Source organism: Lithobates pipiens, unplaced genomic scaffold (genome assembly GCF_037356315.1).
Source record: "Lithobates pipiens isolate NorthernLeopardFrog02 unplaced genomic scaffold, aLitPip1_a1.2 Scaffold_18, whole genome shotgun sequence".
Classification (NCBI taxonomy): Eukaryota; Metazoa; Chordata; class Amphibia; order Anura; family Ranidae; genus Lithobates; species Lithobates pipiens.
Window position 1 is genome coordinate 577792517 of NW_027507758.1, and position 144179 is coordinate 577936695.

At 43.2% G+C, this 144179-nt stretch overlaps 1 protein-coding gene across 2 annotated transcripts; it reads left to right on the forward strand.

Annotated features, from left to right (window-relative positions):
- Positions 1-17131: 17131 nt before the first annotated feature.
- Positions 17132-107538, forward strand: LOC143989079 (uromodulin-like). 2 transcript variants are annotated; one of them, XM_077489092.1, is made up of 16 exons: positions 17132-17392; positions 23449-23505; positions 32504-32656; positions 38758-38996; positions 50408-50530; positions 52753-52930; positions 55243-55380; positions 57171-57185; positions 60007-60798; positions 60888-60992; positions 68616-68824; positions 74325-74482; positions 80296-80541; positions 88232-88394; positions 94886-94976; positions 107400-107537. In XM_077489092.1, exons 1-16 carry the CDS (start codon positions 17326-17328, stop codon positions 107489-107491), a joined length of 2826 nt encoding a protein of 941 aa, XP_077345218.1. In that variant the 5' UTR covers positions 17132-17325; the 3' UTR covers positions 107492-107537. The 2 variants fall into 2 exon arrangements, with proteins under 2 accessions (XP_077345218.1, XP_077345219.1); XM_077489093.1 differs by lacking the exon at positions 23449-23505 and having other exon boundaries at positions 107400-107538.
- Positions 107539-144179: the final 36641 nt, after the last annotated feature.

A 144179-nucleotide genomic window follows, 5' to 3' on the forward strand; every position in this document is an offset into this window, starting at 1 on the left:
AGACAGGGAATCCTTGGTGGCGACAAATACTGTTAATAATTTGTCACCACCAATCCCTCCAGTCAAGGTAGGTGATACTCTATCAGTGTCACAGAAACAGGAGGCTCAGGAATTTTTACAGAAAAACAAAAACAAGTTCTCTGACCTCCCAGGGCGTACACACCTCATCCATCATCACATTGAAACTGAGCCTAGAAGCAGAGTAAACCTTAAGCCCTATAGGATACCCGAGGCACGTAGGGAAGCCGTATCTGCCGAGGTAAAACGTATGCTTGCTCTGGGGGTAATTGAGGTGTCACAGAGTGAATGGTCCAGCCCAATTGTGCTAATCCCAAAGCCCAATGGAACTTGGAGGTTCTGTAACGATTTCAGAAAGTTGAATGAGATCTCCAAGTTCGATGCGTATCCTATGCCCAGGGTAGATGAGTTGATTGAGAAGTTGGGTAACGCCAGGTACATAACCACCCTCGATCTCACAAAGGGCTACTGGCAGATTCCACTTTCTGGTGAGGCTAAAGAGAAAACTGCATTCTCCACCCCTGATGGGCTATTCCAGTATGTAGTGATGCCATTCGGGTTACATGGAGCGCCTGCAACTTTCCAGAGGTTGATGGACTTGATTCTGCGACCACATCGTGATTACTCAGCTGCCTACCTCGATGATGTGGTCATTTTTAGCCCTGATTGGGAAAGTCACCTCTGTAAGGTACAGGCCGTGTTGGATGCCATAAGTGATGCGGGGTTGACCATAAATGCCGAGAAGTGTGCTCTAGCCCTAGAAGAGGCCAAATATCTAGGCTACATTATTGGGAGAGGGTTGATTAAGCCACAGCTAAATAAAATTGAGGCAATACAGAATTGGCCTAGACCCCTGACAAAGAAACAGGTTAGAGCTTTCCTGGGTATTACGGGGTATTACCGTAGATTTGTGCCGAACTTTGCCTCAGTTGCTGCTCCACTAACTGACTTGACAAAGGGCGGAAAGACAGCAATGGTCACGTGGACCCCAGAGGCCGAGAAGGCTTTCCAAAGCCTTAAGTCTGCCTTGTGCCAACCACCTGTCTTAGTTACCCCCGATTTCAGGCGAGAATTTCTGGTCCAGACAGATGCCTCTAACACAGGCTTAGGTGCAGTACTCTCACAAGTAGTGAATGGTGAGGAGCATCCAGTGACGTACTTGAGTAGAAAACTAACCCCGGCCGAGAAAAATTATGCCATTGTGGAGCGAGAATGTTTGGCAGTGAAGTGGGCCCTAGAATCGTTAAAGTATTACTTGCTAGGCAGGAAATTCAAGTTGGTGACAGACCATGCCCCCCTAACATGGATGAAGTTAAACAAGGAGAGAAATGCAAGAGTGACTAGATGGTTTCTCTCCCTACAAAACTTTAATTTCACTGTGGAACACAGGCCAGGGAAATTACAGGCAAATGCTGACGCATTGTCAAGGGTAAGTTGTCTGTGGGGACAAAAGGCTCAGCCCTCCGGTCTGAAAAAGAGGGGGGGGATATGTAGACATGTCACTGGAGAAGTGATCGAGGGGGTGTACATCTCACCTAGGTTGCTACACAGTGTGAGATGGTAAATCCAGGATGGATCAGTTTCTCAGCAGCGATATGCTGCTGAGTTGTTATTTAATTTTGCCGGGCCTGGGTTTATATGGAATGGCAGGTAGGTTTGGTAGAGGGACCTGTCATTCCACATCCCCCGATCCAGTTCTGGGTTTGGGATCAGGTGAGCTTTGATCCTAATTAGCCTGGGAAGCTAAAGGCTCTGCAGGGTCTGCAGGTGATTGCTCTCAGCCAGGGAAACGAACAATCTGTGTGTTTGAGGAAGCTGCAAGCACAGCCACTGCTGGAGCTAAAACTCACCCTGCGATATCCAGGTGAAAGACGCTGTGTTTGTAAGTGTCAGATAGGTGAGCAGAACCTGTTAGTAAGCGCCCAGCTGGGCTAGGACTTTTATTTTTGTTGTACTTAGAAAGCACGGTGTTGCTGTATATTTTGTTTGCTGGACTGTTTGTACCACGAATAAACGCCAAGATCTGCTTTATAAATTCCAAGTCTGCTGTGAACTGTGTCCAAACACACCCTACCCCGGGAAGATCCCTTACAATATATATATATATATATATATATATATATATATATATATATATATATGTGTATATATATATATATAATGTGTTGGACAGTGTCAGCAGAGCAGTGGATGAGTCAGTATGGTGGAGCTTGGTTTCGGTAAGACAGTGGATGGTGTCAGTCAGTAGAGCACTGAACTTTGTCGGTAGGTCAGAGGATGGTGTCAGTAGTTTTTTATTTTTATTTTTTATTTAAATTTAAGTTTTATGTTTTTTAGGAGCCCTGTTGGGGGGCTTTGGGGAAATATCAAGATTCTAAATAGATTCCCCAATTCCTTTTCTCTGCAGCTTTAGCTACACTGGACAGTGAATGAATGAGAACTGCTCTGTGCTGAGCGACTTCATGTTCATTCACACAACAACATCACAGTTTACTATGCTTCACCCATGACAAAGTCTAACCACTGACTGCCTGTTCTGCTCCTCCATTTGACAGTTCTTAAACAGGTAAGGGGCAGAACCACCTGGCAACTGTCACCTGGTGGTACCCCACCTATGTGACATTGCTGACCCAGCATGCACCAGGTAACGTTGCTAGGTGGCCCCGCCCCTTACCTATTTAAGAACTGTCAGATGGAGGAGCATACAGTTGGCGGTTAGCCTTCGTTGAGGGTGGAGTTTTTTCTTTTCTTTTTTTTTGGTGCCGCGGTTGTTGTGATTAATGATGGATCTACATCGAGGGACTTTTTTTTTTTAATAAAGTGTTTGTTTTTATTTACTTTTTTGACACTTTTTTGGTGAATCAATAGGGGTACAATGTACAATGTACCCCATACTCATTCACAAAGGGCCTGGTATGGATGGGGGGACCCCCACATGTTTTTTTTTTATTCCATTGAAAATTTTGCAATGTTTATTTTTTCATTCAGCTGTCAGCAGGGCTGACAGCAGATGAGTCATGCATTGTTAACCCCCCTAGCGGTAATCCCGAGTCTGGCTCGGGTTGGGATTTTAATTACAGGAGCGGTAACCCCGAGCCAGACTCGGGATCGCTTCGCTCGATGCAGGGGAGGACACAGGGAGAGTTACTCACCTTGTCCCCTGGATCCAGCGATGTCCGCCGCGCTGTGTGATCGAGCCGTCCTGCGCTCGATTCACAGTGCCGAATGCCGCCAAGCTCCTTTCCCTGCGACGTTACGCCGCACGGGAGCGTAGAACGGTGGCAAATTCAAAAAAGTAAGGCCGCGTACACACGCGCGGACTGTTCGCCCAACCTTGTCCGCTGAACAGTGTTTGGGCGGACAGTCTGCTCGTGTGTGGGGCTTCAGCGGACAGTTTCAGCGGACAGTTGGCCGAACAAGGTCTTACGGAAATTCCGAAAAACTGTCCGCTGAAACAAGGTTTCAGCGGACTGTTCGCTCGTGTGTAGGCTTGTTCGGCCAACTAAGTCTCGCGCATGCTCAGAAAGGATTTCCACGTCGGAAGGTTGCATTGCAGTGTATAGGACGTCGTATTTTTCGTCCCGTCGTACGTGCCGTTCACGTCATCGCGCACGGTTTCAGCAAACTGTTCGTCCGTCGTGTGTGGCCATGTCCGTCCATGCTAAGTTTGAGCGGACTGTTCGCTCAAACTGTTGGACGGACAAAGTTGGGCCAACAGTCCGCGCGTGTGTACGCGGCCTAAAAGTACACAAAACACACACAGCACTGTAATCTTACAGATTACAGTGCTGTATTAAAAAATACACACCCCCTTTGTCCCTAGTGGTCTGTGCAGTGCCCTGCATGCACTTTTATATTATAAATACTGTTTTTTTCTGCCTGAAATTTGGAGATTGTCCATAGCAACCAAAAAGTGTCCCTTTTTCAGTGTTTTAGGATTTGATTACATTAATGAATATTTTTTTATTATTCTTTATTATATTATAAACTTTATCATACCCGGGATGTCTGCTAGACTCTGGTTTGAACAGATTTAAGAGCGTTATTCCTAAGAATTACAGGACTACAAAATAAAACGCCAGATTTCCATGCAAAATAATTGTACCGCTTTCAGCACCTTATTCCAGACTGAATCATACCGCCAGGGAGGTTAAGGATGTAGTGTCTGGCTCACTCCTTAACAACGTATACACTGTGCGCTCGGGGGGTGAACATCCCTCCAAGTGCACTGAAATTTCAGGTGTTCGTCAAACACCCGAACAAACTCATACTTGGCCTGAACTTCTTTCCCATCCCTACTGCCAATGTAACACATATATGCAGCTCCACTGCACTGGGCTTTTTTCATATGCTAATCTCCCTTTGTGCTGGGAGCACACTGTATAGCACACTCCCAACAGAGGGACCGGGGTCTAACCGAGAGCACAGGGTCCCATACTAATGATTAAGATCTGGATCCCGATTCCATGTCACCTAATCTCCGTGGTAGCCTGGGACTGGCTACCACAGGGATCAGTCACTTTGAAGCAGAGTCCTGTGTTTCTCTCTCTCTGTGAATGGGAAGGCAATATTTAATCTATCGTTCTCTTTACTTACAGAGAGAAAAGAAGTGTGTGTAAAAAAAAATACATGAATAATAAAATATAAATACTTAATAAGGAAAAAATACCCGCTGTCCTGAGTGCTATAAAAGGGACAGAGACCTGTATCTTGGGGGGACTTAACAAGGGGCTATTACTGAAAAGAGAAACTGGGCTCCCTCCCCACCATTGTCAGAGTCTGGATTTCTAGTGCCAGGGAAGGTTGGATTTCCCGCTACCTAGGAAGATTGCTGGGACTTGCAGTCTTTCCTGAAGAAACCAAGCATGGACTCAGCCAGATATGGACTCTTTCCTCTGCAGGTATGCTTGGGCAGCCAGAAGACAAGCCTGAAGTTAGGGACTAGGGAAATTATTATTTTGGATGATTTTGGGAGATGTTGTCGGCACTCTCTCTGCACCACTCTGTTTCCCATAGCAATGGGAGCAGACTTGCACCGCCTCAATCTTTACACAGGTATGAAAGAGAAAGAATTACGTGAAGTGTATGCACTGGGTGCATGGTGGGACCCCATACAGTTACTGGGAGTGAAGTAGTGGTGATACATTGGGCAGGTGGAGGAGGCAAGGCCTCTCATGTGACTCTTGCCTGGTGCCCAATTAGAAGGTGAACATGGAAGATGTGATGACTACCCTATCACCCTACCCCAACTTACAGGCTCTAGTGGTCTTGAGTCCTGATGTCTTCAAGACCAGAGCAGACTCTATTCTCTGGACGTGAGGACACCAGTATCAGTCTGCTGCTGGATCCTGGGGGAGGATCAGGCTTTTTTTCTCTCCTAGACAAAACTAGCATTTAACCCTTTAAGCGCAGGCACAGCCCCACTGCAAGGGAAAACTGTTTTGTCCCACGTAGGGCTTTAAGAACTACCTGTACCTAATTAAGGCAAGAATTTTTATCAGTGTCTGTAATAGTACCAATATATGCGGAAAATTGTGTAATCCTTATTACCGCAACTTTAAGAACCTATGTATTGCTATGGCTGAAACAAATTATTATAGAATTGCGCCAGTTCTTGGATTAGGAAACTAGTGGTAATATCAAATCTGAGCTGGCGTATAGGGATACTCCAGGACTAACAGCAGGCCATGCCCATGCTAGGAAGCTGTCATATACGTGACAGCTTTCCACACAGAGCTGCATCCCGGCCTCATTCAGCTGCTGGCCAAGAGTTTCCCCAACTGAAAGCTAAATATAAACAGGGATACAGGTGATGGCATTGACCATATTTGGGAATGACTTATCGATGGGTGGGCAGAGAAACTGAGAGACCAATATTGGACTGAATAGCGACTATGGATCCTCCCACTGCCATGAACCCCCAAAAATGATTTTTTTTTTATTTTCAAAAAGATTTTATTGAGTTATCACAATAACAAGCATGTGAAAAGAACATATTGTACACCAAATGATGAAAATCATACAATGGTAGGACCCAAGATACAGTCACATAATATGTTTTCAGCAAAGAATGTATGTCACTAGTACCTAGGATCATAGGCTTAGGGCCCTGTAGCCAAGATCCGTGAGCAGTGGGTGATAAGGTCCGGTAAGTCTGGAGGTGAGCCATCCCCCCCAGACACCCCTATGGGCTGTGCCCATGGGGGATGCAGCACCACCTATCAATGACAAGACAAGTATGACAATGTGTAAAAGGTAGTCCCTCTATATCTACAGGGTAACTGCTGAAGATATCTAAGAGCTACACGTGGAATCTAGCTAACTTATAACAAATATACAAGTAACAAGAGAACAACAATCAGGTGATTCTCACTGCCGGCTCTATCTGGTCTGGGCGTAATGCTAAAAGAGGTCATGTGAGGGTTATGCAGCCAGGGTGGGCCAGCCAGGAGGACCAGTGTTTGTCAAATCTGGAGTTTTTCATGTGAATTTTTGAAAACAGAAATTCCATGCGACAATGTTCATTGAGGATGGCTATGGGCTCAAAAAAGGGATGGAGGAAGGGGGTTTTTCCATGCACGTGCAATGAGCAGGCGTGCTGAAATTAGTATATGGTGTATCAGAGGTAGACTGACGATGGGCCAGTGGTGGGAGTCCAGACCAAATAGAGCCATACGTGGAGACAACTGTTGGGAGGAGTTGGTCAAAGACTGTACAAGGGAGGATACTTGGTTCCAGAAGATAGCTATAACAGGGCAACTCCACCAGATGTGGAACATATCCCCTGTTGAGTTGCAGTTCCTCCAACATTGTGGAGAGTGAGTGGGGAAGATAGCTGTTAATTTATCGGGTGTGTAATACGATTTATGAAAGATTTTCATGAGTGTTTCCCAATGGGAAATGTTCCTGGAGTAAACTAGCGGGGTGCGTAGCACTCGATGCCAATCTTCTATCGAAAAGGAGTATCCTAACTGCGATTCTCAGTAGATCATGTTTGGAGGTTTAGCCGAGAAGGTAGGCTTGGCGAGAAGAGAGTAGATGAGGGATATTCCTTTAGTAGTACATAGGGGACGGTTGTAGTATTTAAGAAGCTCCTTGGAGGTGTTTTCTGTCGAAGTCGACACTTTGGAGAGAATATGTCTGATTCTGAGATACATGTAGAAGTCCTTATATGAGAGCCCGAATTCCATGACTAGTTGTTGAAAACTTTTTAGGTCTGAAGAAAGATAGAGATCTCCAATCGTTTTGATTCCAGTTGTATGCCAATGTTGGATATGGAGGTCTGGGGACAATAATTGTAACGCCATAAAGGGTAGATTTCTTAATGAGTCTCCATGTATACCCGGTGAGGCAAGACAGATTGCAACCCATTGCTTTAACAAAGCATGTACTGTGGGGAAGATAGGTCGTGTAAAGGGCAGGGACATCCAGATTGCTGCTAAAGACAGTTGGGGGCTATCTGTAAACGCTATCGATTCTATTTGTTTCCACCTCGATTCCGAGCTGGACGACCATAGTTGCTTTCCTTGATCCAATATTACCGCTCTATAATATTTTTTAACCTCTGGTGCTCCCATCCCACCATGAACAGTGGGTGTACATAAGACAGATGACTTTAAGCGGGGCTTACGCCCGGCCCAAATGAATGAGTCCAGGATACGCTGGATTCTAGATAGATCTGCAGTCAGAATGGGAAGTGGAAGAGTTCGAAAAAAATAAAGAACATGCGGGAGTAAAAACATTTTAGTAAGGGCAATCCTACCAACCCATGAAGCTTTTATGGGAGCCAAAGTCGAGGTCAGACTGTTCAGCTTCCCCAATAAAGAGGCTAAATTGTTCCTAAGCATTACAGAGGAGGGGGAAGTCAGTTGAATGCCTAAATACATCATGGAAGCACTGGGGGCCCAGGAGAAAGGAGAGATGTTGGATATGTCTAATTTCAGCGATGGTGGGATATTAAAGCCGAGCATAGCAGATTTTGTGTGATTTAATCTGTACATGGACACTGCACTAAAATCACGTAAGACATCAGTCAGGACGGGTAACGACTTATCCGGGTCAGTGAGAGCTATGATCACATCATCTGCGTATAATCCTATCTTATGACATGTATCTCCCACATCTATACCTGCAATCTTAGGGTGTAAGCGAATCGTCTGGGCCAGCGGTTCCATTACTAGAGCAAAAATCAATGGTGAAAGCGGGCATCCCTGCCTAGTACCATTAGTAATTTTGAATGGGTTGGAAAGGATGCCCGAAGTACGAATCCTTGCCGTGGGTGTTGAGTACAGGCCCATAACAGCCTGTAAAAAATTACCCTCCAACCCAAATTTTCTTAACACTGCTTCAAGATATCCCCAGTGAACCCTATCGAACGCCTTCTCTGCGTCCAAAGAGATCAGCAGAGAAGGCGTTCGATTCCGTTCAACCCAATGGATGAGATCTACAAACCTACGGGTGCCATCTGAGGCTTGACGTCGGGGGATGAAACCTACCTGGTCCGGGTGTATTAGGTGAGTCATATGTTGTGACAGACGTGTAGCCAGAAGTTTGGCAAATATTTTTAGGTCGGAGTTGAGAAGTGAGATCGGACGATAGTTTGCTGGGTCGTGCGGTGCTTTACCCGGCTTATGTATAGTGGTAATAGTGGCCTCTAGGGAGTCCATGGGGATCTCCCCTGTGGTAAGCATTCGGTTAAATGAGTTGCATAAATGTGGAATTAACGTGTCTGCAAATGTTTTGTAATATTCATTACTAAAGCCGTCCGGGCCCAGGGCTTTATGTAGAGGTAGGGCTTTAATGGCATTCCTAATTTCCTGGGGCGAAAAAGGTAAAGCTAAGTCAGTCGATTGTGAAGGGGTTAGGCAGGGGAGAGATACGTTAGAGAGAAAAGTCTGGATATTGGTAGGAGTGGGCTGTGTTTCAGTCGGGGAGTCTTTTAAATTGTATAATTGGTTATAGAATGAACCAAAACAGTTGGCAATATCTTTGGGATTAGTGAGCCTGGTCCCTCTAGGGTCTTCCAAGTATGCAATTGTGTTCTGAGCTGTCTTACGCTTATATTGTTGGGCTAGAGTTTTCCCAGACTTGTTTCCCTGTGAGTACCATGTAAGTTTGAGTTTGCGGAGGTAAAACTCATGTTTGTTCTGTAAGTGGGCACTCAATTCTGACCTAAGTTTGCCCAATTCAGTGTGTATGGCATCAGAGGGGGCAAGCATGTTTCTACGTTCTAGGGACTTTATTTTGTCAAGGAGGGCGTTCAGGGTCGCAGTGCGTTTTCTCTTCTCCTGGGCCCCTAGTTTCAATAGAACCCCGCGGATAACCGCCTTATGGGCATTCCAATAGATAGTGTCATTGGAGATAGAATGTTGATTCAAGGCAAAATAGTCATCTATAGCAGACTGGAACTGTTCCTTAATGTCCTTAGTGCTGATTAGGTTAGCGTTCAAGCGCCATAATGTTAGTGGGGAAGCGGATGAAGATAGGTTGATAACCATTGAGATAGGGGCGTGGTCAGACCACGAAATAACTCCAATATCGGTGGAAGACACCGTTTGAAGCAACACTTTAGATGTCAGGAACAGGTCAATTCTGGAGTATGTTCTCTGGGCATTAGAAATAAATGTGTAATCCCTCTCAGTACCATGGTGACACCTCCAGGGGTCATAAAGGTCCTCTAAACGAAGCAAGGATGAAAGGGCAGTAGATCGCCTCCTTTGAGGGGTGGAGGAGTCAAGTGTGTGATCAATCACTGTGTTGAAATCCCCACATATAATAATTTGGTCTCTCGGATAATGTTGAATTTTGGCCAGAATGGATTTAAAAAAGGGTTTTTGATGTGAGTTGGGAGCATAATTGTTGACAATTACCAAGGGCTTATTGTTGAAGCTAGCAGCTAGGATCAAAAATCTACCATCAGGGTCTTGTTCTACGTTGGATACTGTGAGTGCAACATTAGATCGCACTGCTATCAGCACACCTCTAACTTTTTTGTTCGTGCAGGAATGGAAGATGTGCGGGTACCGTTTATTGGTACATTGGGGGGGATTCTGGGAAGACAAATGGGTCTCCTGGACACATAAGATGTCTGAGCGGGAAGCAGCTGCTTCCCTCCATAAGAGGGAACGCTTAAAAGGGCTATTTAATCCCTTCACATTAAGGGAGGTGATAGTAAGGGACATGCTAGACCAGATGCAGTTGTCAATATGGTACTGAGTATGAACGAACCTAAGTAGAAGGTAAGTGGTTGTCAATTAGACTGTCAACATGAAAGCAATCGTAAATCTTAACAAATGCTAATAGTTATTACTAAAAAAAACGACAGGAAAGTAGAACAACAATAAACTGTATGTTCGCCTCCGTATCACTGACCGGATGACACAGAGGTGGTAGCAACTTAATGAACGGTACCTGTAGGTAGTACCAACAGTAAAAAAAAGAAATAAGGGAAAAACAACAACAAAAAGGAACAGAATATGATGCCGTGTGCCTAGCACACAATGGCAAGTTGGCGTGGAGTGTTCAATGAAGGTGAGACAGTCATCCACGCTTTACTCGTGTATAAAAAAAAAACAGCCAATAAAGAAGGTGAACTGATGAGTATACCGGTGACCGCGGAAAATTATGCTTTAGCTTTAGTAGCCCATTTAGTAGGGATCCTGGTGGATCTAGCATTTAGTGGTGGCGCCTGTGGGATGTTAGGCGAAATGCCCCAGTTATGTAACTGTTTGAACCCGTCTTTGGGAGTCAGGAAGGCGACCTGTTGTTGCTGGTAGCTTACCAGGAGCTTAGTGGGGAATCCCCATTTGTATGCGATTTTGTGCTCAATGAGCGTTGCTGTTATCTGTGAAAATGCTTTGCGCGCCTGTGAGGTGGCGGCCGAGATGTCATTATAGAGCTGAATTTTAGTGTAAGGATCAGGAAGGATACGCATGGTTCTTGCGGCTCTCATAATCATTTCCTTAGAATTGAAAAAATGAATCCTAGCTAGGATATCTCTGGGAATGGAGTCAGGCAGGTGCTGCGGTTTGTGGATTCTGTGTGCTCTATCGATGAGGAGATCCTGTGGTGTTAAGGTGGGTACAAGCTTACGAAATAGTTGATGCAGATATGGGGTTATGTCAGGAGGTGACACATTTTCTGGCACTCCGCGGATTTTAATATTGTTCCGCCTCGAGCGGTCTTCAAGGTCTGCGACTTTAAGACGCAGCTGTTGAATGGCAGCAGAGTGTTCATCTTGAACGTCCACCATGGTGTTGTGGGAACTGGTAGCTGCAGACAGGTGGTGCTCAATGTGATCAATGCGTATTTCCATGTCATCAACTCTATCTAATAAATGATTAATGGATGCTCTAAGTTCTTTTTGCATATCTGCTTGCAAAGAAAGTAGCATGGCCTTCAGGGTGTGCTCAGAATCTGCTAGTGAAGAGCAGGGGTCTCCTGATTTTGCTGTGGGACTAAAAGTGTCAGCGCCATGCTGTCTCTTCACAGGGGGCGGCTTAGAGGGAGAATGTGCTGGGGACATGGCAGATCTCTTACCCCTATCAGCCGGTGACAGACTCGGTGGACGCTGCTGAGCCCCAGATTCCTCCATATCTGAGAGGTGATCCTCCGTGTGCGTGAGGGCCGCCAAGGCCGCGGGATTCGCCTGAGGCGCTGGGAGTCCGTCTCGTTCGGCTGAATGCAGGCGGGCTTCATATAGAAATCCGTTAGTTTTCGTGCTCCGTGGGCGATGGATCTACCACGGGTCATGTCCCCGGGGATGCGGAGGAAGCTGTGTCCGTTCGCGGAACCGATCGGTGCAATCGAGGAGGCTGTATGCTTCGTGTAGCTCGGTGGATGAACGGAGCTCCGGGATTATGCGGCCATTCCAGTGAGCGGCCAAGCCACGCCACCAAAAAAAAATGATTTTTTTTTTTAAAGCAAAGGCCCTGCAGATTAATATGGTGGGTGTTGCATTTTTTTCACACAATATTTGCGCAGTGATTTTTCGAATGCATGTTTTTGGGGGAAAAAATGCACTTTTTTAATTTTAATTCACTAAAACACACTATATTGCCAAAATGTTTGATGAAATAAAAAAGATGATCTTAGGCTGAGTACATGGATAGCAAACACGACATGCTTTAAAATTGTGCACAAGCGTTCAGCAGCGACAAATTATATAAATTTTTTTAAAAACTTTAAAAGCCTTTACAGGTTACCACTTTAGATTTACAGAGGAGGAATACTGCTAAAATGACTGTCCTGGATCTGACCTTTGTCATAATACCTCACATGCATGGTGCAATTGTTGCTTACATATGACGCCAGACGCTTGCGTGGGGGGGTGCTTTTTTTTTTTTTTAAACTGTTCCTTTCATTTTTTTTTATAATTTTTATTGTTATCTTAGGGAATGTAAATATCCCCCTATGATAGCAATAGGTGGCAGGTACTCTTTTTTGAAAAAAAATGGGGTCTATTAGACTCTAAATCTCTCCTCTGCCTCCAAAGCATCTGACTACACCAAGATCGGTGTGATAAAATTCTTTCCCAATTTCCCAATGACACTGTTTATATCGAAATGTAAGACATGAAATGCTCATAGCTTCCGGTTTCTTAGGCCATAGAGATGATTGGAGCCATTCTGGTCTCTGATCAGTTCTATGGTCAGCTGACGGAACCACCGGCTGCATTCTCAGGTTCCCTGTTGGGACAGGAGAGCCAGAGAAAACCATGGAAGATGGTGGGGGGGGTTCCCTCCCACTGCTTGTAAAAGCAGTTTAGAGGCTAATTAGCCACTAGGATTAACCACTATGGTTTGCTTTTACATGAAAACCGACTGCTGGCTGAAAAGAATGATACCAAGATGATACCTAAACCCGCAGGCATCTTTCTGGTATAACCACTCAAAGTCCAGCAAAAATTCAAATATCAAAAATTCATAATTTCAGCAAGTCCACAGTGAATATATATATATATATGTATGTATGTATATATTCAAAACTTATTTTCAGCAAGTCCACAGTGAAAAAACAAAACAAAATTTATATATATATATAAACGTATTTTTTTGAGCAAGTCCACAGTGAAAAAGTATGTATACTGTATATAATATAATGTCCCATAAAGTGACTCTGTGATAATGATCCAAATAATATTAACCTTGACTTCACACACGTGCTCCCTTCCCCCTCCCGTGTGACTGTGCTCACCTCAGATGGTATCCTACATTTAAAATACAAAAGAGGCCAGTGCATTAGCGTGATGACACAGGGTGATCACATGTCTTCCTCAGGGAGATCTGGAGATGCAGATCCCCCTGAGGAAGACACGTGATCGCCCTGTGTCATCAAGCATAGGGGAGAGGCCAGGACGGTGGTGGAGACAGCTACTTGCTCTCTGAGCTAGCTGCTGATTCACACAAGCCTGCAAATCATTTGGAGAGGATTTTAACATTATATGTTTTCTATAGCCTGATGCGCTGCAAGCACCCATAAAGTGGGAGTACCCTGATGTTTACCTACAATAAATTTCTAATATTTAAAAGATAATGCACTGGCCTCTTTTGTATTTTAAATTGAAGATACCATCCCTGGATTACACTTGAGGGATCCTGCAAATCCCGCTACTTAGCGCTCAGAGGTGGTTCAGATGCTGTTGTGGACCAAACTTAATTGTGCGGTCACACAATTGGAGGTGGGGGGGGGGGGGGGCACATGTGTGAAGTCACGGTTAATATTATTTGGATCATAATCACAGAGTTTTTTTTTTCCACTGTAGACTTGCTGAAAATAAGTTTTCAATCTATATATATATATATATATATATATATATATATATATATATATATATATATATATATATATATATATATATTTATTCCTCACTGTGGACTTGCTGAAATTAATAATTTCTGATATTTTGATGTTTATTTCAATTTTTTAGATTTCTTTCACTGTGCACTTGCTTGACAAGAGGTATTTCTTTTATATTTTTAGCACTGACCTCCGAAGGAGCTGCTGGTTTTATTGGGCTTACCGTTACCTTCTTGACCTCGCCTCTGTCTAGGGTTTCCCATGGTAGATGGCCCAAAGAAATGTAGAAACTGACACTGAATCTTCTTTTGGGTTATTTATTTGAAATAGAAACAGAACCTCTCAGTTTAGGGTAGCGGGTTAGGAGGAAGTTCAGGTAATTTGGACTGTCAAAAATGGAAAGTCTTTATAGGAGAAATCCAGAGATTAACCGTTTCACAGCTGGATTTTCACAACCCCCACATAGACCTCCTCTCACTAGGCCTAGCAGCTGGTAAGGTGTTAAGTAAAGTCTCTGCCATAGACTTGAGTGTAGAATACTTGAGAAAAAGTCTCTGCCACAGACTTGAGTGTAGGATACTTGAGAAAAAGTCTCTGCCACAGACTTGAGTGTAACTGAGGGACAAATTTATAGAGCTATCATAAGGTACCATTATCTCTCAGCCATTTCCAGCGATACCGGATGAGTGTGGATCCATGAAGTGTCCTTCAACTGAGCCTCCAGGCTCCTTCAGAGAAGTCAGCCTTGTGCATAGCCTTCTCCTGAAGAGTCCTCCCTTGGATGCTTTTCCAGTTTCTGGGCCTCTCCTTAGATGAGACGGCACCGGACCACCCTTGAATCCCCAGGCCTCGATATCCATTCAGGCCTGTACCTGCAGTTGCTTCGCCTCAGACTATCCAAACCCGAGACTTGGAAATGCATGGAACCGCATCCCAGGCCAGGAGGGCCATGGGGGCTGGTCAGGAGAACCAGAATCAAACAGACAGAAAAATCCTCTGGCCTGGAACCCCCTAGCACATGATGTCAGTACCTTAAATACCACCTCCCAGAATGCACAGCAGGAGGACACTCCCACTGGGCTGGTTCAGAGAAAACGTTGCATTCAATACACTCAGCTAAACTGTGTTCTACCACTTTCCGGCGGTGACAGCCACACCTGCGGCCAAGGAGAACCCAGTGCAACCCAGCTGGACTGGTACTGAAATCATAATTTATTAAAATTACCCCTAAAACCCAACTGTGGTTTCAGGAATATTAACTTTAAAAAACATATAGCGCATGCTTGTCAGGAGCCAGCGCTACATATATATTTTTTACCATTTACATTCTTTGTTTGGGAATTCAAGTTGCTCCAACATTTACTCGCGCATTGCCCATGGCAATTATACATATTTTTTCACCTGAGTGAGTGATATATCAAATAGCGCTGCATTTGTTTGTTTTAAAATTTATGACGTTATTGGGGGGTTTTGCGCATCGGCACGTGGACCAGGAGGGTGGGATCCTGGGGCTGTATAGGCAAGACGAGGTCCACCTTTCAGATGTAAGTGCCAATATCTTTAATTTAGGGCTGCAATACAGCATTGAGATGGCCACGTATGTGGGGTAGGCTGGGCTTGTTCCACAAGTCCAGCTGGTGGGGGCGTATTCGTTGGTAATAAAGTTTAAGCTGCCTGAGTTCTGAAAACTGGGCAGAAACTATTTGATGATGTAAGGTTTATGTTATGCAAGTTGGATTATTTATAATGGTTGTTTATAATTATTGTAAACCAATAATGTGCCATGGCCATTTCTGCCAAAACATGGTGTGGTATTGATATTTGTGGTTGTATCTGGGGAAAGGGTGGGGGGCGGGGGGGGGGGGAGTGTGGCCTACAGTCCTATGTAAAAAAGTAAAAAGGAGGCACAACCATTTGGGCCTGCTTTCTTGGGACTGGGGCCACCGGGCCCCTTTTAGTATAGTTTAATAGGTTACTGTTAATGGGTAGGGTGTTAAAGAGGAAGTAAACCCTTCCAAACAACTTGGACCTATAGGTAAGCCTAGATTAAGGCTTACCTGTAGGTCCAAGCAATATCTCCTAAACCTATATGGTTTAGGAGATATTTGCCCGAAAATGGGCACCGCTGTCTACGGCGCATGCGCCGTAGACAGCGGCGCGCATGCGCACTAAATGCGGCAAATCCAAGAATGGATTTGCGAAATTTGTCGACTCCCGTGCGCATGCGTGGGAGTGACGTCATCGCGGCTTCGCCGTATGACAGCGGCGGAGCTGCGAGGCGCGACTCCCGTGCGCATGCGCGGGAGTGACGTCATCGCGGTTGCGCCGCTGTGATTCGTCGGAGCTGCGAGACGCCACAAGCAACATGGATGCGGCGGACTACAGGGGACAGCGGCGACTTCGCTGGCTCCTGTGTCAGGTAAGTGACACATAATGAGCTACTATGCGATGCATAGTAGTCCATTATGCTTTACCTTTGCAGGGAAAAAAAGAGGAAGTAAACCCATCAGGGTTTACTTCCTCTTTAAGGGCACTGTCCCTTTACAATATTTCTGAAGAGCAATATGGGTAATCGATGGTAAATCTTGGAAGCCTCTGGATTTCCCTGGGAAGGCTATATAAGGGCTGCAGAGGGGTTATGGCTTCCTCTGCAGCGGCCAGGACAAAGAGAAGAAGAGCTCCCTCCCTCCCTTCCTGTCGTGGCATTTGTGTGGTTGGGTCACCCCGGAATCTGAGGGGGATGTATTTGTTGATAATACAGTTTAAGCTGGCCAAGTTCTGAAAACTGGGCAGAAACTATTTGATGATGTGATGTTTATGTTATGCAAGTTGGATTATTTATAATGGTTGTTTATAAGCTTTCTAAACCAATAGTTGCCGCGGCCAATTCTGCCAAAACATGGTGTGGTGTTGGTATTTGTGGTTGTATCTCAGGAATAGATGGGGGGTGGGTGTGGCCTACAGTCCCATTATCATTATGGGATCTAAAAATGGCAGAAACACTTTGGAGAAGTCAGCCAACTGTTTGCTTTGAATAGGTGATTGCTACTCTGGTCAATCCCAATTTTACGAGACATGATTCTTTCATTTTTGGCTGTGATTTATACACAAATTGACAAGTTTATATTTTAAAGTAGGACACTTGGGTGTGAACTATTGTTCAGGTATGCAATAATGCATCTGAAGCACCTAAAAATAGTTCAGCTGACATAAAATAATTAATATTTCTAACCTGGTTTAACTATTAGAATTCTGTCACGTACACAAAGTAGAGGTGGACTTCCCCTGGGACATTTTAAAAACAGAAGTATTTCCTTATTTCATTCATTAGGTTGTGTGGTGGTAGGTTCAGAATATGATTGTAGGCTTCCTAATTTAAGTTTTCAGACATTTTGATTCACATTTCTTCATAGTGTTTATATTTTTGAAGCCTTCTTGAACCACATTAAGTACACATCAGCTTCCAGCAGACTTCAGAAACAAAAACGACTTAAAGAAACCATTGGAAAGATGGTGACAATACATCTATGGTTTCTGGTATACTTTTTGCTACTCAGCAGCTGTTCTTTGACTTCAGGTAAGTGACCAGCCATGGTTCTTTCATTTCATTCCCCTTTCTTGCCATTACATTTGGTAAAAAAAATTGATGGACGCCTATAACCCTCTACAAAATTGTAAATGTGATGCTCTTCACTCCCGCACATTTAACATTTATTTTAAACTTTTATTACAATCTGAAAACATTTTTGTCCTAATGTATTTTTGTTTAACCACTTGAGATCCGCGCTATTGCCAAATGACGGCATTAGCGCGGACCTACATTTCCAGGACTACGTCTATTGACGTCGTCCTGGTTACGAGCGGCCTGCGCGCCCCCTGAGGGGCGCGCGCGGCGCGCTCTGTGATCGGCGAGTCCGTGAGACTCGCCTGATCACCGATCCGTGTAAGGGGTCGATCCCGACCCCTTATCACGTGATCAGCTGTCAGCCAATGACAGCTGATCATGTGATAGAACGGAGCCGGTAATCGGCTATTATTCCTCCTCGCGCTGACAGCGCGAGGAGAGAAAAAAAAAGCCGATCACCGGCGGCCGTGATCGGGACATCAGTCCCGATCACGGCCATCAATACAAGGGACCACCTGCCACCTGCCTGTGCCCACCTGCCTCCCGCAGTGCCATCCTGAAGTAAAATAAAAGAAAAAGTAAGTGCCCCCCGTCAGTGCCCATAGTGCCCACAGTGCCACCCACAGTGCCACCCACAGTGCCACCCACAGTGCCACCCCACAGTGCCACCCACAGTGCCACCCACAGTGCCACCCAATCTGCCTCAAAGGTGCTGCACCCCAGTGCCGCCCATCAGTGCCCAGCAGTGCCGCCCATCAGTGCCCAGCAGTGCCGCCCATCAGTGCCCAGCAGTGCCACCTATCAGAGCCACCTATCAGTGCCACCTATCAGTGCCCATCAGTCCCATCTATCTGTGGTACCTATCAGTGCCCATCCGTGCCACCCATCCGTGCCACTTATCCGTGCCACCCATCCGTGCCATCTTATCTGTGCCCATCTTTGCCCATCAGTGCCGCCTTATCTGTGCCCATCGGTGCCGCCTTATCTGTGCCTATTAGTGCCGCCTTAACTATGCCTATCAGTGCCCACCAGTGCAGCCCATCAGTGCCCACCAATGCAGCCCATCAGTGCCCACCAATGCAGCCCATCAGTGCCCACCAATGCAGCCTATCAGTGCCGCCTAATCAGCGCACTTCAATGAAGGAGAAAAATGACCCGTTTGCAAAATTTTATAACAAACTATTAAAACATGATTTTTTTTTTTTTTTTTTTGCATCTTTTTTTGTTTGTTTAGCAAAAAATAAAACTCCGAGCTGTAACTAAATACCACCAAAAGAAAGCTCTATTTGTGGGAAAAAAATGATAGAAATTTCATTTGGGTACAGTGTTGTATGCCCGCGCAATTGTCACTCAAAGTGCATCAGCGCTGAAAGCTGAAAATTGGTCTGGGACTGAGGGGGGTTTAAGTGCCCAGTAAGCAAGTGGTTAATGCCTTAGTGTTATCTCTAATTGGCTGTTGTCTATCTGAAATAATGACTTGTTTCCTTCATCCAACCCTCTTTCTCTCATAGTCCTTCCTTCACTAGCTAAAGCTGGCATATACTAGTAGAACTTTTTTTTTAAATGTTTAAAATTTAGATTTTAAGAATATTCATGATCTTCTAATGGTTAGAGGAGTCAAATCGACCATCATTTTCACAGTGATGAGAAAATTCAAAGAGCAGGCTGGAAAGAACTGAATTTTCTTCTTTTCTTCTTCAATTGTATAAATTGTAATGTGCACGTTCCAGTTACGAAAGAAACCAGCTTAATATGCCTGGGGCTCCATTAAAGTAGAAGGTCTAGATTCAATTTTAGAAGAAAAAAACATTACAGCGCACACAAGCAAAACTAACATTTACCTCTAGCAAGGCTTTTTAAAAACACCTAGACATTTTCAAAAAACATTATCAAAAATATGGGGATTTGGTCACACATTATTGCTATATGGTGCTTAAGCCCACTTACTGTGACAAAGTACCCCATGATTAGTGGGTCCTACACTATCCATAGATTGGGAGATCCTGCTTCTCTGAACCATGGGAGCTATACTACTCTATATGGGAGAACATGAGGTCTCGACCCATGACACAGGTGGTCACTAATGAGAGGTACTTAATGAGGGAGTGGGGTGCTCCACCCAAAAGGATTTGGTCAGAATCCATACAATAGACAAACAAGATATTGGGGGGCACACCCTAAAAAATGCATAAAGATGGTGCTGCCATAGGACCATACAATAGAAGAAAAAAATATTGCAGCGCACACATGCAAAACTAACAGGCTCCTTTCACCCCTGAGCATATAGATTTACTGGCCTTTTTTGCAGCTTTTTTTTTGTTCTAGAAGCATATTACAAGCGTTTTACAACTTCATACATTTTTGTTTAGCCAATATAAAGTACTAAGGGGGGGGGGGAGTAAATTAGAGGTGAAGAGCTGCGTTTTGAGCAGAAAATGCTCGTAAAACGCTCAAGTCAGGCATTTCTGTTAAAGTCTATGGAGCCAAAACAATTGTAATCTGCCAAAAAATAAGCTCAATTACTTTTTTGAGCTTAGGGCGTTTTGCTTCAGGCAACAGAACACTCAGATGTGAACAGGGGCAACTGAAATGAATGGGATTTGGCTTGTTGAGCGCTTTAGAACTACAAGCTTCAAACAGAAAATCGCTCAGGCGTGAACAGGGCCTGAATGTTTTGATGGACAATTTTTCATAATTTCCATATGAACATTTGAGTAAGATTCTACAAGGGCATATCCAGTTTTAGGCTGGATTCATACCTATGCAGGTTGCTGTTCTGTTTGCATATTCCAGGGGCATTTTGCGTTTTTCAATACACATTTTTGATCCATTGAAGTCTATGGAACCAAAAACCAGAACAAAAGTCCCTGGCCCTTTCCATAAAATGCACAGATGTGAACTACATCCATAGGAAACCATGTTAAATGGACTGTAGTGTGTTTCTGCAAAACTGAAAAAGCACTCAAAAATGCATAGGTGTGAACCAGGCCCTCAATTTCTTCTTTCTCTCTTTCTTATTTCCTCATTTCTCAACTATCTCTCATTCCTCAATTACTTTCGTTCTGTCTCTCTTGCGTTTTCAACCTTCTTTGTTTCTCTTATACATGTTCTCCTTTGATATCTCTAACATCTCGATAGCTCTAATATTTATCCTTTTTTTCTTCTTTTATGTCTGTCTCCCTTGATCTAAGCCTCGATTCACATCTATGCATGTTGCTTTTGAGCGTTTCTGCAGTACTTTTTGTGGTGCTTGCCACATTCTTTTGACACGCGTTTTTACCGCGTTTTGCCGAATTTTTGCCACATTTTTCGTTTTTTTTTTTTTTTTTTGTTTTCTGGGGTCCCCAGGTGGTTTTTGCACCTCCTCCCCACATCAGATAACCCCCTAGGAGAAGTGCTCTCCTGGGGGGGCTACCTTTCAGGCGTGCTCCTAAGTTCAACATTCGGCGTCCATAGCCGTTGAATGTATGACTTGGCCCCCGCCCTCCCAGCACCCACGTCATTGGATTTGATTGACCACAGCGGAAGCCAATGGCTGCGCTGCCATCAATTTATCCAATCAGGACACAAGACACCGGCCGGAGCTGGTATGCTCATTCCCGTCACGCAAATTTCGGGGCACAGGTATAAGTGGGGCTTGAGGGCTCTGCTGTATTAAAAAATGTTTTTCACCTTAATGCATAGAATGCATTAAGGTGAAAAACTATACAGTATTTCCTTCTTACTTTCTTTGAGAGATACTTTGTTTGAAGCTAAGATAATAAAGTGGTGCCCCAAAAGGTCAAACCTATTCCCTAAGATGTTTTGATTTTTTTGATGTTTCAATTATTGTTTGTTTTTATCAGAATTCCAATTTTGTGCTCCTGATCAGTGCACTGTGTTAAAATAAAAATATATGAACAAAATTGCAATTTTTTTTATTTATTTTTGTACACTATGCACTGATTACTGGCACCAAATGGCATTTTCCCTGATAAAGACATGATAGATAATTATGACAAAACAGCTATTTTATATTTGTTGTATTCTATGCACTCATGACTGGCACCAAATTGAACTTCTCGTGATATTAACCCTTTAAAGTTCACATTTTTCACTGAGTTAGTGTGACTCAAAATGTGCTCTACCAAACGATGGAGCAGAACGTTAAAGGGTTAATTGTTTTAAAGCATGTTGAGATTGGGGCTTTTCCTTTTTGGAACACTGATGTAATCTATTAGCTGCAAGCAGTACATTTCTAAAAGAAATGTAGAAAGAGATATCCTTTATATAGAAGTAATGGAAATAACTAGATAAATAGAAAGCGAAAGTCTGCAAGATTATGAAAGTTATTTACCAATTAACCAGGTATCATTCAGATATCATTTTTTTTTTTTCTGGCGGCGATTCCCTGCAACGTAAGTGGCTGTACAGCAGCTTGATGGTTTTTACAGGTCCTCCGGTGCTTCTACCGGCTCGCCCGTGCGATTGGCGAGCCGGAGAATGAATCAGCTGGTGGCAGAAGTTTACCATGGAGAATACCGTGGACTATATGCTCCTGGCAGTCTCTGATCTTCGGAGGCCAGGCGCAACATTATGACGTTGTGTCTGTCCTCTGCAGATGAATCCCAGATTCCCCAAATCTCTTTGTAAAGATTACACATCATACCCTTTTCCTATTTCAAGGGATGTTTACATGTTTACTTGTAATAGGAATAAAAGTGATCATAAAGGGGGTTTGCTGTGCCAGGAGGCAGGGAGGTTGCTTATGGCCACGTGACCGCCCAGGATTGGCTGTCATGGCGAGCACATGATCGGAAAACTCCTGCTCTTTTTCTATGAGCCGCCGGTCTCTGTGCAGGGAGCATGCTGGGCGCACGCTCTTGGCACAGCACTGTTGGCACTATTTCATGCAAATATGTGGCCACTCGGTGCCAAGACCCAAGAGTCCAATATTGAGTTGGCTCTTACATTCAGTGTGAACAGTAGTGAATTATTATTTCCTTCTCTCTCTTCTTTTCTCTTTTTTCACTGTCTTTTTTCCTTTTCCTTCCCTATATTGTAGGTTATGTTATAATGCTGCTTCATAGGCACTAGTAGATTTGAAATGTAATGTAGAAAAAAATGATCCGCACTGCGGTTGTTGCCCCCTACTATTTCTTCATTTTATTGAATAGCCACAGTGAATAAATGCAGATTAAGTCAGTTGACGTGTTTGAGCCTATAAGGCCTTAGTCATTTTATTTAATAGCCACAGTAAACAAACGCAGATTAAGTCAGTTGACGTGTTTCAGCCTATAAGGCCTTAGTCATAACTAAGGCCTTATAGGCTGAAACACGTCAACTGACTTAATCTGCATTTGTTCACTGCAGCTATTCAATAAAATTAAGACATTTTAAGAGCAACAACCGGAGTGCAGCGGATCATTTTTTTCTACATTACTCAGCCAGCGAATGGTGGATCGAGCACCTGGGTGCTCTGCTATCTATGTGGTGTATGGGTAGTACCACTGACTTTTCTGTTTATACTTTAGATTTAAATTGTATCCAGTTGTACCAGGTTGAAGAGGATTTTCTTAGCCCCAGGCTACTAACGCAGGGCTTAGAACAAGCTCAGCGGGACCGGGGAGGGGGGGGGGGTGGGGGGCGAGGAGGGGGTCCTGTGTAAGTTCACCTTACAGATTTTTCTGCCTTTACAATCACTTTAATTGAGCTGAATATCACATATCAGTTCAAAGTTTGAATTATATTGTAAGATTCAAAATATATATACAGTATAAAATATATATATAGTTAGAGCAGTCCCAAACTACTGAATAGTGACCAATTTAAAATTCAAATAATTTACCTAGATAGACAATTAGGCTTACATACTTCATATAGAGCTTTACATATGGTCCTGTAATATGGATTACAATTATCTGGGCAAGAAAGTCAGCATACACTGTCTTCCACACACAGATGTTAGAATGTGTCGATATTTTTGGCTGAATGAATAAAATTAAATTATTGACCATCTTTTTTCCCAGCTGATGATGCAAATACAACATCATGGACAGGGAGTCCAGACTGCGCTGCAAGCACAGGTAAAAGTGCATGTTGTTTATACTGTGTATCTAAAATATGTAGTGGTGTACAGTTTGGTTGTGAAAACTGATTAAGGCTCCGTTCACTCTAGTGTGAGTTGAGTCACACAGAACCACATGAAAATGGAAATCACATTGTTTTCAATAGTGCCCATTCATATCAATGCAGCTCAGTATGGCACGGTTTTGGAAAAGGTCCCTGTACTACTTTGGTGCAATTCCAGTGTGATTTTGACCCCATAGAATGTGCAATCTGCATCCAAGTTGTACCATATAATCTCACTGAAAATGAGATCAAAATTGAATTGAAGTAGTGTGAAAGCTGGAGGCATTCACTTTAAGGGAAAGTATGAGGTGCATACTAGCACATTATAACATTCACTTGCAGGTGGACTTTTTTTCTTATGGACTTTATTATAGCTTGATTAGAGAATTGACCTGCAAATGCAATAACAACATTCAAAGGTTCAGCTTGGATAGAATATTTGATGAGTTGCATGTCATCTCAATGCAGCTGCATTTCACTTAATGTAATTGCCAAAACTAAGTAGAATAATTGACTTTGTTTTTATTTTTTGGATGTGACAGATGATTGCTTTACACTGTTACTCGCAATCATTGGGCAGGGGATAGATAGAGGAGAACCCAAGAACAGCTGTCACATTTGAGAGTCTCACTTTGATAGTGTTACAAAAAGGGTGGCATTATTATGTGCATATAAAATCACTATATATATATATATATATATATATATATATATATATATATATATATATATATATATATACACAAGGGTGTCTGTTTCAGAATGGCCTATGTTGTGGATATTCCAAACAATGTATGTTAAACACATGTTTTAGCAGGCACTATGTGCATACAAAAGAGGAGTGTAGGGTGTATGACAGGAGGCAGTATTTGCAGGAAAGGAGTGTGAAAGGTATGACTCTAGCGCAAAATATTTTAACTTTTTATGTTTATATGACTGCAGGTAGTCTGTGCAGGGGAGGAGTGTGGAGGGTATAACAGTGGGCAGTATGTGCAGAACAAAATTGCAGAAAATATGAAAAGGGCAGGGTGAGCAGAAGAGGAGTGGAAAGAATAATACATGGGGGAAGTATGTGCCAGAGAGGAGTGCCACATGGTATAACAGTGGGCAGTATGTGCATGAGAGGAGTGCCACAGGGTATTACAGTGGGCAGTATGTGCAGGAGAGGAGTGCCACAGGGTATTACAGTGGGCAGTATGTGCAGGAGAGGAGTGCCACAGGGTATTACAGTGGACAGTATGTGCAGGAGAGGAGTGCCACAGGGTATTACAGTGGGCAGTATGTGCAGAAGAGGAGTGCCACAGGGTATTACAGTGGACAGTATGTGCAGGAGAGGAGTGCTACAGGTTACCACAGTGGGTGGTATGTGCAGAGAGGATTGGGGAAGCTATGAAAGTGGCAGCATTTGAAAAAAAGATGAGTGTGAAGGGTATGTTAGCAGGCAGTATGTGCAGGAGAGAATTCCAGAAGGCATAACAGGGGAAGTATTTGTAGAAGGGAATTAGAGAGGGCATGGCAGTAGGGAGTATGTGCAGGAGGGAATTGAAGAGAGTATGAAATTAGACAATATTTGGAGAAGAGGATTGCAAGTAGTATGAAAGTGGGAAGTATGTGCAGCAGAACATTACAGAGGGTATGGTGGCAAGCAGAGTGTGCAGAAGAGGATTGTGAAGGATGTTATGGTGGACAGTAGGCAGTAGAGAATTGCAAAGAATATGACAGGAGTGACAGTGGGCAAATTTTAAAGGAGAGGAGTGTTTTAAGTATGACATTGGGGGGCATTTATAGGGGAGGAGTACAGAGGACATGACAGAAGGGAGTATTTGATGGGAGAAGTGCAAAGGGTATAACAGTGGGCAGAATTTGGAGGGGAGGAGTACAGGGGATATGACAGCATGCAGTATTTGGAGGGGAGGAGTGCAAAAGGTATGTCAATGAGCAGTAATATTATTATTATTCATGATTTATATAGCGCCAACAGTTTACGCAGCTCTTTACAATGTATAGGGGGGACAACACAATTACAGTACAATACAAAAGGTACAGAAGGGCCCTGCTCATAGAGCCTACATTCTAAAGGGAGGGGATGGTGGTACAAAAGGTAATAGCTGCAGGGAATGATTTGATGGGGGTGTATGTGAAGTATGTATGTGAAGGCGATGAGTTTGGCTCATATAACAGAAGGCAGAAACATATTTTTCCCCTTGTGTATGTAAGGTGAGAGATATTCTTTATGGAGACTTCAAATTTCTATTAGAACCCTGATGTTTCCTATGTGTGGTTTAAATACAGATATAGTACAAGGTAACTCATCTGTATCTGAATTTGCTCAAAATACCTGCACACTGAAGCTGAGAACCCAGAGGTGCTCTATAGTACACACACAAATGTTTTCTATGTTCGGAGAACAGCCGTAAACATAAGTTACCAAATATTCTCCAAATTAGCATCTGAGTGCAGTACTGAGGTCCTGGGATTACCTTCCCAGAAAACATGGATGCCACAAATCTTCTCCACTTGGGCCACAGGAGTAGGGTGAGTAACAATAGGCCCTGCAGAGAGGAAGGTGGACCCAGGAGATGAAATGGTAAGGTTGTGAGGAGCTGAGTGAAGGATGGAGGTAGAGGCCAGAAACATAACATCCCCAAGCTGGAAACATACAATAAGTACTATAGCGCCGAATATACAATAATGTGCAAAAGTTTTAGACAGATGTGAAAAAAATGCTGCAAATTAGGAATTCTTTCAGAAATAGAGATGTTAATAGTTTATTTTTATCAACTAACAAGATTAGTGGAAAAAACAATAAATGAACGGAATAAATAATCCAAATCAAATCAATATTTGGTGTGATCACCCTTTGCCTTCAAAACAATTGTTCTAGGTACACTTTCACACAGTTTTTGAAGGAACTCGGTCGGCAGATAGATTGTTCCAAAAGTTTTAGAGAAAAAAAACAGAGATCTTCTCTGGATGTAGGCTGCCTCACATCCTTCTGTCTCCTCATGTAATCCCAGACAGACTTGATGATGTGGAGATCAGGGCTGTGAGGGGGCCAAGCCTTCACTTCCAGGACTTGTTGTTCTTCTTTACACTGAAGATAGTTCTTAATGACATTGGCTGTATGTTTATGGCCATTTTCCTGTTGCAGAATAAAATTGGGGCCAATCACACGCTTCCCTGATGGTATGGCATGGTGGATAAGTGTCAGCTTGTATTTCTCAGCATTGAGGACACCATTGATTCTGACCGAATTGCTAACTCCATTTACAGAAATGCAGCTCCAAACATGCACGGAACCTCCACCCTGCTTCACTGTTGCCTGCAGGTACTCATTATTGTACCACTCGCCAGCCCTTTGTGAAAAAAACTGCCTTCTGCTACAGCCAAATATTGACTCATTAGTCCAGAGCCATTATTCTGCACCCTGGTATTTTCCTGTGTTTTCATGTGTTTTCAATGCATAGTTGAGTTACTTAGCCTTGTTTCCACATCTGAGATATGGCTTTTTGGTTGCAATTATTTCATTAAGACTACCACTGGCCAAACTTCTCTGAACAGTAGATGGGTGTACCTGGGTCCCACTGGTTTCTGGCAGGTCTATGCTGATGGCACTCCTGGACACATCCAATGTCAAAGGGAAGTATGCATGATTTCCCTTTCATCTGCTGCATTGTTTCCTTGGTCAATAACTACATCTTTGGTCCTCAGCATTGCCCAGTTCTTAGTGCTTCTTCAAAAGCACTTGAACAGCACATCTTAATACCACAGTCTGCTTTGAAATCTTTACCCAGGAGAGACCTTTCTGATGCAGTATAACTACCTTGTGTGCTCAGTCTTGCCATGGTGTATGACTTGGAAACTGTCTTCCACAACCTCACCTTAGTAGCAAAGTTTGGCCATTCCTCACCCAGTTTTAAGCCTTCTTCACAGCTGTTTCTGTTCAGTTAAATATTTTAACCTACACATGAAATTGATAATCATTAGTACCTGCTTTTATAATTGGTTAACCATCCACCTGACTATAATCCTACAAAATCCCTGACTTTGTGCATATGTACAAAATATGCAAGTGTCCTTTCACACAGGCGGTCTGCTCGGTGGACTCCGCTTTGCTTAGCGGGAGATCGCTCCACTGATCCCCACTGAGTAGGCAGATGGCAGGTCCCTCTCCACTCACTGTACAGAGATGGACCTGTTAGAGTCCCGCTCTCCTCTATGGGGAGATCAGATGAAAACAGACCGCCTGTCCATTTTCATCCGATCCGATCCACCAGACGGATGAAAAAAAGGGCCACCATCCATCTGAATTTGGTGGATCGGATAGCAGCGGGTGTCAGCAGACATGTCACCACTGACATCCGCTACCCCATAGGTATGAATGGAGCGTCTGATCAAGTCCGCCTGAACAACTGACAAGCCTGTGTGAAAGGGGACTAATAATTGATGCTGGTTTGAGGCCAAAGGGTAGTCACACCAGATATTAATTTGATTTAGATTTTTCTTCTGTTCACTCACTTTGTAAATTGATAAAAATAAACAATAAAAACATACATTTTGAATGCATTCTTTACATCATTGCTTCACACCTACAGCATTGTATGTATATTGGATACAGTATATATATTATGAATAATACTGCATTGCCTGCCCTACCTCATCACATTTTTCTGTATTTCTTCATTCTTACTTGACAGTCTAATTTCTCACTCTGATGTCATACTGTTGGTGATTGTACCTCAAGCAAAACAATCAGTAGAGACAACAAAGTATGTCAAAACTCTAAAAAATGTCATATACGGAGCAGAAAGAGGGGTTGATTTACTAAAGTCAAATAGACTCTGCACTTTGCAGTTGCTCCATAGCTTAGTAAATGAGATAAAGATTCACTTTGCAAAGAATACCCAATCACATGCAAGGGAAATTAAAAAAACTGCATTTTTCTTGCACATGATTTGATAATAGAAGTTAGTAGAGCTTCTGCTCCTTTACTAAGCCGTGGAGCAACTGTTCTTGCAGAGTGCAACTAGTCTATTTGCCTTTATTAAATCAACCCCAACGAGTGACATCTCATTGGTCTGGCCTGCCTATGTTTTACTTCCAGTGACAGAATTGCTAGTGTGACATGGTCCTTACTGTCTCAAAGATAGGGTAACGCAGACTTAGCATGCTAGCTAGTGGGACCATTTAGTATACTACATGGAACATTGTACACAATTGCTGCCTTGCTAAAAGTATAGATAAAATCAATAGATGGTGCTGTGCTCTAAATAATAACAAACAGGTATAAATGAATTGCTGAGTGACTACTATAAAGTGCTAACTGTTCAGAATGATAGACTCCAAAAATATTTGAATTCATACACTTCAAAAGACACAATATAAATACAAAATGATAATAGACAATCTAAAATGCTGAGTACTCAAAGAAACATAAGAGATAAACTTCCAATGTGCAATATAGGTGCAAATAGTACAAAGGAATAGCATCCAAATCAATGTTATCCTAAACAAGATAAAGTGCTAGTGCCAAAAAGGGCGTACGTCCAAGGTGAGCATAAATCTTCAAACAGATGCTGGTGGATGCAGTGCAAAAAATAAAGTGCTGAATTCCAACTGACACTCTGTGTTGGTGTGATGGTGTGAATTAGTGATTTTTTTCTTCGGTGGAGTCACAGGGTGCAATGGCTCCTTACCTTACTGCTGTAAGGTAACGGTGTAAAGATAGCCAGTGGCTATCTTGCATCTGGTTGTGGGCGACACAGTGGAGTAGTGGTTAGCACTCTCACCTAGCAGTAAGAAGGGTTGCTGGTTCACAATCCCAACCACAACACCAGCTGCCTGGAGTTTGCATGTTCTCCCTGTGCCTGCGTGGGTTTCGTCTGGGTACTCCAGTTTCCTCCCACAGTCCAAAGACATGCAGGTAGGTTAATTGGCTTCTGTCCAAAATTGGCCCTAGTATATGAATGGGGACCTTGGGTTCTGGGCTCCTTGCGGGTAGGGACCAATGTGAGTGTGCAATGTACAGGGACAATTGTAGACACTCACTCAGGTTGAACTGGATGCACTGGTGTCTTTATTCAACCTTACTAACTATGAAACCCAGAATTCCAGGGTCCTGCAGTAGGTCACCCTAGGAATGTCTTATGCATGGCAATATGTATGGAGCCTGGTGTCCCGGTGGATGCTTCTCATTAGGATATATCTCCTTTAAATAAATCAGTTGCGGTAGAAATCCTCCCAGATGGACACATAGAGACAATTTTGATAGTGATAGCTCTCCAATGGGAGATAGTTGTTCTTATCTACATTTTTAAAATGTGTTTTTGAACTAAGTTTACAACCCTCTTGTGTAGTCATTAACCTCATAGGTTTTACCTGTGCTGGTGGATGTGAACGTAAATTTCTTTTCAACCGTGCATTTTGTTCTATCTAGGAAAGATATGGTCTTTTTACTAATATCCCAAGTTGGTCTAATATTTCTAAGCTTGTTATTCTGTTTTTCTAAGAACTATACTATATAGTTCACAAAACAGGAGTTATCGTGGGAGCAAAACAGGAGTTATTGTGGGAGCAAAATTTGCACCCAGTGTAATGGCCTATAGATGACTCGTCATCTTTAAAAGATATATTGATGACATCTTTATTTTATGGAAAGGTGAACAGAATCAGCTGGTACTTTTAACAGATAGGCATCTCCAAGAGCTTTTACCTCACAACCCCAAATTCATATATAAAAGAGCTCCCACGATATGAGAGAAGATTGTCAAAAGTATCCCGGATCCACCCTCGAGGGGATTTACATTATATACAGGAAAGGGTTTTTTCCCATGTAAATGGTGCTTTACATGTACTAAAACAAAACGCTTGGTTGAAAAGAATTGTACGTTCACATCCACCAGCACAGGCAATACTGATGAGGTTAATGACTTCATTGGTTGTAATACAGAAGGAGCAGTCTATGCTTTTGAATGGAGGTGTGGGCTACAATACATAGGAAACATGAAAAGACCCCTGAAAGTACGCAGTAAAGAACATGTACAGAACATTATTAAAGGATTCGACAAACATAGTGTTTCCAAACATTTTGCCGCACACCACAATAAAGACCCCACTCATTTGAGATTCTGGGGAATAGAACCATATAAAAAACACTGGTGGGGCAGTAATAAAGTAAGGACCCTCAGCCAGTTAGCGTCCAACTGGATTTTTATATTGGACACTTTTTCACCTTGGGAATTGAACAATAAGTTGTTTTATTAATGATTTTTAAACATCCAGAAACAGTTTTAATAATAATTTTACTCTTTTTGTCATCTTTTCTTTTTTCCGCCATTGTTAGCTTGGTCCATATTTTATATATTTTTATTATTAAATGGTCCCTGTTTTTTTGTATATGATACCTCTTTCACCTTTTCTTATTTGTGATGCACGTTTTTCCATCAGCGTGTAACATTAGATTCATAACTCTACTTTATATTCCACTATCCACAATTTTAGGTTCATATTGTGCGCCTCTCACATTTTTTTTGCACACTGCCTTATCCCATGATCAATTTAAAACATTGCCGTCGCTTTGTTTACCTATGGTAGACTACAAGAAAATGGCTATGGTTGTAGATTTTTATGAACATCCACCTGAAAATGGCCAATATATTATTTCAATCGTATGACCACAAGAAAATGGCCGCTCATTACCATACAATATTAAACCTATTTAAGGACACTTCCAGTGCTAGTATTCATTCCCTGATGAAATCATGTGATTGTGACGATAGGAGAAGGGGGGTGTCACAGCTGCAGGAGATGTGCAAGGTTCACATGAAATGGCATGGTGGGCCGGATTCAGCCAGCGGGCCTTGTGTTTGACACAAGTGACATAAAACAACAGGCATCGCCAAGATGTACTGGTGGACATCTTTATTTTCTTATGATTGCATGGTGGTGCCATCCACCAATTCACTATAGCACCCTACGCCAACTATAGGTCAGCTTGTGAGGAGTGCGATGGATACTGTACAATGTCTCTGTAGATTCATGTACTTGTCTCTGACAGGCATATGCATAAGGTGCAAGCACTGACCATTTTGGTGGGGCACCGAACAGAATTTTGGAGAGTGTCTATGACATGCTTTATGAATTTCTCCCTGTACATTTTAAGTTTACATGGTTTATGACAATACCGTATTTGCCGGCGTATAAGACGACCCGGCATATAAGACGACCCCCTAACTGTGCAGGTTTTTAAAATGTTTTGCCCGTACTCACCGTTTAAGACGACCCCCCATTCCGAGGCTTCCGACGCTTCATATCCCTCTTCTTCGTTCTTGCTGGAGCCATTTCCTTCTTCCTTCTTGCTGGTGCTGGAGCCAATCACGGCGAGCAATGTATTCTATTAATGAATACAAAGCCTGCTGGGATTGGCGGAGGCTGTTACATCATCAGCCCGAGCCTCACTCTCAAAGCCAATCGGAGCAGGCTACTGTGTGTAGCCTGCTCGGATTGGCAGAGATTGCTACTCCAATCCGAGCAGGCTCTGTATTCATTTGAATACATCGCTCACTGGGATTGGTTCAGTGGTATATACTGTATGTAGCCGAAGCTACATACAGTATTACCGGACATCCAGAAAGCATCCCAGCAGCTGACCCGGCGTATAAGACGACCCCTCCTTTTTGCTCAGTTTTTTTAAGTGTAAAAGGTCATCTTATACGCCGGAAAATACGGTAAGTGTTTTTTTGTAGCAGTTATAAGACAAATAATAACAAAGTGATGTAAATTAGAGTCATCTATTTTTTAGGTTTTCATATATAACTTACTCACTGCTCTTTGTACATTGCTATTAAATGAACCTCAAAAATGTTTAATATGGTAAATAAGTCTGTGCAGCCATTCACTGCAACCATACAGCTTTGATTATAATAACCTGATTATGGTGACAATTTCTTTCAGGATCTTCTCTTACCTATCTTGTGGACACAACAGGATCAATGTGGGATGATATGTATCAACTGAAGTTGGTGAATAATTGGCTTCTTGATCGTATAATTGCAAGATACCCCTGTGGAATCAGACAATACACTATGGTGGAATACAATGACCCATGTAATAACCATTTTAATACATAAAGCTGTCCTATGTAAATATGGTGGTACTTTTAAGCCTAAAACTGTTATTTAAGTCTGAACTTTGGGGAGGATATAAAAAGGCACAAATTAAAAAAACTCTATATTCATTAACACCTCATTAACCACTTGCCTATATGGCACTTACACACCCTTCCTGCCCCGGCAATTTTTCAACTTTCAGCGCTGTCACACTTTGAATGACAATTGCGCGGTCATGCTACTCTGTACCCAAATTACATTTTTATCATTTTCTTCACAAAAATAGAGCTTTCTTTTGGTGGTGTTTAACCACTTAATAACCGCCCTATAGCCAAATGACGGCTACAGGGCGGTTTCTTATCTCTGGGAGGCCGTCATATGACGTCCTCCCAGAATTCCGCTCTCGCGCGCCCCCTGGGGCGTGCACTCGAGAGCATCCGTGACCGCCGGGTCCACAGGTTCATAGCGGCCGTTTACCACGTGATCGCTCCGTCAAATGACTTGTAAACAAACCGGCGTCATGTTATGACGCCGGTTCCTCCCTCCCCCTCTCTGTACCGATCGGAACAGCGGAGGGGGAAGAGATCGGTGTCAGCAGCGATGTGGGCTGCATCTACAGTGCCCACATCGCTGCTCACCGAAAATTAACCCCTCAATTCCCTGCAAATACTCTGCAATACCCTGCCATTACTCTGCATTACTCTGCAATACCCTGCAATACCCTGCAATACTCTGCAATACCCTGCAATACTCTGCAATACCCTGCAATACCCTGCAATACCCTGCAATACCCTGCATTACTCTGCATTACTCTGCAATACTCTGCAATACTCTGCAATACTCTGCATTACTCTGCAATACTCTGCATTACTCTGCATTACTCTGCAATACTCGACAATACTCTGCAATACTCTGCATTACACTGCAATACTCTGCATTACTCTGCAATACTCTGCATTACTCTGCATTACTCTGCAATACTCTGCATTACTCTGCATTACTCTGCAATACCCTGCAATACCCGGCATTACTCTGCATTACTCTGCATTACTCTGCAATACCCTGCAATACTCTGCAACACTCTGCAATACCCTGCAACGCTCTGCAACACCCGCCAATACCCTGCAACACTCTGCAATGCTCTGCAACACTCTGCAATGCTCTGCAACACCCACCAATACCCTGCAACACTCTGCAATGCTCTGCAACACCCGCCAATACCGTGCAACACTCTGCAATGCTCTGCAACACCCTCCAATATCCTGCAATGCTCTGTAACGCCATACTCTGAGATACCCAGCCATACTCTGAGATACCCAGCCATAGTCGGTGATACCCTGCAATACCCAGCCATAGACACCCCCCCCCCCCTCCTGCCGCCCTCCGGTGCTTCTACCGACTCGCCAATACGATCAAATCCAGAATCTTTTTTTTTTTTCAGGCTTCCCAGCTTAGAGATGAGATGCGGGGTCTCATTGACCCCATATCTCACTGTAAAGAGGACCTGTCATGCCATATTCCTATTACAAGGGATGTTTACATTCCTTGTAATAGGAATAAAAGTGATCAAAAAATTTATTTTTGGGGAAAAAAATGTCAAACTAAAATAAATAAAGTAAAATGAACAATAAAATATATATATTTTTTAAAGCGCCCCTGTCCCCATGTGCTCGCATGCAGAAGCGAACGCATACGTAAGTCCCGCCCACATATGAAAACGGTGTTCAAACCACACATGTGAGGTATCGCTGCGAACGTTAGAGCGAGAGCAATAATTCTAGCCCTAGACCTCCTCTGTAACTCAAAACATATAACCAGTAAAAAAAAAAAAAAATTGTCGCCTATGGGGATTTTTAAGTAGCGACGTTTGGCGTCATTCCACGAGCCTGTGCAATTTTGAAGAGTGACATGTTAGGTATCGATTTACTCGGTGTAACTTCATCTTTCACATTATGTAAAAATTGGGCTAACTTTACTGTGTTTTTTTTTTTTAAGCACAAAACATTCGAAAAATTGTTGCGCAAATACCGTGCGAGATAAAAAGTTGCAACGACCACCATTGTATTCTCCAGGGTGTTTGCTAAAAAAACATATATAATGTTTTGGGATTCTATGTAATTTTCTAGCAAATAAATGATGATTTTTACATGTAGGAGAGAAATGTCAGAATTGTCCTGGGTGCTCCAGAATGCCTGATGGCGCTCCATGCATGTTGGGCCTCTGTATGTGGCCACACTGTGTAAAAGTCTCACACATGTGGTATCACCGTACTCAGAGTAATAGCAGAATGTGTTTTGGAGTATAATTTGTGGTATGCATATGCTGTGTGAGAAATAAACTAATAATATGACAATTTTGTGGAAAAAAAAAGTAAAAAAAATCTTGATTTTGCAAAGAATTGTGGGAAAAAATGACAACTTCAAAAAACTCATCATGCCTCTTACTAAATACCTTGGAATGTCTTCTTTCCAAAAAGGGGTCATTTGGGGGGTATTTGTACTTTTCTGGCATGTTAGGGTCTCAAGAATTGAAATAGGCAGTCAGTACTTTAGGTGTGATCAATTTTCAGATATTGGCACCATAGCTTTTGGACTCTATAACTTTCACAAAGACCAAATAATATCCACCAATTTGTACTTATTTTTACCAAAGATATGTAGTGGTATAAATTTTGGCCAAAATTTATGAAGAAAAAATTACTAATCTGCTAAATTTTATAACAGAAACGAAGAAAAATTCATTTTTTTACAGAATTTTCTGTATTTTTTCTTTTATAGCACAAAAAATAAAAAACCCAGCGGTGATTAAATACCACCAAAAGAAAGCTCCATTTGTGTGAAAAAAAGGACAAAAATGTCATATAGGTCCAGTGTTGCATGACTGAGTAATTGTCATTCAAAATGTGAGAGCACCGAAAGCTGAAAATTGGTCTGGTTATTAAGGGTGTTTAAGTGCCCAGTGGTCAAGTGGTTAATCACTGCTGTTTTTTTTATTTTTTTACAAAAAAAAGGCCAAAAAATTTAAAACTATTTTTTTTACTTAGTTTCTGTCAGTTCATTTTGTAACTAAGTAATTTTTCTCCTTCGCTAATGTGCACTGATAAGGTGGCACTGATAGGCTGAACTGGTGGGCATTGATGAGGTGGCAGTTATGGGCACTGATGAGGTGGCACTGATGAGTAGGCACTAATATGCCGCACTTATAGGCACTGATAGGTGGCACTGATATGTGGCACTGATGTGCACTGATAGGCCGCATTGATGGGCACTGTTAGGTGGCACTGATGGGCACTAATAGGTGACAATGGCACTGATAGGCGACACTGATGGGCGCTGGTGTGCATTGATGGGTGGCACTGATGGGTGACACTGATGGGCATTGATTGACAGCAGTGATGGGCAGCACTGATAGCCATCACTGACTGGCATTACTAATGGGCACTGATTGGTGGCACTTGTGGGCAGTTGTGGGCTCTGATTGCTGGCACTGGTAGGCACTGATTTCTGGCACTGATGGGCAATGGTGGGCACTTATTGGTGACACTGTTGGCGCTATAATGTAATCAGGGCACTGATTACATGTTTTGTTGCCCCCTGCTCTCCTAGCCATAAACTCTGTCGGTGTAAGGCGAGGAGCACCGATTACTGGCATCTCTGTGTTTACCTATGACTGGCTGTGATTGGACAAAGCCGATCACATGGTTAAAGCGGACTTGACTCTTTACAGAGATCAGGGTTGCGCTGTGTCCTAGCAACATGGCGTGGCTGTAAGTGCCATGCTGTATGCACCAGTGGGCACACGAGACTGAGCATTCTGGAACGCCATCAGATGACGGCATCCCAGAACGAGAGCCGCACCGCCCCGCCATCATTTAACGGTGGGCAGACGGAAACTGGTTAAATGCAAGCAAAGTAAGGATGGGGAGATGAGCTTATCAGTGTGCCAATTCTTCTTTCATTGTGCAGTTACAGGGTGGGGAACCTAATTTTAGTGCTACCTAATTTCAGCAGAGACAAATCAGGTCTACTGCCTATCCAGACAGGGTTGTGCTATGTGATGAGGCTGTTTTCTCAGGACTGGATGAAAAGAAATAAAAATCTTTTGGTCAGGTAAAGCAACTTTTAATAAACACTTTTCATCTGTGCATTAAACTGGTAAATGTCAGCTATACGTTTTTGAAAGATGCTGCAAAGTTAAATATCGAGCAATATGGTTCCCCTCTCTGACTTTGAGGCATACCCCCATATTGGATTTAATTAATCTTAACTTGGCCTTGTCCCAGGAGGGATTCACAAATCCAGCCTGCCACATTGTTATGTATGTTAAAGTTTGGGGAGCCTTTGCCTTCTTCTATGGCCTTCTTTATGCTTGATCCCATATTGCTGTGCCTTAGTGACAGTTTGGCTTAATTGACCCCACTTGATCTACTGTGGATGCTTCTACCTATTACTTTAAAGGGTAAGTTCAGCTTTGTACACTTTTTTTTTCTAAATTCCAGCTCCCCTATGCACTAAAATAGCATTCATGTACTTTTTGTGCAAAAATATCACAGCTTTCCATTAAATCGGCATTTTAGAATCTTTGCTAGGGATGCAATGTGAGGGGTGGTGTCATTAGGGTCAATGTAAATTGAATTGCAAGCCATGTGTGGACTGTTTTAGCTTGTAAGATGTTACCATGGTGATCTCACAACAATCCAGCGCTACATATACCCAACGCTCGTCACTCTGCTCCCACCCTGAGGAAGTCACTCGACTAGTGAAGCAACGCATCAGTAAGAGCCTGTGATGTCATTTCCGGTGTCTCCGTGAACTGGAATACGGTGAGCGTGGGCTAATTTTATCGTTATACTGTACAATTAGATACTCTGTTTATTTGAGTTATATTGCGGAGATAGTCAAATCCTCCAGAAGAGAAGGAAGACCAAAAGGGGAATACAGGCATACCCCACTTTTAAGTACACAATGGGGTTTATTTACTAAAGTGGGAAAGCGCAAAATCAGGCTCACTTCTGCATAGAAACCAATGAGCTTCTAACCCCAGCTTGTTCAATTAAGCTTTGGTAATAAAACCTGGAAGCTCATTGGTTTCTATCCAGAAGTGAGCCTGATTTTGCCCTTTCCAGCTTTAGTAAATAAACCCCATTGTGTACTTAAAAGTGGGGTATGCTTGTATATGTGGACCAAACCTAGTGATTAACCAAACCGCAATTATGGTCTTACAGGTCAAAGCATGAAGGTGAGAGTGCAGTGCACCAAGAGTTGTTTGGATTGTGGCTGGAAAAATATAGTGACCAATTACAATTTTCAAGCACTGGGGAGCAAGGATTGCGTTGTTTTTTGGTGGGATCACCTTATCATGGTGGACTTCAAGCACCTGGGAGAAAAGGACTTTTGCTGTTTTTTTTTTTTTCTTTTATTTATGATTTTGTAATATCACAGATATTTTGGGATATTATTTAATGGATATTTTATTCATTTTATTATGTTTTTGATTATTTGTTGCACTTAGCAATAGGATCAGTGAATCACTTAGGAGATTGCTTATTTTTATTTCAGATCAGCGCACAACATTTTTAATAAAAAGTTGGAATTTAGCTTTAAATGAACACACTGAAGTTATCAGCTGATTGGCTACCATGCACAACTACACCAGATTCTGAGTGCACCAGTTTTAGTAAATCCGCCCTGATGCATAATATAGAAGAAGCCCTTTAATTATCCAAACCCTTGAATATTCAGAAACCAGTTGTCTATACCCCTCCACCTATGTATAGGAAATATTACATACAGACAATATAGATCTGGGGATACAAGTCAAACAGCACAGAATGGGGTGGACTTACCAAAGTAGAAGTTAGGGAATCCAACAATTCCCAACTCCAAAATTAATAACTAAAAATAAGGAATGTCTTTGCATACATTTTAATAATTACTGTAAATTAAATAGATATTAATAGAGATTAGCTTTAAGAAAGACAAGTAGAGTTCACTAAATAACTTTATTTGTAGCTTCTTTTTTTAATTATGAGAATTTTATGGGGGAAAAAAGTCCGTATCTAATCGTTCTTTTTTGCTATATCTTGTATTTCTTTTATAGTTGTTGGCCCTGTCAGGGTGACAGTTTCCAAAGATGTGTTTGCTAATTTCTTCGATAGCCTTGTGGCCGATGGAGGGGGCGACTGTCCAGAACTGGCTATGGAAGGACTGAAGCTGGCTTTGGAGAGCTCACCAAAGAAATCTTTCATTTTGGTATTAACAGATGCATCTGCCAAAGATTATGATAACGCTACTTTAGTAAATGAAGTATTCAGTCTTTTAAATGAAACCCAGTCACAGGTAAGAAGAATGCTGAACAGTAATTTGTTTATAAAGATGCTTTTTTCTTTACTAATTAGGGTCCATCCAGTAAAAACATAGGTATCGCCCTTTGGGACTTTATATGAGGTGTGCACAATTGGCTGATGAAATTGACAGATCTAAATACAATAAAAACATTTATTGCGGAAATGATCACAAATGAAAGAGTAGCATAAACAAAGGCAAAGCCGATACAATTTTGCACACGGTTAATCGCTTCAGCCCCGGAAGATTTTACCCCCTTCCCGACCAGAGCACTTTTTGCGATTTGGCACTGCATCGCTTTAACTGACAATTGAGCGGTTGTGCGACATTGCACCCAAACAAAATTGATGTCCTTTTTTTTCCCACAAATAGAGCTTTTTTTTGGTGGTATTTGATCACTTCTGCGGTTTTTATTTTTTTGCGCTATAAACAAAGAAAGAGCGACAATTTTTTTAAAAAAAGCAATATTTTTTACTTTTTGCTATAATAAATATCCCCAAAAATATATAAAAAAACGTTTTCTTTTCTTTAGTTTAGGCCAATACGTATTCTTCTACATATTTTTGGTAAAAATAAATCTCAATAAGTGTATACTGATTGGTTTGCACAAAAGTTATAGCATCTGCAAAATAGGGGATAGTTTTATAGCATTTTTATTTTTAATTTATTTTATTAGTAATGGCAGCGATCTGTGTTTTTTATCAGGACTGTTGCATTATAGCGGACACATCAGACAATTTTGACACTATTTTGGGACCATTGTCATTTATACAGCAATCAGTGCTATAAAAATGCACTGATTACTGTGTAAATGACACTGGCAGGGAAGGGGTTAACCACTAGGGGGCAATGAAGGGGTTAAGTGTGTCCTAGGGAGCGATTATAACTGTGGGGGGATGGGATTCAAGTCATATGTCTGCGATCACCTCTCCCGATGACAGGGATCTCTGTCATGACACAAGCCAGAACGGGGAAATGCCTTGTATACATAGGCACTTCCCCATTCTGAGGCTCCGTGACACAATCGCCGGGAGACTGGCGGACTCTATGCACGGTCACACTGTACGCAGCAGGCCCAAGCCTGCTATCCCTGGCTCTTAAAGGGAATGTACAGATACACTCATTTGCCAAGCGCTGCCATTGTGCCGGCGTATATGGGCGTGCAGCAGTCAGCAAGTGGTTAAAGATTGCATTAGAAATACATGAGTATACATAACATCTATAATCATGACAATAAGAATATTATTTATACTATACATAACATCTAATACACCCGACGTGTTTTGCGAGATGTGACTTGCTCTTCAAGGGTGGATGCATGTAGGATATACAGTATCTGAAAATGAATGGCCTAAAAGGTAATGTAACACACGAATAAATAATGGACAAATGGTAAGAAGGACCTTACAGAGAAAGAGAAGACCCCATACTCACCAATCAGCAAAGCATAGGTGCCTGTGGCCATGTGCACTGAGGATGACAGCAATATATGCTTGGGAAGGGAGTTGAGGGAGCAGAGCCAACTAAAAAAAAAACAGACCAAGGAATAATGGGAAGGCGGACATGGCATGGGTAGAAATGAGTGACCTTGGAGGTCCTAGATAATCCGTTCAGGTGTCATATACATAATATATATATATATAAAATCAAACATTGCTGAATTGGCAAAATAATCATAAAGTATATAATGGAATGCATGTATAAACCAACCTGTTGCGATGGTAGAACATTTTCTTCAATCCATCTTCTAACCTCAAATTATGCCCCCACGCCCTCTTCAGGGACCTTAGCGTAAACCGTTATTTGTAAATTCTGGAGTTATCTCTGATAAATTTGTACATTGTAATCATATCCCCCCTTAAAGATGTTCTAAAGCAGTCCAGCTGTGTTCCATCGCAGCCTCCCTGTCATCCATGTGGCCCCAGCCTCCATGTAATCAGATCTTTGGTCCTCCTTCATAATTTCTGCATGACTGTTACCAGGCTGCTTTATATCTCGGCGCTCCTTACCCCCAATATCTATAGAATAAAACATTGTATTGTCATTTACCAGAGGCCTACTTTAACTTTATCCCTTTAATGACTAAGCCTATTTCTGACATTTGGTGTTTATAAGTTAAAATCTGTATTTTTTGCTGGAAAATTACTTAGAGCCCCCCAACATTATATATATAATATATATAGAGAATAAAATGGCGATTGTTGCAATATTTTATGTCACGCAGTATTTGTGCAGCGGTGTTTTAAAATCAACTTTTTGGGAAAAGGGACACTTTCATGAATTTTAGAAAAAAAAGAAACAGTAAAGTTAGCCCAAATCTTTTGTATTATGATGATGTTACGCCGAGTAAATAGATACCAAACATATCACGCTTTATAATTGCACGCACTTGTGGAATGGCGACAAACTACAGTATTTCAATTTTTGTTACGGTTACCAGGTTAGAGAGGTCTAGTGCTAGAATTGTTGCTCTCGCTCTGACAATCGTGGAGATACCTCACATGTGTGATTTGAACACCGTTTACATATGCGGGCGCAACTTCTGTATGCGTTTCTTTGCTTGCGGGGATGAGGGCGCTTTAAAAATAGTTTTTTTTCTTATTTATTTTATTTATTTTTATATTATTAAATTGTGTTAAAAAAAACAAAAATTTTTGATCACTTTTATTGCTGTCACAAGGAATGTAAAAATCCCTCGTGACAGTGATAGGTGGTGACAGGTACTCTTTATGGAGGGATCGGGGTCTAAAAGACCTCCAATCCCTCCTTTGTACTTCAAAGTATTCAGATCGCCATTCTGAATACTGTATATTTTTTTAAAACCGTCTCAATTGACAGCCGAGTAAACAGGAAATTACGTTGCTTCCGTGTTTACAATCAGGAGACTGGAATGAAGCCGTTTCTGGCCTCAAAGGTTTTTACCTGAATGCATTCTATGCATTAAGGTAAATAACCTTCTGTGTCACAGACTTGCCCCTTTACCCGCCTTCTACTTAACTGATCCCCATTGCGATCCAGAGCTGTGCATGAGAGCTGCAACTCTCCTGGCCTTGTCCCTCCTCCCTGGGCAGATCAATAGATCCCGCTCCTGTCCTGTCAGTCACCTCCAGTGATGAGGCACTGGGCGCAGGGTTGAGTTATGGCCTGTACACACGGTCGGATTTTCAGACGGAAAATGTCTGATCGGATTATGTTGTTGGAAAATCTGATCATATGTGGGCTCTATACGACTTTTTCCATTGGAAATCCCGATGGAAAAAGTTTGAGAGCTGGATCTAAAATTTTCCGACAACAAAATTCGATCAGACTTTTTCCGATCGTTTGTAGAGAGTTCCGACGGACAAAGTGCCACGCATGCTCAGATTAAATTATGAGACCAAAGCTATTGGCTACTAGCCTCTACGTAGTCCCATCGTACGTAACAAACGTCACCTCGTTCAGAACGATCTGATTTTCTGACAACTTTGTCCGACCGTGTGTGTGCAAGACAAGATTGGCACAAAATCCGTCGGAAAAAATCTGATGGATTTTGTTGTTGGAATGTCTGACCAGGTGTACAAGGCATTACACGGTCTGTATCAATGGATGCAACAGCTGGGCTTGGGAACAAGCCTGTATGTGTGCCCCCCATGGGAACTGGTTTTCTACTGGGGTCACCAGTAAAAGAGGGGAAACCAGGAGCGCCAGCAGGGAACCCAACAATTCTATTGTGCTGAGTAGGTAAGTATACACATGTTTGCTATTTTTAAGAAAAAAAAATAATTTACAACCACTTTTAAGCAGATCTTCTCCAGAGTGAATAATTGTCATCTATGTAATCGAACCTAATAGATAAGCTCCCACTCCCCCCCTTAATTTTTTTGCCCTTCACCAAACTCTCTGGAATGTGTACCCTTGTTATTGCCCAGCAGTATTTTGGTAGCTTTGTTAGCTGCAGATTGGCATTGGGGGTTATTTACTAAAGGAAAATCCACTTTGCACTGCAAGTGCACTTGGAAGTAAAGTCGCTGTAGATCCGAGGGGGACATGCAAGGAAAATAAAAAAAACAGCATTTTAGCTTGCACATGATTGGATGATAAAATCAGCAGAGCTTCCCCTCATTGCAGATCTACCCCTTAGATTTAGAGCTACTGCACTTCCAAGTGCACTTGCAATGCAAAGTGGATTTGCCTTTGGTAAATAACCCCAATTGCATGTTTTTGCTCTATTTGTTATCTACAAGCTCCCCCAGAATCTTTTCCATCACTGGTGCATAACTTTACATTTTAATCCTTATTGTCCAGCCTACGGTACTGGGAGGTAGCGAGATATCAAACTTCAGATACTGTACCTTAAAGTTATTATTACTTCTTGTTATTTATTCCCCAATTTGTGTTATTATCTATTCTATGCAATATTGTAAGCAATGAATAAATAAGTGCAGCGCTAAGGTTGCAAAAAGCTAATTTGCATAAATAAATTATATAAATGTGACTTAAACATAAATATATCAAATAAACAGAGATTCATTTATTTGATATATTTAAGTCACATTTATATCATTTATTTATGCAAATTTGCTTTTTGCAACCTTAGCGCTACACTTATTTATTCACAGTTTTTGCTTTTTGTCTACAAGCTGTGGTGGCTGGTAGGTTGTAGGTTCACAGCGCAGTATTCCTTTAATTTTATAATATGTTAAGCAATACCAATTAATTGTATTCATCTCTATTGGAATGTATTTTGTCAAAAATAATAAAAATTAAAAGTTTAAAAAATATATATTAAACCTCATCTGACATTAAGCTAACAAACTCCCTATTTTAATAAGGTCTTCCTGTAATGATGCTACATCCAGTGTAGAATTTATTTCCCTTCATAATTTGGTATCATCAGCAAAGCACGACACCGAGCTCTTGATTCCAACCTCCGTATCATTAGTAAACAAATGGAACAGCATTTGCCCCAAGACAGAACCCTGGGGCACGTTACTTACAAATTTAAACCATTCAGAGAATGAGTCACTTGTCACTACTATTTGGGTCATGACATGTAACCGGTTTCCTATCTATGTACATATAATTTCATTAACTCCAACAGACCCTAGAGGTTTAAAATTCCGTAGTATGGATAGTGTTTATAGACATTGGAGGGGTTCCAATTTAACCAGGAAAATGAAACCTTTTGGATATATGATCTTGACACATTTAAAGCTAAAGAAATTGGTATCAGCTGCTTCATAAATAACTGCAAATAATGTATTAGATTAAGGGGGATTAAATACAACCTTTAGGGATGTTTTATTACATTTTTCCTTAAATATCCTTTTTATGTTATTATAATTACATAGTTACATAGCTGGTAAGGCTGAATAAAGAACCAGTCCATTCAGTTCAACATGTGTGGGTGTCTGTATGCATTTATGTCTCCAATATTTCCCATATCTCTGTATATTGGGTACGCTAAGATGGCCATCTGAATGTTTTTTTAAAACTGTCTACACTTCCTTCTGACACCACTGATTGTGGAAGAGAGTTCCAAATCCTTGCCATTCTATCAGTAAAGAACCTCTTACGCAGTTTAAGGTTAAGTCACTTTAATGAGTGACCATGTATCCTCTTTATCAACCTGAGGCTGAATAGATTTCTACCTATGCTAGAATCACCATATGTACAGTAAAAAAAAAAAATATATATATATATATATATATGCTGCTAGTAGTTCATACAGTACGGCTGGTTTAACCCGCGCTTCTTCTACCCCTGCTGTAGTAAAGCACAGACACATGTAGAATAGTTCAAAACTTTAACTTTATTCCAGATTCCGGCAGGTACTATCACCTCAGCAATTCACAGATATACATTGCCTCTAGGTTGAAATGTACAAACGTGAGCTTTATTCCAGATTCCGGCAGGTACTATCACCTCAGTGATGAACAGATATACATTTCCTCTGGGTTGAAATGTACAAACTTGAGCTTTATTTCAGATTCAGGCAGGTACTATCACCTCAGTGATGCACAGATACAAGCTGCCTCTGGATTGAGATGTATGAGTTATAGTCCCTCTCCTTTAGTGAGCTGACACGCGTGCCCCTCTGAAAAGCATGTGGTACTTTGAAATGCTAGCAGTCCCAGGCCTCACCTGCCTTCTCTTCCTGCCCTTTTCTTCCCAGTCCAGCTCAGGAAAGGTCCAGGCCAACCCTGGTGCACTCTGGTCGGTTTGCAGCTACTTCTTGGTTGATGAAAACCTTCCAGCTCTAGAGTCTCTGAACTTCCATCACCAATCACCAATCCAGAACTGGAATCTCAAAATTTCCAGGCCTTCCAGCCCTTGGCCTTAACGTCACATCTTTCTGCCTTAGTGGATTAATGCTTGTCCCATCTCCAACTCCCCAGGAAACATGTGATCCCAGTGTATATGTATGAGCCCCGCCCCTGACCAAGCAAATTAATGATTGGACAAGAGCCCATACACACTGCCTGTCATTCAGAGCCTAACCCGCCTCCTTTCCAGAAGATTCCTCTGGAGAGCAAGGGAGTGTTCTCCCAGGGTGATGAACAGGTGGTCACACCCCTCTCTAACCTATAACTCCTCCCTAACCCAAACAAACCTCCAAACCTGTACAAAATACAGTAAGGCACTGGCAGTTTAACCTAACTCCTAAACTAATAGCACCACCTAAAATGGTGGGCGCTACATGTTATTATCATTACATAGTTACATAGCTGGTAAGGCTGAATAAAGACATCAGTCCATTCAGTTCAACCTGCGTGGGTGTCTGTATGCATTTATGTCTTCAATATTTCCCATATCTCTGTATATTGGGTATGCTTAGATGCCAATCTGAATGTTTATTTAAAACTGTCGACACTTCCTTCTGACACTACTGATTGTGGAAGGGAGTTTCAAATCCTTGTCATTCTATCGGTAAAGTGTGGGCAAGTCTGTCCGTTCGAAAGTCCGTTGTAACTCCATCGAAAGTCCGTCGGGAAGACCGTCTGACCTTTTCTGCCGGAAAGTCCGGTCATGTGCTAGCGGTATAAGAGAGAACAATCTTTCATAAATAAAAGCAGTCAGGAGTAAGCCGGGGTCATACACAGATCAACAGGCAGAAGCAAAGTCACTGGAACAAGTCAAAGGTCAAAGCCAGGAGTGGTGATAAGACAGGTCAAAGGCAAGCCGGGTTGGTAACAGGAAATCCAATTATAGCAGAAACAAGAACTCGGGAACATGCAGGGAAGCTAAAGACGATCAAGCAATTAGTGTTTGCTGCTGCTGGCTCTAAATAGGCCACTGGGTGCCACAATCTGTCACGCATTGCGTGTGCTTTGGCCTGGCGATTATATCTTCTTAACCGTTCTTACCCATGTGTGCATGCGTATTAGCATTGGCAAATTTCTATTCGCCAATCTGCGATTCTGTTGGCCATTGACAGATGTGCCAGTTCTTCTGTGGATTGTTCTCTGACACTGATGCTGGTTACTACTAATGATACTATTTTCATCAGCAAATTCTTGGATGTGGTCCCTTATCATCATTTACAAACTATTCTACCTGGGTCTAGTTTCCGAATATATATATCTTGGCCCTTTTTTGAACATTGGCACCTTGTCAACTTTCCTCCAGTCTGATAGTACCATTCCAGTCAGTAATCTGTAAAGATTAGGAATAACGGTCTAGCAATGACCTGGCTAAATTCTCAGAGGACTCTCAGGTGTAATACATCTGGCCCTTGTGATTTGTCCATATTACATTTTTCAAGCTGTTTAACCACCTCGCGCCCGCCCTATAGCCGAATGACGGCCGTAGAGCAGGCGCGTTCGTCCGGGTGGTCGTCCCTGGACGTCCTAATGTTTACTTCCGCAATGCACGCTGCCGCGGGCGCGCATCGCGGCAGTTCTGTGTTCGCCGTGTCCCCCGGGGACAGGCAAACACAGATCACTGTAAACGGCCAATCACAGCGGCCGTTTACAGCGTGATCGGCGTGTCCAATGGGAGATGATCTCATATGTAAGCATATGAGATCATCTCTCAGCGCCGCTCTCCCTCCTCACACAGACAGTGTGAGAGGGGAGAGATGAACGGCTGCAGCGGCAGCCGTTCTGCCTCGAGTAAGAAAAAAAAAAAGTAAAAAAAAAAAAAAGTGCCATCCTCCCCCAGCAGTGCCATCCTCCCCCAGCAGTGCCATCCGTCCCCAGCAGTGCCATCCGCCCCAGTACCATCCGCCCCAGTGCCATCCACCCCAGTGCCATCCACCCCAGTGCTACCTGCCCCCAGTGCCATCCACCCCAGTGCTACCTGCCCCCAGTGCCATCCACCTCAGTGCTACCTGCCCCCAGTGCTACCTGCCCCCAGTGCCACCTGCCCCCAGTGCCACCTGCCCCCAGTGCCATTTGTCCCCAGTGCCATCTGTCATCAGTGCCACGTATAAGTGCCATCTGTCATCAGTGCCACGTATTAGTGCCATCTGTCATTAGTGCCACATATCAGTGCCATTTGTCATCAGTGCCACCTGTCAGTGTCACGTGCCATCTGTTGTCAGTGTCACGTGTCATCAATGCCACTTATCAGTGCCATCTGTCATTAGTGTCACGCGTCATCGGTGCCATGTATTAGTGCCATCTATCATCGGTGGCACGTATTAGTGCCACGTATTAGTGCCACGTGTCATCAGTGCCACGTATTAGTGCCACGTGTCTTCAGTGCCACGTATTAGTGCCACGTGTCATTAGTGCCACGTATAAGGGCCACGTGTCATCAGTGCCACATATTAGTGCCATCTGTTATCAGTGCCACATATTAGTGCCATCTGTCATCAGTGCCACGTGTCATCAGTGCCACGTATAAGTGTCATCATTGCCACGTATCAGTGCCATCTGTCATCAGTGTCACGTGTCACGTGTCACGTGTCATTGTCCTGGTGCTTCAAAAGTGTAATAAATAGTCAACAAGTTAGATGTGTAATTTATGTTCCTAGAACACATGATGGTGCTACCTGCATGTTGGGCCTCTCTATGTGGCCAGGCTGTGAAAAAGTCCCACACATGTGGTATTGTAATACTCAGGAGGAGTAGCAGAATTTTTTGGGGGGTGTCATTTGTGGTATACACATGCCACGTGAGAGAAATAACCTATTACAATGACAATTTTGTGGAGAAAAAAAAAAAGAAAAATCTTAATTTTGCAAAGAATTGTGGGAAAAAAATGACAACACTAAAAAGCTCACTATGCCTCTTACTAAATACCTTGGAATGTCTACTTTCCAAAAAGGGGTCATTTGGGGGGTATTTGTACTTTCCTGACTTGTTCGGGTCACAAGAAGCGAGATAGGCCACCAGTACATCAGATGTGATCAATTTTGTGCGATTCGCACCACAGCTTGTAAACTCTCTAACTTTCACAAAGACCAAATAATATTCACAAATTTGGGTTATTTTTACCAAAAATATGTAGCAGTATAAATTGTGGCCAAAATTTATGAAGAAAAATTAATAATTTGCATAATTTTATCACAGAAACAAAGAAATATGTGTTTTTTTTCAAAATTTTCGGTCTTTTTTCATTTATAGCGCAAAAAATAAAAACCCCAGAGGTGATCAAATACCACCAAAAGAAAGCTCTATTTGTGGGAAAAAAAGGACAAAAAATTCATTTGGGTACAGTGTTGCATGACTGAGTAATTGTCATTCAAATTGTGAGAGCACCGAAAGCTGAAAATTGGTCTGGGCCGGAAGGGTGTTTAAGTGCCCAGTAAGCAAGTGGTTAAGAACACTAGCTTCCTTTAGCCACAAGGGTAAATTCCATGCTGTGTTGCTTACTCTACTCTACTCTGTGTTACTCTACTCTTACTCTATACCCTTTCTTTTCCATAGTAAATACTGAGGAAAAGAACATATTTAATACAGTCGCCTTCTCCTTGTCACTTGTAATCAACTTTCCCTGACTATCTTTAATGGGGCCAATATGCTCCGACCTTGTATCTTTACTATTTATATTTTTACCCTCCTCCACTATGTGTCTCTCGCAATCTACTTTTGCTGCCTTGATCACGCTCTTACATTTCTTATTACATTCTTTGTATTGATGAAATGTTGACAATGTACTTTTTGTCTTTACATTTTTTAAAGGACAGTTTTTTTCTCTTTAATGTGCCTTTTTACAATAGAATTTAGCCACCCAGTTCTTTTATATTTGTTACCTATTGGAAAATACTGGCTAATGCCCTTAATTAAAATGTTCCTAAAACACTCCCACTTTTCCTCCTTGTTTTTTATTTCTAAAATAGTTTCCCCATTTAATGTCATGAAGCACAGTTTGGTAAAGTTGACTCTCTTGAAATGTTATGTTTAACTGAATGTAATGTAATTACAAACCTTTTCATTTTTATTTTGCATATTTATATTCTTTTTACTTTTTTTGTTTTCGTGAGCTGTCAGCCATTTACATGTTATTGTTGGAAATCATATATGTAGAATAAGATTGTAACATTTATTTTATAGATTTTATTTTTGAATGCGTGGTATGGGGAAAGTAGAAAACCATTGAGGGTTTCTCTGTGGATCTTTGTTTTTTTAAATATAGATGGCATATGTGACTGGGCCTTTCCATAGTCTCTGTATATATGGAATACACATTATTTGCACTTTTAAAGGCACCTATCAAAGGATTATAGAGCATTGCTTTGTTGGGTGATATTATTTATGAATTGTTTAATATGTACTTACATACTTATTTCTGCATGTTTTATCGTTCAAAATTTTTTATTGTATGTTAAAATAAATTACATGTACAGAATATAAGACAAATTATTTGATACCAGAAATAAAAAGACATATTGAAGTACGGATGATATAAAGCAAAGAAGAATTTCAAGATATTCTCGTGGGAATGACAATAAATGGTCTTATATATTTTAGAATTTGAAAACATTCTTATAGCTGAGTTTTAAACATTTTAATCCCAAGAATTCTGCATGTTTTATATTTATATTTTACACATGTAGAAATATCAATATTTCATTTCACTAATATTTCACTAATGAGGTAGCTACTTCATAGGTTATTAGCGAGTCCATAATGTTGGGAATATACACACTTTGATATTTTAAGAAAGATCAAATAACAGTAAAATACCTAAAGTGACCATCAACATTTGTCCCCAATTGATTTTAGTGCAAACTGATAGTAAATGTATGGATTTTTAAATACATGCACGGCATTGGAGTCAATCCAAATTTTGGCTACAGTAGTACTTATTCTCCAGTCCAGGAAGAGAAAGAAATCATTTCAAATGGTCTTATTATTTTAATAGCTTCTTGTTTTTAAATATTATTCTGCTTTATAATAGAACTAGAAATCATTTTTTTTTAATTTGCCCACTCATTAGGCTTTCAACTATCTACTCTTATCCTTTTTCTATTTCAGGTTTTCTTTGTGACCACTGGTCTTTGCAACTCTGCAAATGATGCAGATTTTCTTATTTATAGGGAAATTGCATCGAGGAGCTTTGGACATGTCTTTCAAGTCGATGCATCTGATTTAAATATGGTGAGTATCTATTTATTCAACATTATATCCAAATATTATTGGCAATAAATATAATGTGCATAAAGTCCAATCCAAGTTAAAATTAGTGCAGTCTTTATAATAAAGTGCAAGCATGCAGAAACTTTTCGCAGTGCAGGAATCACAGTGCTGCGCTCACCCCCCCTGTGTTCCCACACTCGCCAACAGTTGTTGCTTCTTAAGCTAACGATAATTGTGCACTTGAATGAGAGTACCTTGGTCTTGGCCTTCGTTTTTCTCAATCCTCCTCTGGTCCTCCAGTATGGTGGCTTCAGTAGTGAATATTAATTTCATATAAAGGAGATTATAAAGAGTCTACATAGCATAATCCAATTTTTAAAAATTATTATTCCTTAAAAACCTTTGGCGCCATGAGCCCACATATTTTGAAGCTTATTAGAGCCTATGGCTCTAATCAGGTGCTTTAAAAAAAAAACACCCCCGCCGCTGGAATTCAGGCGCGCTGTGTCCTGAAAGGGACCGGATGCCTGAATAGGGGGTGGCAGAGGCAGTCATGGATAGATTCATATGGGCGGCACAGTAGTGTAGTGGTTAGCACTCTCACCTAGCAGTAACAAGGGTCACTGGTTTGAATCCCAACCACTACACTACCTGCCTGGAGTTTGAATGTTCTCCCTGTGCTTGCATGTGTTTCCTCTGGGTACTCCGGTTTCCTCCCACACTCCAAAGACATGCAGGTAGGTTAATTGGCTTCTGTCCAAAATTGGCCCTAGTATATGAATGGGGACCTTGGTTTGTGGGCTCCTTGAGGGAAGGGACCGATGTGAGGGTGCAATGTACAGGGATTGGAAAAATTATCCTAGTGCAAATAGCACAGCCGGTAAACATCCTGGGGATGTTTAAATGAGCTAGACCAGTGTGTAAAAAAGTATAATACAATATATTTAATCATAGAAAATATTACATACATGTATAATAAAAGACGTAAAGTGATAATATGTGAAAAATTGCTATGCTATTTTTTGCGATACAGCACTGCATTATTTAACTGACAATTGCGCGGACGTGCGACAATGTACCCAAATAAAATTGATGTCCTTTTTTTCCCGCAAAGAGAGCTTTCTTTTGGTGGTATTTAATCACCTCTGCATTTTTTTTTAATAATAGACCGACAATTTTGAAAAAAAAAAAACAACATATTTTACCTTCTGCTATAAAACATGCCCAATAAAAAAATGTCTTCATCAATTTAGGCCAATATGTATTCTGCTACATATTTTTGGTGAAAAAAATCCCAATAAGCATATATTGATTGGTTTGCGCTAAAATTATAGCGTCTACAAACTATGGGATTTTTTTTTTTTTTTTTTTGTAATGGCGGAGCTCAGTGACTTTTATAGCAAGACACTAGCTGAAACTTTTGATACTTTTGGGGACCAGTGACTTTAATACAGTGATCAGTGCTAAAAAAATATGCACTGTCACGGTACTAATGACACTGGCAGGGAGGGGTTAACATCAGGGGCTATCAAAGGTTTAAATGCGTTCCTAGGGAGTACTTTATAACTGTGTGGGGGAGGTGCTTGTACTCTGGGAAGGCCGAGATCCATGTTTCTGCTTAGCAGAAACACAAGATCACTGCCTTCCCTTGTCATAGAATGGTGATCTGCCTTGTTTACCTAGGCATATTGTCGTTCTGCTTGTGTCTTGAACGATCGTCATGCAGACATTGCATATGCCAGATTTATTAGCTTCTGCTCTGTCCAATCACAGGGGGAGCAGTCACGTGCGCGCCCCAGACCCAGAAGTGCAGAATCAGTTGCCTGTATGTGATTCTGCACAGAGCGGCCACCCTGCCTTCAGGTTAAGGAAGCCAATCAATTCATGTGCTGACAAAAAGCATGCAAATAGAAGGAGAGCAGAGTGACAAAGAGATGAGCTCATCACCTTTCATCACCTTTCACTGTCCAGTCACAGGCTGGGGGTTGGGGCCTGGGCTCAGAGGAAGTGGATGGAATGATGCTGGTCTGGTCATCAGACTGAGGACATCTAGTGGTAGAAATTGTATAATGGGGAAATCTCTGAAATGAAGATGAATTTTAAAACAAAGGTTTTTTTTTTTCCTTTTAATGGGCTAATCCTGGTTTAATGGGCTAAGTCCCTAGCATTTATATATAACCTCAGGGTTTTGAGTTTCTCACTACCAATGATATGTTTTTTTTTTTTTTTTTTTTTTTTTATAGGTGTTTAATTACTTGGATTTCACACTATCACTTCCGGCAAACAGTTCCAAACAGCTGTTCACCAAAGATTATGAAGACGAAAGTCATTCTGACAGTTTTACAGTATCTGATAATTTCACTTCTTTACTAGTGACCACAGATGGAGCGATCTCTTCGCTTGAAATAACAGGACCTGATAGTAAGATTCGAATTTTATGATTTATTTAGTTATTTGTATGTATATTATTTATTTATAAGGGGTCTCTTTTGTTAAAAAAAAATTAAAAATGCCTTATCCACAAAAGCGTGGAATTTGGTAATTTTGTCCAATCAGATTCCATGTTTCATTTCCTGAAAAATAAAAGATTAAATAAGACTAGTCACCATGGTGGAGGTCTCTATTATTGACAAACTGTTTTTTTATTGTTACATATAATCAATTACTATTATGTGTTTATTGTTAAAGTGTATGCCCAGCCAGAACTCTTTCAGATAGAGTGAGGAAAGACTTAAAACCCATGTCAGGTTTTTACTGAAATCTCCGTTAGAGAGATTTTTTCTTACAGGAAATGAGGGGAACTCTACACCTGCAACACAGACAGAAATTGTTCTACCCCACTTGTATTTTGTTATGTGTTGCATTGAACTGCATAAGGCTATAATTGCCCTGCAGTATGCTGACAGTTTTGGGCCACTACAACTTATTTATTATAGTAATTTTTCTTTCTTCCTTCTGTCTTCCCCTCTTAACCACATAGCGACCAGTGCACGCCAATGTACGTCGGCAGAATGGCATGGATAGGCAAATGGGCGTATTTGTATGTCCCTTTGAATCTGCCATCGTGCCATTGCGTGCGCGCCTCCGGCGGCGTGTGCGCGCCCGTTGCAAACTCCGTGGGTCCGACTGTGGGTCCCGCGGACTCGATGTTCGCAGGGATACCCACAATCGTCTCACGGAGAGGAAGAACGGGGAGATGCTAATGTAAACAAGCATCTCCCCATTCTGCCTAGTGACAGTGTCACTGATCAGGAGCCAGGAGCTATGATCAATGATGTGTCCCACATGTGCCCCCCCCCCACAGTTAGAAACAGTTTTAACGCACTGTTAGACAGGTTCATTTGCTTGTCTGTGAGCTGGTTGGTAAGTAGTCTTGGGTTTTTTCCTGGGCATTTCCCAGGCTTTGTTGTTACCTGTTTGAGCCTTCCAAAGCTGCTTACTGTGATACCCAGCTATAGATTAGGGTGGTGGCGAGTTATCATGTGGACAACACCTACCTGTCACCAATAAGTTTCACACCTGATCAGAGACCGATTCCCCACTGAAACAGGCAATATCTACATCTTTACACAGGGACAGACTGTCCATTTGTCACAATACTCGGTACTGTGATATTTTTTTTAAAATAGGGCCTCATGCACATGGATCCATGGGCAGCACAATTCACAATATTTCCTAGCCTGGCAGCCACAGGTTCTGCCAAGAGCTGTCTGAAGAAATCAACCACTGTACACGCGGTCCTTGAGTAAACTCGAGCATGCCCCTAGGGATTTATGTCTGTATGCATGCACATGTTTATGCAAGTGTCAGTGTATGCATGCTGTAAAGATTAAGGTCAACGGTAGACCTTTTATGAATGCAGTCCATTTACCAACATTCATTCATTCTTCTGCTCATGGTTATTAACAGAAAGTTCCTTACATCAGGTTTTCCCTCAGAGGAGTTATTCCACTATCAATGCCACAAAACATGCATCAGCTCTAGTTGTTCCCAGTTGTACTGACTTATACCCGGACTCCTGGGCTGAGCCTACTTTCTCCTGAACTTTACTCAGTTCCCATTCTATAAAGCCTGTGCACTCCTGCACAATCATCAGGTGCTGGTCCATCAAAAAGTGGACCTAGAGTTGGAGGCTTCATCCCACCCAAGACTATGCAGAGTCTCTGTGCTCCAGGATCCATTAACAGGATTTACTAAAGCTAGTTCTCCTTGCCCAGAATAGACTTCCTGGAGCCATTCAACCTGCATGGGTAAGTACGCTGATGTCACAGCCCTATCACACTGTGTACAGCTGTTAATTTCTATTGGTGGGTATACTCATTACATGTGGTTTCCAGGAGGGGAAATACATTACATGTTTACATTTTATGGCCCCAAGCTGTTGTGTGCATAACGCCTAAAACAAAGAAGTCTATAGCAAATAGTCAGATGTGATATTTAATTTTCCCTGTTCAACCTAGAGAAGGCAAGCTAACACCCAATTGGATGCTGTTGATGATAATGTAGTTGTATTTTTCCTCAAGATTAAGTAATTCCAATCATATAATAACCTGCTAACTGCAACATGTTATATGTACAAACAGTCACTAATGCTGCATAAAGACCTTTGGATGCCAAAATGTCTCACACTTTATTGAACTCTAATTGAACAATTGTCAATTTATAGAAGACTTTGTAGATTTGCATTGTAGATTTGTAGTATACCAACAACATTTTATTCTTTCCTTCGCCAGCTTCTAAAGAAGATATTAAGAAACCTGTGAACGAGAGTTGGGGTGGCATGTACATTGTAAAAGACCCTGCCTTAGGAAACTGGACCATTGAGGTTGAGGGAACTGGCAGATATTCTGTTCGAGTGGAAGGATCCAGTGGTATACACCATGTGTTTTTATTTTATTGTACAAATCAAACATATTGTACAGAGAAGTGAGTTCATTCACACTTCTGTGCCATGGCAATGCATGGTAAAACTCATGCTTTACCATGTTTAACATGCAATGCACCCCCAATACATTGTCACTGCAGGGCATTTGATAGAGTGGTACAGGCAGTACTCCCGTATCGGGTCCCATTGTGACAGCAAGGAAGCCAGGGCCCTAGTGCAGCACATGGGCATCACTAGAGACAGTTACCGGGGGAACATGCCCTACATCATTTGCGGGGTGCCCGAGTCCACAGGACAACTGTTTTAATTTTTTTTGTTTTCTGCAGTGCTACAGTGCTAATGGCATTAGCACTGCAATGCAACTTCTAACCATCTGTTAGCAGTAGTTCAGAGCAGGAGGCTTCTTTTAGCTCCACCTTGGCTCCAGTCACATGACATATTCTTCGGGAGGACTTCCCCTCTCTCTGAACTGCCATTGCCTTTGAAGTCTGATGGGTGGATCCAGGGAGGAAGTGTTGGAGGGTATCTGTGCTGGGAGAAGGAGGCTAAGAAGGAGGAGGCTCCATTATTTCTAATGACAGCACTGATGCATAGATCCCAACTGTCCCGGATTTCGAAGGGACTGTCCCTGATTTGGAGCAATGACCCTCTGTCCCTCATTCCACCTCATTTGTCCCTCATTTTGGTCTGATCTATATAGTTGTATATAAAATGCACGTTTTATCTTTCAAAAAGTGTTTTTTGCAGGTCTAAACCTTTGATCCAATTTCAAAATTGCTGTATTTGTACATTTTAAAAGCCAATGTAAAGGAACAGTAGTGGTAAAAAAGTCCTTGTGGATTTAATTAACTTTTTTTGGTCATGTGGCAAGGGGTGTGTCCTATGCCTACATACATTTGTTAGTAGGTGTCCCTCATTCCCATCTCAAAATGTTGGGAGGTGTGCTGATGTAGCAGGCAACACAGCAGCACTGCAACACACCACAGCACACATTACATGCGTTGTGATGCTCTGTTATATAAAAAGGGTCATGTCTGATATTAGTGCATTAAGGCAAAGGTATAATGAAATGCGTTGTAGTGCCATTCATTTTCAATCGCACCCCAATGCACTGTTACCTAGCAGGAAACCTACTGTGACGCACCACAGTGCACCATGCATGCAGTGCTCTGCACATCCAAAATTGGTCATATATACAGTGGCTATATTATATATATATATATATATATATATATATATATATATATATATATATATATATATATATATATATATATACACAGTATATAGCATTTTCCTAATATTAGGTTCATTTTTGCTGGATGTGACTAAAACTTCTATGACATCTCTCCTGTTGGAGATATTTCCTTTCAGTTCCTATCACATCTCTTAAAACCCCTAAGATGAGCTCTTAGATAAATATTTATTGTGTAAATACTAGAAGCATGTTTATTTTTTGATTTGTCCCAGAACTGTGCAGTAATCAGTCCAGGAACATACAACGTAATACAGACTGGTCACTTCTGCTCTCTCCTTGTGCAGAGTGACTGGTCTCGTCTCCGCCCCTCCTATAGTTTTCTGCAGGCAGCTTATAATGGGTGGGGCCTGTTGAGTCCCTCCCATAGCTGTTCTCTCTGCACAGGCTATGTACAGCATACTGTGTAGAGCACAATCACCAACCTAACATTCCACTACATTTGTTTGATAAAGTTTTAGTTATTGATTTTTCATTTCTTGAATTGCATAATAACTCATTTTATATTTTCTCTTTTTCAGCAACTAATATATCAAGTAAGTGAAAAAAAAAATAGAACATATTGCAACTGTGTAATCCTGCTCTTTAGTAAATGGTACCCAAGAGCTTTCTGTCTCATTGAATTCATAAATAAAAGTAAAACTAATTTCATAGGAAAATCACAGTCAGCAATGGGTCTATAGACTGCTGATTGCAGTTAATTCTGAACAATTATTGAATGACGTTTTATACAACATAATCCTTATGTCCTTAAAGTGGTAGTTAACCCGCTGACATTTTTTTCTTCAGACCCGCAAGGGAAATAGCATAATGAGCACCACATACTAGCTCATTATGAAATACTTACCTTAGAATGAGGCCCCGATATCTCTGACGATCCAAGCCGAGGGAGCTGACATGTGTCTTCCGGGTATCGCGGCTCCGGCACAGTGAGTGGCCGGAGCCGCAATATCGTCACTCCTGCGCATTCTTATATGTAGAATTTGGTAATGTTTGGTTAACCAAAACCAGAACTAAAACTAATAATGTAGAATAAACTATATGAGTATCAGTAAAATAGATCTCAGTTTTGGCAGATGATGTTGCTCACATCTAATAGAAAATGCGGACTAATAGCCCCATTGCAAATTACGTAAAATGTCTATGCTAGTAATTTTTTGCAAAAAGTTTATTGATATAGAATTTTGCAAACTTGATGCATTTTATGCAAAGAAACATTAATAAAAGGACATTGGTTTGTTTGATCTTTATGTCCAAAACAGCTACTTCAAACTGCTCGAAATGTCACCCTAATGCTAGCTGTGAAGACTATTTTGGCAAACTTCCAAATTAATAAAATTGTATAACATACCCATCTGTCAGTGGAAAAACTGATATTAGTCCAGCCTTTCTCAACCTTTTTCACATGGGTAAACCCTTAAAAAAAAGTTCATGTCTCAGGGAACCTCTACCAATTGTTATTATATCAATATCTCATGAAACATTAGTGTGATGGTCAGTGAGAAGAATGTTCCTTACATTGGTGGTCAGTGAGAAGAATGTTCCTTACATTGGTGGTCAGTGAGAAGAATGTTGCTTACATTAGTGGCCAGTGGGAAGAATGCCCATTATAATGGTGGTCAGTGAGAAGAATGTTTCTTACATGGGTGGTCAGTGAGAAGAATGCCCCTTACATTACCGGTCATTGAGAAGAATTTTCCTTACATTGGTGGTCAGTGAGAAGAATGCCCCTTACATAGGTGGCCAGTGGGAAGAATGTTCCTTGCATTGGTGGTCAGTGAGAAGAATGTCCCTTATACTGGTGGTCAGTGAGAAGAATTTTCCTTACATTGGCGGTCAATGAGAATAATTCCCCTTACATTGGTGGTTAGTGAGAATAATGCTCCTTACATTGGGGGTCAGAGAGAAAAATTCTCCTTACATTGGTGGTCAGTGGGAAGAATGACCCTTACACTGGTGATCGGTGAGAAGAATGTTCCTTACATTGGTGATCAGTGAGAAGAATGCCCCTTAGCCCCTGTACACACGGTCGGACATTCTGCCAACCAAATCCGTTGGATTTTGTCCGTCGGATTTTGTCCGTCGGATCTTGTCCGAAACTGTTGCATACACACGGTCAGACTAAAAAAAAAATCCGATCATTCAGAACGTGATGACGTAATTTCGTTATGATGGGACTACTTTCAGGTTAGTAGCCAATAGCTTTGATGTAGGAATTTGATCTGAGCATGCGTGGCACTTGGTCTGATCAAAATTCTCTACACATGATCGGAGTATGTCCGATCGAACCAGTTGGTCGGGAAATATTTCCAACATGTTGGAAAATTTGGTCTGACGGATATTCCGACGGAATCAGTCCGATGCATACCACACACAGTCGGATTATCCGACGACATGGTCCGATAAGACACATTCCGACGGATTCTCCGACCGTGTGTACAAGGGCTTATGTTGGTAGTTAGTGAGAGGAATGGCCCTTACATTGATGGTCAGTGGTAGGAATTCTCCTTACATTGGTAATCAGTGGCAGGAATACTCTGTACATTGGTGATCAGTGGAAGGAATGCCCCTTACATTTGTGGTCGGGGGTGGGAATTCCCCTTACATTGGTGATCAGTGGCAGGCTGGCAGGAATACACTGTACATTGTTGATCAGTGGCAGGAATACTCTGTACGTTGGTGATCAGTGGAAGAAATACTCCTTACATTGGTGGTAAGTGAGAGGAATGCCCATCTTACAGATAGCTAAAAAGATCCTTGGTTTCAGTGGTTATGTAGCGCACGACTCCCTTGGGAGCTGCTAGTGTAGGCCATTACAGTACTACTGGTTTAACCCCCATTTCTTCCACCTCACTTGAGTAACAACAGACACAGTTCAACAGTTGAACAAGGAGCATTTATTTTGTTTGCTGCAGCATCTTGTATACTGGTGATACAAGGAAGTATGAGCTGCCTCTTCTTCTTGTCCCATATGAGTAGATAGAAACCTTTCCCTTGGCGAACTGGCCAATGCCCCTCTGAAAGACATTTTGGTACTACTGAAATGCTGGAAATCCCAGGCCTCACCTGCCTCTCTCGCCTCCTGCCATTCCTTCTCAGGCCAGTTCAGGAAAGTCCAGGCGCCCCCGGTCTACTCCGTCCGCTTGGCAGCTACTTCCCGGTTCCTGTGCAATGGCAGAAAAATGTCTACTTACAAATTTGAATTTGATAACCCCCATTAAAATGATTTAGAATGGCTAAACTCATAATTTGTGCAAAAATCATATTTTATATATTATTGCAAACTTGATTTTTTTTTAATAACAGAGAACCAGTCATCAAATAATATTAATCTATTTTTATCTTTGTCTTAATCAGCTACATCAGACTGCTCAAAATGTGACTCTAACGCTACCTGTGACGACTATTTTGGCTACCTCCAGTGTTCCTGCAAGGATGGATTTATAGGAGATGGCTTTAGCTGCTCTGATATCGATGAATGCGCCTATTACTGGTCAAATAAATGCAGTTATGGCACTTGTGTAAACACATTGGGTTCTTACACCTGTGTGTGTCCATCTGGCTACTACAATTCCAGTGGAGAGGGATGCATTGATATAGATGAGTGTGCTAACTCTGACCTAAACCCCTGCAGTCCAAATGCAACATGCATCAATGCCATTGGCTCATATACATGTGTATGCGCTCCCGGATACTTTGGGGATGGCTTCTCTTGTGAAGTAGATGAATGTGCCCTCGGTGTTTGTGGTTTTGGTGTGGAATGTGTAAAATACTTTGGTTTCTATTCTTGCTATGATCCGTGTGTTAATTACACTACCATTGATGAAGCGCGGAGAAGCACTTCAAATGAAGTTTATGATTGGAACTGTGACAATGGCAAGAGTGGATGGTACCGCTTTGTAGGCGCGGGAGGTGTGAAAATGCCAGAATACTGTGTTCCTGAAAATAGGTGTGGCACATCAGCTCCAATGTGGCTCCAGGGATCACATCCACAAATCGATGATGGGACCGTGAATCGTACGGCATGTGCTTCCTGGTCAGGAAATTGCTGCATGTGGTCGACAACAGTGCAGATTAAATCTTGTCCAGATAATTACTATGTGTACAAACTAAGTGGAACACCCGTTTGCAATTTAGGTTACTGTACAGGTAAATTCTAAGTTATACTAATGTGATATATGTAAAGCTAGCATTTTAAAACTGCACTCTTACATTGTAACAAGTGGTCTTCTTTTCAGATCCCTCCTCTGTCACTGATGTTTGTGCCTGTGCAGACACTGAAGTATGTGCCTTTATTGATGAGAAATATGGTTGTGACTGCAAAGATGAATTTAAAGTTTCTGGTAAGTATGAATATGCATTTTGTGATCTGTTGGGTAAATAAATATCAGATTTTCTATATCATGTATACTCAACTTTTGTTCAGGTGTTATTTATGTCAATGGTACCTAGAGACACACACATACCAAATTCTGCTGCAATCGTGCAACACGTGTCACCCAAAAGAAGTCCTGGCACTTTTTTTGGGCCCATGGTGTGTATATGAGCCACTCAGGCAGCAAGGAAGTGTAGCCCTGTGCCTGCTGCTGTGAGTGCTGGTCGAGAAGGAGCCCATCCACTCTCCAGACAATGGTAGATAAAAGTATATAAAGAATTAAAAGAAAATGTTTCCCTTTTGCCTTAATAGTCTTTCAGGACAGCCATCTGAGAGACCTCGGCTCCTCCCCTCTGTAGGAAACACGCACCAGCCAATCTGTACATTTCCTCCCCCCCTGCTGGCTCCTCAGTTATTTCTGTTTCCTCCAGAGGGGAGACACCACATGGAGCCAAGTCCAGCAAGCCAGGGAGGCTCAAGATGGATGTCCTGAAAGGGGCACAGAGCTCCTTGGACATTTAATTTGCCTAAGAAAGGCTTACTTGCCTGAGCACCACCCTCTGCCGCTCTGAGTTTAGGAGAAAGCAAGGCGAGCCCTGATTCAGTACTGAACACGGTAAGAGGAGTTCTGGTCCCCACAGACATTCCTGAGCCCCGTGGACATCCATAGCATTGAGAGCCACTCTGGGTTCAATAGGTGCATTCAGCTGGGTGGCAGGTGACGTCACGTCCGGTGGAAGGGGTGGATACTTGCGGTTGACCCATGGTTCTGACCGTGGATCACTGAAAATGGGCCAAGCGGAGGCTGGAGGGGACCCACACTTGCTGTAGGGACAGCATAGGCTCCATTGGCGGTACAGGACGATGTCGCAAGCGGAGGGTAACCAGATTGCTCCAATAGAAGCCAGCTCCAGCCACACCAAGGTAAGGGGGCCACCCCACCACCACCCCCCCTCCATGGGGGGAGGACGGGCACCCTCTTGGTGCTGGGGGAAGGAACATGGGGTCCCTGGGAAGGAAAGCCCACATGAAATAAAAAACAACACCCTTGCATAATTGGCAGGGAGGCAGGGGCATTGCCAGGTCTGCAAAAGATCTGGGGCTAGAGCCCATAGCAGCAGTCACCAACCTTTTTGCAGGGGTCACACCGGTGGTAAGCAATTTTTTGCGGGCGATGGCAGGTATTGGCGCTTCAATCATCATGGCACCATGGTTGATATAATGTCAGGGTGATTAAAGCACATTGTTTCTATTGTTATGTTACCAGCCTCAAAATGTGAATTAAGAGAGCCGATGATTGTAGACGCGATGAGATAAGGTGATCAGCTTGGCGTGGACTGCAAAGAATCACACAAACAGCATGAGATATGACCACTGACTTTATGGCTGGAAGTAGTTTAATTTACATAACAATACATCTTTTACATTTTTATAGTCACATGTTTATAACCATTAACAATATATATAATACCGATTTTAACGACAGTATTTTAAAACGTAGTTACAACAATGAACATTACTATATTTTAATAGCATATATATCCCTGTTATTCAGTGTTATAGATAATTATCTTTATCTCTCTGGTACACTTTAACTGTGCAATAATCATACTGGCAATACCTTGCTTTAATACAATTATTATCATGGTAGTACTCTTTTTCAACCACTAGATGGTGCACATTGCATGTCTGTATGATGTAATGCATAAGCTTTACATACAATAGTTTTTTTTTCTATATTAATAACAGAAAACATGTGCTTTCTAATCTATGCAATTTTCAATAAATCAGGTTTAAATATACCTATATAGAAAGGTTTAGTGCTTATAATAGACATTTGTTCTGACTAATGCAGTATTTTCATGTTCTTATGCCCTTTTCACTTGTTTCTCACACATGCTGTTCTAAACTTCTAATTACAGCAAAACTATAGCATAAAATCTGCTGAGACTTTTTCTGCATCTGCTCAAGATGTTTAGGAATCTTTATATCATAGGTTAATACAGATTAGGAACGATTTAGAGTTACATACCTGCAAAGAATCACACAAACAGCATGAGATATGACCACTGACTTTATGGCTGGAAGTAGTTTAATTTCCAGTCACATGGTGTGTGGCCTTATATAGACTCTAGAATAGAAGGGACATATTTAAAAAAAAGATAAAATAAAGAATATGTACTTTGCTTTGGGGTGTCTGTTTTGTGACCATATAAACCCCAGTCCGTCACAGTTACATTCTACTATATAATGAAGTGGTTCAACTCACCATAATGCAGAATCAGTGGGAGCCCTGGGCGTGTCACTTGCCACATCTCCTGCCACCGGATGCAGCCTGTCACTTTCCACCGTCGCCTGTCACCAGATGCAGAGTGTCACTTGCCACTATCGCCTGTCACCAGATGCAGCATGTCACTTGCCACCGTCACCTGTCACCAGATGCAGTGTGTCACTTGCCACCGTCACCTGCCACTAGATGTGGATTGTCACTTGCCATGTCACCTGCCACTAGATGGGGATTGTCACTTGCCACTGTCACCTGGCACCAGATGTGGATTGTCACTTGTCACTTGAAACGTAAGGGTCTGGTATGGATTTTTGGGGGGACATTTTTTTTTGCATTTTGGTTTGGGGTTCCCCTTAAAATCCATACCAGACCTGATGGGTTTGGTATGGATTTTGAGGAGGACCCCCACGGCATTTTTTTTTAAATTTTGGCGCGGGGTTCCCCTTAATATCTATACCAGATCTGAAGGGCCTGGTATGGAATTTGGGGGAACCCCCACGCATTTAAAAAAAAATTTGGTTTGGGGTTCCCCTGTGGGGCAGTCCCATACCGTTTTTATCAATGAACTTTTATGTGTATTGCCAGGACCGACAATTCATTATAGCGACAAGTACTATTAAATTACTTTTTTTCCCTTTAGAAATGTAATTTTGCTCTCGGACTGTTCTAAATAAGGGAAACATGCGCTACTTTACAAGCATAGTTTAGACACCCCCCAGGTATGAAATTTAAAGGAATATTACACTTTTATTGTTTCACTTTAAACAGTATTAAAATCACTGCTCCTGAAAAAATTTACGTTTTTAAAACTTTTTTTGCATTAATGCATGTCCCCTGGGGCCGGACCCAGGTCCCCAAACACTTTTTATGACAATACCATGCATATTAGCCTTTAAAATTAGCACTTTTGATTTCTCCCATAGACTATTAAAGGGTGTTCCGCAGCTTTCGAATTTGCCGCAAACACCCCAAATTGTTCGCTATTCGGCAAACACCCGATGTTCGAGACGAACTTACGTTTGACTCGAACATCAGGCTCATCCCTAGTGGAGCCAATAAAGAAGGAAAGGCAGGACCCGGAAAGGAAACCCTTCTTTTGAAAGGCCTTAAAAGGTTTCTATTTGTGGATGATCCGGTGTCAGTTTGGAATAAGATCCCCAAGCTGGACGCAGCATTTTCCCAAGTCAGGAGACATACAGACATAGCCTTCAAAGACACAGGGGTGCTCTCTGATGCAATGGACAAAAGAATGGACTTTCTCATAAAGAAGTCATGGGATTCTAAGGCGGGAGTCTTAAACCAGCTATGGCGGTAATTGTAGTAGCCAGAAATTTAGAATTCTGGCTAATAGGGATGGCCGAACTGTTCGCCCGGCGGTTGTTTTGCAGCGAATTTTGCGTGTTCGTGATTCGCCTGATCGGCGGACTATTGCAGCTGTTCGCCCGGTGGACATATGTGTTTACAGTGTGAAAGAACTTTGACCCATGATGACACATCCATCATGGGGTACAGGACAGCCAATTGAGACATTTCAGCACATGGACAATTGGACATTCCCCCTACCTTATAAATAGACCTGATCTGGCGGCCATTTTACATTCTGTCTTATGTCAGTGTAGGGACAGGACGCTGTGTGGAGCAGGGAGAGACTGTAGTGACACAAATCGCTAGCTATTAGGTCCACAAAAGTCCTTTTAAGGACTGGTATGGTATAGGTGTACAGTATATAGGGTTGAGTGCACTGCTGTGCTGGTGATTGCAGCAGCCTGTCTTTTGTCAGTGCAGATAGGGACAGGATGCTGTGTGCAGCAGAGACAGTCAGTTTAATCACTAGCTATTACTATTAGCTCCACAAAGGTCCTTTTAAGGACTGGTATAGGTGTACAGTGTATAGGGTTGTACACGTATAATATACTTTCTTCCAAATATAGAAATAATATTATACTTGACTGCTGCCCTATTCTGCAGCAGTCCTTTATCAGTGTAGGGACTGAGGTACAGTCTGAAAATCACTAACTACTAGGTCCACAAAGGTCCTTGTAAGGATTGGTATAGGTGTACAATATATAGGATGATGGTGCACTGCTGCTGACTGCTTCCTTATTCTGCAGCAGTCCTTTATCAGTGTAGGGACTGAGGTACAGTCTGCAAATCACTAGCTGCTAGGTCCACAAGGGTCCTTGTAAGAACTCTATCACGGTGCTGGTGTCAGTGCTCTCTATCACGGTGCTGGTGTCAGTGCTCTCTATCACAGTGCTGGTGTCAGTGCTCTATATCTCGGTGCTGGTGTCAGTGCTCTATATCACGGTGCTGGTGTCAGTGCTTTATATCACGGTGCTGGTGTCAGTGCTCTATATCACGGTGCTGGTGTCAGTGCTCTATATCACGGTGCTGGTGTCAGTGCAATCTATCACGGTGCTGGTGTCAGTGCTCTATATCAGGGTGTGGGTGTCAGTGCTCTATATCATGGTGCTGGTGTCAGTGCTCTAAATCACGGTGCTGGTGTCAGTGCACTCTATCACGGTGCTGGTGTCAGTGCACTCTATCACTGTGCTGGTGTCAGTGCACTCTATCACAGTGCTGGTGTCAGTGCACTCTATCACGGTGCTGGTGTCAGTGCACTCTATCACGGTGCTGGTTTCAGTGCTTTATATTACAGTGCTGGTGTCAGTGCTCTATATCACAGTGCTGGTGTCAGTGCTCTATATCACAGTGCTGGTGTCAGTGCTCTATATCACGGTGCTGGTGATCATCTCCTACACCCTCTTCATAGCCTACCCTGACCTTTCCTCTCCTCCATTGCCTTCGTGCGCTCCTGAGTCCTGAAGTGTCAAAATTTCACAGATATAAAAAAGAATGCTTGTAGTTGTCGATCCCAGATTCACTTCATACATGTGTTATGTCAGTGGCCATGTGGTGGGACTATGTGTGCACAGCTAGTAATTATTTTGTGGCTGGAAATATGACCTGTAGGTTTTTAAAGTTTGTCTGCCATTGAAGTCAATGGGGCCCACCGCAAATTTTGCGGTTCCCAAACTTTTGGCCACGTTCGCAGTTCGCGAAACGTCCTGTCGGAAGTTCGTCCATCTCTACTGGCTAACACAGATGCAAGCCAACATTGAGGAAGGAACACCAAAAGTGTAAGTCTTAGTGTCTTTCCCTATGGTCCTTAGGGGAATTGCTTATATTGCAGATGCATCCGCGGAGGCTGTACGGATGGCTGCAAGGTCCTCTGCCTTATCAAACTCTGCAAGAAGATCCCTGTGGTTAAAGGCTTAGACGTGTGATGCCGCTTCTAAAGCCAAGCTCCGTGGGATCACACTTACAGGGGACTTGTTGTTCCGGCCAGGGCTGGAAAAAGTACTGGATCGCACAGCAGATAAGAAAAAAGCATTTCCGCTGAAGTGTAAACTGATCTGGGCACAGCCACAGCAAGGCAAGAAAAGACCAAGATCTCGCTTTGGACCACCCAGAGTCAAAAATAAAAAAAAGACCCTAGAGACAGAGGGAAAGGAAAAGGAGGAGCAATATTTTGTCCTCCTGAACAAGTCTGTAACAAGCAGTGACAAGTTAGTAACAATGGGGGGGGGGGGTGGAATTGGGGGCCTTCCTCCCACAATGGGAGGAGATATCCTTAAGCCGATTCATACCAAGAATTGTGCGACAGGGTTATCGTTTGAAATTTTCAACTTCACCCCTGAACAGGTTTTACGCTATGGAAACCAAAAAGCAGAGAAATGGCCAATGGTCTATTGGAAGCCATAGGAAAACCAATAGAACAAAAAGATGGTAAACTATGTACCACAGGAAGAAGTAGGCAATGGTTTCTACTCCCACGTATTCCTGGATCAGAAACCCTAGGGAAAATTCAGACCGATATTAAACCTCAAATCTTTAAACTGGTCAATGACCTACAAATAGTTCGGGATGGACTCGATCTTTTCTGTAAAGACTCTACAGTACTACACCCAAATTGTTACATGGCTTCCCTGGACCTAAAGGATGCATATTTTCACATCCCTATTGATCAAAATTGCAAAAAATGCCGTTCCTGCAGAGCGCATGTGTCAGTGAAATCACCGGCTGCCACTGATTCTGAATCTCCCATCGACTACCAGTACCAGTCTCCCACTCCCATATTAAAAAAGGTAATTTTCCCAACCCTCACTCAGCAGCAGAAGAAAACCTTTGATTGGTCAACAAAACACCAGTCACGTTTCCATTGTATCGGAATTTGTATTCATATTTCGTACAAAATTCAGAAGCATAGCAATTCGTATTTCAGATCCTCCCGAATGTACGAATTTTCAATTTGTACGAAACTAATCACACATGTCTACTCGTCTATCTAGACGACCTGCTGCTCTTTGCAACCACCCCAGAATAACTGGCAAAGGATTTGAGGTACACCCAGAATTTTCTACAAAAACTAGTTTGGTTACTAAATATAGAGAAGTTCAATCTGATTCCGGCCCAGCAGATTACGTATTTGGGGTAAATCCTGGACTCAGAACAACAAAGGGTGTTTTTGCCCAAGGAAAAAATACAAAAAAATTCAAGAAGCAACAAAGATGTTACAGAACAACCGGCCATGCACAATGAGTCAGAATCACTGAGATTTCACCCACAATTCAAAATTTCTATGTGTAAACGGAGCCTTAATCCATAAAAAAAAAAAAAAAAAAATACTCACTGCCACATCCCTATACTTAATTCCAAAATAAAAAAGGTAAAAGAAGAAGAAGTCTAGCATGTGGAACTATGGAGGCACACCATGTTACATTAAAATACTACTTATTTATTATTGACAACATCCATAAAACAATTTAAATTATATTGTACATAATCTTGTAAGATATCAAGATACAAACATTAAAATGAACATATGACCACATAGTACAACTGTATCATACAGTACTGACTTCTTATGGCCTGCTGCATTTCATGGTTCTACTTCTTCAGGAGACAGCAGTATCTGATATTGTTCATAAAATCATCTAAAGAAAAACATAGGTACAAAATCATACAATGCCCCAATATAGTTCTGTTAGGGGTGTTACTCTTGTGAGTACCAGAAAGGAATTTGATAATATTTATAAAATAGATAATACAAAAATATCATGACAAATTGGTGATAGATATAGACACTGGATAAAAAAAATCCACAATCTCATGCAATTATATGGAGTGTTCTAAAAATCCATCGACTGTGATGTTGATATTTGACCGTTGATCTAAATGTATTCACAAAAACATCTGTTCAAACTAGAGATGCACCAATCATTTTTCTTCTCCCTTTTTAAGATATTTCAGAAATACACCCAATACTTACCTGTGGAGCCCATGAAATGAAAGCCTCTTTCCTAAAATGTCAGTTAAGAAGTCAAAATATTGATGTCAGTAAACTCAATATTGCAAACATCGACTGTTATCAGCTTCAAGATGATATTGTCAATGGAACTTACTCTGTGACAGTCGCTCTTAAAGATGGGGAATGTGGAGTTCAGCTAATAGTAAGTATTTCTGTTTCAATTGTTTTTATTAATGTTTTAAAAGGAGTAAAGGTAACAAAAGCACTGTGCAGAGCAGTGAATAATCCTTGTTAGCTCTGTATAGACAAAGGCACATACGTGGGGGAAACAAAACATCTGAAAATCCTTGCAAAAGTATTCACCCCCCTTGGCATTTTTTGTGTTTTGTTGCCTCACAACCTGGAATTAACATGGATTGTTTGAGGATTTGCATCATTTAATTTACAGAACATGCCCACGACTGATTTTTTAATTGTGAAGCAAACAACAAATAGGAAAAAATAACAGAAAAAGTCAATGTGCAAAACAATTCACCCCTTAAAGTCAATACTTTGTAGAGCCACCTTTTGGGGCTACCACAGCTCCAAGTTTGGATAAGTCTCTATGAGCTTGCCACATCTTACCACTGGCATTTTTGCCCATTCCTCCTTGCAAAACTGTTCCAGCTCCTTCAAGTTGGATGGTTTGCGCTTGCGAACAGCAATCTTTAAGTCTTACCACAGATTTTGGATTGAGGTCTGGGCTTTGACTAGGCCATTCCAACACATATACATGTTTCCCCTTAACCACTTGTCGACCGCCGCATATACATATATGTTGACACAATGGCACGGACAGGCAAATGGGCGTACAGGTACTTCCCTTTAAATTTACCACCATGTGGTCGCGTGCGCGCTGCCAGCGGCATGCGCACAACCCTGCCGTGAGCTTCGGGAGTGTGATCTTGGGTCCCATGGACTCAATGTCAGCGGGGATACTCGTGGTCTTCTCACGGAGAGGAAGAACGGGGGGATGCTGATGTAAACAAGTATTTGTCCGTTCTGACTAGTGACACTGACACTGATCACTGCTCCCTGTAATCGGGAGTGTACATGTCAGGAAAGGCTTGCTGAGACTCACAGTACCACACGAGCGGGTGCGCGCTTGCGAGTGCCTTTGGCGAACGCGCACAGGTGTGTGCAAGCACACGATTACCGGCGCCAGGTGGGCTATTTAATCCTTACTGTGACACGAGGACCCTGCTGTCTGATCTACAGCGTTCCCTCAAGTGTTACCCATATTTTCTGATCTGTTCTTGTGACATCTGGCTTACCTTGTGACTACACTCTGCCACCCGCCTGCACCTGACCCTGGCCTGTCTACTGCCTTGCTCTTGTCTGATCCCTTGGCTTATCCGCACGAGTCTGTTGTTGACAGGACTTGCTCTGTGACTCAACATGTACAAATATATAAGGGGTCCATATAGTGAACTTGGTGTTGAGTTATCCACTTTACGGTCAACACAGAGGACAAGTAGGCACTCTTTACAACTAGAGGAAAAGAGATTTCATTTCCAAATACAGAAAGGTTTCTTCACAGTAAGAGCTGTGAAAATGTGGAATAAGCTCCCTCCAGAGGTGGTTCTGGCCAGCTCAGTACATTGCTTTAACCCCCCTGGCGGTGTTCCCGAGTCTGACTCGGGGTGGATTTTTCATACCAAAAGCGGTATCCCCGAGCCAGACTCGGGACTGCATCGCTGGATCCAGGAGGAGGTTTACTCACCTTCTCCCTCGGATCCAGCGTTGTCTCCCCGCTGTACGAGCGAGCCGTGTCTCGCTCGATGCATTACATCGCCGATCTCCGTGCCCTGCGAGCGTTGCGACGCACGGGCACGGAGATCGGCGCCAAATTCAAAAAGTGAAACAAACAGTAAACATACAGTATAATGTAATCTTACAGATTACATTGCTGTATGTAAATATTTCACATCCCCGTTGTCCCTAGTGGTCTGCCCAGTGTCCTGCATGCAGTTTTATATAATAAAAACTGTTCTTTATGCCTGGAAACTGGAGATTGCCCATAGCAACCAAAACTGTCACTGTACATCAAAAATGATTTTAGACCAGCTAGAAAACAGCGATAATAAATTAGAATCACTCGCAGAATTGAGCGATAGCGATTTGTGGGGAGATCCGTCATCAAATACTGAAAAGTAATGACAGTGACAATTCTGCAACTGAGCAAATTTCAGTGTTTTTGATTTGATTACATTATTGAATAATTTTTATTATTGTTATATTATTATTTGGTACAATTATTTATAATTATTTATTATATTATAATTTATGATTTAATTTTTCAAACTTTATCATACCCGGGATGTCTGCTAGACTCTGGTTTGGACAGATTTAAGAGAGTTATTCCTAAGAATTGCAGGACTACAATATAAAACGCCAAATTTTCATGCAAAATAATGGTACCGCTTTTAGCACCTAAAATCCGAAATAATCGTACCGCCAGGGAGGTTAAGAAAGGCCTGGATACTTTCCTAAATGTACATAATATAACTGGGTACTAACATTTATAGGTAAAGTTGATCCAGGGAAAATCTGATTGCCTCTCTGGGATCAGGAAGAAAATTTTTTCCCCTGCTGTAGCAAATTGGATTATTCTTTGCTAAGGTTTTTCACCTTCCTCTGGATCAACTTTGGGTAAAGGATTGTGTATATGGGATTGTATGATATTATTTTTTATTTATTTATTTTTATGGTTGAACTAGATGGTCTTTTTTTTCAACCTGATTAACTATGTAGCTTTGTAACTATGCTCTGCTTCAGTATGTCTCAGTACATGTTGTTGGCATTCATGGTTCCCTCGATGAACTGTAGATCCCCAGTGCCAGCAGCACTCATGCAGCCCCAGACCATGACAATCCCACCACCATGATTGACTGTAGGCAAGACACACTTGTCTTTGTACTCCTCACCTGTTTGCCATCACACATGCCTCACACCATCTGAACCAAATAATTGTATCTTGGTCTCATCAGACCACAGGACATGGTTCCAGTAATCCATGTCCTTAGTCTGCTTGTCTTCAGCAAACTGTTTGCAGGCTTTCTTGTGCTTCATCTTTAGAAGAGTCTTCCTTCTGGGATGACAGCAATGCAGACCAGTTTGATTCAGTGTGCGGCGTCTTGTCTGAGCACTGACAGGCTGACCCCCCACCCCTTCAACCTCTGCAGCAATGCAATGCTGGCAACATGCATACATCTATTTCCCAAAGACAACCTCTGGATACGATTCTGAGCATGTGCACTTAACTTCTTTGGTCGACCATGGCGAGGCCTGTTCTGAGTGGAACCTGCCCTGTTAAACAGCTGTATGGTCTTAGGCACCGTGCTGCTGCTCAGTTTCAGGTACTTGGCAATCTTCTTATAGCCTAGGCCAGCTTTATGTAGAGCAACAATTCTTTTTTTCAGATACTCAGAGAGTTCTTTGCCATGAGGTGCCCTGTTGAACTTCCAGTGACCAGTATGAGAGAGTGAGAGCGATAACACCAAATTTAACACACCTGCTACCTGTTTCTATAATAGGTTTCTTTTTTAAGGGAAGTTTAGCCCCTCAGTGTTAATTGATTATATGGTAATAGCCATGGTGGGTTGAATGAGGAGAGCTAGATCATGTCAGAAAAACAGATACGCCCACTTTCACTACACATATGTTCAGGAGATTATACATTGCACTAAACCAGCCAGAAGGATAACATGTATAACAGTGTAAAAGACGTGAAACAAGAAACATTAAAACAAAGGGAACCATTTGTGTGCCTGGCACACTTCTCATCCAGGTAGTGGATATGGAGAAGCAATTTTTTGCTGGCAATGGCTTGTGTTGGCGCTTCATTCATCACGTTGCCATGGTTGATGTGGTTGTCAGGGTGATTGAAGCACATTATTTCTATTATTACATTGTAATATATAATGAAGTGGTTCAGCTCACCATAATGCAGAATCAGTGGGAGCCCCAAGTGTGTCACTTGCCACATCTCCTGCCACCAGATGCAGCTTGTCATTTGCCACTGTCGCATGTCACCAGATGCAGCTTGTTACTTGCTACCGTCACCTGCCATCAGATGTGGATTGTCACTTGTCATCTGCCACCTGATGTGGATTGTCACTTGCCACCATCACCTGCCACCAGTTGTGGATTGTCCCTTGTCACTGTCGCCTGGCACCAGATATGGATTGGCACTTGCCACCGTCGCCTGCCCCCTGATGTGGATTGTCACTTGCCACATCACCTGCCACCATTTGCATATTGTCACGTCACCTGCCACCAGATGTGGTTTGTCCCTTGCCACATCGCCTGCCACCTGATGTGGATTGCCACTTGCCACGTCACCTCCCACTAGATGTAAATGATCGTCTAGTACTATTTGCAGATTGTCACTTGCTATGCCAGCCAGTGCCACCAAATGTGCATTGATGCTGCATTGGTGGCAGACGTGCAGCACTGTTCCATTTAGTTCTGAGTGAGGGCAGGAGAGCGGTGATGCGGGGCAGGCGGGGGGGGGATGTCATCTTGCTGCTCCCTGTTGCACCTCCAACATTGAAGAGTTGAATGATGTCATCTCTGCTCTTCCGCCCTCTCGCTTCTCTCATCCACCTGCCTGCACTGATGCAGAGAGGCCAAGGCCCGCTGGTTAGGCAGGGACCCCTGCGGCAAGAGACTCTGGGCTATGTGCCCCAGATTTGGGGCTATAGCCTCAATAGCCACCTCCTAGTGATGCCACTACATCATCTATTCCTAAACCCAGCACTGACTACAGCCCTCTGTGCATTACATACTCCTGATCCTTGAACACAATCTGAACCCCTGCAGTCAGCGCTATGCATCCTAAACCCAACACTGACTGTAGCACTCCCCAACCCCTGTGCTCTACCTTACAAACTCTTGCACTATATACACAATTCTGTATATTATATACTTTTTTCCAAACTGTTCAGTGTCTCAACAGTTGCTGGTTGCTATGCAGTCTCTGACTATTTTAATGAAGTTCTTATTTAAGGAAGGCTCAGGCAAAGTAATCAAAGCATATTTTAAAGGTGAAGAAAGTCTGGGGTCTAAACACGCCCCTTAAACCCCTCCTACTGTTAGAGTTTAGCCACACACCCATTTTGCTGCAGTGCACTATGCATGCTGCAATCCAATTTCTCCATCAAGTGTTCTACAATCTGAAGTTCAAAAGTTGGGAGGTATGGAATAACATTGCTCAATCAAGGCAGGAGATCAGCTCACACACAGACTACAGAAATGACAGTGATAGGGAGGTGGGGAAGAGGGAGAGATGTTGAGATGCTGAGAAGAGAGCTGGATGACGGAGGCACGTAATCTGATCAGCAGTTTTCTTTTACTTTGTGAAAATCGCTCACTCTAAGAAGACTGAGAACTGAGTGATCAGCGGTCATGTGATTGCTCAGTTCTCTGTCTTAGAGCTGGCGGGGAATTAACCCCATTCATCTCCTTTAATAAGAATAATGGAAAGAGATCCCAGAAGGACTCATTTTAAAGGGCAGAATATCCAATTTTGTTTAATTGAATTCTCTAAAATCATGCCCATGGAATATTGCATCCAAGCAAGTGTTCTGAAGACATTTCCATTTGGCTGTTCTTATAGCTTGTACAGTATATATTTTTATATTTAAATTTTTTCCCCACAGAAATCTAAAAGGTATGCTACTTATTTCAACACACTACAAATCGCATTAGAATCCGGTGGTGATTCGTTTATACCAAGAGAAGTGACTGTTCAAATGAAATGTTCTTACCCGCTTGACATACAACTTAGCCTTGACACTGCAATTAATCCCATGGTTAGGTAAGTTATGTTATTTATTTCTATAAATTATTTTTACTTATAGAATCATAGAAACCTTTGGTAAGATCCATGCTATTTACTGCGGATTTCACCCCAGTACAGTAGATGCCAACTTATGTACAGTGCAAGGCACTGCACACATCCAGGGCATTGTGGTACATAAAAAAAAAAAGGCTCATGCTCTTTTTTTTGTGTCCATTATACTATGCTGGCAACCCATTCATAATGAATGGTAATGCTCCCCCAACAAGACACAAAACTGCCAATCCAATGATGTTTACCCTCTTTTCTCACAGATAACACCTCAGCTCACAAGGCATACAGGCTGGTATTCTCATGAATAAAGGGTCACTTAGCCCTCCCCACCATGGTGACATCAACCTGCATACCTTGTGGGAGGGATTTTCAAACAAAAGGGCTGCCCCTTTAAAACCACTACCTTTCAGCTGTAAGCCCACCTACCCAAAAACACGTGACTTCATTGCGCAGGTTTTTATGTGTAATACTCTTGCCCCCAATAAACACTAATAAAAAAAGACCTTTGTACATCTTGTTAATGGAGTATCACGTTTAAAATATATAAAAAAATACACCTGACAAATTAATTTTCACTAAACTTTGTTGAGATAAAAACCATTACTGCTTACTTTGTTCACTATTTAATTGATCATACCATACATAAGTCCCAAGGGTTCTTCTGGATCCCTCAAAGCTGTGGGTTCCCTTTAGCTAGTTGGCTAGGTTCTCCTTCCTTCCTCTTTGGACAAAGATCAACTAACTATAGCTACATTCAAGCTGTATGGCTGATCCAGGAACCAGTTGTAAAGTCCCATGCTGTTCCTCAAATACTATAATTAGGTATTAGTAACTATAATTAGGTATTAGTAACTATAGCAGTTGAAGTATATACCATATAAAATTCCCAGCACAAATCTTGGTGATGTGTAGGAGAAATGAAAAGACACTATTCAATTTTTTCATTCAGCCTGGGGCCTAACAGATTCCTTCATCTACGCTATATAACACAGTCTTGCTGGCTGTCAAAATACCTGAACAAGAGGTAGATCCAAATGGATACAGTGATTTGGCCCACAGTTTTTTTGCCTAGCCCCTTTGATTTTTCAATCAATGGATGTTGAATGGGAGGTAGCCAAGAGGCCACCCACTGAGCACATTTCAGTCAGTTCATCAAGAACCATCTAAAATTCGATCAGTGTATGGACACTAGCCAGCTTAAGACTCTGAGTACTGTTATCTAGTGCATATTTTCCGGGCCATCTTTAATATTGATTGGACCCTGGGCAAAAAAATTCTTGCCCCCCCCCCCCCCCATGAAATTTCACTCTCCAATTGCTCTGAGACATGCAATAAATGGCAGCTAGACTTAAAATCAGTTTACTGTATCAGATCAGGCAGCAATTGCGATTGGTTGCCAGCGGTTACAGCATATCTTTACTGCATACTGACTGGTTGCTAGAGGTTGCAGCACACATTATGGCTCACTGATTAGTTGCCAGAGGTTAAAGCAAATGATTTCTGCTTGTTAATTGGTTGCTAGAGATTACTGTACAGTATTACTGCTCACTTGGTGGTTGCTAGAGGTTACAGCACATCTGCTCACTGCAGGGAGGCATGATCTACATATGAATGCCGCCTTTATTTACATATCAATACAGTCGGCCAAAGCTACTTACTTATGAATGCCGGTTATTTACATGTAAACACAGAGTCTGCAGGTGAGCCATCTGTACACAATAAGGCAGAGCTGGGCAGCATTAGTACCAGCACTTTACACTGAGATATTGGGACACAGCACGGGACTAAAACTTCAAAGGACAAGGGAATTTAAACTGGGATAGTTGGCAAGTATGAGGCAGCTGCTTTGGGCCCCAAAACAATGACAGGGCCCAGGGCAGATGCCCCTTTTGCCCTGCCTTAAAGACGGCCCTGCATATTTTGAAGAAAACCTCTGTAGAAGACAATGCAATTACTCCAACAGTTCTATCGACTGGTTAACAGGGCATGAGTCTGAAAGTATGTGCAGATTCTTAAAGCAGAAGTAAACCCATCCATAAAACATTTTGTTTCATTTCCGGCATTTCCCGGAAAAGTAATACTACCATTGGTTGTGCTCTAAATCAAACTATTAAACCATCCAATGGCTGGTGTCATAACTGATCCCATGTGCAGCATCATGGCAGTGGTAGATTAAACAGAGGCAAAGATGGCTGAAAATTACTTTACTTACACTTTAACTGGTAAAAAGGAGTTTTAGCTAAAAAAAAAAATACAGAAGCTGAGGCATGAGGTGTTGTGTTCTCAGCCTCACTTTCATACCCTAGATGTCCAAAGCGTTTCCCCTGAAGTAATACTGATATATACTTTCCTTTAGCATCTTTCTTTATATGATGAAGAGCTTAGACATTTTTAAAATGCTCATTTGCTCCCCAAGTTAATATACTAACATTCAGGGATGTTTTTTTTTTAGCTGGAACTTGGTGGAAAACAGTCCCACCACCTCTGACTCAGGCCCTCTGCTCCCTGCTCAACACTATCACTTGTAAACACAGAAGTCCGGCTTCTGTGTTTACAAGTGACAGCCTTTCTCCCAATGGCTCCATCATATCTGATCTGATCTACTAAGTGGCTCACATTGACTACAGGATGTGGACAAGTGAGATGCAGATGCCCAGGGTGCAGTGAAAATGCCAACACCCCCACTGGATGAACTCCCTGCAAGTGAGAGAAGTAAAGCCAACTACAGTTTGCAGGAAGATACTAGAGCCAACGGGGAGGTTCAGGTTAATACAGCAACAAAAGTAAGATATCTGGAAGATGGTGGAGCTTTTAAGGAGGTGGGGAAAAGATAGGGGCTGGGGCTGAAGGGGGGGGGGGGGTGCATGCTGAGGTCAGAGCTGAAGAGGTGTGAAAGTGAGATGTGGATGGGGGATGCAGAAGTAAGCAGCTGTGAAATCTGCATTCGGTATGCAGCGCACCCCTTGAATCTGCACTTTGTGTGTAACCCCTGACCCCCCCCCCAAACTCTCCTCTCTGTATGTAATGCATTTCTGGTGTTAAAGACTCTCCCACTGTTAATGAAATTGGACCACACCCACTATTTGATGTGGTTTAGAGGGTGTGTTGGGGGAGGGGGGGCATTGTAGAATTCCTGTACCTATTTTCTATGAAAAAAAAGCCCTACTAACATTAGTTTTTCATAGTTTCATAGTTAGTTAGGTTGAATAAAGACACCAGTCCATCCAGTTCAACCTGAGTTAGTGTCTACAATTGTCCCCATCCCTGCACACTGCACACTCATGTTGGTCCCTACCCTCAAGGAGCCCACAATCCAAGGTCCCCATTCATATCCTAGGGCCAATTTTGAACAGAAGCCAATTTACCTACCTGCATGTCTTTGGATTTTTAGTTTACTTAATAGACTGCATGGCAAATCAGAAAAGATAGATAAATCACTGAAGTAGTATTAAACATTTCAATGCTTTCATTTTGCATTACAATACATTTATCAATTAACAGCTGGGGAAAGCATCAAAAATGTAATACTTTAAATAAATCAAAATAAATAGGAAGGTCCATGCATTTCATGGACAGGCGACTGTAAATAGACTTGTGTCCATTTACACACGCCTACCTTAAGCCGCGTACACACGACCGGACTTTTTGACAGCAAAGGTCCGACGGAACAAGTCCATCGGACAATTCTATCGTGTGTGGGCTCCATCTGACCTTTGCTTGCCAAAAATCCAGCGCACTTTAGAAATAGAACATGTTTTACATTTTTCCACTGGAACTCCGCCGGACCGAGAAATCCGTTCATGTGTATGCTAGTTCGACGGACAAAAACCGACGCTAGGGCAGCTATTGGCTACTGGCTATGAACTTCCTTATTCTAGTCCGGTCATACATCATCACGTTCCAATCCGTCGGACTTTGGCGTGATTGTGTGGGGCCAAGTCCGTTCATTCAGAAAGTCAGTCGGAACTCCGCCGAAAGTCCGTCGGAAAGACCGTTGGACCTAGTCCCTCGAAAAGTCTGGTCGTGTGTACGCGGCATTAGAGTTTGATCGGATCTGCTAAAAAAAAAAAAATTGGAGAAGGATCTGACCGCTTCCATTTTAGGTGGATCATGATATCAGAGGGTAGTCTGGTGTAAAAGGACAGTGAAGTATGCTTGTGCCCAGCCACCCAGAGCAAAGACTGTAGAAACTGAGTGGACATGGATGTGTCATCGGCCTGCTCTCCGCCGATCTGCAATGGAGCTCTAAGCTGAACGGAATCCTCCCTGTGTGAAAGGGGTCTTAGTAAAAAAGAGTTACACAAAGTGTCTCTTAATACATTTTATCAAGGGAAACAAAGGGTGAATCAATATAAGAAAGCAAAATTTAAAGGTCAATAAAAATAAATCTTATCCAGGCAAGCTTAAATCTCCAGCATAACCAGATCTTCAATGCATTTATCAGACAGGCCACAGAAATCCTGTGTAGGGTGATAACCTTAAGGTTCTAACTCTGAATTGTGTCAACTACCATGTGCATCTGTGCAGAATAAATTATTCATAGAGATGATATGAACATGGAAATGAACATTGCTGCTGACTGTAGAGAACGTTGTGTTGTTTACCAACACGGAGCTCTCTTTTTCGCCATTCACTCAGCCGATCAGTGGATTCCAGCCATAAATAATTGGGCAGGACCTGTTGATCGACATGTGCTGTAGCAAACGACACCACAGCCAGGTTGAAGCGTGCACCCATCCCCTACCCTTTAATATTGGATCATGTACATGTACATGATCCAGCAAAGCAGCTCTGCTGCAGTAAATCTGAGGTAGGCACATCTCATTAAAGATAATATGTCATGACAAAATTGTATCACATAGAGGACTATGGGTCCCCTATGTGATAAAAACTAAATTAAAAAAACAAATAAAATAAAAGTTACACTGAAGTACTTAAAATCTCCCAAAAAATTTGAGCCACCCCCATACGCACCCCAAAAGAGGAGAAATCGGGGCTGCTCCGCAAAACTATTGCACGGAGAAAATAAGTATAACTTTTTTCTATTTTTAAAAATATTAAAGATTTAGAATCAGTTTAAACTGCATTTAAACTACATGTCCCTCTAATGCCTCGTACACACAGCTGGAATTTCCGATGGAAACAGTCCGATGGGAGCTTTTCATCAGATTTTCGGAACGTGTGTATGCCCACCTGTCTTTTTCTGTTGGCATTTCCGACAGTCTTTAGATTGAGAGCCTGTTCTTAATTTTTCCGACGGAAAACCTTTCTATCGGATTTTTCGAACGTGTGTATGCAATTCCTACACACAAAATTCCGACGCATGCTCGGAAACAATTCGACGTATGCTCGGAAGCATTAAACTTCCCTTTTATAGTGCCGTCTAACTTGTTGTATGTCGAGGTGTTAATGACCATTGGAATTTGGTGTGACCGTTTGTAGGCAAGACAGTTTGAGCGAAATTCCGTCGGAATTCCGATGGGAAAACCATCAGAGCTTTTTCTGATGAGAATTCCGATGGTGTGTAAACAGCATAAGACTACACTGTCCAGAAAGTGACAACACTGAGGTGAGGTTGCATTACACAGCAAGTAGTTTTGTCACCATATTACAGTTGAAGAACAGATCACCTGACAGGTAATATAAGTATGAATGTATTTTTTATTTTGTCATTTTTTTTCTCCTGGAATTCCAGTTTAAATTGCAAAGTGACACATTGACAATTGTGTGTAATATTAAAGTATGTTATCATTTTTTATTTATTTTTTGCTTTGCAGTATAATAAACATTGTCGCAGAAGGCACCGGTCAATTTAAGATTTCCATGGCACTTTTCCAAGATGCCAGCTACACTCTTCCCTATGAAGCACCCGAAGTTCAATTGTCAACCAAATCGTATCTGTATATTGGTGTCAACCTCGATGGGCCCGATAATTCCCCATATGTTGTGTTGATGAAAAACTGTTTTGGCACACCGACAAATAACATAAATGATACTACAAGATACTATATCATCAGAGACAGGTTTGTTACAGTTTAAAACTGATATCAGTCTTAATAAAGGTCAGTGATGATGAGGACTCATTAGAAGGTTTATGTATGACAGTATACAATTTGTGATAAATCACATTTGAAAGCAGAAAAACAAGGGAACAGACAGAATGCTATTATAGTGTACAGTTATCATAGCCAAACCTTTATTTTAAGCTTTCCCCTTTTGGGAAGGATTCCAGCCTCTGTCAAATTTTGTATTGTTATAAAAATGTCATTTTAAGTGCCACGCCACTGCTAAAAGGACCGTATATGACATTGTAGCAGCCATAACCCTCAATGGGGCGGCCTTGACTTTTGGGCTTACCGGTTACCTCCGCTTGGCTTGTTCTTCCAGGTCTAGGGGTTCCCAGGGTTAGTACCCAACGACTTTGGATGCTGACACCATAAAAGTCCTTTAGAATCACTAGAAAGTCTCTAATACAACCCAGAGAGTAGCCACTTGCAGCTGGGCGCTTCAAAGCTGAACAAATCTCTAGCCAGAGATTATGGCAGTCAGGAACTTGCGAAGTCTCTGACCTTGAATAAATTTGCAACCGAAAGTGAACAGGAACCTTTCCTCAGTACCTGGAATGTTCTCTATCTCCTTGGCAGTACTGGAAAAGTGTGTATTTGTTCATGTCCTTGACAACCCAGCAACCAGGCACTTCTCGGGATGCCAGCTTGTTGGCTCTCCTCTGAAGAGTCCTCCCCCGGTCGCTTACATGAGATGCGGTGCTTCTCCAAGCTGAGAGCACACCCGGACGCCTGGAATTCTCCCTCAGTTACTGCGCCTCGGACCAACCAGTTCCGAGACTCAGGAACAGGTGGATCCTTGCCCCAGACCATGTGGGTCTGATGGGGCTAGTCAAACTGACCATGTTGCGGAGCAGCACGCGCTCCCGTGACTGGGACCCCTCGCGGGGCTACCCCGGTCCAGATTCAGGTACAGGCAGCTCTGGCCTGACAAACGAACCCGGAAAACGTGACTTTAGCCTCTTAAGTACCCTTCCCCAGACTCCTCAGCGGGGCCAGACACACCCGCTGATTGGCTCCGGGGAACGCTGATACCCAAAGCGTCCAACCAGGCCTGGTTCTGGTCCTGTCATGTGCACCTAACTAACTGTACACATGACCAGGCAGAACCCTAACACAGCCCAGCCAAACTAAGGCCAAAGTTAAACCTGCACAATCAACCCTCAGAACCCCTTTACTGTTCTGAGGAAAAAACAAAATTTGTACAGCGGACACCTTGTCAAATGTGTCGCCGCTACAACATTATTTGAGATTGAAAACAATATAAGTGGATCAGAAGCAAACTGGATCTTTGATGGCATTTCTTCCAGTGTGATTACAAGAAAATGTCTTGTCTGCAGCTAATTTGCCAAAGGTCCAGTTCACTTCTAAAAAAGGGGAAAAAATTACTGCGCTCCTAAACTAAAAGATAAAAAATATAATAAACCACCCCAATTTGCCAAAAGGTCCAGTTCACTTCTAGTCCATTCATATTGTTTTCAATGTCAAGCCTTGATGAAGAGGATGGTTTTGAAGCCCCAAAATGCATTGGCTACTCTTTCGATTGTCCCCTTGATCTTTATCTGAATAAAATGGTATATAAAATCGATCTTTTCTCAGTGGTGCTGAGCTACTATTTCAATTTTTGTTATACCACACAACAAGCTAAAGAGACCGTGGGGCAGTGATGATGAACCTTGGCACCCCAGATAATTTAGAACTAGATTTCCTATAATGCTCATGCACTCTGCAGTGTAATTGAGCATCATGAGAAATGTGGTTCCAAAACATCTGGGGTGCCAAGGTTCGCCATTACTGCTCTAGTGTGTAGAAGCCACTTCTTGGGAACCAGATCATCTACATCAACATCAATACCTTAAGATAAGATAGCAATACCAAAAAGATAACCTTATGGGCCAGTGCTATTTTTTCACTTTCCTTAAAAGAGAAGTAAAGTTTTTTTTTTTTTTTTTTTCAGGTTCATACTTACCTAGGTGGATGCAGCATCGGTTCAATGCTGCATTTGTCCCCCACCACCTCTGCACTGAGAACCGAGCAATCGAGCACTGCCAATCGCCCTGAGCAGAGAGCTGTAGACTGTCAGTCACAGCTCTCTGCTCTTCCCCCTCCTCGCTCATTGGAGCGCTGGGCTGTGGAGGGGGCGAAATGGCCGGCTCAGGCTCTTATTGGTTTGTTGAGAGGCTGAGCCGGTGTTGGTTCAGGCAACTGGCGGATCCAGACTTTATTATCGTGATGATGTGGTGCCTGGACTGACTTCTGTGACGTCAGCAGAGAGTGGAATTCAGCCCACTCTCTGCTGAAAACTGGTCACAGGAGTGCAAAACAAACTGTACTCCTGTGATCGAGCTTTGGCTGGACTTCTCTTTTAGCTTAGTTGGCATTGTTGACTTTATCCCGACTTGGTAGATTCATGATTTCCAATTGCTCAGCTGGCCATTGTTACCAAGACTGAATGTGATGAGAGACCCAACATAATGGAGGATAGGTGGGTAAATGAAAGGCCTCCACCACTCATGGATAATTTTTAATTTATGGAAGCTATAGTACAGCTACTATTAATGGAGGAGGGGAGCGAAAAGAGCAGGCATAGTCAGCACTCTTAATGAGTGCATATGACAGGCCCACTAGCTCTACTAACCCTGCCTCACTGGAATGTTGCAGCAGGGGGGTGGAAGTTCAGAGAAGGAAATTTTCAACTAAAATGATATTCAGCAGCATAAAGGGTACACCATACTGATACATAGGAAGGTTCCTTGTGCTGATTTTTTTTTTTTTTTACTGAGGCTTCATTGGCTCTTGCCAAATCTTTCACAGTTGTATTTCTATATTTGATATTCAGTATTTCTGAAAGCCAGGGAGGCATTCTACTTTGTTAATAGTATTTATCAGCAACCTTATTCTATTATGTTTTTACACAATTTCTTAGTATATCTGTTCCTTTAAATATGTGCTAAATGAATAAACAAAATAAAAAGGTAGGAACTCACCTTCAACACCTCCTTATGGGCCAACCATTGTGATGGGTGGCCTCACTGTCCAATAAGGATGTGTGGAAGATGGATGCAGGTGACACAGATAGACCTGAAACACATCTATCTTCTCTGTGTCAAACGCCACTTCTGACAGTTTCTTGGTCCAGTATAATGGAGCAAAAAGCTTAGTTATTTTCCCGATTTATCCTTATAACTAGCTTTACACATATTCAAAATATAAATTTTACTTTAAAGAGAAAGTAATCCCTGATGGGTTTTACTTCCTCTTTATTTCCCTGCAAAGGTAAAGCATAATTGGCTATTATGCATCAAATAGTAGCCCATTATGTGTCACTTACCTGAAACCGAAGCCTGCAATGTCACTACTGTCCACACTAGCAGGGGGCATCCATCTTCACCCCTCTTCCTTCCAGGGCCACGAACTCCGGCTCTGTGACTGGCCGGAGTCATGTGACGTCACTCCGGCGCACGCGGGCTGGAGCCACCAGTCACGGCATGAACCCTTTAGAAATGACACGATCTGCCCTTTCCAAAGTGTGCATGCACCATAGACATTGGCGCGTGGCTTTATTGTAAATATCTCCTAAACCATGAAGGTTTAGGAGATATTTTCAGCACCTACAGGTAAGCCTTAATATAGGCTTACCTATAGGTTAAAGTGGTTGTACAGGGTGTACAACCACTTTAAGGCTGAACTCTAAGCAGATATAAATGACCCTCTTGTTTTTTTCACCTTAATGTATAGGATAAAAATTAAAGCGGTGTTCCGCCGATAAAAAAAAAATGAAATGTCAGCAGCTACAAATACTGCAGCTGCTGACTTTTAATATTAGGACACTTACCTGTCCAGGGTGCCTGCAATGTCCTCACCAAAATGCCGATCTCTCGGCTCTCAGGTGGAGGTGCCGGCATCTTCAGTAAGGGAATCAGGAAGTGAAGCCCTGCGTGTCCTCACTGGTCCTCGCTGTCTTCTGGGACCTGTGTGTCTCCTAGAAGACAGCAGGGGGGGGGGGGGGCTGGAGGAGGGGCGGACATGCCTTAGATTTCTGGAGAATGTGCGGCGATCTATTGCCATAAGTGGGAGCAGATACCTGTATTAGACAGGTATCTGCTCCCCCCTTCCCCCTGAAAGGTGGCAAACGTGACACCGGAGAGGGAGAGGAGTGCAGAAAAGCAGAGGTTCCATTTTTGGGTGGAACTCCGCTTTAAGGTGAAAAAATTTCTGACATTGACCAGCCCCCCAGCCCCAACAGTTTTACTCACCTGAGCCCATTCGTTTTCTCGTTGGAGAGGTGCTCTACCTCTCTGGCCAGGGGTCAGCACAGCCATTGGCTCCTGCTGATGTCAATCAAATCCAATGACGTGGGCACCGAGGGCATGGCCGAGTTCGGCATTCTGTGTCTATGGACACAAATGCTGGACTCGTGAGCACAGCCGCATGGTAACCCCCCAGGGAGATCGCTTCTCCCAGGGGGTTTATCGGTGCTGGGTGGAGCCGGAAGTGCCGTTGGGGAACCCCAGAAGATAGTGATCGGGGCCACTCTGTGCAAAACAAACTGCACATTGGAGTTAAGTATGATATGTTTGTTACTTAAAAGAAAAAACAAAAAAGAAAAAAGAAAAAGAAAAAAGGGGTTTACAACCCCTTCAGTGTATGTTTTAATACAATCGTGGTAAGTACCTGAAATTGACCTGGTTATATCCTCTTGCTGTCCCAGTATATCAGGACTGTAGTGTAAGAAGAAGAATCAGCACAAGGAGCCAGTCAAGATATTCTGACAAGAAGCATGCTGACGGGTTTAGAAAACAGGGTGACAGATAGGTGATCATTGTGCTGCTTCTCCTTTCACTGTCCAGTCAGAGGCTGGGGGCAAGTCCTGGACAGTTTGAACTCAAAGGAAGTGGGTTGCATGTCATTGACCATTAGACTAAGGACATCTCACAGTCGAAAACAGTACTACAGAGGAGAGCTCCATTAAAAGCGAATATTGCAACAAAAGCTGTCTCTTTATTTTATGATTTAATAGGCATGTTATTTTTGGTTAGTGTTCTGCTTTAAGTATTCATTGCACCTAATAAAGTGGTCGTAAAGCCTAAACATTTTTTTACCTTAATGCATTCCTTGCATTAGGGTAAAAAATGTTTTGGTGTCAGCATTTCCCCTCACACGCCCCCCCATTCTACTTACCTGAGCCCTCTTTCAATCCAGCGCCATACACGTCTGCGTGTCTTTTCTCCCCTCACTTCCAGGTCTCACTGGCTTTGCTGTCAATCAAAGCCAGTGATGAGGGAGCAGGGGGTGGGGCCGTGTACCTCTGTCTGTGTCAATGGACAAAGCAGTGGGGTTTGGGTGCGAGCGTGCATGAGTTCCCCCATGGCTTCCCATAGGGTAACTGGTCATAAGGGAGGGATCAGGAGCGCTGGCGGGGGACCCACATAGGGGAGGTTTGTGGCCGCTCTGTGCAAGTAAATCAAGTAAATCTAAACTGATCGGGTACAATACATTCTGGGTAATGGGTCTACTTTGATATCTGTAAAGGTGACATTATCCATCGCATCCAGACATAATCTTTCAGAAAATTATTTCTTATACATATCTACTAAGTATGTCTTTTTAGTTGTTAAAGAGAACCTGCCACATAATAAAATACATCCAGGAAATCACCTACCTATGAAGAAGATGATGATGAATACTGCCCTCAACCCTTAAGTTAAATAATAATGGTTGTAACCAAGCATACTCAGTACCAATTCCTTTTCTAGTTTTGTTCAGACATCAACTTAAAGCGGAGCCCTGCCCAAAAGGGAAGTTCTGCTTGTTTGCATCCTACTCCCTCCACTGCTACATTTCACACTTTATGGGAGGGGAGCTGGTACCTGGTTTTGACAGGTACTCACTCCAACTTTTGATCTCCCTCCTTCCCCCGCAGTCATCTTGGACACACCACAGGTCCCAGAAGACTATGGGACCATTCACAAGAATCGGCTTGAGTGAGGATGTCACTGGATCCTTGCACAGGTAATTGTTCTTATATTAAAAGTCAGCAGCTACAGTATTTGTAGCTGCTTACTTTACATTTTTGGAGGGGAGTCTGGAGCTCCTTTTTAAGCTACTGCAAGTAGCTTATCATAAGTTGTATCAAAAACACATTGTAAATGACACATTTAGGTCCAATTCTCCTCCCCATGCCTCCATATACCTCACCGTTCAGCATCTGGATGGAAACTGTCCTTCCCTCCCATTAATCTGCTCCCCTGCACACACTTGAGGCAGATTCCCCCCGGGATGAAATCTCAAATGTGTGGATGGAGGAATAAGTTGACACGCATTGGGCCTGAAGAAATGGCTTGAATAAGCTGCAAAACATTTTCAACATTAAAGAACAATATTGAATATGGCTAATTACTACTAACCATTTAGTAAAGCAGTGTCCTTAAAGTGTAAAGCCTCAAAAAGGCATAGGACATAACTAATCACGATAATAAAGTAACCAATTTTTGGTCCAATAAATTCTTCTCCTTCTGTTCCTGGACTGGACTTGGGTCAATGAAATAACTCCAAGGCCAATAATAAATAACACGTTATCTCCTCTGATTCCGCAACATGGCTGGTTGACGAACGGCTGTTCAGAAACAAACTAAAAAGTTTGAAATGAAAAGCGTGAATCAACACTCAAACTTCTACTAACATGAAATTAGCAAAAGGAGCACAAAGGGTGGCGCCTGACAATTGAATTCCTCTTTTTCGGCTCGTAGTATGTCTAGTATGTCACTACGTTCCTGTTGGCCGACAATTGTGTACCGTTTGTATGCAAGACAAAAATCCAAGCACACACCTTTGGACAAAAGTCTGAGGTTTTGTCTGTGGAAAATCCGATCGTGTGTACGAGGTTTTACTATGGGTCTTCCATTGACAGACGTGTCCTCTGCACCCACCCCCACAGCGGAGCCGCTGCTGACAGCTCAGCATGGGATCAGGTCAGATCGGATGCATGAAAGGTATGTATAGCAATTACTTCTTTACCGTTTAGTCTTAGATCGTGAATATCCATAGATGCAGGGATTTTATTTTAGGATTGACTTCTACTTTAAGCAGGACATTCATGAGTAGAAAAAAAACAAACAAAAATTCAGGTAGATAGACTGATAGTTTGATTGTCACATAATTAGTGCCTCTTGCGAAAGGCGATTTTCATGCCACCATCAAAACTGTATGATTGAGCATGTTTTCTTATACATAACTACTGTGCATTGGTCTTTTTAGTTTTAAAAGAGACCCCGACACATAATAAAATACATTCAGGAAAGCACCTACCTGTGTAGAAGATAATGATGAGTTCTGCCTTCACCCCTTAATGCTTCTCCATTTTAGAGAACATCTCCCTTGAAGTTTGCTGGGAAATTGCTGCCTCTTTCACTAGTTCCAACTGCATTGTCAATGTAGGACAAGGTAGTGACTTTGAGGGACCCTTCTCTACAATGGAACATGTTGAGCGGAAGGAAAATAAGTACTCTTCTTTAAAGTAATGTGTTCCCCTAAAAGTGTATTAACACATGACCAGGTCTCTTTCAAGGTATCAAAAAAAAACAAAAAAAACACACAAATGATGTATTATAGCAGTGTCATAATGGGTTTTTTCCCCTTTATTTAACAGCTGTCCAGGCAAGCAGAGCTCCACCATCAGCGTTCCCATGAATGGTGTTTCGAAGGAAGGTCGCTTTTCCTTGCAGTTATTTCAGTTTATCTCTGGTTACAGCAAAATCTACCTTCACTGCCAGATAAATCTCTGCGACTTCACGACTGGCACTTGCACTCCTGTGAGTACAACAAGTAGAATTATCATTGGAAAATGGGTACAAATAATTCAAGGAATCCTAAAAAAATGCACCACTCGTTATCATTATTTATTTTATTCATTATTAGTTAGTAAAGCCCAGTAAAACCCTTGCATACAACTCCTAAAATAGATTCTTCATACGGTATAACAGTAAGGCCACGTGCACTCTTGAATTCAAAAATGCCTGTTTTGTAGGAGTTTGATGATTTATTTATTTTTTGCCTCTAAACATCTCACCATGTTGGCCTATGTGTCCATCCGCACACAGATATTTACAGGAGTTTTAGAGGTAGGGGAGTTTAAAGTGGTTGTAAACCCTTACAAACCACTTTGACCTACAGGTAAGCCTAGATTAAGGCTTACCCGTAGGTCCAAGAAATATCTCCTAAACCTACATGGTTTAGGAGATATTTGCCAAAAGACGGGCACCGCTGTCTATGGCGCATGCGCCGTAGACAGTGGCGCACATGCGCACTGAGCGTGCACACGGGAGTGACATTATTGCGGCTCCGTCGAATGACAGCGCCGAAGCAGCGAGACCCACCAAGAAGATGGAGGCTCCGTACACAAGGGGACATCGGTGACTTCGCTGGCTCCTGTGTCAGGTAAGTGACACATAATGGTCTACTATGCTATGCCTAGTAGTCCATTATGCTTTACCTTTGCAGGGAATCAAAGAGGAAGTAAACCCATCAGGGTTTACTTCCTCTTTAAAGGCACAAAAAAAAACCCATCACTTGTGTGTTCAAGAGAGGAGTGTTTTGGGCAAAACGAGCCAAATGTGTCTAAATGCAAAAGTACTAAATTAATATTCTGGCCAATGAAATGAATAAATGTCCAAGCGCTTGACTCGCCTTAAAGCGGTAGTAAACCCGCACATTTTTTTATTTATTTTTTAAACCTGCAAAGCAAAAGGCATAATGAGCTAGTATGCACCGCATACTAGCTCATTATGAAATACTTACCTTAGAACGAGGCCCCGACATCTGGCCCGATCCACGCCGAGGGAGCTGACATGCTCCCTCGGCGTTTCTTCCGGGTATCGCGGCTCCGGCGCTGTGAGTGGCCGGAGCCGCGATATCGTCACTCCCACGCATGCGCGCGGGAGATTTCAGTCCGGCCGCTCGGCTGCTGCCGGATTTTGACGGCGAGAAACCCCTTGTGCGCATGCACCGCTGCAGTCAGCAGCGCATACCGAGGGGAATATCTCCTAAACCGTACAGGTTTAGGAGATATTTTTTTTTACCTACAGGTAGGGATGAGCCGAACACCCCCCTGTTCGGTTCGCACCAGAACCTGCGAACAGACCTAAACTTCGTGTGAACTTTAGAACCCTATTAAAGTCTATGGGACTCGAACGTTCACAATCTAAAGTGTTAATTTTAAAGGGTAATATGCAGTTAACTGTCCTAAAAAGTGTTTGGGGACCCGGGTCCTGCCCCAGGGGACATGTATCAATGCAAAAAAAAGTTTTAAAAACGGACGTTTTTTCAGGAGCAGTGATTTTAATAATGATTAAAGTGAAACAATAAAAGTGTAATATTCCTTTAAATTTCGTAGCTGGGGGGTATCTATAGTATGCCTGTGAAGGGGCGCATGTTTCTGCTGCTTAGAACTGTCCCTGCACAAAGTGTCATTTGTGCAGGAAAAAAAGTCTTTTAAAATCACTTGCGGCTATTGTCGGGTCCCGTAATACAGAGAACACTCAATGAGTGTTCTCTGCATTAGCCGACAATTCATTCATTCATTGATAAAAAAAAAAAAAGCGTGGGGGTTCCCCTAAATTCAATTACCAGGCCCTTCAGGTCTGACATGGATATTAAGGGGAACCCCGTGTCAAATTTTAAAAAAAAATTGATGTGGGGGTCCCCCTAAATATCCATAACCAGACCCTTCAGGTCTGATATGGATATTAAGGGGAACCCTGCATCAAATTTAAAAAAAATTGACGTGGGGGTCCCCCTAAAAATCCATATCAGACCCTTTATCCGAGCACGCAACCTGGCAGGCCGCAGGAAAAGAGGGGGGACGAGAGAGCAGCCCCCCCTCCCTCCTGAACCGTACCAGGCCACATACCCTCAACATTGGGAGGATGCTTTGGGGGTCTGTGACCCCTCAAAGCACCTTGTCCCCATGTTGATGAAGACAAGGGCCTCATCCTCACAACCCTGGCCGTTGGTTGTGAGGGTCTGCGGGCGGGGGGCTTATCAGAATCTGGAAGCCCCCTTTAACAAGGGGACCCCCAGATCCCGGCCCCCCCCCTGTTTGAAATGGTAAGGGGGTACAAAAGTACCCCTACCATTTCACAAAGAAAGTGTCAAAATGGTTAAATAAGACAAACACACTTTTGAAAAATTCCTTTATTAAAAAAAAAAATAATAATCCAGCGGTGCTAATCCACTCTTGCTATCCAGCGACGGGTCTCCGGGGTCCAGCGATGGATGATCATATCCAGCGACGGGGGATCTCTCAGTCCAGCGCTGTCCATACATCCTTCTTCTGTCTCCACTGCGGAGACACTGCAGAAAGCCCAGCGCTGACGTTTCTTATATTAGGAGGGCGGGGCCACCCGTCACCTGACCCCGCCCCCTCTGACGCTGGTGAAGGGAGCCAGGGGTTCTCCAGTGACGTATGGGTGACCCCGCCCCCTCTGATGTAAAGGAAACCTGCGTTACATCAGAGAGGGCGGGGTCACCCACACGTCATTGGGGAACCCCTGGCTTCCCTCTCCAGCGTCAGAGGGGCGGGGTCAGGTGACGGGTGGCCCCGCCCTCCTAATATAAGAAACGTCAGCGCTGGGCTCTCTGCAGTGTCTCCGGAGTGGAGACAGAAGACGGATGTATGGACAGCACTGGACTGAGAGATCCCCCGTCGCTGGATATGATCATCCATCGCTGGACCCCGGAGACCCGTCGCTGGATAGCAAGAGTGGATTAGCACCGCTGGATTATTTTTTTTTTTTTTAATAAAGGAATTTTTCAAAAGTGTGTTTGTCTTATTTAACCATTTTGACACTTTCTTTGTGAAATGGTAGGGGTACTTTTGTACCCCCTTACCATTTCAAACAGGGGGGGGCGGGATCTGGGGGTCCCCTTGTTAAAGGGGGCTTCCAGATTCTGATAAGCCCCCCGCCCGCAGACCCTCACAACCAAAGGCCAGGGTTGTGAGGATGAGGCCCTTGTCTTCATCAACATGGGGACAAGGTGCTTTGAGAGGTCACAGACCCCCAAAGCATCCTCCCAATGTTGAGGGTATGTGGCCTGGTACGGTTCAGGAGGGAGGGGGGGGCCGCTCTCTCGTCCCCCCCTCTTTTCCTGCGGCCTGCCAGGTTGCGTGCTTGGATAAAGGGTCTGATATGGATTTTTAGGGGGACCCCCACGTCAATTTTTTTTTAATTTTATGCGGGGTTCCCCTTAATATCCATATCAGACCTGAAGGGTCTGGTTATGGATATTTAGGGGGACCCCCACGTCAATTTTTTTTTTTAATTTGACACGGGGTTCCCCTTAATATCCATGTCAGACCTGAAGGGCCTGGTAATTGAATTTAGGGGAACCCCCACGCTTTTTTTTTTTTTTATCAATGAATGAATGAATTGTCGGCTAATGCAGAGAACACTCATTGAGTGTTCTCTGTATTACGGGACCCGACAATTTAGCCGCAAGTGATTTTAAAAGACTTTTTTTCCTGCACAAATGACACTTTGTGCAGGGACAGTTCTAAGCACCAGAAACATGCGCCCCTTCACAGGCATACTATAGATACCCCCCAGCTACGAAATTTAAAGGAATATTACACTTTTATTGTTTCACTTTAATCATTATTAAAATCACTGCTCCTGAAAAAACGGCCGTTTTTAAAACTTTTTTTTGCATTGATCCATGTCCCCTGGGGCAGGACCCAGGTCCCCAAACACTTTTTAGGACAGTAACCTGCATATTACCCTTTAAAATTAACACTTTAGATTGTGAACGTTCGAGTCCCATAGACTTTAATAGGGTTCTAAAGTTCACACGAAGTTTAGGTCTGTTCGCAGGTTCTGGTGCGAACCGAACAGGGGGGTGTTCGGCTCATCCCTATATATAATATATATATATATATATATATATATATATATATATATATATATATATATATATATATATATATTTTATTTTTTTTTTTTTTTTTTTTTGAAGATCATTTTGTGAGTTTTGTGGGTTTTAATAGGTATACCATTGTTTTTAACATATGTTCTATGTCTTTATAATTTTCTATTTTTGTGATAAAATTAGTTTGTTAGGCATTAACTGCATAAGAGCTATTTACATTTTTTCTTTATAAATAATTATTTGAACTTCCATGGCAGCCCTGTGAAAGTAGATATTTAAACAGTAGTGACAGTGTGAAAACAGTAGCTATCAGAGCAGACATGAAGTTCTGGTTGTCAGCCACTGATCTGCTGCGTGCTCCAACATGCCCACTCTCTACCCCATCTGCCCACATCTGACACAAAAAGAACACCCCTTGCAAGCACAACTGCTTTCTAGGTGCTATATATAAAAAAAAACAATTTCTTTCTCAGTTTAGGCCGATATGTATTCTTCTACATATTATTTGTAAAAAAAAAATTGCAAAAAGCGTATATTGATTGGTTTTTGCAAAAGTTATCGTGTCTACAAAAGAGGGGATAGATTTATGTAATTTTTATTATTTTTTTTATTAGTAATGGTGGCAATCTGCGATTTTTATCATGACTGCGACATTATGGCGGACACAGCGGACACTTTTGACACTATTTTGGGACCATTGTCATTTATACAGCGATAAGTGCTATAAAAATGCACTGATTACTGTATAAATGACACTGGCCGGGAAGGGGTTAAACACTAGGGGGCGATCAAGGGGTTAAGTGTGTCCTAGGGAGTGATTCTAACTGTGGAGGGGGGGGATTGCCTCACTAGAACATGACAGAGATCACTGCTCCGGCTGACAGGGAGCAGTAAAGCTCTGTCATGTTGCTAGGCAGAAAAGGGGAATGCCTTGTTTACATAGGCATCTCGCCGTTCTGCTGCTCCATGACACAATTGCAGGCTCCTGGCAGACAGAGAGTCCACGGCACCCCTGGGCACAGTGACAAAGTACATGGTAGGCATGCGTGCGCCCTGCTGACGGCACATGCGTTCCCACAATGGCACGATTTAAAGGGGACTTACCTGTACACCCAGTTGCCCAGCTGTGCCATTGTGTCGGTGTACATAGTCAAGCACTGGTCGGCATGTGGTTAATGGTTCGAATCACGGCCGGTTCCTAGCTGAATCGGTTGAGATTTGAACTGTGTATGTCCAGCCTAATAGTATCCAGTATGACCCCTTCACACTGAAAAAGCTATATTTCAGGCGCTATTTTTAGCCCAAAAGCCGCTGAAATACGGCTCCCCTGCAGTCTTAGGGTCCTTTCACACGGGGCGGATCAGTTCTGATCCGCCCCGTGGATGTCCGTTTGCTCAGCGGGGATCACTCCGCCGATCCCCGCTGAGCAGGGAGATGACAGGTCTGTCTCCGCACACTGTGCAGGGACGGACCTGTCACAGCGCCGCTCTCCCCTATGGGAGATCGGATGACGACGGACCGCAGTGCCCGTCGTCATCCGATCCGATCCGCAGACGGATGGAAAAATAGCTTTTTCCTCCGTCACACTTTTTCGGATCGGAGCGGGTCGGATGTCAGCGGACATGTCACCGCTGACATCCGACGCTCCATAGAGCTCTATGGAGCACCCGTTCAGGTCCGCCTGAAAAACTGACAGGCGGGCCTGAACGGGACGTTAGTGTGAAAGGGGCCTTAATGTGAAAGCCAGAGGGCTTTCACACGGAGGCGATGCGCTGGCAGGATGTAAAAAAACCTCCTGTAAGCAGCATCTTTGCAGCGGTGAAGGAGCGGCGTATACACCGCTCCTAAAGCGCTCCTGCCCATTGAACTGGCTGGGCACAGCTGCCAAACTGCCGGCAAAGTGCCGCTGCAGCGGGTTATTTTAGCCATTTTTCGACCTCTAATAGGGGTTAAAAACGACCCGTTAGCGGCTGAAAGGCCCTGCAAAAACAACATTAAATCGCCGCTAAAAATAGTGGTGCTTTACTGCCGACGGTACCAACACCCAGTGTGAAAGGGGTCTAAGAATTTTTCGCAAAGACGAAGACAACTGGGTCAATTTACTAAAACTAGTGCACTCAGAATCTGGTACAGCGGTGCATGGTAGCCAATCAGCTTGTTCAATTAAGCTTTGGCAATAAAACCTGGGAGCTGGTTGGTTTCTATGCAGAAGTGAGCCTGATTTTTCACTCTCCAGGTTTAGTAAATAAACCCCAATGGAAATGTCCATTATCATAATGAAAAATGTATTGATTTATTAATTATCCAGCTACAATATTTTGGATGTATGGCAATTGTTCTTTGCTTTACACTATTGATATAACTATTTTATGTGTTACAGTCCTGCTCTGCTGGAAGCAAATCTGGAAAATCTGCTGATCAGATCTATAACATCAGTGTGGGGCCCGTTACACTTCTGTCTGAGATATCAGGTAATGTATGTCAAAGATAACGTGCATGCAAGGGTTCAAAATGACTTTATTTATCTTGAATTTACTAATTTATATATAAAGCTAATGTAAAGGCAAATGTTTAAGCTTTGGAAAGTGTAGGGATGGGTTAGAGCCTTCGGGGTTGATTTACTTAAGTCAAATAGGCTGTTCACTCTGCAAGGGAATTCTCCCCAGACTGAAAGTGGTACAGGAATATCCAATCATGTGCAAGGGAAATAGAAAAAGAACGTTTTTGCTTGCACGTGATTGGATGATAGAACTCCCTAAGCTTAAAGTGATTGTAAAGGAAGAAGGTTTTTCTATCTTAATGTATGTAGTGGGTAGCACTCTCGCCTAACAGTAAAAAGGGTTGCTGGTTTGAATCCCAACCATGACACTACCTGCCTGGAGTTTGCATGTTCTCCCTGTACCTGGGTGGGTTTCCTCCGGGTACTCCGGTTTCCTCTCACACTCCAAAGACATGCAGGTAGGTTAATTGGCTTCTGTCCAAAAATGGCCCTAGTATATGAATGGGGACCTTGGATTGTGAGCTCCTTGAGGGTAGGGACCAATGTGAGTGTGCAATGTACAGGAATAGGGACAATTGTAGACACTCACTCAGGTTGAACTGGATGGACTGGTGTCTTTATTCAACCTTACTAACTATGATAAAAAGCCTTCTGTATGCAGCAGCCCCCCTCAGCCCCCCTAATACTTTCCCATCTCGATCCAGCGATGTTGTGGGAGACTCAGGTGTCCAAGACTTTGGCTGAGACAGCAGCAAAGCACCATTGGCTTGCTGTCAATCAAAGTCAGTAAACCAATGAGGAGAAAGAGGGGGTGGAACCGGGCCACGGCTCCATGTCTGAATGAACACAGGCTTGGGTACCCCCTAGTGTTGCCACCTGTCGGGGATTCACACATCCGGGTTTCAGACTGCCTGAAACCCAGACACATTATTCAGACTGGACTATGGCTTCCCAGCAGGGTTGCTGGCTGCAGTTGTGTAAGTTGAGAGTGTCTGTTACATTCTCTTTCACACTGCCCAAAGCCAGCACTAACAATCCCCCCACATACAGATGGGAGAGGAGAGAGGGCTCGATCCTCCCCCTACCCCTCTGTGTCTGCCCACACTCCAATCCCCAGCGCTGTGCCTCAGAAAAGTAAAGTGGGGGTGGGAAATTTGAAGTCCAGCAGCCTCAGATACATCTGGATGAGAGGTGCTGACTGCCAAGGGTCGAGTGAGCTCACCATCCATCCCTGTCTTTGACTGAAGTCTCCTCCCTTCTCTCTCTCCTGCCTCTGAGTGAGTACATTAAAGTAAATCAGGGTTCTCAGAGCACTGCAGAGTTCCCCTTTACACCAGAGGCCACAGTGTTCCCCCTTCAATCAGAGTCCTCTCTGTAGATCAGAGTTCTCAGTGTTCCCCCTTACATCAGAGTCCTCTCTGTGCATTCTCAGTGTCCCCCCTTAGATCAGGGATCCCAGAGCATCCCTTAGCCCTTGTACACATGGTCGGACATTCCGACAACCAAATCCGTCGGATTTTATCCGTCAGATATTGTCCAACGGATTTTGTCCGAAACTGTTGCATACACACGGTCGGACAAAGTTGTCGGAAAATCCGATCGTTCAGAACGCAATGACGTTATTTCGTTATGACAGGACTACGTTCAGGCTAGTAGCCAATAGCTTTGGTGTAGGAACTTGATCTGAGCATGCGTGGCACTTTGTCCGATTGGAATTCTCTACACATGATCGGACAAAGTCCGAACGGATAATGTTGTCGGAAAGTTTTATAGCCAAGCTGGAAAACTTGGTCCGTCAGATATTCAGATGGAAACAGTCCGATGGAGCCCACACATGGTCAGATTATCCGGCAACACGGTCCGATCGGACATTTTCCATCGGAATATCTGACCGTGTTTACAAGGGCTTAGAGTCCCCAGTGTTCTCCCTAACATCAGAGTCTGCAGTGTCCCCCCTTACAGTGGAAGGTGTAAAAGGGGAACTCTGATGTAAAGGGGGAACTCTTGTTATTACCTTCATATGATTAGGAATGTTATTGAATAGCAAAATATATGTAAAATTTATACTATAAAAAAAAAATTGCTGTGCGCCACTAAAGTGTTCGGGTTTGACTTGAAGAAAGGTGGCAACCCTAATACCCCCATAGCCACCTGCTTGCTGTGGGGTAATGGAACAGGAGGGAGGGGCAAGGAACGCCGAAGAGGGACCCAAGACGAGAAGGACCTGGGCTGCTCTGTGCAAAACCACTATGCAGAGCAGGTAAGCATAAAATATTTACATAAATCATAAAGTGCAGTGCTAAAAATTAATAAAAAGTCCCAATGCTGAGGAAATATGACATCTCAATGAAAACAGTCCAATAGGTGTAGGTCCACACAAAGGAAAGTGCTGGGAAGAATGCTTCACCAAGAAGGAAAGGTACACACTAACTCTTATCCCAATGAGTTGACTACTTAATCAAAAGCAGTCAAACACGCTAGGAAAATCCTCCACTTAGACCCCTTTCACACTGCCTTGCCCATAGCGTCGGCGGAAGCGGCTCCATTCACATCTATCTTTGCATTTCAAAAATGCGCTGCACCAAAAATCACAGTAAGAAAACACACCAAGCTCCACTCTAAAAAAAAATGTTCTGAAGCTTCTTTGGGACGACTGCTGCGTGTAGGGCAGCCCATTCAGGGGCGTGGTCTGCCCTGTGTGTGATGAGTGCAAAAATGTTCCAAAACGCCCCCCCCCCCCCCCGAATGGGGCTGAGGGTGTCTGTCCCCTCCCTCCTATGTGCTTGTATAAAGATTACCACACATTATGCAATCTGATTGTGTATTTAGTGAGAAGGGTGATCACTGATTGATTGCATTTCATTTAAAAAACATGCACCTGGGAATGGGAGGGTAGATAATGCAGGGTGTGTGCTAATGAGGTCAGCTGGTCAACTCCTTCCTGTGTCATGACCTACAGTCTGATCAGGAAAAAGCAGGGCTTTTTTTCTCAGAGAATAGGTGCAGGAACTCCCTCTTTCTGACTCACCCCTTTTCTCCGCCTCTACCCACCTCCGAGCACCGTCTACCTACTTCGCATTACTGCCCTTTTGGAGAACCAAGTATCATTTTGTGGTGATAAGCAATTTGTATGGAATTTGTTAATGATAACAAGAAAAGCAGTAAAATAGATCCCCTGTAGCCAATAACAATAATGCCCCCCTCTAGCAACAATAGATCCCCATTAACAATGGGCCAATAGAAACAAAATCCCCCGCCAGCAACAACAGATCTCCTCAAAGCCAGCATCAACAGACTCTCCAGCAGCCAGCAACAATAGTCCCCTCTCTCAACAGTAGATATCTCCCAGCCATAACTGACCCCTCAGCAATATAAGACCCACTCCAGCAATAATAGGTCCCCCACCAGTAAGAATAGACCTCCCCCTGCAAAAATAGATCCCCTCTAGGTAGAATAGATCTCTCAGAAACCATCATCAATAGACCCTGGTGCAGACCACAGCACCCCTTACCATTACATACAGTCAGTGCTGGAGGTGCCCCCGCGTTCCCCTGCGTTCCCATTGAAAAAAAGCCCTGGGAAAAAAACATTATTAAATAATTTAGTCTATATTTTTATGTGACAACACTGAATTAATTACACTTTGCTACAATGTAAAGTAGTGAGTGTACAACTTGTATAACTATAAATTTACTGTCCCCTGAAAATAACTCAACACACAGCCATTAATGTCTAAACCACTGGCAACAAAAGTGAGTACACCCCTAAGTGAAAATGTCCAAATTGGGCCCAAAGTGTGAATATTTTGTGTGCCCACCATTATTTTCCAGTACTGCCTTAACCTTCTTGGACATGAAGGTTGCTACTGGAGTCCTCTTCCACTCCTCCATGACGACATCACACAGCTGGTGAATGTTGGAGACCTTGCGCTCCTCCACCTTCTGTTTGTGGGTGCCCCACAGATGCTCAATAGGGTTTAGGTCTGGAGACATGCTTGGCCAGTCCTTCACCTTTACCCTTAGCTTCTATAGGAAGGCAGTGGTTGTCTTGGAGGTGTGCTTTGGGCTGTTATCATGTTGGAATACTGCCCTGCGGCCCAGTCACTGAAGGGAGGGGATCATGCTTTACTTCAGTACATCACATTACATGTTGGCATTCATGGTTCCCTAAATGAGCTGTAGCTCCCCTAGTGCCAGCAGCACTCATGGAGCCCCAGACCATGACACTCCCACCACCATGCTTGACAGTAGGCAAGACACACTTGTCTTTGTACTCCTCAACTGGTTTCTGCCCACACACGCTTGACACAATGTGAACCAAATAAGTTTATCTTGGTCTCATCAGAGCACAGGACATGGTTCCAGTAATCCATGTCCTTAGTCTGCTTGTCTTCAACAGACTTTTTGCAGGCTTTCTTGTGAATCTATTCTAGAAGAGGCTTCTTTCTTTGACAGCCATGTAGACCAATTTTATGCAGTGTGCTGCTTATGGTCTGAGCACTGACAGGCTGACCCCCTCACCCCTTCAACCTCTGCAGCAATGCAGGCAGCACTCATCCGTCTATTTCCCAAAGACAACCTCTGGATCCTCAGCTAGTTCTTTGTCATGAGGTGCCACATTGAAATTCCAGTATGAGAGAGTGAGAGTGATAACACCAATTTTAACACACCTGCTCCCCATTCACACCTGAGACCTTGCAACACAAACTAATCACATGACATTAATGGCTGTGTGTGAGTTATTTTGAGGGGGCAGCAAATTTACACTGTTGTACAATAAATAATAAATAATAAAAAATATTTACAAAAATGTGAGGGATGTACTCACTTCTGTGAGATACTGAATCTACATAAATACTATATTGATGCAAAGGGGAGCTGTAATTTAGAAGAAGAAAAAAAAGTGTACAAAGGTGAACTTACCCTTTAAGCACCGCTGCCAATGTGAAGAAAGCCTTAAAGGTTGACTTTTAAAGAATTCCCCTTATGCCCGCATATAGTAGTGCAAGGTTTTTATATCAATGTTAAAATATCTTCACCCTCAAATACATTATCTTTCCTCTCCATTCCTCCTCTGGTCTTCTGCAAGAGTAGCGCTGTTTTTTTTTTCCTAATACACTTTTTTTAGTAAATCTGGCCATGCCCCCCTTCACTCAATTCGCCCAGGCAAAAGATGTGCACTGTCCTCCCTTTGCCTTCTAGGATATAAATGTCACATATCCCAGTAGGCAAAGCAATGTGTATCATTGTGAGGTGCACCGGCTGAACCTGAAACAGCCATAGCCTATTCATGACATCACACTAAAACATGCCGGTATGGGACCGATGACTGCCAGAAGACAAAAGGGTCTCAGCTGGACGATGCTGGATCTGCTGTGCGGCTAAGTATCTGAAATATGCAGAACTCACCACCAGGTAAGTAGGGTTTGTTTTTGTTTTTTTAATGGAGGAGGGGTGAAAATCCACTTTGACAAATCTTTGGAAAAACATGGTATTTACCCTGACCTAAAAAGTCCACAGATATTAATCTATGTAGGGTTTTTACACATACTCAGTTAGGTCCAGATATTTCCATTGGAGGGATACTGGTCTTCCTTGATTTGGAGAAGGCTTTTGATTCAGTTGATTGGAAATATATGACTATGGTGTTGGAAGTGTTTGGCTTCGACCCTCACTTTAGAAAGTGGATTGACATTCTTTATCATTCCCTAAACGCAGCCATTAAATTGAACAGAATGTTGTCTGAGCTTTTTTTGATGGGTGGGGGCACTCGCCAAGGATGCCCTATGTCACCGGGTCTTTTCGCCATAATGAACGAACCCTTGCCTGCTGCTTTGAGGGCTTTTGCTGAGGTACAGGTGATAACTGGGGGTAGTTTGAACAAAAAAACAGCTCTGTATGCCGACGACATAGTTCTTCTTGCGTGACTCGGATACATCTTTGACGGCGGCATGAGATATTTTAAATTCTTACGACCAATTTTTCAGGACTGAAAGTCAATGGGGGTAAATCCCAGATTCTCCCACTCCCAGATTCTCCCACAAGTATCCTAACTGTAGGGCTCCTGTCGACTGCCCATTGCAACAGGTAGACATCATCAAATATCTGGGTCTGTATATTTCCAACTCAGTGTCAGATTTTATTGCACTCTGTTTTTGTCAAAGCTCAAATCTAGGCTACAGGCATAGCAGACTTGACCTCTAAAGCTCATTGGTAGGGTGAATTTATTAAAGATTAAATTTTTGCCTCCATTTCTGTATATATTTCGGAACTCACCTGTCTGTATACCGAGATATATATTTAAGAAGATTGATCAGCTGGTTACGACTTTTGTGTGGCAAGGGCACCACCCTAGAATCAAACTTCGGGTATTGCAATTGGCGTGGAAACAGGGGGGCTGGCGGTCCCTGATTTCTATTGTTATTTTCTAGCATGTCTGTTGGGATTCGCCTATAGGTGGTTTAGTCTTCCGGATGATGATGTTGCCACTACCAGTGAAGCGGCTAATGTCGGCTCTTATGAGGCACTGGTGTATATGTTACTACGTGGAAACAGGGCTTCGTATAATGTTACAGGGCAACTGGTAGGGCATGAGCGGTGGCTAAAAGGATGAGTGGCGATGTGGCGATTTCCTCTCACGCACAGTTATGGAAGAATCCCAGCCTGATCAACTTTGACAAATCTTTGGAAAAACATGGTATTTACCCTGACCTAAAAAGTCCACAGATATTAATCTATGTAGGGTTTTTACACATACTTAGTTAGGTCCAGATATTTCCATTGGAGGGATACTGGTCTTCCTTGATTTGGAGAAGGCTTTTGATTCAGTTGATTGGAAATATATGACTATGGTGTTGGAAGTGTTTGGCTTCGACCCTCACTTTAGAAAGTGGATTGACATTCTTTATCATTCCCTAAACGCAGCCATTAAATTGAACAGAATGTTGTCTGAGCTTTTTTTGATGGGTAGGGGCACTCGCCAAGGATGCCCTATGTCACCGGGTCTTTTCGCCATAATGAACAAACCCTTGCCTGCTGCTTTGAGGGCTTTTGCTGAGGTACAGGTGATAACTGGGGGTAGTTTGAACAAAAAAACAGCTCTGTATGCCGACGACATAGTTCTTCTTGCGTGACTCGGATACATCTTTGACGGCGGCATGAGATATTTTAAATTCTTACGACCAATTTTTCAGGACTGAAAGTCAATGGGGGTAAATCCCAGATTCTCCCACTCCCAGATTCTCCCACAAGTATCCTAACTGTGGGGCTCCTGTCGACTGCCCATTGCAACAGGTAGACATCATCAAATATCTGGGTCTGTATATTTCCAACTCAGTGTCAGATTTTATTGCACTCTGTTTTTGTCAAAGCTCAAATCTAGGCTACAGGCATAGCAGACTTGACCTCTAAAGCTCATTGGTAGGGTGAATTTATTAAAGATTAAATTTTTGCCTCCATTTCTGTATATATTTCGGAACTCACCTGTCTGTATACCGAGATATATATTTAAGAAGATTGATCAGCTGGTTACGACTTTTGTGTGGCAAGGGCACCACCCTAGAATCAAACTTCGGGTATTGCAATTGGCGTGGAAACAGGGGGGCTGGCGGTCCCTGATTTCTATTGTTATTTTCTAGCATGTCTGTTGGGATTCGCCTATAGGTGGTTTAGTCTTCCGGATGATGATGTTGCCACTACCAGTGAAGCGGCTAATGTCGGCTCTAATGAGGCACTGGTGTATATGTTACTACGTGGAAACAGGGCTTCGTATAATGTTACAGGGCAACTGGTAGGGCATGAGCGGTGGCTAAAAGGATGAGTGGCGATGTGGCGATTTCCTCTCACGCACAGTTATGGAAGAATCCCAGCCTGATCAACTTCTTTGAGTACTCTGATCCAATCATTTGGACTAAATTTGGTATTAAGACACTGATGGATATAGTGGGTAATGGGAAACACCTTCAGGTTGTTACTCTGAAAACTAAATTTCATCTCTACAATACTCATCTGTTGTTATTTGCAACACTGCGGACCAGTGCACAAAGCAAGGTCCATAAAGACATGGATGAGCGAGCTGGGGTGGAGGAACTTGACTGGCGTGCACAGAGTCTTGACCTCAACCCCGTCCACGCCTGCTGCCTTTACTGGGCTGTACTGAGCGATCAGACTCCCGGTACCACTACTGCTGGGATCTGTGAGGCACTGGGAGTGGAGGAAGGTTCATCTGTACCTGCCTCCACCTTTGTGGTGTCAGAAATCGGAAGCCACAAAGATTGTTACTTCCGTTTTCAGTTTGTTATTGACAAGTCGTTACTGGCTTGTAAAAGCATCTCATCAAACCATTCTCTGTTTGACCAGATGCTTTTGAGAGCAGAGGGGAGATCTGGTGTCTAAAGCCCCGTACACACGAGAGGACTTATGTCCGACAGACTTCCAAAGGAGTTCCGCCGGAGTTCCGCTGGAGTTCCGCCGGAGTTCTGACAGACTTTTCGGCCGAACGGACTTGGCCACACACGATCACACTAAACTCCGACGGATTCGAACGTGATGACGTACGACCCGACTCGAATAAGGAAGTTCATAGCCAGTAGCCAATAGCTGCCCTAGCGTCGGTTTTAGTCCGTCGGAGTAGCATACACACGAGCGGATTTTTCGAAGGGGACCGGGTCCGGCGGAGTTCCGTCGGGAAAATTTGAAGCATGCTTCATTTCTAAAGTCCGTCAGACTTTTGCGAAGCTAAAGTCCGTTGCAGCCCACACACGATTGGATAGTCTGACGGACTCGGTCTGACGGACTTTGGATGTTGAAAAGTCCGCTCGTGTGTACGGGGCTTAATAGACCCTAGATCTCTCCTCAGAGAACAGGTCAGATCTCTCCATAAAGGGGACCTGTCATAGCCCATTCTATCACAAGGGATGCTGTTAATCCCTTGTGATGGCAATTAAATTTCATTTAAAAAAGAAAATTAAAGTACAGTGTAAAAATATTTTCATAATATATTTTCATAATAATTTTAATAATGTTTTTATTGTGGTAAATAATTTTTATAATGTACAAATTTTTTTTTAAAAATTAAAGTTTACCCTTGCTCATACGCAAATGCAAGCACGTACATAGGTCCCGCATGCATATGTAAATGGTGATCGCACTGCACATGTGAGGTATTGTCGTGAACGTCAGTGTGCAAGAAATAATTCTAGCCACAGACCTTCCGTGTAACTCTAAACTGGTAGCCTGTAAAGGCTTTTAAAGTGTCCCCATGGAAAAGTTTAGGTGCCATAGTTTGTTGCCCTTCCACAGGTGTACATTATTTTAAAGCGTGGCATGTTTGCTCGGTGTAACATTGACAAGGCGGTGCAGCTTGAACATAGATTTGCAAATTTTGTGCAACTAAAACCTCTGTTAAATAGTAGTAATGTAGTTCAATTTTTGAAAAGCATGATTCAGACTTCCATCAACACCCAAACTACATGGCACCTCATCCCTGTTAACAATATCAAGAATTATTGGGAAGCAGAACCCAAAGCGAAGAGATGGGACATTAAGGGTGCAATATTCAAAGAAAAAAGAATATATGTATAAAAAAAAATTAAATTTTATTATAACAACAATTCAATAAAAGCAAACAAAAAAATAGCCTTATAATTATACAAGGGTGTTATATATAACTTGCGGTCCAGATAGTGGTTCAGTTGGGGTAGTTGTAATTTGCTTATCCCGACATGTTTCGCTTATCGCTTCATCAGAGGATATACAAACTAGCAAAATAATAATAACAAGATAACATAAAAATCAGGTTTAATTACAAAAAATACATTCCAAGATAATTTGTATAGATTTATATATATATATATATATACACAATTAAAGGGATATGAACAGGGATTTAGATAGAAAGGTGTGCTTACCCCCACTTCACCAACCTATCTCCTGCAGGAAAAATCATCCAGGTATAATAAAGGGTGCAAGGGCAGCGAGCCCAACAACCAAGTAATACAGCAAGGAGGGCACAGACGATGACAAGTCTGGACAAATAAAAAGGAAAATTGTATTTTATGGAAAAAGGGCTTTTTCATTTCTCAGTTACAAACTTCTTTATAAGCTAGTGGATTCTGTACTGACCTAACCTAATTCCACTTTTAAAACCTATATTATATCTGTAGAAATATAGGTGTATATAATAGAAAATAGAGAAGAATCCACCAAATTATTTATTATAATAATACTGATTCGTAATTAACCTTTTATATTTGAATTACATTAAGTAATGAGCATATTAACGCTACTTATGGACTTATCTTAACAGGGATATATATTAATTATGTTATCATTTAGTTTATAAAAAGGAAAATGTACTATGCCAACTTACATGCTTACTAAGAGAGTAGAGATTCTTTCCTGTAGTCCTATATTACTGCTAAGCCAATAAGAAAATCATGTAGCCCATTAGAAATGAATTGGACTGCAAGGAATACGCACCCACAAGCTATCAGCTTGTTTCCAGGGTGTCTATAATGTATAAGAAAAAGAAGGAGTTAACAGATGCAAACATAGGAATCCTAGCAAAGAAATCAATATAAAGATTCTTGTCTGAGGATAAACTTACTGACAGTGAAAGTGGATGTTTTCCTAGTGCGGCTCCTCCGTGACTGAGCCGGGTCTGATTGTATCCAGCTATAAAGCCACCGTCCATCGAGCCGGCGTCTGACGTCACCGGCTCGATGCGGACACATAGGACAGTACTGCGCATGCGCGAGAGGAGGAAATGGGGAGGGAAACTACATTTCCCATAATGCTCCGGTGGTCTCACCGGCATTAAGTGTCACGCTGGAGAACGATCAGCGTGTACAGGGGAGATGTAGGGCTAGAATGTTAAACGCTCATACCGCCCATAGATGGAGGGCTCCCCAAGCCATCAGGCGGCAAATACTGTCAAAAACTGGGCACCTCGCTCGAAAGGAGAGAACAACCAATCGAACGAAGGTGCCCTTGGGCGTCCGTATGCTCCTCCGTAATGCCACAGTCACATAGGCAGTGGGCTGGCGCTCATACATCTAGGGTAGAAATTTCAAAATTCTCAGGGGGGCAAAGGAAGGAAAAAGTAAAAGGGGGAAGCACCCTCATATGTCAAAGAGTCCAATGGGGTCCTGGACCGAACTGACCGCAAATCAAGGACGCGTGACCATAAAGCCCCAGTCATACCAACAAAAACAAAAGAAAACAGCAAACTGGTACAGAAAATAAAAAATAATATTATAATTATTTTTGTTTCTAAAAAGCATGTCAATAGTTCATATATATATCAACAATAAAAATAAACCAATGAGAAAAAAAAATAAAATAAATAAAAGGTTTTAAAAGTGGAATTAGGTTAGGTCAGTACAGAATCCACTAGCTTATAAAGAAGTTTGTAACTGAGAAATGAAAAAGCCCTTTTTCCATAAAATAAAATTTTCCTTTTTATTTGTCCAGACTTGTCATCGTCTGTGCCCTCCTTGCTGTATTACTTGGTTGTTGGGCTCGCTGCCCTTGCACCCTTTATTATACCTGGATGATTTTTCCTGCAGGAGATAGGTTGGTGAAGTGGGGGTAAGCACACCTTTCTATCTAAAGCCCTGTTCATATCCCTTTAATTGTATGTATATATATATAAATCTATACAAATTATCTTGGAATGTATTTTTTGTAATTAAACCTGATTTTTATGTTATCTTGTTATTATTATTTTGCTAGTTTGTATATCCTCTGATGAAGCGATAAGCGAAACATGTCGGGATAAGCAAATTACAACTACCCCAACTGAACCACTATCTGGACCGCAAGTTATATATAACACCCTTGTATAATTATAAGGCTGTTTTTTTGTTTGCTTTTATTGAATTGTTGTTATAATAAAATTTAATTTTTTTTTATACATATATTCTTTTTTCTTTGAATATTGCACCCTTAATGTCCCATCTCTTCGCTTTGGGTTCTGCTACCCAATAGTTCTTGATAGTAGTAATGTAGTGTTTGGTCTTAGGTAAGTATATTTATTAACTTTTTTTTTTTTTTTTTTTTTTTTTTACTAAAGTGTTTTGGCATGGGGGAAGTGTGAAAAAATCAGACAATGCTAGGTAGTACAAGGTCTGGTTTAAGGTAAAAAACAGGAGTACATTGATATGATTTTTTAATATTCTACATCATGATTTTTTTCAGTAAATGTGTAAATATTTTATTTATCATATAATAATAATCCTGAAATGATTTAAAACTAAATATTGCTATCAAATCTATTGTTGTCATTAAATGCTTTAGCTTACTATATATGTAAACCAATGAGAAAGTTTTAACATTTTTAGTGATATCCTCTAAGTAATCACTGTAGCTGATTTTTTTTTTATTATTCTTCACAGCTTACTCCTCCGGTGTAGATGGTAAAATAATTTACTATAAACTTTCCTGTAGTTTGTTGTCATTTGTAGCATATGCAAATGCTTATAGATAAATACTATCTACCTTATGCTTCTAACCTTGAAATCCTATATACAAACACACAAATGTTTTAATCCGAAAAGTGCATTGTCACATAAATTATAATTAACAACCAAGTAATATATTTAAAAAGCCCTTTTGTCACAAAAATATATATTTACAAGAATATCCTCTGTTTTTTGTAGTGTAGTGCTTTATTTGATATATGTACATTTCAAAATATTTTATACACGAATATATAAATACATCTATAAAATAATCACTCAAGTGCATAAAAGTCCTTTCTTTTAAATGTAATCTACAGTGTGCTTGTTCTAATTTTTTCCCAGTGGACAGCCACCAATGATAGGACAAGATCTCATCCAAGATTTTACTCGTCAGTCCTTGAGTAGGTCAGGGTGCTTTTATTAATACAATTGATATCCTTTCATGTCTGTCTTGATGGCTAAATAAACAACTCCAAGATTTTCCTAAAACAGACGTTCATGGGTGAAAGAAACAGGACTTCATATTGTAAAAACCTTTTTCATAAAAAAATAAAATAAAAGCTATAATATGGCATTTACATATGTTGGTGCACAGATCTCGCTTAAACTCAGTAGCATCCCAAATTCTGAGTTGCGAAATGCATGCATGATCATGTTTCTGCCTCCTCCTCCCTACATGTATTGTCACAAGGACTTCATCAAGGCTTTTATTTTTTTTTAAGTAAAAAAAAAAATATTCAATAGAGACCTTTTTTTTCTATTACTGTGCATTTGGGAACATCTTGAAGTAGTTATGACAAACATAAAAGGATATTAAAGCGGTAGTAAACCCGCATTTTTTTTTTTTTTTTTTTTAAAAACCTGCAAAGCAAAAGGCATAATGAGCTAGTATGCACCGCATACTAGCTCATTATGAAATACTTACCTTAGAACGAGGCCCCGACATCTCGCCCGATCCACGCCGAGGAAGCCGACATGCTCCCTCGGCGTCTCTTCCGGGTATCGCGGCTCCGGCGCTGTGAGTGGCCGGAGCCGCGATATCGTCACTCCCGCGCATGCGCGCGGGAGATTTAAATCCGGCCGGACGAGCGCTGCCGGATTTTCGCGGAGAGAACCCCCTTGTGCGCATGCGCCGCTGCAGTCAGCGGCGCATACCGAGGGGAATATCTCCTAAACCGTACAGGTTTAGGAGATATTTTTTTTACCTACAGGTAAGCCTTATTATAGGCTTTCCTGTAGGTAAAAGTTAAAAAAGTGGGTTTACTTCCACTTTAATTGTTTCTAGTATATTGACCTACTCCAGTACCGAGGAGTCACGTCTTGGGTGGGTTCATGACTTATCATGGCGGTTGTGGTAGCTCACTGTGAAAGAGGAACAAGCACATTGAGGGTTATGCCGCGTACACACGATCGGACATTCCGACAACAAAATCCTGGATTTATTTCCGATGGGTGTTGGCTCAAACTAGTCTTGTATACACACGGTCGCACAATGTTGTCAGAAATTCCGAACGTCAAGAACGTGCTGACACACAACATGAACGTCGAGCTGAGAAAAATTAGGTTCAATAGCCATGTGTCTCTTCTGCTTGATTCTGAGCATGCAGGGAATTTTGTGCATTGGAATTGTCTACACAAGCTCGGAATTTCTGACAATGTATTTTGTTGTTTTGATTTGATTTGAGATCCAGCTCTCAAATTTTTGTTGTCAGAAATTCCAACAGCAAATGTTCGATGCAGACTACACACGATTTTCCGACAACAAGCTCACATCGAACATTTGATGTCAGAAATTCCAATTGTGTGTACGTGGGTAAATTTTATGCACATGGGTGATTATTTAAGAGATGAATGACCTACTCCATATGACCTCTTCTAGCATTGTAATGCCCCGTACACACGAGAGGAATTAAGTCTGACAGACCTCCAAAGGAGTTCCGCCGGAGTTCCGCTGGAGTTCCGACGGAGTTCTGGCGGACTTTTCGACCGAACGGACTTGACCACACACCATCACACCAAACTCCGACGGAGTCGAACGTGATGACGTACGACTGGATTCGACGTAGGAAGTTCATAGACAGTAGCCAATAGCTGCCCTAGCGTCGGTTTTAGTCCGTCGGAGTAGCACACACACGAGCGGATTTTTCAAAGGGGACCGGGTCCGGCGGAGTTCCGTCGGGAAAATTTAAAGCATGCTTCATTTCTAAAGTCCGTCAGACTTTAGCTTCGCTAAAGTCCGTTGCAGCCCACACACGATCGGATAGTCCGCCGGACTCAGTCCGTCGGAGTTTGGATGTCGAAAAGTCCGCTCGTGTGTACGGGGCATAAGGGTCAAATCTTGGTTGAGTTCTTGCCAGATCATTGGTTAGTGCTCTCCGGTAAAAGGTGGATTACCTTTATAAGGAAATATTTTTTGCAAATTATCAGCATTTCTGTTTTATAGCTGTGTATATTAATTGCAAGAATCTGCATTACAAATGGAAATTTTCAAGGCTATAGTCTAAGGCCGCGTACACACGCGCGGACTGTTCGCCCAACTTTGTCCGCTGAACAGTGTTTGGGCGGACAGTCCGCTCGTGTGTGGGCTTTCAGCGGACAGTTTCAGCGGACAGTTTGACGAACAAGGTTTTACGGAATTTCCGAAAAACTGTCCGCTGAAACCTTGTTTCAGCGAACAGTCCGCTCGTGTGTAGGCTTGTTCGTCAAACTAAGTTCCGCGCATGCTCAGAAAGGATTTACACGCCGAAAGTTATAATGCAGTGTATAGGACGTCGTATTTTCCGTCCCGTCGTACGTGCCGTTCACGTCATCGCGCACGGTTTCAGCAAACTGTTCGTCCGTCGTGTGTGGCCATGTCCGTCCATGCTAATTTTGAGCGGACTGTTTGCCGAAACTGTTTGACGGACAAAGTTGGGCGAACAGTCCGCGCGTGTGTACGCGGCCTAACTGAAAGAGAATGCTTTAGGTTTACCCTCACATGAGGTTGTTGCCACAAATCAACGTACAACGCCCTGGCAATTTGGTCACCCAGCTTGGTTTAGGTAGGATCTTTGCCAGTTCACGCATCATCTCACTTTCTAGACTGTCCCACTATGGCATATATGCAATATATCAATTTGGTTAGTGAGCTTTTCTAGAGGGCCAGACAGGCCTGGATTTATCAGCACACCAAGTAGATTCTGAAGCAAACAAAAAAAGCTATGCTGATATTGCTGATATGAAACTTCAGTAAATTCTCCTTCAGAATCTACTTGGTGTGCTGGTTTTCTCTTCATCACTGGTTTCTGTACAGTACCAGTGTCAAGCCATGCAGGGTTGCTTATGGATACCTGTGTGGATATTCGCAGCTGACTCTCTAGCACCAGAGAGTGGCAGCAGCTCAAAAGTCTCTAAGATCTCTCTTACTGTCTGTACTCACAAAACGTCCTTGGAAGTTGGTTACCTCCTTCCAAAATTCATGCAACCCCTTTTTCTTATGATACCAAACTACATCTTCAGACGACAGTCTCTCAGTCAGCTTTCAGTAATTTACAGCTGAGGCCTCACGAACAGTGAGTACATGGCAAGATAGCCCGTGAGGGGGAAAGCAGCACCCCTTAGGATGTGTTCCACTCCTACAGGGACCCTTGGACAGAGTAGTGTGCTGCTCAGGCTGAGCTGGTTTGGGAAGTGGTGTGGAAGATGAAAGCATCCTCTGCTACAGGAGTGTTGGTGGGGGAATGGTGCTCGTCCTGTGTCTCCTGTGGTGGCTGGAGAGAGAGGAGGATATCTCTGATGCTGCACATCCATGTAGGTGTTTAGTGGTGAGATGACAACCTCAGCCTGGGCTCCATGGGTTGTCATCTCACCACTGAACACCTACGTGAATGTGCGGAATCAGGGATTTCCTCCTCGCTCTTTCCTCTCCTACAGGAAAAGACCTGAAAGCTCTGTGTCGCAAAGTATTTATACTACTCCCAGCAGCCACCTGGGTCACCAGGGCTATATAAGTATTCATGCTGCCCATTTGCTTGCTCCCCACATATTTTCTATCTAGAGAGATCCACAGTTCTTCAGAAAGCAGGGACAGCAATCAAACCTGCAGCAGGTAAAACACTGAACAGGCCAGAATAATCAACACAGTTACACCGATTTCAGTGAGCACAACTAGATTTGCCTTACAACAAAACAGCAGCTTCACTGGATACAGTGAGCCAGAACTAAATTTACCTAAACCTAGCACCTATCTAGGAGGGTGCTACACACATTTCAAGTTTACACTTTATAGAGTCAGCAAATAAAAAGCAGTTTGTTTATAACCTTTGTGTTACTATGATTATTCTGACGCAAATTTCTGTTTTTTCATTCTATTTCAGGGCCTCCTTGCGCTGTCCATCATTTACCAACTATTTTAATTTTTGGAAGTTTCCTAATGGCATACATATACATATAATATTGTTATGTACAGTATTTGTGTATTTTGACAGATTATTATGTAGGAGAATGAAGCTGTTGGGTTATGTTGCAGTCATAGATCAATAACAAACTATAGTCACAATTGATCTAAAACTGAGTTTCTTATATAGGCATTATAGAACAATTCCTCCCAGATATTCATCTCCACTCCTGGAAATCCACCCTCCCATCCCATTTGTATGACAACCATACTATACACACTTTTGAGTCCCTTCGCTATAGATTTAATTTACCACCTTCAGACTACTTCTCTTATATACATATATGCCACTTTCTTGGTAAACACCTTTTATCTTCCCATATCGTAATAGATGCCCACATCTACTCATTCCTCTCCAATAAGCAATCTACCTCAAAGGGTATCACAATTTTCTATAATCTGCTAAAAAGGGCAGCACCCCTTTCCAAAACCAACTCAGTGAACTAATGGGAATCGGAATTAAATGTTTCACTAGTCCCTCCTGAAAAAAGAATTAGCAACAATCTATAAGGCTTTCCATTGTATCAATCCCTGAGAATTGTACCACAAAGAAAATTGGTTATCTATATGGAATGATAAGAAATTACATCATGAGTTCAGACAGACACAATGCTTTCCAAGGGTCTGAACTGTCTTTATTAGCTAGTCTTGTTTCTTTTATATGTTATATTTAGGGGTGTATACATGAGTTAATGCATAATATCTTAGGTATGACATAGGCTTAATGAATTACAATATAGTTGTGCCATGCCCATACCATGGGCGTGTATCTGCCCTCCTGTGTGTCCCATAATGTGCTCTGCCCCCATATAATGTACCCTGCTCCTATGTAATGTGCCCTGCTATTACATAATGTGCCCTGCTCCCACATAATGTGCCCCACCCCCATGTAATGGGCTCTGATTTCATGAATTTTGCCCTGCTCACACATAATGTGTCCTGCTCCCACACGAAGTGCCCTGATTTCATGTATTATGCCCTGCTCTCGTGTAACATTCCATGCGCTCATGTTTTTTGCCCTTCTCTCATTTAATGAGCTTTGCCATCATGTATTGAGCCCTCATATAATTTGACCTGCCCCCGTGTAATGTTCCCTACTGTCCCCCTCCCTACTTCCCCATGCAATGTGCCTGCTTCCCCCATGTAATGTGCCCTGATTACCTCCATGTAGTGTGCCATGCTTGCTGCTCCCCTTTATGCTGCTTAACTCAGGTTGGATCCAGAATTGAGCATCTTTGCAAAATAACAAAAAACAAACAATCACAAGTTTCACATTAAATAGGGTATGTTTTAACATTATGTTTTAACATTGATTCTATTATGTAATGCTCTTTCTAAAAAATAATTGTTGTTATATCAACAGCTCGATGATCACACCAATGTTCCATGAGCATTGTACATGTGAACATTATTTCAAGGGTTCCCCCGAGATATCAAACTTTTTGCCAAGGGTTTCTCCATGGTAAAAAAAAAGTTGAGAAACCCTGATCTAAAACAGAAAAAGTTGGAAGCCTGTGATTTTGAATTTTATTCACATTTTCTTTATTCTACAAGCTTTAGTTAAATGCAATATTTTAGAAATAATTATTGTAAATATGACAGATTTGTACATGATTTATCAAGTAAATAAATATGCAGTAAATGTGTTATATTTACTCACATTATATTATATCCTGTAATAAGAAATCAAATCAATAAATAAGCAATTTATCCAGCAATGTATCGGAGTCTGACTTTTGCATTTTGATCGATCTGTGCCCCCGGACAGACACATTATAAAGGAAAGTTAACCAATGAGCATCATTCACCATTTGAGATGAATGCATCAACCCCTTACTCCCCTATACTGTAAGCTTTAGAATATGCTACATGCTCGAAGTTCTGAAGTAGTGAGTGGTCCAAATTTCATTCTATCCTGAAGTATAGCAAAAGGCCAAACTTTTTTTAGAGTGGAGAGGGATTAGGTTTTCTGCCATATTCCTCAGCTTGAGGGCAGTGTCTAAATTTATCACTCCCCCATCTGAGAACACAAGGTCCTGAGGAAGCAAATAAAGTGAAACACGTCAACCTCTGATCTCTTCGAATGCTTGGGGTTTAAATAATTGAGTAGTATAAATGTTTTTGGTGGGTTCCTCTTTAATGAGGCCCAAAGTCTGGAATTTATTTTTTAATGTGTTTTTAAATGTAATAAACTTTTTGTAAACTTTTTTTATTTACGGATTTGTTTGTCCTATTTGTACCAGTAAAGTCCATTCACATTTTTGATTTCTGCTAGGATAGAATTTATGGATGTGGTACATTTTTAGCAGCCAAGTATTTTGTATTGAATCTTGCTTATTGGTCCTACAAACAGAATTTAATAAAAATATATGTGCTCCTCTAGACTTCATGCCAGATTTTAGGCATTTTTCCTATAACTGTATGTAAATCAAAATGGAGCCTGTTCATTCATTACATAATAATAATGATAATTATGATGATAACATTATTATTATTATTATTATTATTATTATTATTATTTATTATTATTATTTAATTATAGCATCCTCCTAGTTTAGGTTGCTAGAGAGGTTAAGGACAATTTAGACCTTTTGGCTACTCTGTAGTTAGTGGAGCAGAGTGTGATATTTTTTGGTTGTTCTGGGTCTTGCTACCTGCAAGCTCAACTACGTCTCCCTTCCTTCTAGTAGGTTTCGCCTCAAGGAGATGTCCAATGACAAAACGCATAAGGTGGGGTTAACCAGTTCCCAACCAGCGCACGCCGATGTACGTCAGCAGAATGGCATGGGCAGGCAAATGGACATACCTGTACGTCCCTTTAAATTTGCCGCCCTGTCATCGGGAGTGCGCCGCCGGCGGCACGCTCCCGTGCTGGTCGGGACCCCCATGAGTCCGGTCGCGGGACCCGTGGACTCGATCGCCGCCGGCATACCCACGATCGTCTAACGAGGCGGCCGAATGAAGAAATGCCGTTGTAAACAGCATTTCTCCATTCTGCCTAGCAACTAGTGACGCTGATCTCTTCTCCATGTGATTGGAGCAAAGATCAGTGTTCACTAAATGAAAGCCCAGCCCCCAACAGTTAGTAACACACCCCTAGGAACACTTAACCCCTACACTGCCACCCACTGATTAACCCCTTCACTGCCAGTGTCATTTACACAGAAATCACTGCATTTGTATAGCAGCGATTGCGGTATATATGACAATGGTCCCAAAAATGTGTCAAAATGTCCGATGTGTCCGCCATAATGTCACAATACAAATCGCTAATCGCCGCCATTACTAGTAAAAAAAAAAAATTATTAATAAAAATGCCATAAAACTATCCCCTATTTTGTAAACGCTATAACTTTTGCACAAACCAATCAATAATCGCTTATTGCGATTTTTTTTACCAAAAATATGTAGAAGAATACGTATCGGCCTAAACTGAGGAAAAAAATGTTTTTTTATATATTTTTGGGGGATATTTATTATAACAAAAAGTAAAAAATAATGTTTTTTTTTCAAAATTGTCGCTCTATTTTTGTTTATAGCGCAAAATATAAAAACCGCAGAGGTGATCAAATACCACCAAAAGAAAGCTCTATTTGTGGGAAAAAAATGACGTCAATTTTGTTTGGGAGCCACGTTGCACGACCGCGCAATTGTCAGTTAAAGCGTCGCAGTGCCGAATCGCAAAAAGTGGTCTGGTCTTTGACCAGCAAAATGGTCTGGTCTGTAAGTGGTTAAGCACACACATCACTTCTGGTTTAGCGAGACTCCAGGTGGTGGAACGAATGCTGAGCTGGAGCGCTCGTTTTTTAAATAAGCGACTTAGGATTTTTTGCCTGGAAAATCGTTGTTTTTCATTGGAACGTTTAAAATAAATAAAATCATTTTCAGATTTACACTATGGGAACCCATCTTTTTTCCATATGAGGATACATTATGTCAGGAAAGGTTCCACCCACTGATGATACTGCATGACATTTGGCATGCAGTAGTGTGGTCTACCAGCAGGTGTTTCCTGGCAGTCTGGAACTGCCAGGGGAGCCTTCCGCTGTTGATCGTATTATGTGATCCTTTGGCCACAGTACTGGTGTCCACCAGCGGGTGGTACCTGGTAGTGTGGGGCCGACATCATCTCCTGCAATCAGGCATCACCTGAGTGATTGCAGGAGGTGTGTATAAGTACCTGGCAGACACACTGATGCCTTGCCTTGGTATCTTTCCTGGCGCCCTGATCCTGACCCTGTGAAGCTCTGTATCTGCATTTGTACCTGCATCCGTACCTGATCCTGTTGCTATCTGTTTCATGAGCCCTGTACCTGTACCCATCCCTCCTGTGATCCATCCATCCTCGCCCTGTCCTGTTTGTCTCCCTTTTCCCCAGCTGCTGACCTTCCGTTGACGACCCTGGCCTGGCCCTATTTATGATTCTGGTATTCCCCTTTACTTGTATAAATTTGTCTGTTATTATTTGTTGGTTTATATTGGTGGTTGGTTGGTTGAACATTGTAGTATATTGGAGGTGGTTGTATTTATTCACCTTATCTTAATAAATCATATATTTTCAGCTTACCTGCATTTTTTCCTCTGTTGCTGTCCACACAGCTCTGGTCACACCTTATGCTTGACACATTACCGGGGCCACACGAAAGGAAACTACCACAATTTGAGCCAGAGGTAAACAGCGCATCTAAGATTGGTACTTGAGGGTCTGAAGGCCTTGTTTTTTTCCTAAGACATGCTGGAAGGGTGAACAACCGACTCTGCAGACATCATACACTCACCACATGTGATTTACCCAGGGCCATCTTTAATATTGATTGGACCCTGGGCAAAACTTTTCTTGGGCCCCCCCCCCATTGCAGTTTTGCTCTCCACCTGCTCTGAGACATACAATAAATAGCAGTTTACTGAATCCGATCAGGCAGCTATTGCGACTGGTTGCCAGAGGTTACAGTGTATCATTACCACTCACTGACTGGTTGCTAGAGGTTACAGCACATGATTTCTGCTTGTTGATTGGTTGCTAGAGATTACTGTGTACAGTGGTGTGAAAAAGTGTTTGCCCCTTTCTCATTTCCTGTTCCTTTGCATGTTTGTCACACTTAAGTGTTTCGGAACATCAAACCAATTTAAACAATAGTCAAGGACAACACAAGTAAACACAAAATGCAATTTGTAAATGAAGGTGTTTATTATTAAAGGTGAAAAAAAATCCAAACCATCATGGCCCTGTGTGAAAAAGTGATTGCCCCCCTTGTTAAAACATACTATAACTGTGGTTGTCCACACCTGAGTTCAATTTCTCTAGCCACACCCAGGCCTGATTATTGCCACACCTGTTCACAATCAAGGCATCACTTAAATAGGAGCTGCTTGACACAGTAAGGTCCACCAGAAGATCCTTAAAAGCTACACATCATGCCGAGACCCAAAGAAATTCAGGAACAATTGAGAAAGAAAGTAATTGAGATCTATCAGTCTGGAAAGGGTTATAAAGCCATTTCCAAAGCTTTGGGAATCCAGCGAACCACAGTGAGAGCCATTATCCACAAATGGAAAAGACATGGAACAGTGGTGAACCTTCCCAGGAGTGGCCGGCCGCCCAAAATTACCCCAAGAGCGCAGCGACGACTCATCCAAGAGGTCACAAAAGACCCCACAACAACGTCCAAGGAACTGCAGGCCTCACTTGCCTCAGTTAAGGTCAGCGTTCATGCCTCCACCATCAGGAAAAGACTGGGCAAAAATGGCCTGCATGGCAGAGTTCCAAGGAGAAAACCACTGCTGAGCAAAAAGAACATCAAAGCTCGTCTCAATTTCTCCACAACACATCTTGATGATCCCCAAGACTTTTGGGACAACATTCTGTGGACCGATGAGACAAAAGTGGAACTCTTTGGAAGGTGTGTGTCCAAGTATATCTGGCGTAGAAGGAACACTGCATTTCATAAAAAGAACATTATACCAACAGTAAAATATGGTGGTGGTAGTGTGATGGTCTGGGGCTGTTTTGCTGCTTCAGGACCTGGAAGACTTGCCGTGATAAAAGGAACTATGAATTCTGCTGTCTACCAAGAGATCCTGAAGGAGAATGTCCGACCATCTGTTCGTGTACTCAAGCTGAAACGAACTTGGGTTCTGCAGCAGGACAATGATCCTAAACACACCAGCAAGTCCACCACCGAATGGCTGAAGAAAAACAAAATGAAGACTTTGGAGTGGCCTAGCCAAAGTCCTGACCTGAATCCTATTGAGATGTTGTGGTATGACCTTAAAAAGGCTGTTCATGCTCGAAAACCCTCTAATGTAACTGAATTAGGACAATTCTGCAAAGATGAGTGGGCCAAAATTCCTCCAGGACGCTGTAAAAGCCTCATTGCACGTTATCGCAAACGCTTGGTTGCAGTTGTTGCTGCTAAGGGTGGCCCAACCAGTTATTAGGTTTAGGGGGCAATCACTTTTTCACACAGGGCCATGATGGTTTGGATTTTTTTTCACCTTTAATAATAAACACCTTCATTTACAAATTGCATTTTGTGTTTACTTGTGTTGTCCTTGACTATTGTTTAAATTGGTTTGATGTTCCGAAACACTTAAAGCGGAGGTCCACCCTAAAATGGACCTCCGCTCATCGGAATCCCCCCCCCTCCGGCGCCACAATCGGCACCTTTCAGGGGGGAGGGGGGTGCAGTTACCTGGATAATCCAGGTAACTGCACCCACTTCCGGGCTAGCTCTCTGCGGAACGGGGCACACGTTACGCCCCGTTACGCAAGCGCCCGCCCCCTTCAGCAAGTGCCCCGCTGCCTGCTGGGAAACACACAGCTCCCAGAGGCAGCGGGGACCGTCCGGATTGCGCCGCGCGGCTCGCGCATGCGCAGTAGGGAACCGGGAAATGAAGCCGAAAGGCTCCATTTCCTGATTCCCATACCCAAGATGGCGGCGGGACCCGGCAGCCGAGCGAGCGATCGGCTTCGGGTGCCGACATCGCGGGCGCGCTGGACAGGTAAGTGTCACTATTTAAAAGTCAGCAGCTGCAGTATTTGTAGCTGCTGGCTTTTAAAAAAAAAAAAAAAAAACGCGGAGTCCCGGCGGACTCCCGCTTTAAGTGTGACAAACATGCAAAGGAACAGGAAATGAGGAAGGGGGCAAACACTTTTTCACACCACTGTATCTACTTGTCCTGGCACACTCATCCTGCTGATCCAACTCTCGCATCCAGCCCACATGCTTGTATGTGATGTATGTGACTATGTGATGTCACATACAAGCATCTGGAATGTATGTACAACGATAAGCTCAGGTCAGGGGCATTTTTTGAAAGCAGTGGGCCTGTGTGCAGGATCATAAGTTGGGCTCCCGCAGCTGAGAAAAAGTGCGGCGCTTTGCACCACAGGAAAAGTTGCGTAGGATTTTCATTGCACTGAATACTGGCTGTGGCTTAAAGGGACACAGGGTGCTGCGGTTCAATAGTAAATGACAAAGGCCTATTATATTTAGCCTGTGTGCCCATCATATGTAGCCTGCGTGCCCATCATATGTAGCCTGCGTGCCCATCATATGTAGTATGTGTGCCCAACTGCCCATCATATGTAGCCTATGGGGCCATCATATGTAGCCTGTGTGCCCATCATATGTAGCCTCTGTGACCCTCCCTCGCCATCTGACCGGCACACACTTACCCCATCTTGGTGGTGGGTGACGGCGTTGAGCTGTGGGACATGCCGCAGGTGAGGGGGCAAGCTCCTGTGTCCTCCATGGCTCTCTGTTCTCCCACTCTTCAGTTATGTTAGGCGTCCAATCATGGTGCCTGTGCCTTCAGTCAATCAGGTGGCGGGTATTAGATATGCGCCTCTTGATTGGCAGAGAGGCAGTTCAGTGTTAGCAAAGCAAATATTTATTTGCTTTGCTAACCCACATGGGTGAACTGCGGTGAACTGTTCACCTATTTTGAAGCCTATTAGAGCCTGTGGCTCTAAACAGATGCTTCGAAAACAGCACCCCTCCGCTGGAATTCAGATGCCCGGCGTCTGAAAAGGGGCCAGGCGCCTGAATAGGGGGTGTCTACAGCGGCCATGAATAGATTCGTGCAATGCATGCATCTATCCATAGTACACAGAGGGGGGTGGCTGGAGAGAGGGGGTTCAATATTGAGTTGGCCCATCCTTTGCTGCTATAACAGCTTCAACTCTTCTGGGAAGGCTGTCGACAAGGTATAGGAGTGTGTCTATAGGAATGTTTCACCAATCTTCCAGAAGCACATTTGTGAGGTCGGTCACTGATGTGGATGAGAAGGCCTGGCTCACAGTCTCCGCTCTAATTCATCCCAAAGGTGTTGTATCGAGTTGTGGCCAGGACTCTGTGATGGCCAGTAAAGTTCCTCCACCCCAAACTCACTCATCCATGTCTTTATGGACCTTTCTTTGTGCCCTGGTCCAAATCATTTGGGGGAGAGGGGATCATGGTGTGATGTATTTTTTCAGGGGTTGGGTTTGGCTCCTTAGTTCCAGTGAAGGTAACTCTTAAGGAGTCAGCATACCAAGATATTTTGGACAATTTCATGCTACCAACTTTGTGGGACCAACAGTTTGGAGATGTCCCCTTCCTGTTCCAAAATGACTGCGCACCAGTGCACAAAGCAAGGTCCATAAAGACAGGGATGAGCGAGTTTTTGCGTGGAGGGAGTTGACTGGCCTGCACCTCAACCCTATAGGGATGAATTAGACTGGAGACTGCGAGCTAGGCCTTCTCATCCAACATCAGTGCCTGACTTCACAAATGTGCTTATGAAAGAATGGTCAAAGGTTCCCATAGACACACCCCTGAACCTTGTGGGCATAAGAGTTGAAACTGTTATAGCTGCAAAGGGTGGGCCAACTCAATATTGAACCCTACAGACTATGACTGGGATGCCACCCAGGGACAGAAAATGTGTTATTTAGGAGGGCTACCAAGTAAAAATAAAAAAACATCTGAAAAAGAAAATAAATGCAGACATCGCATCTAAGGACTATCCAAATAACATCTCCCCTAGCTGTCATCAGCTATATAATGAAAGAGACAGTGGTACTTGAGGCCTGATATACATAGCGTCTGTAAGTGCATTTTTATATATTTTAACACAATTAAAGTTAAGGTTTCACACTATCCTGGGGCTTCCTATTTTTTATATACAACTGCATTTATTGGTGAGTTTCGTGTGGTCGGGGAAGAATCTGGACGGAACGGTTCTTACAGCTTGAGAGGCTGCAATATCACTTTCACACTTTCTGTGACCCCCTGTCACGGGGGGGGGTCATAGTCTTCTGGTAAGGACCAAATCTTCATATAGGTGGTGGTGGATCCAACACAGCTCACACATTTGAAGAATTTTTAAAGGACTTGCTGTGTGTTTTTTTCACGTATTCACGTGTGGGTGTATAATCTTTGATTGCTGGACTCTATATATGGAATTTTTTACACATACCATTTTGGGTTGATCATTTATAATTTTTTATTCATTTGTCACATTTGTTTATTTAATTGATTGTTATAGCACTAGTTAGTAGTCCATATATACGATGTTTGGTGTGTTTTGGGTATTTACACTATCACTGTAGGTTGAAGTAGGGTTGGGATGGGTGTACTTTCCGGTGGTAGATTCAGATTCACATGGCTTTCAAGAGGTTTCTTATGACCAGTATAGTCTGATCCCATTTGGTAAGGTGAGAAAATCATTTGTAATTCACATTTTATTTCATTTAATTAATTTCACAGTTTTTCTGTATTGTTGGTGTACAGCAGAATTGAAGCTTCCACTAGGTCCTCACTGGACCACTATAAGCTTAGTGTTAAATCTGTAGCGCAGTTTCTTTCCCAGTTTTCCAATGTCTAGGGACATGGCAGATGGAAGCACCTGCTGCTTCCTTAGGAACCAGTGACAGCAGGAATCTGTCATATATAGAATTACCTTTTGCTTTAGTACATACGGTAAGATCAATTCATGTTTTATTTCAGTGCAAAGCCAATCCAAGTAAAACCAAATGTGTTATGATATTTGGAGAAGACCAGGTCACCAGCCAGCCATGTGGTAAAAGCAAATAACCTTGAAAAATTGATATATTTTATCTTATATGTGTGTACTATTGGAGGTATATGCAAAGTTCCACACAACATGTATTTTTTTGGAATTATTACTGTAGCACCCTCTGGTAGTGTGCTAGAGAGCATAGGTAAATTTTAAGCAGGCCTGGCTGGTTGTTAGGCCTGTTTGTTTTCATTCTGGGATGGGAGTGGCTTAGAATCATCAGGACCTCCCATTTCTTTCCAGAGTCTTCTAGTGCTTTCTGGAAAGAGAGGTAGAGAGGAGGTGGACCCACCTGGGGTGTTTGAGGAGCCCTGACCAAACCCCAATCTGGATTGGCAGGGGACGGGCCTCCTCAAATACCCAGGGTCAGCCCAGCTGGGGAGGAGTTGGGTGCAAGAGCTGGAGTCAGAGAGTGCGGAGGGTGTCAGGGCCTTCCAGGGAGCTCTCCAGTCTGGGGGGGGGGTGGCCTTGGGCCTGGGCTCGGATGCATTTGGGACCACTTTCGGAAACACGTGAAGAGGTCCTGGACCAGAGGCATAAGAGAGTGCAAGGAGAGGACAGCAGGGAAAATCACTGCTAAGAGACTCCAGGGAGGACAACTGGTTGCAACCAGGAGGGCTGGTGAGTGAGGCACAGTCAGCAGGACTGAGGAGGCACTCCTGTGAGGACTGGGAGATTGCAGTCTGAGATGGGTGCAGACCCAGAAGTGTGGACTGTGGTGGAAGGGGCAGTGGAAAGAAGAAGCTGCGGCAAGAAGGGTTGGCAGACTGACTGCAGCAAGGAGGGCTGGCCTGAAGAGGGATAACTGGGATCAGTAGCCGTAGTAGGGAAGCTAGCATAAGGACTTGTCCGCTACACCATTGGGGCCCACGGTCCCGGCCTGCAAAGGGCTGAGGTCTGAGTGAGTCAGTGTCAGGCTGCCTAACCAACAAATAGTGCTAGCTGTTCCCGATGAACAAAGTGATGTGCTGGAGGTGACTAGGAGTTACAGTCTGCAGCAAGTGATGTGCTGGAGGAGTGAGGAGCTTCAAGTACGTTTGTGCAGGAGGAAGCTGATGGAGTATGTACAGGGAGTGTATATAGTTGTCCCAAAACCAATTGTTGTTTCTATTAGCCATGCTGGGCATCCCATATCTCCCTCCCCCATCCATACCCCTCAACAAAACAAAAAAAAAAAAAAAAAAAAAGTTCATGGACTCCTTTATGTCTCTGAGTGACTGGGAGTAAATGCAGGGCTGGACAGCTGTACTGCTACATTATATTAGGGATGATGCCTCCTTTAGTAAGATTGTATTGAATATGAAATTTGACACATATTGTTTTTTGTGTATTTTTTCAGCATGGTGTTATGGGAAAAAAGAAATGTTCATTCATGAACGGTTTGCTCATTATCCCTGTAAGATCAACCTTTCAGATCAGTTACCTGCCAGTAAGTGACGACAAGTCTCTAACAAGTGAGATCTCCAGGGAGGACCTGTCACATCACATCAACACACAGTAGCTGACTGCAAATATCAGTAGCATCCTCGGGAGGACTCATGGCCTTTTGAGTAGTGCCATACATACAGCACTGGAACACCATAGGATGTTGTGGTGATTTATAGCGGGTAAAATACGTATTGAACACGTCACCATTTTTCTAGATAAATGTAATTCTAAAGGTACTATTGACATTACATTTTCACCACATGTCAGTAACAACCCATGCAATTCAAATATACAAAGACCCCAAAACACATAAGTTCAGAAATTAAGTTATGTGTAATAAAATGGAATGACAAAAGTCAAAAAGTATTGAATTCATGAAGTAAAGGAGATACAAAAAAGGCATTAAAGCCAAGACACCAGCTGAAATCTATCAGTAATTAGAAAGCAATCCTGCACCTTGTCAGTGCAACTTAATATCAGCTGGTTCAGTTTCAACGTATGGCCTATAAAAAAGGTGTCCCATTACCAAGGTGTCACTCAAGAAACATCTCATGATGGGTAAAAGCAAAGTGCTTTCTCAAGACCTTTGCAACCTTATTGTTGCAAAATATACTTATGAACATTCAGAAGGATTTCTAAACTTCTGAATGTTCAGGTGAGCACTGTTGGATCCATAATCCAGAAGTGGAAAGAACATCATTTCACCATAAACCAGCTACAACCAAGTGCTCTTCGCAAGATTTCTGACAGAGGAGTGAAAATAATGATCAGATGAGTTGTCCAAGAGCCAAGGACCACTTGTGGAGAACTTCAGGAAGACCTAGAATTAGCAGGTACAATTGCTTAAAAAAAACAATAATTAATGCACTCACCCATCATGGCCTGTATGCACGCTCACCACACAAGACTCCATTGCTGAAGAAAAAAAGAAAAAGCATGTTGAAGCTTGTTTAAAGTTTGCTGCACAACATTTAGACAGGCCTGTGAAATACTGGGAGAATACAGTCTGGTCATATGAGACCAAAATTTAACTCTTTGGATGCCATAATACACACTATGTTTGGAGGTCAAATGGCACTGCACATCACCTCAAAAACACCTCCATACCAACAGTGAAGTTTGGAGGTGGGAACATCATGTTGTGAGGCTATTTTTCAGCATATGGTACTGGCAAACTTCATATCATTAACCACTTGCTTACTGGGCACTTAAACCCCCCTCAGTCCCAGACCAATTTTCAGCTTTCAGCCCTGATGCACTTTGAATGACAATTGCGCGGGCATACAACACTGTACCCAAATGAAATTTTTATCATTTTTTTCCCACAAATAGAGCTTTCTTTTGGTGGTATTTAGTTACAGCTCGGAGTTTTATTTTTTGCTAAACAAACAAAAAAAGATGCAAAAAAAAAAAAAAAAAATCAGGTTTTAATAGTTTGTTATAAAATTTTGCAAACGGGTCATTTTTCTCCTTCATTGAAGTGCGCTGATTAGGCGGCACTGATGGCTGCATTGGTGGGCACTGATGGGCTGCATTGGTGGGCACTGATAGGCTGCATTGGTGGGCACTGATAGGCTGCACTGGTGGGCACTGATAGGCATAGTTAAGGCGGCACTAATAGGCACAGATAAGGCGGCACCGATAGGCACAGATAAGGCGGCACTGATGGGCAAAGATGGGCACAGATAAGATGGCATGGATGGGTGGCACGGATAAGTGGCACGGATGGGTGGCACGGATGGGCACTGATAGGTACCACTGATAGATGGGACTGATGGGCACTGATAGGTGGCTCTGATAGGTGCCACTGCTGGGCACTGATGGACGGCACTGCTGGGCACTGATGGGCGGCACTGCTGGGCACTGATGGGCGGCACTGCTGGGCACTGATGGGCGGCACTGGGGTGCAGCACCTTTGAGGCACATTGTGGGCACTGTGGGTGGCACTGTTGGTGGCACTGCTGGATGGCACTGTGGGTGGCACTGTGGGTGGCACTGTGGGCACTATGGGCACTGCTGGGTGGCACTGATGGGGGGCACTTACTTTTATTCAGGATGGCACTGCGGTGGGCACTGGCAGGGGGAAGGTGGTCAGCTGTATTGCTGGCCGTGATCGGGACTGATGTCCCGATCACGGCCGCCGGTGATCGGCTTTTTTTTTCTCTCCTCGCGCTGTCAGCGCGAGGAGGAATAATAGCCGATTACCGGCTCCGTTCTATCACATGATCAGCTGTCATTGGCTGACAGCTGATCACGTGATAAGGGGTCGGGATCGACCCCTTACACGGATCGGTGATCAGGCGAGTCTCACGGACTCGCCGATCACAGAGCGCGCAGGCCGCTCGTACCCGGGACGACGTCAATAGACGTAGTCCCGGAAAAGTAGATCCGCGCTAATGCCGTCATTTGGCAATAGCGCGGATCCCAAGTGGTTAAGGAAGCATGAATGGAAAAATGGACCAAGACATTCTTGATAAAAAACTGCTGCCATCTACTAGGATGATGAAAATTAAACAAGGGTGAACATTTTAGCAAGACAATGATCCAAAACACAAAGCCAAGGAAACTCTCAATTGGTTTCAAACAAAGAAAATAAAGCTGCTAGAATGGTCTCGCCAATCACCTGACTTGAATCCAATAGAAAATCTATGGAAAGAATTAAAGATCAGAGTTCAGAGAGGAGGCCCACAGAACCTTCAAGATTTAAACCCCTTTCACACTGAATAGCGTGGTGCAGGCTGGAGCAGGCACTTTTAACCCCAAAGAAGGGGTTGACAAGGGGTTAAAAGCGCCCAATGGCACGGGCAGTTTAGGATACACCGCTCTTGCACCACCCCAAAGACGCTGCTTGCAGGACTTTTTTTCCCGTCCTGCAAGCGCACTGCCCCAGTGTGAAAGCACTCGGGCTTTCACACTGGGGAGGCTTGAGAGGCGCTTTTCAGGCGCTTTACAGACACTATTTGTAGCCCTAAAGTGACTGAAAAGTGCCTCAGTGTGAAAGTAGCCTAATAGATTGTTTGTGTGGAAGAATGGGCAAAATTACAGGGATGAGCTGAACACCCCCCCGGATCAGTTTGCACCAGAACCTGCGAACAGCCTGAAAATTCGCACAAACTTTAGAACCCCATTAAAGTCTATGGGACTTGAACGTTCGAAATCAAAAGTGCTACTTTTAAAGGCTAATATGCAAGTTATTGTCCTAAAAAGGGTTTGGGGATCCGGCTCCTGCCCCAGGGGACATGTATCAAAGCAAAAAAATGTTTTAAAAACTTCAGTTTTTTCGGGAGCACGGATTTGAATGATGCTTAAAGTGAAATATTCCTTTAACCAGTTCCCGACCAGCGCACGCTGATGTATGTCGGCAGAATGGCACAGGCAGGCATATTGGCGTACAGGTATGTCCAATCTTTAATGCTGCCCTGCCATCGTGAGCGCGCTGGCGGCGGCGCGCTCGCGTGCTGGTCGGGACCCCCGTGAGTCCGGTCGCGGGTCCCGCAGACTCGATTGCCGCTGGCATACCCGCGATCGTCTCACGGGGCGGCTGAACCTAGAGATGCCGTTGTTAACAGCATCTCCCCGTTCTGCCTAGCAACAAGTGACGCTGATCTCTGCTCCATGTGATTGGAGCAGAGATCAGTGTTCACTAAATGAAAGCCCAGCCCCCAATAGTTAGTAACACACCCCTAGGAACACTTAACCCCTACACTGCCACCCACTGGTTAACCCCTTCACTGCCAGTGTCATTTACACAGGAATCACTGCTTTTGTATAGCAGTGATTGCTGTATAAATGACAATGGTCCCAAAAATGTGTCAAAAATGTCCGATGTGTCCGCCATAATGTCGCAGTCACAATAAAAATCACTGATCGCTGCCATTACTAATAAAAAAAATTATTAATAAAAATGCCATAAAACTATCCCCTATTTGTAAACGCTATAACTTTTGCGCAAACCAATCAATAAAAAAATATGTAGAAGAATACATATCAGCCTAAACTGAGGGAAAACAATGTTTTTTTATATATATTTTGGGGGATATTTATTATAACAAAAAGTAAAAAATAATGCGTTTTTTTCAAAATTGTCGCTCTATTTTTGTTTATAGCGCAAAAAATAAAAACCGCAGGGGTGATCAAATACCACCAAAAGAAAGCTCTATTTGTGGGAAAAAAAGGACGTCAATTTTGTTTGGGAGCCATGACGCACGACCGCGCAATTGTCAGTTAAAGCGACGCAGTACCGAATCACAAAAAGTGGTGTGGTCTTTGGCCAGCAAAATGGTCCGGGGCTGAAGTGATTAAATATTGTGCCTGGGGGGTGTCTATAGTATGCCTGTGAAGTGGCACATGTTTCCCGTGTTTAAAACAGTCTCTGCACAAAATAAAATTTCTAACAGAAAAAAATTCATTTAAAACTGCTTGCGCTTTTATTGTAATGTCGGGTCCTGGCAATATGGATGAAAATCATTGAGGAAAATGGCAGCCCCCCCCCCGCTCATTACCAGCCCCTTTGGGTCTTGATAGTAAGGGGAACTCCGTACTCAAAGAGAAGGGTTATCACCCCTGTAACATTTTTTTTCCGTCTGTGAACCTCTTCAGAAGATTTTACCTCACTTTCTGTCCCAAAGACAAATGTTTTTTGAAAATTTGGGGTTTTTAGTAAAACAAGGATTGGGATAAAGCATCAGTGGAGAGGAGACACATTTTTCCCATATCAACACTAACAGGAGAGAATTTCCCTTCCTAGGTGTAGATTTCATCTCACTTCCTGTTGTCTCCTTCTGTTTGCAAGTAGGAGACGTTTGTAAGTTGGATGTTTGAAAGTAGGGGCCTGCCCTATATGCTCTGCAGAAATTTGGCCCTAAGGTGTTGGTGTTGCCACAATGCTGTAAGCCCTCAAAGTGACTCTTGGTGGGCACTGGAACGCCCTGCTGTGAACTATTGTATCAAGAATTGTAATTACACGCCCCTGTTAAACAGGGGCAGAAAAATTGGGCCTTAGGCACTGGTGCCACAACACTGCATCACCTCACACAAACTTTAGTTGGAGAGCAGGAATGAGCCCTGCTGCAAAGTATTACATCAAAAATTGTAATTACATGCCCCTGTTAAACAGGGGCTGAGAAATTGTGCCTTAGGCACTGGTGCTGGTGCCACGACACTGCAACTGGCGGTGGCATCCAGAACCAAAAATGTTCTTCCAAGCTATCAGCAGGATCATTGAGGAGGAAGAGGATAGTCAGTCAGTCAGTCAGCATAACAGGATAGTCACTCAGTATCAGTGGTGTAGTGGTTAGCACTCTCACCTAGCAGTAAGAAGGGTCACTGGTTCGAATCCCAACCACGACACTACCTGCCTGGAGTTTGCATGTTCTCCCTGTGCCTGTGTGGGTTTCCTCTGGGTACTCCGGTTTCCTCCCACAATCCAAAGACATGCAGGTAGGTTAATTGGCTTCTGTCAAAAAAATTGGCCATAGTATATGAATGGGGACCTTGGATTGTGGGCTCCTTAAGGGTAGCAACCGATGTGACTGTGCAATGTACAGGGATAGGGACAATTGTAGACACTCAGGGTGAACTTGATGGACTGGTGTCTTTATTCAAGCTAACTATGAAACTATCAGCATAGGCAGTCTTGAAGGGATCTGACATTTCCAAAAAAATGATTTGGTTACATCAGCTTCAGGTGCTTGGTAGCTGGTGGTGATCCAAGACTGATTCATCTTTGTGAAGGTCAGTCAATCAACCGAGTCAGATAGGCACACCCTGTGATGGGTTACAAAGCCTCCAGCAGTACTGAACATGCATTCTGAAAGAACGCTGGATTGCAGGACAGGCCAGTAGCTAAATTGCATACTGTGGCCAGTGATCCATCCTCAAGACCCAGTAACCCAGAGGATTTTCAGGGCAAAGGTGTTTAATTTTGATCTTGCCCCTAGGTATTCCTGCGCCATGTAAATCAGACGCTGGCGATGGTTGCTGGAACTGATCATACCATAGGGCTGCGGACTAAAAAATTGTCTGAACACATTGGTCAGACGGCCATCTTCTCCACCACTCATTCTGTGACTGACCGAAGCCTCAACAACACGTTGTCCGGGACCAGGCATTTGTAACCTCCCAGTCTCTGGGAACGCGTTGCACAGACCTTTCTGCAAGGCCTCCCGAAGATGTCTCATCCTCTGCTCCCTCTGCGACAGCAAAATAAGGTCCGCAACCTTACCCTTTTACCGTGGATCAAGGAGAGTTGCCAGCCAGTAATAATCCCTCTCCTTGATCCGCTGAATATGAGTATCCTTTCGCAGGCTTTGCAGGATCAGGGAGGCCATGCAGCGTAGGTTAGCTGAGGCATTCGGTCCGAATTCCTCTGGATCACCAAGGTCGACATGATCCGCAGCCACCTCCTCCCAGCCACATACAAGTCCACGGGTTTCTTGGGACTTTAAATGATCCCTAAAAAACTGCTGCTGATGCTGAGTGCCAGGCTCCAACTCCATGCTGACACAATCCTCCTCCTCCTCCTCCTCCTCCTCTTCCTCTTCCTGTGTGATCAGCGGGCCAGCAGGAACACTGTCTGGATTAAGGGGGCCTTGAGGGGCAAGGAAGTCCTCTTCTTCCTGCCTCTGTTATGCCTCAAGTGCCCTGTCCATTATTCCATGCAGTGAGTGCTACAACAGGTGGACAAGAGGTACAGTGTCACTGATGCATGCACTGTCACCGCTCACCATCCTCGTGGCCTCCTCAAATGGTGACAGGACAGTGCAGGTATCCCTGATCATGACCCACTGGCGTGGGGGAAAAAAACAAGCTTCCCTGACCCTGTCATGGTGCCATAGTCGTACAGGTACTCATTGATGGCCCTCTGCTGCATGTGCAGCCACTGCAGCATGGCCAACGTTGAGTTCCACCTGGTGGGCATGTCACAGATTAGACGGCTCTTGGGCAGGTTCAATTCCTTTTGGAGGTAAGCCAGTCGAGCACTGGCATTATATGACCGGCGGAAATGCACACAGACTAACCTGGCCTGCCTCAGGACATCCTGTTACCCTGAGTACCTGCCCAAGAACCACTGCACCACCAAGTTAAGGACGTGAGCCACACAGGGCACATGGGTCAGTTGTCCCTGTCAGAGGGCGGAGAGGAGGTTGGCGCCATTGTCACAAACCACCATTCCTGGCTTAAGCTGGCGTGGCGTCAACCACCTCTCGGCCTGTCCCTGCAGAGATGACAGAATCTCTGCCCCAGTGTGGTTCCTGTCCCCCAAGCACACCAGCCCAAGCGCGGCATGGCATCTTTTTGCCTGCGTACTTGCATAGCCCCTTGAATGGCTAAGGAGCACCGCTGGTTCAGAGGACAACGCACAGGAAGAGGCCATGGTGGAAGAAGAAGAGGAGGAGGTGGAGGAGAGAGGTGTGTCACAATCACCAGTAGTAGCATTTTGGAGGCATGGTGGCGGAACAACCTCCAACACTACTGCACCTTGTCCTGCATCCTTCCCAACTGCTAGAAGAGTGACCCAATGCGCCATGAAAGATAGGTAACGTGCCTGTCCATGCCTGCTGGACCATGAGTCAGCAGTAATATGCACCTTACCGCTGACCGCCCTGTCCAGCGAGGCATGGACATTGCCTTCCACATGCTGGTAGAGAATCGGAATTGCTTTCTGTAAGAAAAAGTGGCATTTGGGAACCTGCCACTGAGGAACCTCACATTGCACAAACTCACGGAAGGGGGCCGAGTCTACCAACTGAAAAGGCAGCAGTTGAAGTGTTAGCAATTTAACCAAGCTAGCATTCAACCGCTTGGCATGTGGATGGCTGGGAGTGAACTTCTTTCGACAGTCCAGCAGCAGAGGCAGGGAAATTTGCCTGGTACAATCGGACGTTGGTGTACCGCTAGCAAATTGCCTGCAAGTACTTGGCTGTGACACACCTAATTCTACACCTTCATTCCTCTCAGTGCAGGTTTCAGAGAAGACTGAAGGTATAGTGGGGTTGGAGATCCCAGCTGATGAGGAGCAAAGAGAGGTCCGCTTTGTTCATTGGTGTGGGTCTTTTAAGCATGCTTGCCCTGATCTCAAGGACTCCAGGTGCTTCTTTCTCTCCCTGAGATATGTAATCTTCATGGCCCCAATTTTCCTATTCATATAGTCCATGTCTGCCGTGGGGACCATGATCCGCACCAAAGAAAGAAGTTTCTCCAGCGCTGCCTTCCTCTTTCTTCTGTCGTGATAAAACTGGTTGTTGATCTGCCACAGGCAGGGCATCTCCTTGTACAGTTGGAGGAATAGCCCCATAAAATTGGGGTTTGCGAATGGATCCATCTTGTCTGCAAGACACAACACAAGACAAACCCTAAAATACTAATAATGCCATGAAAAACCCTCCTAATCTTGTCCCAACATCGGCCTAGATAGAAGCAGTCTAGTCTAGTGATGCACCAAGTTAAAAATGTTACCTTCATTTACACGATCAATCATCCGCGCCTCACTCTGTTCCCAGATCGTATGTACGACACACGCGTGTAGCGTTTTATATACAGTGGGCATGCGTGAAACTCCGCCCGCCCCTGATGTTCTTTCTAGACTATTCCCCGCCCCTTCGCTTTCGGCGCAGTGGGGAGAGCACATGGCGGAGAGAACACAGGTGCGCAATCACAGTTCCACTAACGAGGAGGAGGGTGAGGAAAGCCCGGAGCCTGAAATGTCCCGATCCAGGAAGAGAAGATTTAAGGCCTCAAATATGTCTTTTGGAGAGATGTTGGAGATGGTGGACATATTGAACAGGACCGACTATGATGGGAAGTATGGACCTTACCCAAACCCAAATATCAGAAAGGCCAAGATCATGAATAAAGTTGTGAAGAGTCTTCATAAGAGTTTTGGGGTACGCTGATCCAAGGATCAACTGGGAAAACACTGGTCAGACCGGAAACTGAGGGAGCCCGAGCAGTACATAAGGATCAAGCGTGTTCTTAAAAAAAGTAAGTAGTTGTCGTGTGTTCATATGATTATTCTTGCTTGCATACTGCTCCATGTGCTTTGATTTCATGTTGTGCATTTTAAAATGGCCACTTTCAAGTTCATGGTTTCATTCGTTCGTAAGAAACATCGTTCTGCAGGTAAGTATTCCAGCTTCACAAAGTGTCCACAATAATGTTCTCACCTTGGAACTCGGCCAAAAAACACAATTGTACAAAACTACAACACATGTGTCATATTCCTATTTCTGCCCTCTGTGTGCTAATTATTCTTTTTTTACATTCTCAAAGGGGAGAGAAGACTCGGCAAGTATGAGGACTAGGGATGAGCTTCGTGTTCGAGTCGAACGTACGTTCGACTCGAACATTGGCCGTTCGGCCGTTCGGCGAATTCCGAAAGTTTTGGCCGTTCGCGTCAAAATTCGAGTGACGCGCGCGCGGACCACAATGCACTGCGTTGGCGCAGTGCATTGCTGCCCGATGATTGGCCAAGCATGCACTGTGACCCCGCATGCTTGGCCAATCGCAGCGCCGGCAGCGAGGAGAGCCATGATTGGCCACAGGCATCCTGCCTGTGGCCAATCATAGCTCAGGCTGTGTAGTGCACGCCCCACACTATATAAGGCCGCCTTTAAGGCGGCCTCCTGTAGTGTGTTACTTTGCATCTGAAGCAGTGGGTGTTCTGTGTACCTTCAACACAGTACACACCAATCGTTTTTGGCTGATTTCCTATCTTGCTGCTGTGTAGTGGTTGTTGTCTGTGCCCTGACTGCAGTATACACCACTATATTCACCTCACCTATATAGCTAGTGATCTAGCTTTAACCACTTAACAACTGCCCATTGCCGATTAACGGCTTCAGGGCGGTTGTTTAACTCAGAGAGGCTGTTAATTAACGGCCTCCCAGAATTCTGCTCTCGCGTGCCCCGAGGTGTGCGCACTCGAGAGCATCCGTGACCCCGGCGCATCACGGTAAACGGCCGCTCATAGCGGCCGTTTACCACGTGATTGCTCCGTCAAATGACGGAGTGATCACTTGGAAACAAACCGGCGTCATGTTATGACGCCTGTTCCTACCTCCCCTTTCTGTACCGATCGGTACAGCGGAGGGGAAAGAGATCGGTGTCAGCAGCGATGTGGGCTGCATCTGCAGTGCCCACATCGCTGCTCACCGAATTTAACCCCTCAATTCCCTGCCAATACTCTGCAATACCAGTGCATACTCTGCAGTACCCTGCCATTACTCTGCAGTACCCCGCCATTACTCTGCAGTACCCCGCCATTACTCTGCAGTGCAGTACCCCGCCATTACTCTGCAGTGCAGTACCCTGCCATTACTCTGCAGTGCAGTACCCCGCCATTACTCTGCAGTGCAGTACCCTGCCATTACTCTGCAGTACCCCGCCATTACTCTGCAGTGCAGTACCCCGCCATTACTCTGCAGTGCAGTACCCTGCCATTACTCTGCAGTGCAGTACCCCGCCATTACTCTGCAGTACCCCGCCATTACTCTGCAGTGCAGTACCCCGCCATTACTCTGCAGTGCAGTACCCTGCCATTACTCTGCAGTGCAGTACCCTGCTATTACTCTGTAGTACCCCGCCAATACCCCGCCAATACTCTGTAATACCCTGCCATAAATTGCCATACCCAGCCATACTCAGAGATACCCAGCCATACTCGGTGATACCCTGAAATACCCAGCCATAGACGCCCCCCACCCCTCACCGCCCTCCGGTGCTTCTACCAACTCGCCAGTACGATCAAAGCCAGAATCTTTTTTTTATTTTTTATTTCAGGCTTCCCAGCCTAGAGGTGAGATGTGGGGTCATATTGACCCCCCAGATTTCACTGTAAAGAGGACCTGTCACCCCATATTCCTATTACAAGGGATGTTTACATTTCTTGTAATAGGAATAAAAGTGATCAAAAATATATTTTTGGGAAAAAAAATGTCAAACTAAAATAAATAAAGTAAAATGAACAATAAAAAAATAAAATAAAAATTAAAGCGCCCATGTCCCCATGTGCTCGCATGTGCCACACATGTGAGGTATCGCCGAGAATGTTAGAGCGAGAGCAATAATTCTAGTCCTAGACCTCCTCTGCAACTCAAAGCATGTAACCAGTAAAAAAATATTTAAAGCGTCGCCTATGGGGATTTTTTAAGTAGCGACGTTTGGCGCCATTCCACGGGCATGTGCAATTTTGAAGAGTGACATGTTTGATATCTATTTACTCAGCATAACTTCATCTTTCACTTTATGCAAACATTGGGCTAACAAGTGACTGGTTAATAATAGAGCTTGCAGTCAGTAGTGTTAGGAGTGCGTGCTGTCTGCGTGCTCTGTACCCAGTACATACCGCTATAATATAGGGCAGGCCCCTACTTTCAAACATCCAACTTACAAACATCTCCTACTTGCAAACGCAAGGAGACAGCAGCAAGTGAGATGAAAAAAGATGGACGACAAAACAAATTATACAGGGGTGATAACCCTTCCCTATGTTTTCCAAAAAGCTTAAAGATAGTTTTTTTGACTGGAGCTACACTTTAAAAATGTACCGGTTGAAAATGACAAACAGATTCAACTTAACACAACAAACCTACACAGTCCCTGTCTTGTTTGCACCGCCTGTATACTGCTGTTCTGAGTATATAGGGCCTGGGGGCCACACGCATTTCCTTTTTTTAATATGGGTATGGGGTTCCCCTTAATATGCGTACAAGACCCAAATAGGCTGGTAATGGGCAGGGAGGGCTACCCATGCCATGTTTCTCAATGATTTTCAACCATATTGCAGGAACCAGATATAACATTAAAACCGCAAGCAGTTTTAAATGGTGTTATTTTCGTTTAATGTCATTTTGTGCAGGGACTGTTCTAAACACGGGAAACACGTGGCACTTCACAGGCATACTACAGACACCCCGCAGGCACCATATTTAAAGGAATATTTCACTTTTTTTTTTTCACTTTAATCGTCATTAAAATCAGTGCTCCCGCCAAAACGGTAGTTTTTAAAACTTTTTTTTGCAGTGACCCATGTCCCCTGAGGCAGGAGGCAGGTCGCCAAACCCTTTTTAGGACACTATCTTGCATATTAGCCGTTAAAATGAGCACTTTCCAATTCGAACGTTCGAGTCCCATAGACTTCAATGGGGTTCTAACGTTCGTACCGAACACGGGGGTCGTTCGCAAGTTCTGGTGCGAACCGAACCGGGGGGTGTTCGGCTCATCCCTAATGAGGACACCAGGGACCACACCCCTCCCAAAGAAGGTCAAATACCAAAACCAGAAACAGAGGAGCAGGAGGAGGAGGAGGAGGAAGGAGAGATCGTTGAGGTTGGGCAAATTGTCACCACAACAGGTGAGTGTCGGAGAACACAGCTTCCAATAAGCTCATCAATGTATGTCACCATATTTTTATTACATGGTTTGTTTTTTTGCTTTGTTTTGTAGGTGATGTGGAAGAAGATTCCCGTTTTACCAGTGAAAGTGCCCAGATCCTAATTGGGGAGATAATGGGGTGCAATCGAGATTTGGAAAATATACAGCAAAACATCAATGATGTTAAAAATAAAATGAAGAACATCATTGATGTTTTGGGGAGAGTGTGAAACACCACAAACTAGCTAGGGTTTTAGTTTTGCTATCTTAAAACACAACTTTTGTATTTTTAGAAATTCCAAGTTTGGAAGATGCACAGAGTGTGTAAACATGCGCTATTTCCCATCATGGGGGATCAATGTATGCGTTTTGTGGAAAGTGGCTGAGATGAAGGGGCTGCAGTCCCAAAACATGTACATTGATCCCCCATGATGGGAGATAGCACATGTTGACACACTCTGTGCATCTTCCAAATTTGGATTTTCCAGGGGTGACACCCCATGTGATGAAGGCAATATCAGCCCAGTTTGTACATACTCATGTCTGATATTGTCTTCACTTTTCAAAGTTGAATTTTGTAAGTGCCTGTGTTCTGTATTTTACGCTTTGATACATGCCTGTTTACACAAAAACACCAAGTAAAGAAAAATTAGCTGAAAGATTGTTTTTGATAGACACAATTTCTTGGTTTGTTGTAAAAACCTTTTCTAAACGCACATGTGAATGTGCTTGGATTAAAAAGTTAAATTATCAGCAATGTGTGGCTTCCTTTTTCATTGCGCCAAAAATGTATTTGGAGTAAAATTTTAGTTTGTGCTGAGAATGGGTGTTATTTACTAAAGGAAACTCCACTTTGCACTCCAAGTGCAGTTTCAGGTGCACTTTTGCAGTGCACTTGTAGTGCATAGTGGATGTGCCTTTAGTAAAAAACACCCACAGTGATGTGTAAATTTGGACAATAATGCCATTTTCCTGCCATGGTGCTGAAAATGAGCACAATTTTGGTCAGTAATGCACTACATACATTAATTACCAAAAACAAGGCGTGTGTGTAGCAGACACACAACATAATAAGCTTATCTGAAGAAGAGACTGTCCCCTCATCTCGCTCAGAAATTGGGTTTGCACTGTTGGTGAAAAAGGCACAACAAGAAAAAAACCTAAATTTACCTAGGAGACACCTAAAAGCAAGCCAAGCAGTAAATTAAGGAGTTTCAAAGAAAAATTATTTTGAAAATGCCTCTCAGACATTGTCTGGCATATCAATGGCCCCCCTACCCACAAAGTAGGTAATGTATTGGATTCTAACCTCACGGGCGCTTTGGGGGGGCAAGCCAGGATGAGCAGGTTCAAGGCCGTGAGGTTATCATCATTTTCCAGCAAGTCTGCTTCTTGTTGGCCAACTGAGACCGCATAGTTCACAGAAACTTTTTTAAGAAAATTGTGCAGAACACAGCACGCCAGCACTATATGATTGAGTTTGTATTCCGCCATGTGAATAGGCGTTAGAAAAAGGCGGAACCGCCTGGCCAGTATACCAAAAGTGTTCTCCACCACTCTTTGGGCTCTGGACAGGCGGAAATTAAAAATCCTCTGGTCTGGGGTGAGGGTCCTCATCGGGAAAGGCCGCATCAGATGGTTCACCAGGGCAAACGCCTCATCCGCGATGATGACTAACGGGAGTCCTTCCTGATTGTCCTCTGGGGGTGGTAAGCCCAGACTGCCACTCTGGTGACGCCAGTAGAACTCCGTCCGTGTGAAGACTCCACCATCCGACATCCGTCCATTTTGCCCCACGTCCACATACAAAAAGTCATATGTCGCAGACACCACCGCCAACATCACGATACTATGAAACCCCTTATAATTATAATAGTATGACCCCAAGTTGGGTGGTGGGACGATGCGGATGTGCTTCCCATCTATTGCTCCTCCACAATTGGGAAAGTCCCAACAACTGGCAAAGTGGGAGGCCACAGTCTGCCATTCCTGTGGCGTTGAAGGACACTGTGGAGTGAAACAAGAACCAAAATTATTAATTTGACAAATCAACATTGCAAGCAGATTAGACACCAACATTTTTGGTCTAAATTAGTCTAACATTTTGGGAACTGAGTATTTAAAGTATAAGGTTCCCTTATCAGAGTCATCACCCCCCATCCCCCCCATCTGATGGGCCCATGCTAAAAAATTAGGGGGGATGTTTTGGACAGGTAACCCTCTCCACTTGATTGAGAGCTGAATGCCTAAATAATGTGTGATACTTTGGGAAGCCCCTCCTTAGTTACACTATTGGCAGCCCACCGGACAGGTAATAAGTGTCATAATACCAAAAAGAAACCAACATGGAAGCACATTTTGACATTCTGCTATTACATATCTTTAATAGGTGAATAATAGGATAATTAATAGGTGAAAAAACAAAATAGAAATAGCATTTGAAAGTATTGAGGCAGGCCCTTGCACTACATGCTTTGGTGAATTTGTCCATAAATGTGAGCATCAAAAAGGTAGGTATAGTGTGTATTGGGTTTGGTCAAGTCATCAGATAGAGGATTGCTATCAGCTGAGCTAGCAGTTGGGGGAGAGGGGTTCCTAATGAGTTTGGCACAACCAAAAAAATTCAAAAAAGTCACTCTGCATGAATTGAAGCACACACATAACATTTGTAGAGGGGGTGTTTAGGGGAAAGCAATACTATGGAGCTGACAAAAGACATTGGTAAGTGACTAGACTATAGTTTTATGGGCCAAGAAGAGCATGGTGGGGAAGTTAGTGAGGCAAATATGCCTGAGGACAAAGGGGCAGAGTATATTAATTAGAGCATATTGCAATGATGGTAACTAGGGAATGAGGAAAGAAATGCAAGACATTAGCAATCATGAAATACATAGAATGTGATGTTAAAGGATAAAACTTACCTTCATATAGTCCTTCTGCAGGACCTGAATGATGGCAGAAGAGGTCTCTGGAATAATGATCCTCAGAGCCTGGGGGGAGATGCCTGTAGAGAACTTGAGGTCCTGAAGGCTTCTCCCTGTCGCCAAGTAGCGCAAAGTGGCGATGAGCCTCTGCTCCGGAGTGATGGCCTGCCGCATGCAGGTATCCTGCCTGCTGATATAAGGGGGCAGCAAAGCCAGCAGACGGTGAAAAATGGGGTCCGTCATCCGGAGATAATTCCTGAAATCATCAGCATTATTCTCCTGGATCTCACGGAGCAAAGGCATGTGCGAGAACTGGTCACGCTGGCGCAACCAATTCTTGGTCCACAAACGCTTCCTCGCCCTGTTCATGGACCGGGCTTGTGTGAAAGCTAAAAGCCCAACACGAAGCCCCTGCACAGCACAAACTCTACGACGAGTACGTAGACAAAACATGGTTTCAAAACGGTCGGCTCGTCAGAACGGACAACAGAAAGCATCGATAAACAGCAAGGCCTGAAAGAGCGACCTGAATAGCAGAAGCAAGCAGACAATAAGAAATGCAAATCAAAGTGTACTATACCAAGATATAGTCCACAATGAGAAACAAATACTTACTGACTGCACACACTGATTATCAGATACGCAAAGACAAGCACAAACCGAAGAGCAGTAGCGATCTGAATCACAAATCTGAAAAGCGCAAATCGTCTCTCACCAAACTTCTACTAACACGTGATAGACACGAGATCAGCAGAAGGAGCCCGAAGGGTGCCGGACATGGCGCTGAACTTCTCTTTTGTAGGCCCGCCGTACACAGCTTACGTCACCGCGTTCGTGGCAACCGGAAATTCCGACAACTTGGACCGACCGTGTGTATGCAGCATCACTTCTGGACCTCGTCCGGAATGAATCCGTCGGAATAACTCCAACGGATTTGGTCGTTGGAATCTCCGATCGTGTGTACAAGGGCTTAGAGCTTTTTCTTTATTTTTATTGCTAAATTGTCTCCACTGCAGATATTGACCCTCTCTATATATATCTTGGCGACCTATGTCACCAGCACAGAGCTCGATGAGAAAGCCAACATTTTATAGTTATTATGTCAACAGGAAATTAAATCTGCCAACTGAGACACATGTTCTGGTTAAAAAATATCTAAGGTTGGATTTACCCTCAATTTGTTGAGCTATCCTTTCTCTTCCTTTTTGGGTTTTCAGAACAGAATGTGTAAGCCCTTGTACACACGGTCGGACATTACGAAAACAAAATCCATAGGATTTTGTCTAACGGATTTTGTCCGAAACTGGTGTTGCATACACATGGTCGGACAAAGTTGTCGGAAAATCCGATCGTTCGTAACGTGATGACGTAATTTAGTTATGACTGGACTACGTTCAGGCTAGTAGCCAATAGCTTTGGTCTAGGAATTTGATCTGAGCATGCGTGGCCCTTTGTCCGATCGGAATTCTCTACAAACGATCGGACAAAGTCCGATCGGATCATGTTGTAGGAAAATTTTATAGCCCAGCTCTAAAACTTTGTCGGTCGGATATTCCGACGGAAACAGTCTGATGGAGCCCACACACGGTCGGATTATCCGACAACATGGTCCAATCGGACATTTTCCATCGGAATGTCCGACCGTGTGTACAAGGCTTAGGAAATCTCTGCAAAGGGACACAAATGCCAAAAAACTTTATAGGGTTTTTAAACAATTTTCTGCCCAAACCAAAACTAAAGAAAATATTTGGCCTTTAGATACAGTCATGCACAGAAGCTGGATACAGACCCAGACATATATCAAACCCTACTGGCAGAACCACTTTGATAACATGTTAGAACAGTCATGGCCCAAGTGATGGCTCTGAGCCAAGACTTATATATGGCAAATTGGGAATCCTCCCCACACCAAGCAGCTTTTTACATTTCTCATTAACATAGCATCAGTGGTGTTGTCACCCTGCCATGCATGCTCCATCAGCGAGACTACAAGGCAGCATGCTTATAGTCTTGCTGTTGTCAGCACATGTAAACCTGTTTATCAAGCCTATACACGTCTTCTCAGTCATCCTTCCATGCTCAGTTTATGGCTTCCCACTCAAGGGTAGCCAATAAGCCAATTCTTCCACCTCCTGCAATAGAAAAACTGCAATAGAGCACGAAACTTGAAGGTCTTCAGTGTGAAACAATGTCACAGACAATGATCATGCCTTGAGACTTTTTATCTTGTTCATAGCCCTGGTTTGTCATAGGTAGTGATGGACGAACGTTTCGCCCGGCGGTCGTTTCGCGGCGAATTTCCGACATTCGCGGTCCGCACGTTCGAACGCCTTTTTCCGTCGTTCGCCGCGGCGGACTTACGTGTTTAATGTATACAAGAACTTTAACCTTTGGTGACACGTTTATCATGTGATACAGGACAGCCAATTGAGACATGACAGCACATGGACACTTGGACATTCCCCCTAACCTATAAATACACCCGATCCGGTGGCCATTTTACATTCTTTCTTCTGTTACGATAGGGACAGGTTCCTGTGTGGAGTAGGGAGAGATAAACCACTAGCTATTTGGTACACAAAAGTTCTTTTCAGGACTGGTATAGGTGTTAGGTGTTGATAGGTTTGCTGTGCTGCTGATTCTTGCAGCAGCCTGAGTGTCTTTTGTTAGTTTAGAGAAAGGGAAAGGACGGTGTATGCTACAGGGACAGCCAGATTAGTCTTTCATCATCATCATCATCATCATCATCATTAGCTGTTACTATCAAGGTCCACAAAAGAGCTGTTCCAGTAACCACTAATCGTTCTCTTTTTTTGCCAATTTGTATAGGGACAGGAAGGAAGCAGTGTTGTCAGGCAGTGAGGGTAATTTTAAAGACTTGCTGTTATTATTAGTTCCACAAAGGTTCTTTTCAGGACTGGTATCAGTGGTACAGTAATAGGCTTGTACATGTATAATATTCTTTCTTCCAAATATAGAAAGGATATTATACTTGACTGCTGCCCTTCTGCTGCAGTCTGCTAAACATTCACAACTCACTTGTTCCACAAAAGTTCTTATAAGGACTGGTAACTTGGTATAGGGTGCTACGGTACATAGGCTTGAGTGCGGTACAGTCTGCTGTTCTGTAAGGACCGCTATCGGTCCACAATAGATAGGGTTGACGTGCACCACTGCTGACCGCTGCCCTATACTGCAGCAGTCCTTCAGCGGTATAGGGACTGACGTACAGTCTGCTCACTTCCTTGACCCAAAAAAGCACACCGTACTATATGCCCCTACCCTCCTCTTTGAAGAGGTTGAGCGGTGTCATATTTCTACTGGGGCTGCTTATGATATCCCTGTGCTGTGCTGACTTCCTCCTGGGGGTTCTTATTATGAAGGGATCACACTATCCCTGTGCTGTGCTGACTTCCTCCTGGGGGTTCTTATTATGAGGGGATCACACCATCCCTGTGCTGTGCTGACTTCCTCCTGGGGCTGCTTACGGTGCTGCTGTCAGTGCTGTATGTCACGGTGCTGCTGTCAGCGCTGTATGTCACGGTGCTGCTGTCAGCGCTGTATGTCACGGTGCTGCTGTCAGTGCTCTGTATTACGGTGCTGCTGTCAGATGCCTCTATCACGGTGCATGTGTCATTCCGGTATGTCACGCTGCTGGTGATCATCTCCTGCACCCTCTTCTTTGCCTACCCTGGTCCCTGACCTTCCCTCTCCTCCATTGCCTTCATTAGCTCCATAGTCCTGAATTGTTAGAACAATTTCCCAAATAAAATAAAAATGCTTGTAGTTATCGATCCCAAATTCACCTCATACATGTATTATGTCATTGTCCAGATGGTGGGACTACGTTTTACCCCCTAATAATTACCACGTGGCCGCAAATTCGACATGAAGGTTTGCAAAGTTCGCCTCCCATTGAAGTCAATGGGGCCCGCGGCGAACGTTCGGTTTCGCGAACGTTTGGGTCCGTTCGCATTTCGCTTTCGCGAAACGTCCCGTCGGAAGTTCGTCCATCACTAGTCATAGGTTGTCCTATAGTGGTCATTAGTGATGGACAAACTTCCGACGGGACGCTTCGCGAACGCGGACCGCGAACGCGGCCGATAGTTTGCGAACCGGAACGTTCGCGGCGGGCCCCATTGACTTCAATGGGAGGCGAACTTCGCAAACCTATAGGTCAAATTTGCTGCCACAAAATAATTATTAGCTGTGCAAACATAGTCCCACCACATGGCCAATGACATAACACATGTATGAGGTGAATCTGGGATCGACAACTACAAGCATTCTTTTTTTATATGGGAAATTGTTGTGACAATTCAGGACTGTGGAGCGCATGAAGGCAATGGAGGAGATGGAAGGTCAGGGACCAGGGTAGGCAAAGAAGAGGGTGCAGGAGATGATCACCAGCAGCGTGACATACAGCAATGACACCTGCACCGTGATAGAGTCATCTGACAACAGCACAGTGATAGAGAGCACTGACATCAGCAGCGTGACATAAAGCACTCACACCAGCACCGTGATATACAGCACTGACAGCAGCACCGTGACAGAGCGCACTGACATCAGCACTGTGATATACAGCAATGACACCAGCACCGTGATATACAGCACTGACAGCAGCACCATGATAGAGAGCACTGACATCAGCAGCGTGACATAAAGTACTCACACCAGCACCGTGATATACAGCACTGACAGCAGCACCGTGACAGAGAGCACTGACATCAGCACCGTGATATACAGCACTGACACCTGCACCATAAGCAGCCCCAGGAGGAAGTCAGCATAGCACAGGGATGGTGGGAGCCCCTCATAATGAGCATAGCACAGGGATGGTGGGAGCCCCTCATAATAAGCAGCCCCAGGAGGATGTCAGCATAGCACAGGGATGGTGTGAGCCCCTCATAATAAGCAGCCCCAGGAGGATGTCAGCATAGCACATGGTGTGAGCCCCTCATAATAAGCAGCCCCAGGAGGATGTCAGCATAGCACAGGGATGGTGTGAGCCCCTCATAATAAGCAGCCCCAGGAGGATGTCAGCATAGCACAGGGATGGTGTGAGACCCTCATAATAAGCAGCCCCAGGAGGATGTCAGCATAGCACAGGGATGGTGTGAGACCCTCATAATAAGCAGCCCCAGGAGGATGTCAGCATAGCACAGGGATGGTGTGAGCCCCTCATAATAAGCAGCCCCAGGAGGATGTCAGCATAGCACAGGGATGGTATGTATGGTGGTTGGTGTATGGTGTATGGATAGTATGGTGTGCTTTTTTTGGACAAGGAAGTGAGCCAAATGAAGAAAGAAGGTCTGTGTGCTTGATTAAAAAAATTGTTTATAGACATATACATGGTCTACTGGTCACATGTGTTGAATTCCTCTGAGATCCATGCCTCATTCATTTTTAGAAATGTGAGGTAGTTAACACTGTCGTGAGCTAGGCGAGTACGCTTATCGGTCACGATCCCCCCTGCTGCGCTGAAGTCCT

Bases quoted from the DNA above. Each gene is read 5' to 3' on its own strand.
- LOC143989079 (XM_077489092.1), top strand. From the start codon at position 17,326: ATGGTGACAATACATCTATGGTTTCTGGTATACTTTTTGCTACTCAGC. The intron at 32,657-38,757 runs GTAATAACCATT...TTTCTTTTATAG, and splicing joins GGTGGAATACAATGACCCAT to TTGTTGGCCCTGTCAGGGTG. The intron at 74,483-80,295 runs GTAAGTTATGTT...TTTGCTTTGCAG, and splicing joins GCAATTAATCCCATGGTTAG to TATAATAAACATTGTCGCAG.